The sequence below is a fragment of the Anopheles merus genome, chromosome 2R (genome assembly GCF_017562075.2).
Source record: "Anopheles merus strain MAF chromosome 2R, AmerM5.1, whole genome shotgun sequence".
NCBI classification, from domain to species: Eukaryota; Metazoa; Arthropoda; class Insecta; order Diptera; family Culicidae; genus Anopheles; species Anopheles merus.
The window spans coordinates 251889-394423 of NC_054082.1; the positions used below are offsets into that span (position 1 = coordinate 251889).

At 41.3% G+C, this 142535-nt stretch overlaps 10 protein-coding genes across 29 annotated transcripts; 6 read left to right on the forward strand and 4 right to left on the reverse strand.

The window, feature by feature from the left end:
* The first annotated feature begins 376 nt into the window (after positions 1-376).
* LOC121589223 lies at positions 377-17624 on the forward strand. The gene is made up of 3 exons (XM_041907962.1): positions 377-561; positions 955-1216; positions 11483-17624. The coding sequence occupies exon 3, from the start codon at positions 11691-11693 to the stop codon at positions 15627-15629; it is 3939 nt and encodes a 1312-aa protein (XP_041763896.1). The 5' UTR covers positions 377-561; positions 955-1216; positions 11483-11690; the 3' UTR covers positions 15630-17624.
* A 32005-nt stretch (positions 17625-49629) lies between these two features.
* On the forward strand, positions 49630-60027 carry LOC121589224. 10 transcript variants are annotated; one of them, XM_041907971.1, is made up of 5 exons: positions 49630-50053; positions 50118-50180; positions 50250-50354; positions 50454-50602; positions 51773-51897. In XM_041907971.1, exons 1-5 carry the CDS (start codon positions 50035-50037, stop codon positions 51815-51817), a joined length of 381 nt encoding a protein of 126 aa, XP_041763905.1. In that variant the 5' UTR covers positions 49630-50034; the 3' UTR covers positions 51818-51897. The 10 variants fall into 10 exon arrangements, with proteins under 10 accessions (XP_041763905.1, XP_041763906.1, XP_041763901.1 ...); XM_041907972.1 differs by lacking the exon at positions 51773-51897 and adding an exon at positions 50703-50802 and having other exon boundaries at positions 50454-50619; XM_041907967.1 differs by lacking the exons at positions 50454-50602; positions 51773-51897 and adding exons at positions 57185-57452; positions 57679-60027 and having other exon boundaries at positions 49777-50053; positions 50250-50403.
* A 9-nt stretch (positions 60028-60036) lies between these two features.
* On the reverse strand, positions 60037-61495 carry LOC121589227 (mitochondrial import inner membrane translocase subunit TIM50-C-like). Its single transcript, XM_041907977.1, has 2 exons — positions 61198-61495; positions 60037-61123 (listed from the first exon to the last, which is right to left on the reverse strand). The coding sequence occupies exons 1-2, from the start codon at positions 61424-61426 to the stop codon at positions 60102-60104; spliced, it is 1251 nt and encodes a 416-aa protein (XP_041763911.1). The 5' UTR covers positions 61427-61495; the 3' UTR covers positions 60037-60101.
* A 400-nt stretch (positions 61496-61895) lies between these two features.
* LOC121589226 (tyrosine-protein phosphatase non-receptor type 9) lies at positions 61896-79918 on the forward strand. 3 transcript variants are annotated; one of them, XM_041907975.1, is made up of 7 exons: positions 61896-62892; positions 69279-69512; positions 69727-69957; positions 75228-75436; positions 76770-77369; positions 77449-77839; positions 77906-79918. In XM_041907975.1, the coding sequence occupies exons 1-7, from the start codon at positions 62878-62880 to the stop codon at positions 78338-78340; spliced, it is 2115 nt and encodes a 704-aa protein (XP_041763909.1). In that variant the 5' UTR covers positions 61896-62877; the 3' UTR covers positions 78341-79918. The 3 variants fall into 3 exon arrangements, with proteins under 3 accessions (XP_041763909.1, XP_041763908.1, XP_041763910.1); XM_041907974.1 differs by lacking the exon at positions 61896-62892 and adding an exon at positions 65427-66274; XM_041907976.1 differs by lacking the exon at positions 61896-62892 and adding an exon at positions 65431-66274 and having other exon boundaries at positions 69817-69957.
* A 710-nt stretch (positions 79919-80628) lies between these two features.
* LOC121588962 (sorting nexin-27) lies at positions 80629-87471 on the forward strand. 2 transcript variants are annotated; one of them, XM_041907444.1, is made up of 5 exons: positions 80629-81368; positions 83973-84075; positions 84156-84884; positions 85014-85382; positions 85455-87471. In XM_041907444.1, the coding sequence occupies exons 1-5, from the start codon at positions 81058-81060 to the stop codon at positions 85521-85523; spliced, it is 1581 nt and encodes a 526-aa protein (XP_041763378.1). In that variant the 5' UTR covers positions 80629-81057; the 3' UTR covers positions 85524-87471. The 2 variants fall into 2 exon arrangements, with proteins under 2 accessions (XP_041763378.1, XP_041763380.1); XM_041907446.1 differs by lacking the exon at positions 80629-81368 and adding an exon at positions 83235-83658.
* A 1122-nt stretch (positions 87472-88593) lies between these two features.
* Positions 88594-99940, forward strand: LOC121589799 (myogenesis-regulating glycosidase). Of its 7 annotated transcripts, none has more exons than XM_041908960.1 (8): positions 88594-88612; positions 89756-90256; positions 90315-90477; positions 91094-91233; positions 93534-93702; positions 97585-97680; positions 97760-99620; positions 99709-99940. In XM_041908960.1, the coding sequence occupies exons 2-8, from the start codon at positions 89925-89927 to the stop codon at positions 99843-99845; spliced, it is 2898 nt and encodes a 965-aa protein (XP_041764894.1). In that variant the 5' UTR covers positions 88594-88612; positions 89756-89924; the 3' UTR covers positions 99846-99940. The 7 variants fall into 7 exon arrangements, with proteins under 7 accessions (XP_041764894.1, XP_041764892.1, XP_041764893.1 ...); XM_041908958.1 differs by lacking the exon at positions 88594-88612 and adding an exon at positions 88642-89059; XM_041908959.1 differs by lacking the exon at positions 88594-88612 and adding an exon at positions 88642-89059 and having other exon boundaries at positions 89760-90256.
* LOC121589801 (cilia- and flagella-associated protein 45-like) lies at positions 94401-96496 on the reverse strand. The gene is made up of 4 exons (XM_041908966.1): positions 96259-96496; positions 95032-96190; positions 94712-94953; positions 94401-94634 (listed from the first exon to the last, which is right to left on the reverse strand). Exons 1-4 carry the CDS (start codon positions 96369-96371, stop codon positions 94529-94531), a joined length of 1620 nt encoding a protein of 539 aa, XP_041764900.1. The 5' UTR covers positions 96372-96496; the 3' UTR covers positions 94401-94528.
* Positions 99903-119034, reverse strand: LOC121589798 (A disintegrin and metalloproteinase with thrombospondin motifs 7). 2 transcript variants are annotated; one of them, XM_041908955.1, is made up of 13 exons: positions 118437-119034; positions 110352-111728; positions 109927-110161; positions 109365-109527; positions 107477-107605; positions 107252-107377; positions 106683-107074; positions 106489-106590; positions 106260-106373; positions 101524-102233; positions 101073-101454; positions 100894-101011; positions 99903-100811 (listed from the first exon to the last, which is right to left on the reverse strand). In XM_041908955.1, the coding sequence occupies exons 2-13, from the start codon at positions 110422-110424 to the stop codon at positions 100227-100229; spliced, it is 3129 nt and encodes a 1042-aa protein (XP_041764889.1). In that variant the 5' UTR covers positions 110425-111728; positions 118437-119034; the 3' UTR covers positions 99903-100226. The 2 variants fall into 2 exon arrangements, with proteins under 2 accessions (XP_041764889.1, XP_041764890.1); XM_041908956.1 differs by lacking the exon at positions 118437-119034 and having other exon boundaries at positions 110352-111729.
* A 4142-nt stretch (positions 119035-123176) lies between these two features.
* Positions 123177-126223, forward strand: LOC121589652. Its single transcript, XM_041908731.1, has 5 exons — positions 123177-123962; positions 124044-124226; positions 124304-124372; positions 125359-125445; positions 126127-126223. The coding sequence occupies exons 1-5, from the start codon at positions 123177-123179 to the stop codon at positions 126196-126198; spliced, it is 1197 nt and encodes a 398-aa protein (XP_041764665.1). The 3' UTR covers positions 126199-126223.
* LOC121589802 lies at positions 126219-134632 on the reverse strand. The gene is made up of 8 exons (XM_041908968.1): positions 133921-134632; positions 133554-133834; positions 133342-133480; positions 133042-133224; positions 132865-132936; positions 132469-132555; positions 132264-132393; positions 126219-129223 (listed from the first exon to the last, which is right to left on the reverse strand). Exons 1-7 carry the CDS (start codon positions 134344-134346, stop codon positions 132268-132270), a joined length of 1314 nt encoding a protein of 437 aa, XP_041764902.1. The 5' UTR covers positions 134347-134632; the 3' UTR covers positions 126219-129223; positions 132264-132267.
* Positions 134633-142535: the final 7903 nt, after the last annotated feature.

Genomic DNA, 142535 nt, shown 5'->3' on the forward strand with positions numbered 1-142535 from the left:
AGAGGGGAGGTGATGCTACATAATCCACATAACAAATGTAGCCTCTCTGGTTATTGCTCGTTCTCTGCTTAGCACACGTTTTGTTACGCACTTGAAAACCAAGCTTCACCTGACTCGCCAAACCAATACATGCACAGTCAGCGATCGGCTCTGCTCGGTATTCTTCGGCAAAGCTTGTTACTGGATGCAAGGGGATGGATGCTACATGTAGGGGGTGACTGTGAGTGAAATAGCAATATAATGAAGCTACTGCGTTTTCTTTCTTGTGCGTTAAAAATCATCATGTTGCGCTACACGAAAAACAAGTTTCTAGGTATGTTGCTTATGTTGAGCGCACCTTACACTTTCTAACAATACATTGCCATTTATTCGAAGTCCATCAAGCGAGTGAGACCGTCGGACTCTGCCTCTCTTGGCTGAGGTATTTACTTGAGTTAGTGTGTGTCCCTGTCCCTAATAAAGGGAATTTTGCAGGACGGTTTAATGAAGACTTGTGATAATGTAAAGAAAATAATCGCAATTTGAGGAGAGTGAAGTGTGAATAGTTAAAGTGTGCAGCTGGTAATTTGTTCAGTTTCTTCCGAGTAGACAACTATCTTTGTGCGATCGATTGCCCTCAGTAACATTGAAAATAAGTTTGAAAACTAATATTCAAATTCCGAATTCATTGCTTGTTACATACTTTCGGAGCACCTTTGATAAAGTGAAGTGAACCAAAGTTGAAATGAATGCGGAAGTAAACGGATGGGTTACTTCAAAGGCGTATCAAATGTGTGACAAACCTGCGATGAATATGGTACCGTAAGTGGAATCGTGCATATTTTGTTCATGCAAAGAAAAAAAAATTGCGTGCTAAACGGCTTTGGCGTGATCCATTCTAGAAGTGATTTAAGCGTTTCGATCCATCAACAATTCTCTTCAGTTTGAGAATTAAAGCATTCTTCTTTGTAACAGCAAGGTGTCACTTTGATAAGTAAAGGGAGAACGGGAAATACTAAAAAGTGTATGTGTTGAAGGATGTGATAGTAGCAGTGTGTCATCAATTTACGTACAACTATATACAAGCAGTGATCATTATACCGCAGGGAAAACCAACTAGAACATGGCACAATAAAAAAACTGCGCGGTCTCCCAGATTACCTGCCACAAATAATGGCTAACTACATTACAGTGGAAATAAAACTGTGAGTGTAACCGGACTTGTTTAAAAAATTAGGTAAGTTTGTAAATTGGTGTTTTCTCAAGTGTCCTTAAATATTTGTTCAAGTAGTGTGCCTTGTGAGTGATTGCATTGTGATAGTCTAGTGTACAGGTCATGTAAGTTAGGGGGAATAACATTGAGGAAGACCACATTATACGATTGTGTGTTCACTGCAAGTGTCAAGTTTTTGATTGACGTATCGCAAAGCAAATGCATTTTTTGCGGCTTCTTGGCGCATCCTATGAGTGTAGATCAAGTCGGCGGCTGAGCTACTGATAATGTGTCATCGAGTTCGTCCGGATCAACATCGAGGGCATCGTAGGAGGGAACTCAGATCGGACTACAAAGTGACTGAAGAAAACAGAACACGTCGTCCGGTGTCACAAGGTCCCAAACGATCGAATTCTAGAAGATACTGGAAACTAGATGCTCATTGCGATGGCGCCAGCTTCAGCTGGCACACCCATTGTATGTTAACAGTTGGAGGATGTGTTGTAGCGTGTTACTTTCTTTTGTTTGGCCTCGACAAATATTATTTCAAAAAAAGTCGAATAGATCATCCAATAGTTGTGATTGAAATGGCAACATAAGAAGATTATTCTTGCAATCTGTGCAATTAACATGCACAGCAACTGGAGTCAATTCCATTTGACGATAAGCGCCGGACGCAGTCACTAAAACGCCGACTAAAGCCTTATCGAAGAGGCTAGGCCGCGTGCTATTTGTATAAAAAAACAACAACATTGACTGCGACACTGACATGCTGTCAAACGGCAATACCGCCATCGCCGCCGGGGTAAGAGGCAGTGACCGCGTCTTCATCATCATCATCATCATCGCCGTCTTCTTTGTCGTGATCATTTATAAACCTGCAAACGAGTCTTATCGCTTGAAGAGTGTCAAAAGTGATCAACCGTACAAGCGCTGGTAGTCAACGCCAATACCACTTTCTGGTGTCACTGCACAACAAGTTGTCACAATGAGATTCGCCGTGCTGCACAAGAGATGGGAATAAAAAAAATCTACCAGTTTTCACACTATCGTTTTTGAGCCATTAACGCACAGTGCTATTGATTTACGTCACACATCGTTGCCTGGAATAGAAAGAATGACCTTGTCACATAGACATTATAAAATACTTCAAAAAGGCATGTTATCGCAAAATTTGAAATGAAATATGCTACTGTTCTGTTTTATTACTGTCAATCTTTAGCAATAACTTTGCATACCATACATAGTCACCTACATAAACTTATCTGGTACATTAGTTGTAAATATGTTTGAAAGCCATCTTGTGTTGTTTGTTCACATTTTAGTACACTCAAATCGTTATGTAGCTTTCAATATATGTACATTAAAAGAAAATAAATCAAATATAGACAGACTTGTGACAGAAATAACTCTTCTCACCGGGAGACAAAGGAAATAGAATTTCCGTAAAGATACCAGCTAACGCAAACCAATGTTTTCCAGATGACGCAAGGTTATTTTCTTTTGTCACCAAAATGTGGTTTCTGGTGAATCTGCGTTGTTTACTCGTTTGCGTTTTCATCCATCTTCTTTTTTCCACTTTCCTATACGGTAGATTTTGTAGGAACATAGCGACAAAAAGAGCTTCTAGATCAGGTCACCGTCAGCAGCTAGGTATGCTGTCAACCCACAGCGGGATGCTTGCCCGGCAACGCGGACCAAACTGATCCATCTGAATCTTGGTTTGATTTGTTATTGTTATTACACATTGATTTGTTATGGTTAGCGTCAAACGGAACGAATCGGCTATGGTTCAATCAGATTTAGAATTGACGAAGCACGTTGAAACAGACGAACAGACCAAAGCAGAGCAGATGAAGGAAATAGAAACTGACGGAACATAGACTCTTGGGGAACGAGTGGTGTGGTGGAATAAGTGAAAATGTCACTCGTTTAAATCGTGAACTGTCATCCCGCATTTAAACGATCGTCACCTCACACTATATTCATCTATACTGTATATTGATACACAACTCATGTACGTAAGATATGAGTACGAGAATTCGACGAACACACCAAGAGCTTAAAGGGTGATAATCGGATTACTTATTAAAGTATTAGTTTCAAATCGTGTTTTAACAGATACACTCGTGAGTTCATACAAACTCTCAATATATTTAAAAAAAAACTAGAACATTTTGGGCAACTTACTGCACAAAAAGACTCACAAGACAGTCAGGTAACAGTGTCTTAAACGCCATAACTTAATCAGTAAAAAAAAATAATACATCAAAATTGCTACGAGCACCTTAAAGCAAATGTGAAAGAAATGCGATCATCAGATAATGCCTATTGACAATTGCTCTCAACGACCTTGAAGAAAGCTTGGCCTTTTAACAACGCTAACGTCGAACGGAGAGTGGATTCGAACGCAGAATAAGCTAGCCGTCCACGGGGACACGTTAAAGATGGATACAGAAGTAATTAAGCTGCTCAGACGACGCACTAAGGTATTACCGCATTCGTGTACATTTTGTAACATTTTGTTTATTTGTAGTAAGAAGAGCCTCAGTACTAACGCGCGGTCCGGTTTTACTGACGGCTATTACGAAAAAATAGTAGGTTAGTGGATACACTTATAATGTAAAAAAAAAAATATTCTGGGCCGATCTCTGTTCGACTATTGAAAAAGTTCAGTGTGAAAATGTCACCGTTTTATGTCAGATTTTATTACAGCATGCCTCAATGTGCTGCAATGCCAATGGCGAGAACGATGACGATCCAAAGGGTTATTAATATTTTATTGAACAGCGGCCGTCCGATGTTCGTTAGGATGATGGGGCACGTTTGTACGATGACGCGACGCGATTTTTCTTCTTCGTGTTTCGATCCAAATTTTTTCATTCCGGAATCCTCGTATCCAACGTGCGAAGACAATCTTGACGGGTTCTAATTGTAAAGGCTTTCAGCGGACCGATACGATGCGAGATGCGACGAGCTCTCTTCGCTTTTTTATGGATCAACGCCCAAAATCACATCCGTCGCAAGCGACAGGACACCGATCGCCGTGAGTCTGTCGATCATCCTCTTTTCCTCCATCTCAAATCACTACCACCCTTACACCCAACACACTCTTTCAATTGCACATTCCCTGCATCTTGTTGGTGCTGCCTTATTTTAAGCCATTTACGACACTTTCGGGCTTTTTGGTGGCCGCTGACCGCAAAATGAACGATTCATCATCATCATTGCCATCCGTCTGTTCGTAGAGAGTTATCTTTCAGTCTTTGGAGTTGTCTTGAACATGATTGTGTTCTTGTGCTATGTCAACCGTAGCGTTGATGCGGTTGACTCCTAACAGCGGGAAGGTTGAAATAAAACTTATTATTGGTCACCAATCGTAAACCTGGTGCCTGGTCTCCTTCTTTTCCGCCGACTGTTCACCTTTGCCTCGTTTTGTGAGAGGGATCATTCTTCTGCTGGTCAGACGCGCCTGATACAAGTGGCAGGAATTTTTAATTTACAGTTGACCAGCCGTCCGTCGGGAGCCGAGAGTTTTATGTTTTTATTGCTCGGTCACCATGCTTCATTTGCTTCTCTTCGGGACTTGAAGCGCAACGGCCACTGTTTTAGCCCCTTTTAGCCCCAAACCAGGACATTGTAGCAACCTGCCTAGTCTTACTTTTCTCGCAATCTTCTGAACATTCATAAGAGTTTGATTTAAAATTCGACCCCTATTTAGAACTCTTCGGGGGTTTGCCGCGGCACAGAACCGCACAATGATTATCGCTTTATGGGCCACAACCACATAGGCTTTGGTCGTCTGCTGTCCTCGGAATATAATCTTCATGCAGTACCATACACGCTGGGGTATGTCTTGCGGAAAAGAACTGTAAAAATCTGTCGCCTTCCGTCTTAAAAGAGAGACGCAAGAGATCCAGTAATTTACAACTTCACAAGACCAATGCATCGTCGCGGCAATGATCAACCGATCCTTCCTATATTGGCGTTGCAAATTTTTTCCCGGAACACATCACGAAAGATTGAAGTTTTTCGAATCGCCCTATCCGAAGGGTATTTACAATCTCTCAAATGAGAAAGATTGGGGAGATGAAAAATCGTAAATTTTAATTTGTCATTCCAAAGAATGAAGTTCTACTCTGAGGTGGAAAAGAATGTGATGAAGAAGAAAAGTGAAATAACAATATAATGCGGCATACCGCCTACCAAGACGCCTTCACGGTCGGATGGAGAGATTAATCACGGATTCGTATGGTTCTGCTCCTAACGTAGTCATTTTCTTGTGAAGACAAAACAAGCGCTTGATTAGTTGTCCAAGCATGACGATTAGATAATTTATCAAATAATTAAGACAAAAGAGTGTGCGATCTTCCGATCATTCCGGCCAAGCAATGGAATGATGCCAGCAGTTACTCATTCAACTCGGGTTTATGAATTTGAGAAAAACGAATGAAAATAATAACACTTGGATTTAGAACTGCACAAACCAAATACAAATACAAAGGCTTCCAAACATCAAACCCTCTAAAGCTACACCACATTAAGCTGACCCCACTTTGGTTTTGATTAAAAGATCCATCGTCTATTTTGACAGTTTGATATTCTCTTTGCTAGGCGCGTATCTGCACGAAGTTTCGACGCCGACGGTTGGACGGTTGGTTGTCTTAAATTAAATTCAAGGTTACAAGGAGTTTGTCGGACATTGAAGAGCACACCGTTCAGATTCATCTTTTATCCAGCGGACACATGCCAGATGATGGCGTATGTCGAAGTACGAATGTCAAAAACTTAGTGATCAGAACATTAATCATCAGCGTTCGTCATGGCGATCGTAGTTCGCTTTCGTGACAAAGAACGCCAATAAGCACTGGGTGTGACAAGATAGTGGGGGTACAAGTGCCAGTGTCGACCATGTATAGAAAGGAAAGTAAACACTCAATGTACGCAGGTTATCAATGAGCAAGTCTTTCATAAACCCCATTTCGTCACACGTTTTGTGAAAGAAAAAAATTGAAATCAGTTCCAAAACTATATATTTCATTAAATAAAATCGTACATAAGTTGAAAAAATCGTACGAAGTAATCATTGCTTTTTTTTACGAAAATAAGAAGCTGCCACAAAATACATAATTTGAAACAGTATTTTAATTAATTAAGTTTGGTAAAAAGGGACTACCCATGAAAATCTTCATCGAGTTGTCGTGTGAGTTAATCACCATCAACATTACCGCGGTCCAGTTGTACACGCAATCTGTTTTATTTTAAATGCCGATTTAGAATTGAGTTGAAGAGTAAATCACCATACCTGGACGGAAAGCACTTTTGAACTACGCTTTTTTATTATTTGGCAGTTAGTTTTTCATTACCACATAGCGGACTTACAGAGTAACTGTCGTCTTCGTTGATGGTAGATTGGTGCAACTTTATAACATTTGGGACCTCATGCATGTACCGCTTCAGAATAAATTCGCTCTCAAAAACACTATGGCATGGCCCCAGCGCGGTGATTCGACAGCCAATCCTTTTTGGATATGAAACGTATGGAATCCCTGAACATCTAACCATCCGTCGACTTTACACCGATCGTACTATGATGCTGTCGCGACATTACCGCATCGCGATCTACCTTTTTGTGTGGTGCTAAAAAAACAGCCGTCAGTACTTTGCCCCAACTTCCTTTACCCCCTGAGCAGATTTCACTAATGACAAATGATTGATTTGTCCCTCATTTTCGTCAAAAGGCCGGTTGCTTTTTTGAGACACGGGTAAATTAATTGATGCGTGCATACCATACGCGCCGAATGTGCGCTGTCATCAAATCCGTCTGATCCCATCGTTTTGCTTTACACATTTTATTTAGAAGACACATTAAACTACAATCTTCTACCTAGGCATCTTTGAGATGATCGGATTGCTGAACGGTTTGTTCTTAGGAAAATGACATTCTGTCACATTTAAGAGTTTTTTCATATTGCGCAAGTGTCTTGAATGTTCGGTTTTATATGCTTGTATTACTATTTACAATGTTAACCGTTGCCAAGGCGAACGGGGTACAATGCGTAAAACAAAACGAAATAATGAACAAAAAAGACAAGCTCTTACGCTTCCATTACAACCGGAAGGAAACATCATTTTCCCCTCTTTCGATAAATCGATGTAATTGTGCTTAATTTTGTAGGGGTCGTTATTCGAGCTGAAGGTTGTTTTCGAGAGTTGCTCGGAGATAAATCGATAACCCGATCTTGGAGAAGGTCTGTTAAGCTTGATATTTTGTAGAGGTTGGTCTGAAGCATTAAAATGTGGATGAAATTATCAAAAACTAATCTTCCTCCACTGCGCTGGAAGACATTTGTTTCCTAGCAGGAGTCCGTGTTGTGCCGCTGCCCTGATTTATGACAAGGAATGACACTTAATTAGGGGGTACAGATAACGTCATCCTTAGTCTTAGACTCAAGCAAAAAGGTTCCGTCACCAGAATCGCTCGATTCATGGTTTTTATTTGAAAATGAGTGTTTCTTTTTTGACAAAAAACATCTGCAATGAATATGCTATGCGATCGCTATGTCGATGGAATGGACACGAAACACCACAACAAATAGACTCTATATCTCCAAATGCTAGTATAGACTAAATAAAAGTAGAAAAACACAAACAAAACATTTAAAGTGCTTTTCCATTTATCCACCGTTCTGTCGAAAATACAGCTAAGCAAAAACAACAATTGAAAGTGACGTTCAAAGTACTGATATCTTGCTTTTATTCCGAAGGGTAGAAACAAGACGACCCAATTTACCATTGTTTTGTCAAATAAAACGAAAAAATTGCGCCTTCAAATATAAAAAAAAACATAAAGCATTGCTTTGCTTATGTCTCCGAAAGGTCTGGCTAATTTCCAATTATTAAAATAGGGGTTGAATTTCAACCAAACTTTTCGGTACATTAATTTCACACAAATAGCACAACCATGTTGTTTGGCGAAGCATATTGTGTAAAAAACATGAAGCTGTCGCACAATGCCATTGGTGTTTAACACTTGCTAAAGTTTGTCGTACAGAAAATGGCTGTCATTTGGTTATGAAAAGAAGTTTTATCAACATTTGTTCGTGTTTGATTCAAGATGTTAAGTGTAAGCCTAAAAAGTGTCATGCATGTTGCGTTGTTATTCTCTCCACTCCTGACGAAACACGACCATAAGAATCGATATAAGTTTCAGCAACATTCCAATGAAATTGATAGTTCAGAAATCCACCAACTGATTTGATTTGTATAGGTCACTGCCATGAATACATTTAATGTATTTCCTTATACTCGTACTTCTATCGCTCTCATGTGAATTACCTATAGATTTCAACTCAATCCTGGATAAAAACCATAGGTGTGAGAATACGAGAACGGCAAAAGATTTTCCGCATTTTATTAATTTACAAGCGTGCGAAAATGAACGTCACTGTTCTACGTTGTTGATCGATCATATCGCGACGTAATGATCTTGTACTCTTGGTCAATGTTAAACATATAGCGGTATTTGTGAGACCACTGGTGACCTGTAATATCTACACAACTACATCCAACAAACAGGTTTGAATCGGCTTGTGCTTATGGAGTATTAGTTATTCATATCAATTTATGAAACGGACAGCCACAATGAAATCGAACGATCACATCAACAAAAAGCAATGAGACAAGGGATCTTAGGACGATCCCATGCATTTCCAGTATGACTCAATGTGTGATGTATCCTTACGGCAATCGGGCTATTAGCGCTTACGCACGCTAGGGTCCTTAGCTAGCAGGCTAATAATTTTTTGGTTAACGTGCTCAATCCTCGCTACAATAACTACCTTACACAATGTTGTTAGGAAGACTGGGACTGCGATCAACAGTAGACGAAGTGGTCAAGCCACATCATTTTTATTTATAGCTGCCCCGACGTAGTGAACGTTCACAGTACAGCCTGTTTAATCCAATGTTTTATTCAATTTTGCCAGCAGTGGTGTGGTGGGCTGTGAAGAGCATTTATTGAGGCTGTCACACACCCGGTTGGATCATGCTGGATGACGCATCCACTCTTCCGGCCAATGATCTTTGAAAGAAACAGCAGATCGATTGACGAAAGAAAATGATTTACTCGTTAAATGACATTCCTCGCCGTTTCTTTGCCTGGGTCTGTCAAATATCGAGGCATATATCCAGCACAGCGCTCGAGCAGTCTTGCTATAGCGGCTGTAGAAGTGAAGGTTAATCTTAAAATAATTGAAAGGCACACATACAGCGACTAAGATGATGCCGTCCACTGTTGCGGACGACCACCCGTCGATGCATGCAGACAAACGCGCATGCGTTGATGTATAGTTACAAAAACTGCATAGCATTACGTTGCAACTGCCTCCGCTTCGTGCCCTTGTCTGTACTATCTACGTTGTGAGTTTCCATTAAACAGGAACTGTCACTGTCGTTGTCTTTTCCAGTGCTGGCAGCATCAATACGTCAATACTAATGATGGTGGTACTCAGTTTGTGCATGTCGTAGCTGTAATCGACAAGCGACATTTCTCCTGTTGCCATTAATCTACTCAACTCTACAACCACTACGAACCAACACTTGATCTTTACTGAACGTACTTGCTTCGATTAACTCCATAGATTCCGTCGTGCCGGGTATATCATCATTACCCATTATCTGAAATAAAATTTCTCGTTTCAACCAAACCTGATCGACCAAACCTCACACTTGTAGTTCGTTACCGGTGACCGATGATCATTTGGAAATTAACAAATTTTTATTTAACAATTATGAAATTAAGAAATTTCTACTCTTTTCTTTAAAAATGAACTTAAGCTTTACCTGTCTAGTTATTTCATGAGCTAGAGTATATCTCCTTCACTTGATAGTTAGCAACAAGCAGATTTTGAAATTGTACTCCTATTCATCACACACTTAACGATATATGTATAAGATTGTTAAACAATTAGACACATTTTTTGAAATGTTTGCCACATTTGTTAACAATAGACTTTCGTATTTTTTATTTTGCTTAGTATTAGAATAATTTAGTAAAATAAGCCTTTAAAATGGCGACATGACTGTGCAGATTTTTACATTAAATATATATTTAAAAAACCATTTTAGGCTATATAAAGCGGGCCAACGGTTTTGTCAATTTTTACTAAAGTCTACAATAATAGAACAAGCAAATAACTGTGCCTAACTTATATACAACAGATAAATGAAAGGAGAGTTAGTTTATGTTGGTTCTCTACATGCCCATGCTATAATCAGCTAGAGTATACTTTATGCAAAAGTGATTTTTTGCGCATAACTTTGCGTTGATGCTCAGTTAAGCACATTTTGATCTCGTTTCACCGTTTTATCTTTCATCTGAATGAAACTTTGGCGACACTGAAACGGATAAAAGCAATAAAAGCAATCGAAACCTTATAATATCTCCAGTGACAGCTAAATCACATTAGCAGCTACCCTTCAAATAGGAAGCTCTCTAACTCCATTCACGCTGCATCTGGTTTAGTGGAAGAAAACATAAGATTTCTTATCTGAATTGTGAATGCAATACGAGCACTTACGTTATAAAATCTATAAAACCCTATGCTATACTTTCCGACTGGCCGCTTCTTGTCTCTTGACATGTGCGCTTTTGGATGTTACAGCGTCGTCATCCTTACCATAACATGCTTGAGGTCTTGAACGTAAAAGGTAGAAAAAACGGCTGACAAGTAAAAGGGGTATAGTGTTTTTCGTTTATGGTCCATCTTCCTACCGCCCTATCGTTTTAAAGGTATGTCCCCTTTTATTCCCCTGACCCAACAACACTATTGATGGGCGCCTGTTTCTTTTTGAAAGGCAAAATTTCTGAACGGATGAAACAATAAACAAACCATCAACCTCCTGCAACTGACATTTGACAAGCCTCGGGTCCAATGTTTAGAAGCGTTGTAAATCCCTCCGCCGCGCCCAAGAGAACTGGGAAGGGGAATCGGAATAGGTGAAGGGGATTGAGAAAATCAAACATTTGATTAGTGAAAACAATTAATCTGACCCCATACCAAAGAATGAGAAGGGTGCGTCCCGCACACACAAACAGTCGTTAGACGAGAAAGCTGCAACTCATCCTACCCAGGATCGATTATTTAGGTTCTAGAAGCGATTACCGAGAGATGGATATGGTTTTAAGCGTAAACTATGTAGGAGAGGAGCTAGATATGGGTTTTAGAAGAAACTGGTTTGTGGCATGATGTACCTAACAATCTTTGTTCTTCTCATTTTCCATTGCAGATTGTTATTACTCAGCATAAAATAATCGTGATATACTCTCCACACGATGAAAACGGCACCATCACACACTGCAACACATTTAGTGAGTACGCGCTACGGCGTGCAATCGTAACGTACCGTCGAGTTTGGCCATTCGCTGTGAAACGCAGGCAGATTTACGCACAGGAATACGTACGGGCTGCGGACCACTACACATCAAGTTACCCAAATGGTTATGTCGCCCAGCAGACGACTGTCTTCACCAGGTATTGCTGCCCATCCGATAAATATGCATTTGAGCTCTCTGCAACTGAACTCACAGCTGCAACTCAATGCTCAAATGCACCAGAAGTTTACGGTCGGACTTACTCCAAACCACATGAGCGGATTTTTCAAGAGCCCATCGACTTCTCCGAGCAGTATTAATGCGAATATGAGCAACAGTGGCGCCAGCGCCTTGACAAGCTCCAGTCACACATCGTCCAAGCCGGCAACCAACGGTAACAGTGATCGTAATTCTCGTGACAACTCTACTCCCACTAGTGCCAGCACTAGCAACAGCGGGAACAGCAACAACAGCATGCCTTCCGTTACGGAACTATCTGCACATCCACTCAATCGGCTTCAATCGATGCAGCCCTTTGATTTCCGCAAACTTTCGGCTGCTGCTGCCAGTCTAAGTGGATTCACGGCGGCAGGTCTGCCACCACCGAGGCTAAGCCCCGAAGCAGCTGTTGCTCAGCATCATTTTAATCAGCAACAAGCAGCAGCCGCAGCCGCATACGCTGCCAACACGGTCAAACGACGTAACTCACAGACCTCCTTGGATGCGCAGGCGGCAGTATCTCGTGAGCATGCTGCAGCTGCGGCCAACTTCATGAATCTGTCGATGAGTGGCCATGGTTTACCCTTTCCCTTACCACCTCCACCACCACCATCGTCAGTGGCCATGTCGTTGGCAAACTCGCTCAACCACTCAGCCGCCGCAATGGCCGCAGCTGTCTCGGGCAACCCTTTGGCAGCTAGCTTCGTCGCTCAGTCATTTCCAAACCTGCTGGCTGCTTCAGCCGCCCGCGAGTCAACTCGTAGTAAATCACCTCACTCACACCACAAACTGCCGCATAAAGCAAGCTCGCATGAGCAACACAAAAACTCTTTGGACAACAGCACTTCGAATGAATCGGGAATCGTACGAGATCATCGGGCCGGAGACGGGGAAAGAGAGTCGTCAGCAGCACACCATCATCAGGAACAGCGTGATCGTGAACGAGAAAATGTTCTAAATCTGAGCCGTGACTTGGCAGCTGCAGCAGCGGCTGCAAATCGTCGCCTCCAGCAACCACCTTTGCAACCTGGTGCAGCAATGTCTCGCATGCACCATCTACCACCATCGTCTGGAGGTCAGCTTAAGAAGCCTCCTTCGTCTCCAAGCAGCAAGCGGCAATGGGGTGCAATCCCGCCCAACCTTGGTACACAGTACGTCAACCCAGCGACAGGAAAGAAACGCGTTCAATGCAATGTCTGCTTCAAGACCTTCTGTGATAAGGGTGCCCTAAAGATCCATTTCTCGGCTGTACACCTGCGAGAGATGCACAAATGCACTGTTGAAGGTTGCAGTATGATGTTCAGTTCGCGTCGTTCCCGGAACCGGCATAGTGCCAATCCTAACCCAAAGCTACATTCTCCGCACCTTCGTCGCAAAATATCACCACATGACGGTCGCAGTGCCCAACCTCATCCTATTCTCCTTTCCACAGCGGGTATGCCACTTCCGAATGGTCTTAGCCCGTTACACCCGTTCGGTCCCGCGTTCCCTCTTATTCCACCCGGGGAACACCTACGAGGGCATCCATCGCTCTCGGCATTAGAGTTCAAGGCAAATATGGAGGCCAGCATGCATAGACGGCTCGCTGCCGAACATCATCATGCGCAAGTGGCAGCCGAAAAGCATAATCGTGAAAGTGCACGCGTTTCCCTGAGCCCCGAGAACTATCGGTACCGCAGCAGCCCCCATAGTGATACACCTGATCGATACATGGGCTCTTCTTCGGGGGCGTCGTCGGGAGCACCACATCTAAACAGTTCAGGAAGTCGACTGGACGACGAAGACGGCGATGAAGACGAAGACGATGATGATGATCGCAATGGAATCGTCATTGATGGTAACGATGTAGATGACGATGTCGAAGGGCACCAATTCGACATGTCACTAAGCTCAGAGTCAGAAGACGTGAAGTCATTTGGCCGACATGAAGACGATGAGGATGGATTTTCGGAACGAGGTGAGGAGGAGCCACAAGACTTCAGCCTGTCGAAACGCCACAACAGACCCTCTACGGATGCTGATGACATTGCTAGCAATAACGGCGATAGCAACGGTGAAGTAACTCGTGATGATGTTAATGCATTCCTTTCAAGCAATAAACGCAAACGCAAGAGTCTTAATCCCACCAAATGTGCCGTGGTTCCTTTGTCTCGGTTGTCAAACAACGAAGACAATGAGGAGAAAGAGCCAGCAGCGCGAACCGAAGAAGAAGCATGTGAAACATCGATTCCACTGGTGAAAAAAATTAAGATAGAATCAATCGACGATGATCAACCTGTAGCTTTATTGAGGTCGGAACAAACAGTATCGCCAAGTTCAGAATCGCCAACCGAGCAGGATTCAACAGTGGTTTCACCTTCTCTGCAAAATGGAGATTGCGATAAAGAAGGTAAGGAGAGCAATGCTAACGAAATTGAAAAAGATGATTCATTAGTCTCCGATCGAAGGCCCTCAGGGGATGGAGAAAAAAAGGTAGTGCCCAATGAAACGGTTCGTGTTAAAGCGGAACCTACGGAGGAAGGACTTCAAGAACAATCCGCATCGGAAGCCACCGATTTGTCGTTAGATCTTTCCAAAAAACAATCTCGTTCCAGTCCTGATGTTAACGCGAATGAAAAATTCCAGAGTAAGTACTCGATTGATGTTCGACCATCGTCTGAGTTGCTAGAAAATCCGCTTTCATTAATACGCCCAAAGCAAGAAGTTTCCGAAAACGATCGCCAACGCCCGGGCTCGGCAGACAGTAAGAAAAGTGCAGGTGACAACTTTGATTCGGCTAACACACTACGGAGGCTTGAAAATCTTTCGCATGGTCCTTTGAATGATATTATGATTCAACGAGCTGCAGGGCTTCTGGGCGGACCGCAGTTCCCCCCGCTAAGCTACTTGATGAATGCAGCGCCTCCGAGCCCGGCTAGGTCACGCAGTCCTTCTCCACCGACTTGCCAGGATCACGAGCTAGAAGATTCGGACGACAACGTGGATTACTGCGAGGAAGGAAACTGTTTCAGTGATCCCGACGTTCCATTAGACAAGGACAACCCAAAGAAATGCTCAGCTTGCGGCAAACTTTTCCAAAACCATTTCGCTGTGAAGACTCACTACCAAAATGTACACCTAAAATTGCTTCATAAGTGCAATATTGATGGATGTAACGCGGCTTTTCCTTCAAAGCGTAGCCGTGACCGCCACGCTTCAAATTTAAACCTTCATCGAAAACTTCTTTCAACCACAGCTGATAGTAATGAAACAGTTTTACCGATGGAAAAGCATCAACAGCAACAGTATACTGGGGCAGCAACTTTCCCCGGATCAGCTCTACCAGCTGAATTTTTGGCCCGTCTGTATGCCGATTCCCAAAAATTCCCTATGAACTTGGAAGCAGCATTCAAGAATCATGCACTCGCTTCGGGTGGTTCCGCTTACTCTGATCATTTTCTAAATGGATCAAGTACCCAGCGCAGTTTCCAATCGGGTGCAACCAATCCCTTCCTGTTCCCTCCTCTTGGGGGCCTCGCCGGTTTCCCTGCGTTGTCTCAATTTTCTCACCTTCTACCGCACCCGTTAAATGGCATCGCTACACAATTATCGGGTGATGGGACTGCTGCAGCTGCAAGTGGATGTGGTAGTGGCGGTGGTGGTCGAGTATCAGCGTCTAGATCCGAATCTCCTATATCCGCTTGTTCGCCACCAGTTACCACCAACATTCCATCACCTCTATCACAGCACGACAGGACGACACCGAATTCTGGCAACGGAGGATCATTTCACAGCTCAGCTTCAGAAACACGATCAACTATCCCAGCCAATAACAATCGATGCACGCCGGACTCGTTTTCGTGATCAATAGATGGAGTGAAACACCGTTGCCTTCTAAACACCGAACCATAGGTCTGTTGTCACAATGATCTCGTTTTATTTTAACTACTTCTATATATTCGGACTATTCACTACGTTAATAGAATGAATGGCGAGTATACTTATAGCTTTTAATAGATTGAATAGAGCTTTGCTACTTTCTTTGAAGGGTTAGGAGATAAACTTATCTACTCTTGAATTCACTCCATAGCATACAGAGTAACAGAAGCTACCATGCTTAAAGTAATGGCATGATTAAACGGCCGTTAATTAAGTGCGGTGCCTACAAAACGACTGTGTAATCTTAATCTCAAATAAATGAATTTATCAAACAATTAATCTCCGAGCTTCCTTATGGGCAAGGAGCAGAATATCCGGGGGAATGTACCAAAACATTGCGTATCTCGTATCGTAATTTATTATTAAAACCTTTCATTGATAATCCCGATATATGAGATAAACTCAATTAAAAAACGATAACGTAATCACAAACCTTCATTTACATTGTAAGAAATGACGTAAAGGTTGCTTTAGCTTGGGTTAATGTGGATATGGGTAGCTACAATTAGAAAAAAGGGGAAAATAATTTCTTTTCTTCTTAATCGTTGCGTTAGGGAGATCATCACTATACTTAAGTGCCCAGTGATATGAATATATATGTACATTGAATACTAGAATGCAATGAAAATGTAAGGCACTCGTGAATCATAACATATTTGTAGTAAAATCGATTTCGAAAACAGTTTGATTGAATAGACAAACTATTTCCATAAATTGATATTTGATTCGATTTCGAATTTTAGCTGAAGGTAAAAATCCAAGCTCATGTTGATCTACAAAGTGCAGGAATAAGGAGGAATATAAATAAGCTTTGATTTAAATTGGATCAGAAAAATTAAAAAAATCATTTGATTTTAATGTTTGCTAGGTTATTTTGATTACAATTTTTTTTTACGTTAACTTTGCGTGGTTCCTAATTGTAGAAAACATTCAAGTAAGCATGCAAAAAATTGTACATTTTAGTGAACTGTGAGTCTCATTACAACGATCTAGCAATATAAGCATACAAAAATGAAGAAATTGGAATTATGTACCTCTGACTCTGTCTCCAAACTACTCTAGTTTTTAACATTGAATTGACAAACAACAAAGATAAAACGTTGTCCTTGTCGACAAGTAAGCACATGTCTGTCAGCAACACCAAAATCTTCCATGATTTAAGTTTAGTCTTAGAAGAATGTGAGAATACTACTCTTGTAGGAACAGTAAGGCAACGTCGCAGAAATATCAAAACTAATCTTGAGAGCTTTTTACTTTACTTAGGTATTCACAACGCACTCCATCTTCGTGGAGGTTACAGATTAAGCGTTCTGCAGGTAGTGATTTCAATCACAGGCGTTAGAAGTCGTTGCGTTAGCAGCAAACATCCTATTCATGAATGTGCAATATTTTAAGCCTCTATCTAAGACTGCGCTCAAACTTATTCGTTGCGGAAGTAAGCTAGATGTGTGAACGGTAACTCAAATGAAACTGTTTAATTAGTTTCATTTTTTTCACTAATAACACAGAGAGTCATACGAACACTGTGTTTCATGGGTTAAAAAGCATGTGCTGTCCTGTATAACAAATATAAAATGTATCGTTACATAACGATCGCTGATTGGATTGTTAGGATTGAAAACAAACAAGCGGAGAGCATTTCCAAACACACAGTAAAAAATATTAGAAATTTTTATTTCCTAGATATTATCAACGATGCTCTATTGGAACTGATAAAGTCTAGTTGTATAAATATACACATAAGAAAAGAAAAATAAATTCTGATGTAACTTAGATAAATATTAGTTCCTCTAAAGAGGAAAGATCAGTTTATTGTACTACCTACAAAAAGCAAAAATCAAGCAAAAAATTGAATCTTCCCACCTTCCCATTCAGCGAGGGGAGTAAACAAACATGGAAAAATAAAATATCTTACATGAATCTTGATACAATTCGTTAATTTCTTTTTGATATATTTCTAGGGGTAAACTCAAAGTGAGAAACCACAACTCGTAAAATTGTATGGGTTTGTATTTGAAGTAGTTAAGTCAAATGATTTTTTTTTAAACTATGTTACACAACAAAATCATTTTTGCAACATTTTCACAACATGCTGTGTGCTATAATCGTTTCAATGTTATTTTCCATGTGATCACCTTTCATCTCAATTATGTATCCAGTAAGTGGGAAATGCAACCGGTGCATTATTTGTGAAGCGTATCTGTATCCTATTTTAGATAGTCAAAGTGTTTCATTTAGAGACAAGGATGATGTGGTGGTCCCGTTCTATTCGCGGCACCATAGGCTACAGAATAAATAAATAGATCCTCCAGCACCTGCTGCATTTAGATTATCCATCACCTCCCGATTAAAATAAATGGGGGAATGAGCCGTAGCTGACTCCCCAACGCTTGCCCAATAAGAGCCAGCAACATACTCTCTAATGAAATCACTACCAATACGTACTAGCTGTAGTCAAAGGCGAAGCTATGGTCGTTGCAACGCGGAGAACATATTCATGGCATGTCATCGAAATCGCTTCCGGTTAAAGGGAACGAACTGGTTACGAACAAGGGAGTCGATAGGTAAACACTGAACTTGCTGTTACTGCTCCGCTATTATGCGCCCCATAGTTTGTGTCAATAGCAGGTCTGTCTGGCATGGTTAGCTTTTCGCCCAAGGCAAGGGAACATACTTTTCGGTAGTGTTTGCACATTGCTATATGCAGGACTCCTCCGGAAGTGCAACCCATATCAATTTGTTAACAGTACAGTTATTTCAACCGCTTGCAAGATCGGGCCAGTTTTTCATATTTACAATTAGCCATTTTAGTGTTGCAATATGTCTGGGGGACAGCCACTCTAAAAGCACATTCTAGCGGGATTCAAATTGTTAATTGTGTAAATTAGTTAAAAACATATTTATTTCCATTAAACGATTGTTCTGTTTTGTTCAACGGGCTAACTTCAATGTAACATGGCAGTTGATTTATGAAAATGATGAAAAGAAGATTTCATTTCAGGTGGGAGATACAATTAATTAAATAATAAAGTTAAAACATTTTAAATTAAATATTATTTAAATACAAGATATTATTCTTCAACAATTACTCTTCGTTCATGTCATAACAAGCTTTTAGTGGAAAATATTGTTTGTCTGTATCCTCAGTTGTTTTCAGAAGTGCCTGTATCCTCAATTGTTTCACGAATATACATGAGCGTCAAATTACTGTTTATAACAAATTGCTTACAAAACTCAAATTCTGGTTATTTTTATTTATTTATGATAAACGGGCAATCCATGTTTCTTAAAAGAATACATGATTTGACTCTCTCTATTCTGCTAAGAAAACATACTTAACAGATTTTTCTTAAATAATCATGCAACTCCAACGTATATTCGGAAGCAAAAATTTTGATGATATGATTCACATTAAAATCTGAATTAAAAATCATTTCAATCTATTGCTTCTTAACGTTCTTACTGTCTATTTTGTTTATTTTTTGTTATAGTTTTTACAAAACTTTTACAAACAAGAATATTTAGTAAAATAATCGTCGCACTGTATATCAAGTTGTCAGAAATTCTAAATTTACAATGTCCAGTAACACATTGAACCTGATAAAAAAACAAAATATTCGTAATTGTACCGCATTAAGCTTTCAATGGGTGGAGTTTCAGATACAGCACGCATTATAGAACGGAGTGCAAAAACTAAAAGAGACAAATGCTCATGTGGTTGAGAGTGACGGAGAAATCTATGGTTGGGATAAGGATATTCGTTGCTGTAGAAAAGGAATTCAATCGTATAACCCTGCGTGGTACGCAAGAATGGGAACATTGTGGTTTCAGCCTTGTCGCACATACGCACGAATACAACGATGGTTGTCATTCTGCGGACTCCGCCTCGCAGAAAATGTTGATGCTGTGGTCAAGATCGACGTTTACTTTTTACTCTGCTCGTTGAATACGCGCCATATTCCGCGGTTTATCATCATCAAGACCACGACATCGGCGATTTGTCGCAAACGTTTGATGATCAGGAAAAAAGGGCGGCAGGGTGCATTTAATGACAACGTCACGATGTCTTGGACTGGCGTTCGATTCTCTTATGGCCTTAGAGCATGACCGGCAATATATAAACGAAGGAAATGTAAAAAACAAAATCAATCTGAACACGATTTTAGTTGTTCGGATGGATTCAAGGTCCGAGTCAATATCTGAGGCGTGGTATTGGCAAACGCTAAATTTGCATGCAAATTTTGTGTGTGTAGCATTTCAAATATAAGTTTTAGTTTTAACAAAACGCCATTTAACAAAATGATATCTCTATTGAAAAACAAAATGTATAAAATTTATTTTAAAGATAGATGTACTGAAAATTACAGTTTTGTTTTTACCTTTTCGCGACCAAGGAAAGCATTTTTCTTTGTAAAAAAAATCGTTGTCACTTGATATTATTATGCAATCGATATTTCTATTGACAGAGTGTCAACATGAAACGTGTTCACAAAGTGGCAAATGTATCTCTGAACGATAAAAAAATAAAAAAAAGATTTTGGATGATATAATCTTACTCTACATTCACAGCCGTATTGTTATGACATATTTAGTCGTGGAGAACTTGGAGTCTTGGATCGTGTAAACATTTACACTAACAAATAAGGGCCATACATACAATTTGATGTCTCTAATGTAATTTTGAACCCCTACTTCAGTCAAAAGAAAATAATAAAATTCATCGATATTATTTGATATGTTCCTTACATGGTTTCAATATTGTACCTCGTTTTTGATTGCCAATTCTAAAAATCCATGATGCTTCTCGGATTGACGGTTTGGCGTATTGCTTCTTAACAACATCGCAAAAATTGTCGAAACCGAATGGCGATACCAAGCTCGTTGTCTGTCAGGAAATCTTTATCATACCCTCATGCCTTGTTACATGTTTGTTGATGATTTTTCATCCCATACTGCTGGGAGAACAAAACTAGGACTGGTTATTATAACTGCGAAGGACGTGATTTTGTCATTTCTATTCGACATTCTAGAAAACCACTTTCGCAAATCCACGTTTGTTGTTCTGCGTTTAACAGTTGGATGAAAACAAAATTGTCGGATATTCCATCGGTATCGGACACTACTTCTGCTAGAATTTAGAATTTTTGCTAAATCATGCCCATTCCGTCAACAGTGATACAGATTGTCATCGTTCGTCATTTGTTATTCTTTCAGCACCATAGAATGCGGGGTACAGTTGATGCCAACCATGAGGAAGAAGACGACGTTCTCGTAATGAAGATGACGTCTACAAAAGGGAACGGAAAGCAATTAGTCATTTGTGCGCCGTTTTGGTGATTGATTTCTTTTCAGTTTGAGGTATTGACTGCATTACGATTCGTTTCTTTACTGGACGCTGTTTTGTAGTATTATTGAGCTTGCTCAGAAAACACAAGACTTACTATGCTGTGAGGTGCTTTAATTTACATGATTAATAGTGTCTTTGGTTTGTATTTATAAAATGAACCTGACAGTTTAGCTTTAAAGAATTGAGAAAAACTTCACATCAAACCGTTCGAACTTTAAGCACCTTAAAGCAATGTTTTTTTGGATTTTGTCCCCTTACTTATATTTCATTTTGAGGGTGCACTTTTAAAACGTTAAAATCCTTGTATCATTTGTTGGTAAAGCAGTTGGCACATTTTGTCATGTCATGCTTTAATTTGAACCGATCAAAACGGAAATAGGAGTACTTGCCAATATTGGCCAATATTAACAAGGCGTTATACATTGTTGCACTGTTAGCAGTCATGCAGTACCACTAGTATAAAGTATTTGTTCTTAGCCTTTAAAAAAACACATCACACTGGCCTTAATGCACGCTAGAAATTGAACACAAAAAAGCAGAAGAAAACATTAAAACCTGGTTGTACCATAAATGTTCATTTTTTCTTTACATTAACGTAATTTCGACTTTGTTGCTAATTTATCAAACAGAATTTATTAATGAAATCGAAACAAACATGTTTTTGTTGCACTGATAACCTTTCATTACTTTAATATTAAAGAATATAACTTAAAATAAATTCAACAGAAATATTTTAATTAATTTAATGCGTGATATTGAATTAATAACATAGCAATCTTCTGCTTCTTATATATTGTGTTATATTGCTGAAAAGAATAAATTATTTGCTGTAATAAGCATACTCAAATATAAAAACAAAGATGAATGTCAAAACAAGCAGCTGCATCGGACAACATACCATGGTTGCTGCACATTCAGTATGAAGAAATGAATACCATAAAAGAACTGAAAACCCTACGCGTTATTCTTCTTCTCTATACTGGTGTAATCCTATGAGAGCAGGTGATCAATGCGATCCTTCCTTCGATCCCGTGGCCATAGGGCTTTTTAACGTGTGTCTAAGTATATGTTCGTTCTTTGATCTAATGTTTTTCGGTCTTTAAAATAAAAATTGGTTGAAAGCAAAGGCTGTTATTTATGATCACCATCGCATATCCGTTCCGCAAATTTTGTTACGCTTCTGTTCATATCGCGTTCATCGTCCCAAATTTTGGTTATCATAGAACACTGGTTTAGCAGAACGGATTCAAATGTTTATTAAACAACTGTTAGACAACACAAAAATAAACAACAGTATACATAAGCCCATTGCTTCATATTAAAGAGGTTTATACTATTTAGGAATTATTTTGAAAAAAATACATTATTTTTCTCCCAATATTTGGTTTAAATAAACCCGATTTCTGATCGGCAACAATGGGAATCGAACCATTTCCAACCTGTGCAAAAGTCAGCCCAGATCATGCTCCGTCTTCGATTATAGCTGTTCTAACCGATGGCAGATACAATGAAACCAAATTAACTAAACATTAAGTGTTCAATTTTTCCACAGTAATTGAACTTTCACATTGGCCCACTTAATTACATTAGCTGTGATGACCAAATACTGAATAATTTGCTCTAATTAGTCTGCAGAGTTTCACAATACATTGTTTGATCGGACAGCTAAAACAACGATTAAAAGGAACGTTTTCTAACCGACTTTGAAACAAGTTTTACCATGTTGGTAATTCAAACCCGTTGCAAGTAGCATGTTTGATCGAAGAGACACGGATTGACTTCAATAGCCATGTTTGCATTACGCACCTTCAACCATGCAGCAACACAGCGAAAACGGAAATGCGTTCTTTATGTGCGACTCTATAGAAGGTGGCTTACACACATTTCGGTATCATTATCGGCTCCAATCTTCACAGTAGTTTTCGGAAAAGTTTTAGAAGTGCTGGGTTGCACCACCAAGACTGCACCTGCATCGTGGACTTTTATAATTGGCAAACTTTAAATACATTGAACTACGCGCACAGGCTAAATACACCCGCAACAATGCTTTTGAGACGCATCCCTTGAACACCCTTAAAACCATTCTGAAGTTTAGTTACAGGGCCAGTTGCAAAATGTGCTACCTACCGTTTTGTTTTGTACCGTGTACAATTTTGATTACAATGGTTTCCATTCTATCTAGACACCGTCGCATTATCCTACTAAACATACAAACACAGTAGTTCACATACGTGTATTTTTAACATGTTACTTACTTCGATGTAATAATGTAGTTAAAGCCAGTTAAAGTGTGAACTCCACCACAGACAAACAAAATAAAGGCAATTCTGCAACTATTGAGTTTTCTGAATATTTAGGTACTTTAGAGCACGTTTTAACTTCTTATACTCACATATGATTCATTTAACTGACAGATCCTGGAAACAAGGATTGTAAAAGCATAACAGCTCGTACGGATGAGTCACGAGTACGCGTATAGGTTTGAATGATCTTCTCGGTCCTACAGCTTACTGAAGATTGCAGCTGCACAATCATGGTATTGAACGTGGCTCAAGGTTGCCAATTAATAGTCGTTGCGTTTTTTTATGTAGCCGTAGAGGATTTAGTTTAACTCAATCATTAACCATCCATATAATTAGCAGTGGACACCGGTCGCAGGGGAACCTTACCAGGCTGAACCAAACGTCTCAAACCATTCGAAATTGGCTGAACGGTAAGGTCCCTGCTTTTGCATCGATACTCGGGTAACAGTCACAGACATTGGGAAACGCTTTCCCACGCATTGAAGCTGAAGATTACTCGAAAGGAGAGCACGAGGATACGCCCAGCAAAAAACTCGTTTTGCTAATTCTTGTTCATCGTTAGACACTGTTCGATTCATCCAAAGTCCTGTTCGTCAGCTTTACAGCTTTTGCAGCTTTACAGGTTCATTGATGGTGAGAAAGCTGGAAATTATGTTGATGGGGCTAGCTCAGAGAGCATTGTATATGATCTTCGTGCTTATATTTGGAGAAAAAATGCTACAGTGATTTCGTTGTTTTACGATCACATTGCTCAGTAAATATTTCGAAAGATGTATTACGAGAAGTTCACCAGTGTTTGTTTCTTGTCATCTGATAAATTGTAAAAGTAACCATTTTTTTTGTTCGATAGTTATAAATCTTTTGTTTTTAAATATATATTTTATGCTTTAAGAACCGGGTTTTCTCTCGCTCCAATGGTAAGACACAGCAGGTAAGGACATCATACATCTAACGGACAATATTCAGTTTTTTTCGAGTAGCTGTTGGAACGCTACAAATGGTTGACCGTATGCGTAGAAATAAGAAAATGCCGTACTAGAATTATAGTTCAAGCATAAAAGAAGTACATGAACATTTTATCCTGATTATAAAATGCAAAGCGTACTTTGCAATAATCGTCGTCATCACTTACCGAAATGTACCTGTGTACTTACAATAAATGAGACAAACAAATGAAATAATGCCCTAATGCGTCGCTTCAAATCGAAAAACAATAGGTATAATCAACCTTTTCCAGAGCTCAAACGGCTATTCGGAAATGAAACTCTTCGTCGTCGGTTCTCCTCAACCTTTCTTACTGGTCATTGGATTTATGATGTCCTTTCCTGTTATGCCCTACCGTGCGAGCGAGAAAAACACACGTTTCTGAGCTAGCAAATGCTCGTTTATATGCATTTATTCATGCGTGTTTAAAAGTACCAACAAAGCTAACATTGCAGCTCATTGATTGAAATTGAAAAGCAGCCGCGTCTGCCAGGTCAGTTGACTCATTGATGGCTATGCCGAGGTTTCGATTTATTGAAGCTGAAGGGACAGAGCTTGAAATTGTTTTTACAAGCAATCAGCGTCCACTTCTATGTTCACTTGCTGCTACACAAGGGATAGAAACTCATCATTGATGCAAAAAGGGTCCTCGTTCATCTGCTTGCCACACTCACTGGTTGAATTGTTCTCCATATCATCATCGATATCAATCGCTTGAGTCGATTCATTTTGTACTTGCTTGTAACCTACGCATGAAACAGTGTAAGCAGTGTATGTGTGTACATAGCTGTGGGTATTTGTATGCATCCGTTTTATTTGCATAACACGCGACCGGACAGCGTTTTGCTCTCGTCATCGCCTTCCGCAGCAATTGCAAAAGAAAGAGGACGTAGGCATTACCATCAAACCGAAACCATTCCATTATCAGTGATTAAATGTTGTAATCTGGGGATGATGCCATTGTTTGCTCTTGTGGGTTGATCAATCTTGTACGATAGGAAGCTGGGAAAGGGTGGGAAAACGACTAAAGAATCAAAGCATGAAAGAGTAGCAGAGTAGTATTTTGATCTGATGTTCCATTCCACTTCATTGAATCTTCATCTGATGTTGCTAATGTGAGGTAGCCTCATTCAGTTTTCAACCCCATGTAGGATGAACGCAAGTTGGACATTACAAATTAAATTAAATCCCTTCCATCAACTACCTGTTCCTGTATCGGAATTCCATTAACACCGATTGTGCCAGGCGTTTGAAGCGTTAGTGAAAACAGTGACAAATGGAATTAGTGGCTACCTACATTTTCCACATTAAATATTGAACCACTCATATCGACTATAGGATTAATCTGCTAAGCTTCATATAATCCCCAAACAATGCAACGCATACTTGATCCTCTGTTGCGGTACACAGCGGTGGTACATGGAAGCGATACAAGCTGATGGATTAAAAACCAGCTGTTTAAAATGTGTCGGTGGCGGGGGGCTTAGTTGTGTAACATCCGGAAATGTCCCATAATTTCAACACCCCTCCAATGCACCTACATCAGCATGATAGAACCGCACCGAAGAAAAACCGATAAATAGCACCGATAGCACTTCCACCTTTGCTGTGTTTTCAACTCTACCTGCGAGCTCTTATGTAGTTGATATGTCTCGTAATGTTTTCCATGGAGCGGAAGGTGGATAGCGTGAAAATAAGCAATTCATTGCCATTTTCCAGCAACTCCTACCATTGTTACCATCATTGTTTGCTGCACATCCTGATGGGTGCAATTTAATACAATTTATTTATTCACAACGCTCGTCGAGGGCGACGCATTTTTCAGTCTTGTGTTGTACCTGTGTCCTGAAACTGTTGTTTTCAAAGCGGCTTCAAAGGACTTCTGCCTGTCTTGCGCGGTCGCTCAACAACGCCCAAAAAGGACATGCCATGCACATGGCAGAATAGTTCATACTCAAAGGACTTTGGAGGGCGTCCTTTTCGATTCGTTCAATTGCAGGCTTGTGTCATGGCAGACGGAAAAGAAGGCTTCCTTGCTGGACTAAGGTCCGGGCCATTGGTGTGCCTGTTTTACTTTAAGCATGGCGTAATGCAAATCTCCTCCTCACCTGACAATGTTTCTGTCTCCTCGTATGGTTGCAAAGTAACAGTAGAAATTTGGGTTGGGGACGGCACGTTATTTATGCAACATTAATAGTAGGAACAGTTTTGTAAATTTATCAAAGACACGCCTCTGCGCCTCGGCCATGTTGCAAGAACAACAAAAGGGCTTCCCATGACACAATGAACAATTGCACACTTGCTAGTGTCTGTTAAAAGAATTTTATACTCTGTACCAATCAATCAACAATGCAAATGAAAGAAGATCCTCAAACGACTACAAAGAGCAAAAACTGCGCTTAAACCATTATACAATTTTCACTGGAAAAGGGACTTTAAATCAGTCGCGAAATATCGCCAACATATTTATTTATTTACGTGTTTCCAGGGATCAGTAGCAATTCAACATAGCGTTCGTCCATGTATTGATGACCAAATCAGAGAAACAATAAAAATTGTCAGAGATGTTATTTATTTGGAGGCATTTTAATGAGATTTTAATGTTTCAAACGTTTAATTATGGCTGTCTTTCAGGAGCTGTATGTATTTTTATGTTGCTATTTGAAACGTTCTCTTAGAAATCGTTTGCCGGCTATTCGTTATGTTTCCCAGTCATTTGCAGACGATTCATTGCTCTTCCTTCTCTGAGAACGGACTCCTACAATTCTCTTCCTAATAATCATGCCGTTCATGTTCCGTTTTTGACCCAAGCCACTGTCGGTATGGTTTGCCATCCTTCTAAAGTTTGGAAGGCAGTTACCACGTTTAATCTTTGTGTTTTGTTCGTTACCACCTTTCTGTTCTCTCGACTCGCCATATCTTTTGCAGCTTCCACTGAACACGAATGTTGACGGAAGCGATGACTGCGATACAAATTTGTACTCGATGTGGATGCCGCATGGCGCTTGAGTCAACGGACCGATTCGTGACGAAAATGAAAGAAAACGTGAGTGAGATGAGCCACCATCGACCTACCGCCATAATGCGCCAGATAATGATGCGTTCCTTTATGATTCAATGTATTTCGGGGTTTTGGCAGACACCTGAACAAAAAACGCTGTAATAAATAAAGGACCCATGGCGTCTGGGTGGATAGGACGGTCCATTTGGAACGGTGGGCTTGCTCGTACAAACCAAAACAGATACCCGAATGCTACGGTTTCGTTCCTTTGTATCAACACCGACAAAAAGAAGCATTTCGAAGGAAGCGCCCCGCAAACGAACAACCAGACGCAACAGTCTCTTTGTGCCGTAATGAGGAGTTATACTTTTTGAATCAGTTTGCTTCTTGTACCCTGTCGTAGCTCATACTTTTTGGGGATGCGCGAATTCAAGATCCCGATTGGCCCGTTGTATCCATAGAACAAGATGCATGTACAATAAGATTTATCCGATGTCGGCCATGAGAAAACGCTTACTACTTCGAGATCTTCATTTCGTTCATGCCAGCCTCTCCACATTGAGCTTTCTCTCTGTCAAGAAGGTTGCTTCTCATATTCGGATGAGAAAAAACGAACTGTCTGACCTAGGCAGTCTCGTACATATGCGACTAATGATGACCTCCAATGGACAGAGGATTTCTTTAGGCAATGAGGAGTAGGAAACCCCCGTTGGTTAATAGATATCACGCCTAATTCCCTTCTGTGATTCACTTTTGATCATGGTTCACTTCTGAAATGCTTTTCTACCTTTTGGAATGAGTGTACAGGCGCCAAATATGACCACCGTTTCGGAGGTGTATTTTTATTTTATTAGCTAATGATTACAATTTAGACTACCGAATTAAGGCTGGTTGGAAGATCGAAGTATAGCGCGACTAATGCTTATAACTGGGAAAATAAGATGAGGAGGGTCACGGCTCGAGAGATACAGTGAACTATTAAATGACCGGAGTCACTAATGTTAATGATTTGCTTCTGATTCCGCATCTTCGTGTGAAAGAGCCACCTCAATTTTAGGCTTACCTTCATTTTACCAAGGATCGATTAAGGTATTTCTAGCTCTAAGGTACCAAATAATTGTTGATCATCTTGATACAGCTCATCTTATATCTTTATCTAAAACGTGAAAAATATTTACATGATTTCTCGTGCGTCATCCGCTACAGATATAGTAAGTGATTCATTTATTTACTTTAAGTAGAAATTATTTTGTGTATTGTGATTTAATGATTATTATTATTTTTATTATTATTCTTTTTTTTTTTGATAAAGCGACAGTTCGTCAAATCAATTTTTAGCACGTGCCTGAAATATAAATTTAACAATTGAAATATCTTTCGTTAATTTTATTTCGTGTTGTTCGTAGCACAAATAACGTACAATCTATGATTCAGCAGAAAGATTTCAATGTTTGTTTCTCGTTTGCTACCCTGCCGCGACCGGGAAAGGCGCCAATGTTTTGCGCTACATGTGGTTGATGTAGGCCATCCGTTTTTCTACCATTCAGTGATCATTTTGGGCTGGCTGGACTCTTGTTCCTGTCAGAGCTTCTCTTTCCCGAAACAGTTGCTTTAAGTTGCAGTCCAATCCACCTTTTAAACCGAAGCACCTTGTTGAGCACCGCCATGTGCCGTGTGCTGATTTAAATCGTTATGTTCACGATATTTACAAGAAATTATTATCCCCTACATATACCCTCTTTGCCGAACCCGGTAAGCTTTGTGGCTAACAGCTGCCTGAAGTAGTCTCCAAAACAAGTCACCAGCCCAAAACAAGATCTGCTAATGTAGTAGGATCGACAGAAACGAGAGGCAAGCGGAACTGACCATAAGATAACCGAGACGGCAACAGTGAGCATCTTTTGGTATCCACAATAACAAAATGTTAACAGAACAAAGCGATAATGTTTTGATATTATTTCTCCACCGTTCATCAGCTTTTTTTCCTTCAGCGCTATCTCATTTTTATGATGTTTTCTACATCTTTTGGTCGTTTTCATTAATATTTTTCTTAGTGCCCACAAAGAAACCGCGCATCTTATTGAAGTTAGGACGTAACTTTTCTGCGCTCATGTTTGACAGCGCAGATCGTCGCGCGGCAAGGAGCCCATTTTTTTGGCATAATGGCGATGTCCAGTGTCTTTCTATGTTTGTTTACTTTTCTTTTCTGTTTTTCCACTGTCTACGCAGATTGTGCATTTCCGTCAGATTTTAATTACTTTTCCTGTGGTGCTTAAGTTGCGATGAAATAGTTTACGATAAGCCATCGATTACCTTTACACGACAATGTCTCGATATTGCAACGATTCGTAATATGAAGGTAAAAACAGAAAAATAACGATCTTTGTATTGTGATGATTACACTATAACATTTATTGTACGGGGCGAGGGGAACTCCACTGTTAGGGAGGAATATTTGGATTATTTTCAAACGATCAATAGATCGCAATCGATTGAGCGACGATATTGAACTTCTGCTTCTTAAACGTTCAGCTCTGTTCACCTCTAGGGAGATAAGGTAGAGTGAGTCTTCATATTATTTGCCTTTAGCTTATGTATAATGCAAATTATTTCAACTCTTTTCTGTTATAGGAGCCGTAAGATCGTGTCTCCTCGTGAACGTGAAATTCCGACGTTTAGGACGTTTACGTGATTTCGGAATATGGTATCGTTTGCATGTTTGCAGCGTTGTCACTTTCAGAACAATAATTTTATTAAAAGAAAATCATGCGATTTTGATTATTTTTATGACGTCTTTAATCTTTGAAAAACAAAGATGAGGACGAGAAAATTGGTTGTCAAAGACGTCACAAAAATCGGCATAGTAGATTTACGAACGCAACGGGTATTAGTTCCGATCATTCAAAAACACATCCGCAGTGAACCGTATTACCACATCCAAGTTGCCACAAGTATTTTTCTTCTGATTCAATTCTGATTTCTGTATTTCAATTCTGAGACCCATGTGTCTCGGTTTAATCTTTCTACTATTTTTTCATCCATTACGTAGGTTTAACCAACGCTAAATCAACCAATACCCTTGCTTAACTTTAACCAAACAAAGTACGTTTGTTCCTTCGTCGAGCCACATACTAACTAAAAGGAACATTTAATTGAAAAAGCTCAACGTGTGATTTATGCTTACCGTGTGCCCAACCACATAAATTCAATTATTCAATTAACCGTTAATTTATTAACGGCAAGCGATATGCTGCCGCGGGTCTTGTGATGGTGTGCTTTCGTACAGCATTTGCCTTCCAACTAGTTTCTTTCGCATTCTCACACATCCGTTTCTTTTGTTCGATTGGATGGATATGTACATCAGGATCGTTTAAGGAAACCCTCACAGAAACACACAACACCGAAAGGGAAATGAGTTATCACTTTGATGCGCAATCCAGTTCACTTTGAAATAAAAAGCAATGCAAGAAGTAAGCTATTCGACTCGCTTCGCCTTAAATACATCAATTTTGCGCCTCAATAAATCTAATCATTATCACACTTAAGCTTTGATGTAGCCCTTGCGAACCAAAACAAAGTTGTATTCGTTTTTGTCGATTTCATAGCCTCAGCCACTTGTTTGCAGTTCCACTCTTGGTCGAACGTTGCGTTGCAACCGTTTTGCTTTTTCTTTCCCTTGCCTTCCTGTACTCTTTTATAGCAAGGCTGTACTGAAGCTAAAGGTTTCGCTACATGCCACTAAATCGAAGTGCAAGACGATAGACGATCCAACGTCTCCGTTTAGCGCGCGAAGTTGAATTGCAGAAAACGAGCGTAAAATGAAACTACCGCCGCTGGGCATCTCAGTACGCGAGAAACCAGAGCATAAATGATCAGAGAAAAGCCACACTAAATCCCCCTAACATTTTGCTGTATTGTTAAGTTAATTTTTATTCACTTGTTTTAGTACGCTTTGTTTCTTTTATATACTTCACAAATCGATCATAATAAATGCATGCGTTCATTCATTCAATTATGTATCAGTAAATGTAACAACACTTTTATCACGTTTCTTAACTGTGCTAAAATCTTTCATCGAAATCTTATTTATGCTATTCACATCCTCCAGCGGAAATACCGCGCCAATCGTATGTGCAATGCAAAAGCGTCACACGAACCAAATGGTGTGATTCGATGGTGCAAAAGGTTGCGCCCAGGTGATGCTGCATTGGCACTGGTATTCGACACGTTGTGCACCACAGACTGTTCCGGTCGTGCTTGGTAACCAATTCCCTGCGGAAATCATCTCCCAGCATCGTACCGTCCGTTCTTTACAACCAGCTGTATGAAATCACGGTGCAGAAAACGCGACTGACGACGAAGGGTGTCGCTCATGCAACAGCCCTTCCGTCGTCAATGTTGTCCGGTTTTGAACGTCATTTGTCTTCGGAACGCAAACGCCGCAAACTTCACAGAGTAAGAAGTAGAGCTTTGGCGTGAGGTTATATGTGTAGATGTATCGTTAGCTTCTTGTGCACGTTGCGCGGATTGCGCGATCATCATGATCATCTCTCTCGTGTTGGTAAGGAAGAAAATATGCTACCCAATGTTGAGCATTGGTTGGTCATCGTAAAGCGACAGAGACCGACGCACCTAACGTCGGCAACGCACCGTTGCAGTACTGTTGAAGATAGCGGCAAACTTGTTAACGCTCTTTATAAATGTTCAATATTTTATTTTTATTGCACATTTTATCATTGTTCAAACATTTTATTAATTTAAAATAAATATGATATAACCATGAACGTGCTCGTTGCTCCTACTAGCGCCAGGGTGATGCTTGACATGCGTTCATATCTATTATTTTTTGTAGCCAAAATGCCTCTTTACTCTGTTTGAATATAATCTATTTCGGAACGAATTGTAAACGTAAGCCATATCAGACAGAATAAGAATCTGCTTTATCCTGTGTATGTTATTATTATACAAATATGTTATTATTATAAATTTGAAATGCAAATCATGAACAACACGTATATTGAAGATTGGATTGATCAAAAGTGGACAAATAATTTCGTTTTCTATATTTATGTCACTAAAAATTCTAAAAAGGGTTGTCAAGCAATACCATTCAATCTTATAAAAAAATGCCACTCAAAAACACATTTACTCCTGCTTTAACATTCAGTATCAACCCTTCCACAAAACCGGTTCAATGCGTTAAATCACTCAATGCCGGATAGGTAACATGACGTATACAAGAAGACCTTGACAACCGAGGCGCCTTCTGCGATGAGTTGACAGATTTCTATGCACCCTACTCAGCCGGAAGCCAAAACTGGAGAACTTTGAACTGAAACTATCGAAATAATCACTCAGAATAAAGCGTCCAAATTACTCAATTTGGAAGCAAAATCAAAGCCGTGCAAAAAAATTACTAACATCACAAACATTACCAAATTCAATTGCTGTGGTTTTTTGTTTATTATTTATTCATTATGTGTGGGCCAAGCAAGACATAGCCAACAGTAGAAATTTAATTTACATAATAGTATTATAATTTGAGGACCTGGTAAATGTTATGGTAAAAATCATTACAGATCTGATTTATAGACGACTGCTGTTATTTCACACAAAGTTTTACAAATTTTACCTATCTTAATTATGGTAATTATTTGTCTTCTTCTCAGAACAAATAGTTTACCGATCTTCAGATCTTTTGTATGACCACAAGGATACCTAACCATGTACGGCAATCCAACTGCAGTAGTTTCATGAACGTACTACATTATCATCAACCTACACAACGGATCGGCAAAACAACTCTCTTTGGCAAATCATTATTAGCTATCGCGAACAGAAGCTGCCGTCACAGACAAAAAGACTCTGGAAAGGAACTCTTTTCAGAGATGATCATAACATCCTCCAAATAGCAGAGCAGAGCATACCATCAGAACACGATCTTGATCAAAAGCGACGCGTGTTCGTATAACATTACCAATCAAAAGTTGAGTCATTTCATATCTTCTATTGTGTGCCGTAGTTTTCGCATCCTTGCTTCTTTTTGTAAAGCTTTTACTTAATTTTCTTACGGTTTTTTACGGAGTATTATTCCTTATGTTTGCAGATTCTATACAAGATACCGTATTTTTTGCACATTCTTTACACATTGTTGCACTTTATGTGAACTTCTATCATTTTTTCATACCTGTGATGCTGTTTTTATGGCATAAGTGCTTCTGTTCAATATTTCCTTGTGGGTGGTCTTCAAAAATAAAGAGAATAAAAACGAATAATTTAAAGAGATGAAAATTACTTAAACTCAATGGACAAACATAGCACACATCCTTCGAATGTGAGGTATTTTTACACCTTTCAAGTACGAGAGAAAACAGTAAAAGGTACGACCGCAAACATGTTAGTAAGACTGAAGCTTCACACACCCTTCATAAGCATATACTTCAGCCTTCAGTCATTACTCAGCGCTCATTATGATGTTTTTGGTTTATGATTTTCTCGACTTTGGCGTCTCGACAATTGGCCTCGACAAACACTACTTTGCGGCGAGCAGGGAAGAATGATAATCCCGAGCCAAACTAAGTTGAGAAGAAACCTTTACCGCAACGTCTTTATAACTATGATATACAATCGTTCCTAAGCGGGTTATGTTGGTGATGAAAACAGAAATAGTGTTGAATGTATTTCATAAATTTTCACCTCAGCACTTCTTGCTGTCCACGCTTAGACTGACAGCTTAAGAAAACGCCTCGCAACACCATTGGTGAAGTTATTTTAAATATGTAAAGTTATACCACGTCGAAACTTAAACGACAGGTGCAGATATACTGTAGCTTTGTTACATTTAAAATTGACAAAAAAAATCCAAACTCGATTATGATCTTAAACGCCGATTCACAATAGTGTTTCACTATATTTTTTCTTTCAAAGCGAGATAAGGAAACGAATAAAAGGACAATAATAAAGGATGGAGTTATTCGAGCGATTTGATATTATAAAACTGCTGGGAATGTTAATTTAGCTAAACCTAACCGTAAACTATCGGTTAAGTTTCCGGACCCGTATCGCCAAAGGCGAACCTGCTGTGTTAAAATCTGCAAAATCGTACAATCTTCCAATATTTCGTCGCCACACAGCGATTCTGCGGGTCCACGGGAAATGTAACTTCATTTGTCAAATTGACAACGGGTTCATTTTTCACAGCGGGAATGAAAATCATTGACAGTTCGTAGTATCGTTCAAAACTGACTCAATCCACCCGCGGCCTACTTGTATTCACATGCTCAATCCGCCACCTTCTCCATCTCCATTCGTCACCCATGGTGATCATCACCTCCCGTCATCGTTTCGGGATTCTGTAAAGACACATAAACGCAAGCCAATCCGCGCGATTCCATCACTTGGCAGTGTTCATCCGTTCGTTCTCACCATACCATAAGCACAAGCACCCCCAGTTCCTAACCGTTCGCGTTTGATAGGCAATGATACAGCCCAGGTGGGGGTGCGGGATCACAATACAATAAATTGTAATGTTGATATTGCGCGAAGGAGAACAGGCGGAAACGATTGAAGGACCAACCGATGGTGGATCCTTCTTGCGATACTTCACCTTTACCTTGGTTTATATTACCTTACTCAATTCGCAAGCCTCAATCGGTTGACAGCGGTCACTGAGCAAGACCCTCCCCCATGCCTGAATTTCTGCATGCCATCCTTTCCCGAGCCTCCCGCCCAGCACCATAAACCACCAAGAGAGCCTCAAATCGGAAGGCAGCGTGAAATCGTCTTGGCAGAAAGATAAAACAGACAACGGCAACCCTGGAAAGATTGTCCCTTCCATTTCGCTATGCATCCCTTCGATTCACACTTGCCGCTTTGGTATTCACATACTCACACACACACATTCACGCAGCGGTATCCATACATAATCGCTCCATAAACCAATATTTCATCGGAAGATATCGAAAGCAGTATAAAATAATCATATTTTATCCAGCGGCGTGTCTCCACATGGAGTGTGTTTTTTATCTACGTTTTAACTTAGGTCTCGCTTTCCCAGTCGCGTTATGTTGCGGTTTTATTTTTTGTTATTTGGAGCCGAAAATTGGACCACTCTGATTCTCACTCTTTGCTCACCCCTCCGGCAACGATTTAACCCAAACCTTGAAATTGATAACTTTTTTGCCTCTTCGCTCTACTGCAACACATCCAAGTTCCTCCCCCGTTCGGACACGGCTCGCATGCTAACGAACTGTCCCTTACCCTGAGGTGATTCGATTATGTGTATGGAGCGTGGTACTGCGGATATAAACATCATTTCTCATACTTATGATCGCGTCACGTTCGGAGCCCTTTTGTCCGAGCTGATCTGACATCAAAATATTCATTTAGTTTACAATTCCACTCTCCACTGCACGGTATTTCATTTCATCTGTCTTGCCGTTTCACCACTCTGAAATATCTTCTCCCGCGTCATGATTCCATAAGTGACCGCCACCATTCGTGCACGCAAAACGTTTCCCTTTTCGGGATAGATTCCTGGGTCCCGATTTACGTTGTCGTGGTCCGATGAATTCCATTGTGTCGCATCAAAATCATACTCCAACCACCAAACCGTTGCTCAAAGTCTAGGCTTCTGATTGTTTGACATTTCTATTTTTCTTACGGGGTGTTTTTTGTTACTTCACTGTCACTGTTGTTGTTGCTGTCGTGGCTGATGTTTTTCTTTGGCATTTTCTTCATGTCGCCGAATGCTTGAAAAAGCAATGCGTGTTTAAGGTGCGCTCATGGAGGTACGGCAAACAAGTGGTCCATCATAGCCCATGTCGTCAATGACAAGACAGCTTGCACCTAGTCACGAAGCCGCTTACATTTCAAGCTTCCCTTAACAGCCCCGACACATGAGAGACACATGGAAAGGACGCTAAAAAGGATTTGGAAGACTCTTGGAAAAGGTGAACGAAATACATTTGCCGTATCACTTAATGTCTCATGATGAAGCGATTTTATAATTTGTCGCAGAGGATGGAAAGAATACACTTGTTCTAAAGCTATGCTTTTCTAGAGAGGTCGTTCAAGTTTCGACTTAGTAACGATAATAAACACTTGGTCAAATTTACAAACAGTTTGACCTGAAGTTGATAAAACCAATCCTGTTTTGGGATGGTCCACCAGTAAATTGGATTGACGCGCCAACTCCTTAAAATTCGGATCTGTTCGATACTCATCGGGAAAATCCCCCCCCCCCCTCTGCCATGCCTGTCTCTTTATGTGGAACCTAATAAGATATTATATATAGGCTAGCCTGACCGACATGTACAGTTGAAACTAACAAGAAAAAAACGATGATTTTTAACAAACCGCTCAACTCTATTATAACTGTTACGAGAAATAAGTTTAAACATTAGTCGTCTTATTTGCTTTGTTTCGTGTTGATTTATATGATGGTATAACAGCTGTGTTACTTAAATATCTATATATATATATATATATATATATATATATATATATATATATATATATATATATATATATATATATATATCTTTACATTTATAAACATATATCTTTTTGGTCAGTACGAATCAGACCTGAGAGAAAGATCAGTCATTGTTATTAGGACGATCACACCCCATTTATCTTCCAGCATGTCTCATCTAGACATTCAAAGTATTTCATTATTTACTGCGCCTGACCAGATTTTAGCTCAATCGCATCCCTTTGTATGGAATGGCATAGTTCATCGTGTCTCCCTAGTATGCGATGGATTTGCTGTAACAATGTTTTCCTAATACTAGAAAATCCTTGAACAAGTGAGCAATGAAATGTTTGGAAGAGCAACGCAAATAAGTATGTGTATTTAAGTAAGTGCAGGGATGATTCGAAAGCAAATTAATTTCGGCTTATAAACAGACTCACCACCTTTGAAACAATGGGAAGAAACAACAAAATACACTGTATCACTATGCAAAACTTCTTTCTTGTGTAAGAATGTGTACCAATGTGCACGGTACCAATCACTCTGGTCAATGCTAGACGTCGCGACAAACGATCGTTGAGCTAAAAGGCAAGCTGTGGTCCGTGTGTCGTTATTAATGTGATCTATAAATACATATATTTTGTCGGCTTCATGACAAAAGAAACAGAAAATTAATCATATTTTTTCCTCGTCTGTGTTCCACACACGCAGCGTGTGCCTGAAACATTCTACCTGCGCTAAAGCACGATCGTCACACGGTCCTTGGATCGTTGCCGACTGATCCAGACTGTCCGAAGAGTCTGTCCAATCGAGGTACCCACGAAATTGAATTTTCGTTCGTTTGGCTGTCCATCCCAGGGGTTCGTCGCTTGCCTCTTTTTGTGATCCTTCACTACGTTTTGTTCGTTTTAGTCACAGTTGTCGCAAGTCAAAAAGCCTTATGGCGAGCGCCTGCCTGTGCTTTGCGTTCGTCTGATTTCCCATTCGATTACATCAGCTTTGCGTCCCGAAAATTGCGGTAAGGGACGATCTTGCCCCGAGACAAACGAAACGATCCTGGACTGCTTCACCCGATCTGTAAACCATCGATTGTTGTCATCTTTCTCACTCAGCAACAGATGAAGCGTAATTTTGTTCTGGATTAAGTCACCGGATGAAAATCAGGACATAAAATTGCTTCTATAATTCGGTAAATTGGATCATCCAACCACCAAAGACACATCTGCCAGAGTATCAGTAATGACTTTTGTTATTATTGTGCTCTTAAAACAATCATCGAATCAGCCGATCGAAATCACGATCACCTTATTGTGCCTAATTTAGGTTCTGTTCTGTTTTATGGTATTTTTGATACTACCTTTTTCGAGACGCTTGTTTCCAGAAATGAATATTGTAGGGATGATCGATTTCAAACATGGTTTACCTGCCATGATCAAGCCTCCCGCAGATACTTCTCATGCATGATCAGAACGATTTTCATTAGAGATCCACCACACTGAATGCGACAATGGGGTCCCTCCCAAGGAATCTATGTCTGTAGATGAAAAAAGTCAAAAGTCGTTTAAAACATTTTGTTTTTGGAACCGAGCTAACAATTGTTGTTGAATGATACATTTTCAACACGTTTTGGTTCTTTTAACTTTGTTTGCCTTGTGCCTTCTTCAGATAATTCATCGTGTCATCAATAATTTTAATAATAGCTATATTTTGCGTTAGTTGCTCGTGAGTTCTATAAACAGATATAAAAGCATATAGCTTTAAGTTCAAGCGAGTCTATCATCTTTTTTGTGAAAGGTGATTGATACATAGGTCACCATCATCATCAATTGTATTGAAATTGACCTTACAGGCGATTATCTATTCTACCTGATAGTAAATTCCGCTTTTTATCATGTCTATCATCGTCATAAGTTCAAGTCCCAAATGGACCGTGCCCCCATCCTGCTGTGGGTAAATCAAAAGTCACAAAAAGTTAAAGTAAAGCCCACTTGTGGTACTTGTGGTTGTTGTGCCATAGAAAAAGAAGAACAACAACAAAGATCGTTTTTGATCGTCTTGCTTTTCTATTTCTGGAGGTAATATACGGGGAATTGGGTACATAGATGCCAATGATTTAATAAACAAATATTTAGCTTTTTTTTAATTAAGCTTAAACCGCGTCCCATTCCACACATAAGGCTATCGAATGGGCTGATGTTTAAGTAGAAATCGTACGCTTTTTGAAATATGCAATATCAACTATTGCTGCATGCCAAGATAAGAAGACTCCATTTTGCAAATTTAATCATTTAATATAAAAACTATTCAACCGTGTGTGAAGTATAAAGAGCACTTGCAAAACAGTGATTAGGATATGACATACAAGCCTCAAGAAATTCAAGTTCGCGAGAGGTGGAGCGCTAGAGTTTAAACTACCTATTTCAACTGCCATTCATTGATGATAACGGCTTACTCGTAATTCTCTTTAGATATTTGTCTTGTTACCTCCTCACTTCGAGTTTCTTGGTCCGTCGTTTTTCAGCGCGCTTTACCACTGAGTGGAAGGTTATAGATTGCATTTTGATAAAACAGTAACGAGTAAAATGCATCGGAGTAGGTCCATGGACATCAGTGCTGCTTTATGTAGCTGCCGTCTGAATTATTGCCAGTTGAGTTCTCCAAAAGAGGAGGAGTTCTTTTACTTCCCAGACGCTAAGGAGTTAGCACCAAAACACACTACGGAGGGACTGCAAAAAAATACAGTGCAAATGACCCAGTTGTGTAGGCAAGCTCTGCATACCATGTATCTTTAACACACTGGTTCTACACTGGTGTATATGATGATGTTAGTTGTGTAAAACATTCTATGCACCAATCCTCGTTTACAATATGACCACTGGAGTCGTTGGGTCGACTAGGACCTGGCCAAAATGATGCAAAATTGCAGCAGTCTCACGTATCGGCCGTACTTTATTAGTGTATGCCTGGTTCGCCAAAGCGCAGCCGTGGCCTTTCAAAGTGTTCCATTCAAGGGACACCTTTTATTCAGATAATATGTTTAAATTTTCGTTTACATCAAATGATTGTTTGTCTGTACAATAAGAGCCGGTTTTATTGACGTAACGTAACAGTATATTTACTCATCAAACATTCAGCTTAAGGCATTTTAGCTGATTGCATTGAAGATAATGGCCAAGGTACCCGTTAGAGAGTGAAACTTATTTTACAAACTGCTACACGCTATAACAATACATTAGGATGAAGAATATGTTCTGGGTAAATATTAAAAATCTAAATCCATCGGTAAAACACATAAGCAGAACAGCTAAGTTATTCTTCTTTTCGTAGAATGAAACAAACCGATAACCTTGAACCCAGGCGACCTGTGCGACAATCTGGGAAACCAAAACAAAATCATCCGTCTCCTGAACAATCATCTCCTTCGACATCCACGAGAAGCCACGATTTGAACATTGTGTACGACATAACGACAACCATGGCTAAGGTATTGCTATTTCACTTGAACCATTGAAGCAGAGATCAAGAAAACTCATTAATCATTCATTCTTCCAGTAAACACGTAAAGGAAAGACATTCGACACAGGTTATCTCCCTAGGTCCCTAGCAGAGACGGTGATGAGAGGGTCGCCAACACGGAAGGGAAGCTTCGTCATCTCGGTGCTACCCAATTGTATACCTCTCTACTTATTAAATTATTACATTTTAATGACACGTATCAAACCGCTCGCGCATGATCATCGGCGCGTCGCAGCAAGGGCAAAGAGCATGGCTGAACACGAATGCTGAGCCTTATTTACCATCGAGAACTTAGTAAAACTGTTAAATAGATGCACCTCACGGCCAACCACACGAACAAGTTCATTATAATGATATTACACTCTGTTTCACTTCAATGGAATGTCATCAAAAAATAAATCGTGACATCGTTCGTGAGCTCTATTTCCGACCATAGAAAAGGTATATTTATCACCGATGGTGCGTGTAGTTGTTGTTAAACCCTAACTAAAAATACGACTTATTTATGATAGTCGTACAGTAGATATCATGGCTCCTATATCACCGATCTTGGTTTTGTTCTAATCCAGATTAACCTCATACTGCTAGGACTTGAACATTGTAGAACGCAGTAAAAATAAGTCTTGTAAGCCTGTATACGACCAGTCTGACTACGTAAGTCGATATGCTAACAAGCGATCATGCAAAACTCTTTATAATGCTGTTTTCAACTCAGGACGAGTATGTTACTATACAAAACAAAATTGATAAACATGACTATCCAATTGTTTCCCATCGCTAAGTGTCGTTAATTGACAATGTTTAAACATTCCAGAACTCAACACGGAAGTGAGGCTGAGTAAACTGAGCAAAAATAAAATAATCCATTATCTTATAAGCATTGGCATCAAATTATCTGTAAATAAACATAAATGCGCTCTTCGTTCTCATTCGACTGAACTCAATCCCCGCCTATGTGCCCTAGGGCTAATTAACGCTGGGTAGGATTTACACATTAGCAAATTTCCTGCAATTTAAAAACGCACACACCAATTCTATCTAGCCCTTTGTAACTAACGCCAAAGTTTTGACGTAAAAGGCTTTTTTGTTGGTGAATCAACTCTCACATTCTTAAAAAAATACTCATTCCAGTTTCTCTTTCATTATTGTTCCTTTCACTTGCTTTATATCCTTTCCGTACATTTGGCTGATTTCTTGCCTGTTCTTGCACCTTTGTAGCCTGTTTCGCTTGTTGGTTATTGAATTGATTTTCTTCATATTCGACGATATAATTTATGCAAAATATGTTAATGCTTTAGTTGGCGGCGCTCGCTGCTGCTTTATCACACTTTTACTGAGTAGAGCAGGGTGATCTCGTTTGAAGATTTCTGCTGTGGTTCTTGGCATTAAATTAGTTAATGTTCTTGTTAGGCACGTAAGTGATGCGTAAGGGACGCTACTAACCACTGAAACACTCTGTGTGTGTGTGTGTGTGTGTGTGTGTGTGTGTGTGTGTGTGTGTGTGTGTGTGTGTGTGTGTGTGTGTGTGTGTGGTGTGTGTGTGTGTGTGTGTGTGTGTGTGTGTGTGTGTGTGTGTGTGTGTGTGTGGGTTTGCGCGCGCGTGTGTGTAAATGAAGCATCGTTGCGATGCAGTTTTGTTCATTCTCGAGTGAAAAGAGCATGATCAGAAGCAGCACTTCTTTCTCCATCTCTACTCGCTCTCTGCCGCGCATCGTCGATGCATTTAGTTGTTGTCTGTCTTGCAAATAATACGTTCTTTAAAGGCTGTTTAGCTCCAGGGCGTGCCATAAATTGACATGTGATGATTTTATAACTAATTGAAAGTTAATACAACATTACATAACCACTTGGATTGCATGCAGTTGGCCGCTCTTCGGTCGATCGCTAGCAGGAATTGACTTAACATTTTTTCATTACAGTTATTTAGGTGCAGCTAAAAATTCAAACAAAAAAATTAATCAGGGTGGTGCAGCTATTCACACCCTGGGAAATCAATTTGATGAATTGCCGCGGCGCATAAATTGGATGTTAATGAATTTAAATTATGTGTTGCACTTTCGCTCGTGCACATATCACTTAATGCCAGTTCGAAGATAAAATCACAAGTACTTTGTGATAAAGTAATTCATGGACGTTTCTTGCTCAGATCGATTGATTAGTTTCAGTAGGCGTTAGATAACTGTCATATTGAAAATAAATCTTTTAGCTCGCACGGACGTTAGGGATCAGAATCGGGAAAACCTGTTGGTGCCGCTTGTAATGTACTTCGTGACAGTTCTGGCAGAGTGTTGCCATACGAAAATAACCTCGGGCAGAAACGAGAATTGGCGCAAACCTGACGACGGAACGGTGATGCACTTTGGCAATGACGATGATGAGAGATGGCGATAAAATGTGCGATGAGTAAGGAATAAATAAAGCATTCATCTCGCTAATTGCTGACATTGTAGAAGATATTCTCACACTTTGCATCCAAAGCTACATCTGAGACCTTCGCGGGTGTCACGCTTCGTGATGGTTTCTCTCTATAACCGATTACAGCCGATTAAGATAGTCGTTCTAGAGGATACTGGATCAATCGCGCAACCAGGAGAGTACCTGATGTATCAGCAATTAAAGTGCTGTTGAACAGAATGGAAACATGATCGAAGGCAAAGACGAATAAATCAATAATGTTGCTAGCGGAAGAATTAATTTATGCAGTGAGATGTACGAACACTACAGCAACTGCATTCATGATACTGTCCGATTGGGAGGTACCCTGATCTGGTCATGGTTTAAAATGGACTTCAATTAAATTTGAAGTGTAGCTTTTGCAACTCAATAAAAGCTAATGCTCGTCTGTCATTACAACTTTACGATGTTTGGCGGAACGGCATTTCATGTAAAACTTTGTGAGACTTTTATTGTCATTAGAAATTGTTTATATTTAACAATCCGAGAGGCTTTGGTAACACGTTAAAAGTGTCGGAAATGGTCATAACATCAATTTTCTAATTACCATACTGCAAGTGAAAAAAACGATGTGTTTCTGGTAGCGTATTTCTGTCAGCTAAATAATTGTAGCGAAAAAGCAAGAGCTTGAATGAGCTAATACAACACCGCTGGTATGGTTTTATGTTTAATAGCTAAATATATAGATACGGTAGAACTTTCCTTAGGTTATGCTAGGTAGAGAATTGCTGAAGCCGTGGACCATAAAGGGATGGTAAAATTTGAACTAAGAGCCCGAAGAGCTATGGTTGGAAATTCACTTCCCTATCGTTTACTTCAAATGAGCCACAAATCTTCGGTGTCATCTCAACAGTTGATTAGCCGCCTCAGAAGTGAATTTAGATTGCACGGTGTGCAGTCTAAAGGAAACACGTCACAAGACAGTTGAAATAGTACCTGTTTTAGAGTGCGAGGCAAAGGATGTAACGTAAAGGGTAATAAATGGAAAATTTATTTGCATTTCACTACTGACGGTACTGATGATTGGTGCTGCCAGTTTCTGTACCACTGTCGGGGCTGGGAATGCAATGCTAGGGGAGACCTAATCCACCTTTCCTGTACCTTGAGTGCAGTATGACATTTTGACTTCCACACCGCTTCCGCCGTCCGCGTCGTCCGGCATCCAGCTCCATCTGGGATCATTTGCTACGGTAGTCGTGATCGTAAACGTACGTTGCTATATGAGCAGAACCGCTTCACATTCAGCGTTCCAAGGTAAGATGCTAGTAGGCCCCAGTGGCAGACCGACTCTTGATCCACGATGTGATGCTTTCTTTGCGTAGTGTTCTCACGATTCGACACGCGGGAGAGGATCGGTTTGTTCCATTCGTTTTTACCGGTACGTGTTGCAAGCTGCTTCCTGAGCATGGTTTTGACTCCTGAATAATGATTTCCATATCTCCTCTCCGCCTTTGCTGTTGAGGCTAAACACGCAACACGTATGCTCTCCGGCAGGATCATCCTTCCATTGCTTTGAGGTTGTACATTCGGTGAAGCTAAACGCAAGGTTGGAGAATGATTCTGTGCCAAAAGCGTGGTTAGGTCAGCTCAACCGATGAATGCAGACATCAACAATATCGCCTTCGTCGTCATCCGCATCTTCTGGTCATCTGAGTTCTGGAGATGGTGAGGTTCTATATAATTTAGACACACGGTTTTAAGTTCAGTAGAGAATTACACATTATAGTTTCAAGAAGAAACACCCATCATTCGTCAATATAGTTTTTTTTGTTATATTAGTCGCTTTCCAGTCTTGTACCCTGTGTCATCAATAATTCGTTTATCTTTTTCATAAAGTACATTTCAAACGCAGTTTATTTTATTCAAACAAAATGTGTATCCGAATTTGTAAAAGTAAGAAATCAAAACATGTTCATAGTTTTTTTTTTGCTGTTTTTTTTAAATAATATATTTCCATTTTCATACGTTATCATTCAAAAACTGCTCTGCTTCATCAAAATGTTCATACACAAAAATGATTAGACGGTATATTTTCATGCAAAAGTATAAACGAACACGTATACGATGGTCTTGTGCGGTACCGATTATCGTGCTATGTTAGTGCTTGATCGCCATGGTTTCTACGGAATGCCGCTTTTAGAGCAGTTTGTGTCCTGTAATGCCAAAAACTCCACTTCGAAAGCCAGCCCCGTGGTCACGATTCTGACATCCTATGCTGATAATTATAATGACAGTTTACGATTTGTGGCGTCTCGATTTTCTGTACGTTCGTTTTCCTCGCAATTCACATTGCCCATCTCTCGACCATCTGCTGTAGCGTTCGCTACCATAATGTTGTGTTATCCTCAAAAATATCCACCCAGACAACTCGCGCGTTTGTGGTGCACGTCAGTAAGGTAAATCCTACCCGATATAATTAGTTGGCTGCGATATCGGTGCAAAGAAAAACATTATCGAGGTGCGTTTCCTCACCAGTTTAGTACGATCGATGAGTGATCGCGCTCATGATGACGTTTGACGCGGCGTGAGAACAAGTTTATGGTGCTGGCAATTTTTGACAAATACCCGGATATCCTGAACGAAGCGAATGACAGACTAGACGGAAAAGAAGAGCAAAAACTGAACGCTACGCTTGCATGTCGTGACGAAGAGATGGCCTGCGCTTAATTAAAGACTACATAGAGCAGCACGAACGCATGTAATACATTAGAAGTAACGAAAATTAATCTGAACAGTACTGGAGTATTGTTAAAGTGTTTGTTTTGGAAGAAGCTCAAGAAGCAGTTACCCAAAAAACTTTAACATTATTGGTATAAATTAAATAAAACACATTGACTCATAGTTAATGACAACAAATTGAACTTTTAATTTTGAATGTAAAAAGTACGTACCTAGCTATTCATGAATATTCGATGTAATTTTTGTACTCACAATGAGCTGGAGCTAACCCAAAGTAAAGGAACGCGAACGGTTATAGATCTGAAAGTTTCTGATCCATTGTCTTGTCTCATTTCAATTACTTATCTGTTGGTTCAAACTGGTCAAATTGAATAAAAAAATGAAATAAAGCAATATGAATGCAAATATCAAACGAAAGGGACATTTTTAAACCCATACAACATGTCATGTTGTGTGAGCAGTTATAATGTACACATCGGCACATAAATTCCCATAATCCTTGTTGGATTCAAAATGCTCCGGGCGTTGGAGTACAGCAAGATTTTTCGGTGTTTTTTTTCTAACTTTTCCGCTCCACCGCATGCAGTTTGAAGTGTTTGGGCAAAGAATCCTGCTGACCTTTTCTCCTTCAACACCCAAAAAGAGATTCTGATAAACCACGACTTTGCTCTGTCAAGTGCAGCCGAATTCAGCACTAGAAACGGATAAGCAATTACACAAACGCACATATATACAAACAGTTTGGATACCGAATGTGGCATTTAGAATGTGGCCTGAATGGTCGCTGTGTCCTTTTACGAGTGAAGCAAAAGGGGTTTCGTTGCTGTCGGATAAATCCCCCTGGAGGGTTGTCCATTTTCCGAATCGAAGATTGATTGGGCCCGAGAATAAGTTTTCCTCCATCACGCTCCGCAATCTCCTTCAACCGTGCGCGGCATTACCTGTACGGTTTCGTTCGTTGCAAACGGAAATCATCGAAGTGAAAAGACCCGTGAAAAGTCTTGCTTGCGGATTTTTTCAAAGCATTTCACCCGTCGAAGGCCAGCAGCTTAATCGGTCGATACTTGGATACGTGGCTGGGATACGAGAAGTTGAGATGGGATTATTTATCATGCTGGACATATGTTTCGGGGAAAAAAGGGTTTTTCCAGTCCATCCTGTGGAAGATGGGTTTACACCTCCGTTGAAAGGGATGGTAGCCGCTGTGGTTAAATTTAGTGCTGCTGTTTGCTTTTCACGTGTTTCCCCTTTTTCCTTATCGGGTGGATTGCAACGCATTAGAACTGATGAAGGCGCGATTGTCGGTGGATTGTTACTGAAGTCACTTTCCACATACCACTTACCCATTTTTGTATTCCAACTGCCGTCTCAAATTTCTCCCTTTCTTCCATTGTATCCTTAGTTCCCGGTCGATGAAAGTAAGTAACTGTTAATCGATTCGCATACATACCGTATTCGATGCAAAATAATGCAAAGCAAATTCCTATCCAGTATCGTCCAGCTTCTGATGGGATGTGATGAGTTGATGTGATGAAAGCAGACCGTTGTAAGTTTAACAGTTTACATCGGACAGTGTAGAAAACTACTCAAGAACACAATCATCAAAATGGAAAAGATAAAAAAAGTTAATCTAATCTAAAAGATCCAAAGTTGGTGGTTGAGATGTACCTGTGCTATCGTAGCACGGAAACTGGACGTGACCAGAAACAGTGACACCAGGCTTCAGAGATCGGTCAATCATTACGGTAGCGAACGAACACGACGACCGTCATCCCAGAAAAGCGTCCAACAATCTGCACCAATAACCACGAACCGGCGACGGATTGATTATGTTCATGCTCCCGCCACGGAATCCAATTATACTGGCTCTACGACGCTCGACCACGCTGATTTGTGGTTGCAAAGGTGTCGCTTTTCTTGATATCAACTTGCGCGCGCACCATGATAAACTTTAATCAACATACCTGCAGTAACCTTTTGACATCACTGCGTCTTGATGGTAAACAAGTTTAGCACACTGCTCGTCTCCTGCTTTCGGATGTAAGACACCCACTTTGGTATTATACAATGTTAATTCAGGAGTGATCGATCCATCCAGTGATGATGAATTTCCGAGTAAACCCAAATGTCTGGACGTCTCACAACATCGCAGCACAGCACTGTTTTTATGTGTTGTCCTCGTCTTTTTCGGGTAACTAAATCGATAAGCATGGACTAAAAAACTAAAAATCGTTTTGTTAATTTTATTAATTGGTTCCCGGGAAAATTGCATACCCCTGAAAAGGGAATCAGAACATCGGTTTCGGCTGCTATTGTGCGTGTGCTCGGACGAAATTACGGCAGCCTCACCTCGCTGGTCAACGCTGACTGTTTAAGCATGTTCTTTTTTGTATCGAAAAGATTTGTCTCTGGTGTCGTGCCATCCCGAAGAAACGAATCAGCTCCGAACGCAACGGGAAAGTCTAATGATGATCGCTGCGGCTGCCGTCGTCTGCACGTCATATCATTATCATCTTTATAAAGATTACTTCTATAAATTATCTCTTAACTCTTCAGCTCGGATGATAGTCTATGATTATCCACAAACTCTTGAGCATAACTCATTTTGTCCTTGTTTTACTGGGGATGGATAGGTAAAAAAAAGTATGTTCATGAAAGGACGATGAACAATAGCTATGGCAGTGAAATAAGGGTATTATTATTTGAAATAAAAAAAAAAACACTTGTTAGATTCAAACGGAAAAACACTCTCATATACACACTCTTTTAATCAGCTTTTGCAATTCGAAAATTCTCTACAGATCTTCAAGGAGTTTTGGTTAGTGGATGGACAAAAAATTGCATTTCTTCTTTTGGACAAGAGACAATAAATAACTCTCACACAAGCACTGACCCCAATTACTCAAATAGAAAATTTAAGGGTTGATTTCGCTTGACGTGCCTTTCGTTTCCATCCGCATCGTCAACACCGACAGCAACGCTGACCACTAGCAAACTCACCTATGGGATCAAAAATCACCCCTTGTGAGAACGGGTAAGAATGCAGAACACTTTCCCTTGCCAATCGTACTTCAGTGTTTCTTGTTCGTGATTATTCTTACGAGGGTGAAAGATTCCTTACGAAAATTAGCTAAAGATTGAATATCAAGTAGCAATAAATCGTTCAAGCGTCTTTTTGTACAAAGGTCAAGACAAGAAGTGAGGTGCTAGGATCAATCCCTTCGTTTTCGGCCAGTCAATTAGGCGTTTGACATGCTGGATAAAATCTGTTCCAGTCACACCAAACCTTTCAAATGCAAACCCAACCTTTTGCTAATGTACTAATGCTTTATAAACTAAAATCTAAATTAATATTGACCTCAGTTTTTACACATTTTAAAACACAATTTGTCATCGACCAATATCGAAATCATGAGGGAAATGTGAATATATTTTGATTGTTATCTACAGCTAAAAGCCTATTTAAAAAAATGCGCTATATATGTCACCTTCTTTCGCCATCCTTATAACTCTGATTGGTGACTTCATAACAATGAATTAAAGAATGATTGAAACAATAAAATGATTATAATGGTTTAACTGAGAGGAGCAGAAGCATTGGAGAAGATAATAGATTCAACTGATTTTTGTACATTATTTTACGGCACGAGAACGATAGCAGCGTATATTTTTGTAGTTTTCAATCGTTCAGAGATACTAAATGCGATCCCTTATATTACGAATGCCGTTCAATAATATGTATAAACTTTTCAAGTATCAAACGACATCTGAAAAACTCCAAACACGACTGACATTCTCAGTTTGAACAGAATCCTGAACGACCCCAGTAGATGAACAAATTGGACCATACTACTTACTTGCCGGAACGTCCTACGCAGATATACGATAGGTCGGTCCTTTCGAGATTTGAACCCAGGCATGTTGTAAAGTCATGCAAGTTGACGACCACGGAACCGCTCCCATTGTGGGAGCAGAGCATTCTAAAAATAGCAAAAAAAAAAGCGGGTGGCGCCATCTATTAGTCAGATGAGGTGTGAAATGAAGCTTTTATTGTCTCGGAAGCTTTCTCCTTAGTGCTGAATTCGCATCGATGTTATGCATCGCTAGAACTAGAACGTTTATCAATTTGATTTTGATATTTATCTTTATTAAAAGTTGGTCTGTATCAGATCGAAAAGCGTGTTGCTTATTACTATGGCTTCAAAAAAGGGAAATTAACGAGGATTTGTGCCCCCTTCTCCCACTTCGCTCCAAGCTCTTCGTCCACCTTTGTCGATACGCCTTTCGTTGTGTTGGTCGTCACAATCTACGCGCATCATATACCCAAGTGTTGTTTATGTGTCGCTTGATTTGTCGTGCCGTTCCTTTCGCTCATGTGGAAGCGTGAAAAAGCGTAAACAAACTCGGCGGTGATATGCAAATTTAGAAATGCATAATTTTGTTGATAATTTCCATCAATCAACTACAGTTTAGTGTAAATGTTGTTAAAATTAATGAGTACGGGGACCACCATAGGAATGCTGCGCAACGCGAGCTTGCACGCCCGCAGCAATGCAAGAATGTGACCAGGGATGTTACATCCGGCGCCATGTAAGTTTTGTTACGAAATGCTTAAGTATCAGATTAACAACGGGTGCTATTCTTCACCTTGCAGATAAACAACATATGATGCTTTGCGACAAGAGTGACGCTGTAGGAGATGATTTGGAAGAGGCAGGTATGTTGTACTAGTTCGATATTGTTACATGGTACGCTTATCCGGATGAATTTATCTGTTATTGTGCAGCCAACCTTTCACCGGCATCGTCAACTGTGTGGCGGAAAAAAAACCCGGGAAAAAAACTGCGGCACCACCTAAGAGAGATTTGGGTGTGCCAGGAGAATTGCAATGGTAAGGACTGCACGTTCTGTTCCGAGAAGTGAAGCGTCATTACATACAGGTATGCGCATACTTTTGGTTACATGTTTGCCTCATTTTCTTTTTAAATGGACTGCTTACGGTTGAGCTCATCTGTTCGCGATATTCAAGTTTTGCTGCTCCACCAAATTCAGCCCTCGAGCTTGCTGTGCGATTCTACGCACAGTGCCGTACACCATGTGGCATTCAAGCACCCTGACAACGCATGCGTTCGCTGCAAGGTGTGTTTATTTAGAAGGTGAATTATTAGCGCGTTTACCGGGCGCCATCATTGAGTATTCTTATGTCAAATCGCATACAATTTTCTATAATCCCCTCCAGCCTTTCCCGATTGTAACCGTATCAATAAACGATGCGCAATCTCAGATTGCGCATACAGCAATTATCCGCAGTACAGGCGGTCCCCGAGATACACGGTTAATGGGGACCGAAAACGGCCGTAAAAAACCGCGTATCCGCGTATTTCCGCGTAAGTCGAATCTCGTGATTTCTAGCCAAAATATCACTAATTTTCGTGTAAATTTGTAACTACGGGTTGGTTTTAGCCACTTAATTAATTATTTGATATGATTCTGAATGAATATAACAGTTTCAAACATTTTGAAATAGTTTTTAACATCAGATCAAAACAGAAATTATTTGGCATTTTACAATAGATGTGTCAAATCAGTACAATTTTATCAAAGAACTGTCAAATTTAGGAAACCGCGTATCTCCGAATCCGCGTATAAGAGGTACCGTGTATCTCGGGGACCGCCTGTACGCGATACTCGATATACGTTAATTCGCAGTACGCGATTCCTCTAAATTTGACAGCTCCATGTGTTTTTTGCAAATATTTTAATTCTTTGAAATATTTTATGCTATTGTTGAATTTCTTAGATGTTCTTAAAGCATTTTGCATTAAATTTGTGCAAAAGATACCTGTTTTACAACAAAAAATATTAATGCAAAACTCTGTGGCGATATTTTTCAACCCTCGAACCGGTAGTGTAAACTATTTTTATATAGGAATCCGCTATACGCGAAAACTCGAGATACGCTATTGTGCTCGGTCCCGTATGATAGCGTATATCGGATAATGACTGTATATTTATCTGTCAAACGGATCGGTTTGATATATTTATCTGTCAAAAAAAATTATATATCTCGGACATATAATCTTGAAAATGTAGGCGCAATCTTGGCCCAAACTGAAATTGTATGGAAATGACGTTTATAGCTCAGGGTTGGCTACGCGAAATGACATATGTTTTGATAAAACGAATATATGCGCAATCTGAGATTGCGCATCGTGTATTAATACGGTAATACCGAAGCACCCAGTATTGTTATGTCAAGTCGTGAAATGTCAATTTGCTCTGAAGCACTTCACCTTCTAATATCCATAGACCTTGGTTCGCTGTTCAACCACCGACAAACCTGTGGTATCCTAGAGTACAGCTAAGAGAGTGTGAGGGAGTCAGTCAGTGTCGGACAACGAATAAAGCTGGACGTGCGTCCCTGTACAGGAGAAGAATGCTTGTGGTTGGATTAGAAGATATCACATTGGCGATCCTGCCATGATATAATCAGAAGTGTATTGAGAGTGGTGTGATGGTGCAATTTTTTCGGTTCATTTTATTTGTTTGTTTGTGAGTCGGGTTTAGCCTATGGCCACATTGAAATACGTTATCAAATTTGTCGGCTGAGTCGAGTTAAGCTCATGACCTGCGCGAGAACTACGGTAAAAAGTCTGTGCCGGGTTCGGCCCATGGCCAGCTAAGAAGCTCGTATTTTATTGAAATTAGTATATGTGTGAGTCGGGTTCGGCCCATGACCAATACAATGTAGTACTGACTGAGTATGCGTAAATACGAGAGTATGTGTGAGTCGGGTTCGGCCCATGACAAACGTGAAAGATCTTGTTTTATAAAATGTGTGAGTCGGATTCGGCCCATGGCAAACGTGAAAGATCTTGTTTTATAATATGTGTGAGTCGGGTTCGGCCCATGACCAATGCAGGGTGGTACAAGATCAGCGAGTTGCGGGCAGGAAGGCATATGAGTCGGGTTTTGCCCATGACCAAAGATATTGTACAGTCTAAGTCGGGTCCGGCCCATGATTTAATTTTAAAATAAAATTATAATACAGGTTTGATATATAATACATCGGACTCTACGAAATCATAGAAGCAAGATAAAGCTCTTAAGCGAGACAGGAAAATTGATCATATTTTTTCCTAGTTAACGGGTCACCCTGTGTTTGTTCGGCCTACAAACAATCACATATGTAAAAGCGAGAAGGCATGTTGGCTCGCATGAGTTGGGTTGTATGGCGCGACTAAGTAAAAGAAAACGCGGGCGCGTGGTGGTACGCTTGTGTGAGTGGAGCGTGCCAGAAGAAGCGTAAGTAAGAAACATCGGGCGAGCGTTGTATTAGTATTGTAATTGGTGTGGGTAACTAAATGACATCGGGACAGGGATCTTGATCCCATAGTGTGCGTGCATTCTCATATTGAGCCGTTATTCTTCGTTTGATCGCTGGCAAGAGTGGAGGTAGAAAGTAATTGTTCATTAGTGTCATTACTGAAAAAAAGGATATAAAAGAATTCAGAAACGATGAGCAAAGGCTGGAAAATAAGTGATGTTGTGGAAAGTGGCAAATCGGTGGATGAAGTACCGAAAGGATCTAATGAGTGGCTGTCAGGCTCATGGCCATTGCGCCAGTTCGACGAGACAATTTCCACTAATAAGCGTAAGGCCGAGTGGATTCGTTTTCGCGACCAATTCGAGAGAATAGTGGCATGTAAAACACCAGTGGATGCGGAAACTAGAGTTGCGAGCTTTAAAATTTTTGCGGGAAGCTACCTGCTTAGTATAATTGAAATGCAGCAACGAAGTTTAGCTCCTAAAACGCAGGATGTTTACAAGGACACAATTATGGCTCTAAATGAATATTTCAATGATTTATGCGACTCATCAAAGGAACGTCTGAAGTTTCGGGAAATGAAAATGAAATCCAAGGAACCATTTGCGGACTGGGTGCTCCGTTTGGAAAGACAGGCAGCTTTGTGTGAGTTTGTTGGAGTACAGCACGAGGAAGAAATGATGCAGGCAGTGACAAGGCGTTCGATTCCGGATATAGCGGATAAATTATACGAAATAGCCAGTGTGTTTGGGAATAATTTGGAGCGAATTATTAGCCATGGCAAGCATTTGGATTTTATCCGAACAGAGGCTGAGGAGGGGCATGCAGGGCATAAATAAGATTGCAGCAATAGCTAAATTGGGAAAGTTAAATTGGAAAGAAGCGCTAGCCGACTATGTTGCAGCGTATAATTCATGGCCGCACCATATAACTAAGATACCCCCCGCTGAACTAATGTTTGGCAGGGCAGTTAGAGGCGTGTTGCCCAATTTGAAAGTCGATTCAAGTCAAAAGATGGATGAAGAATTGCGGGATCGAGACAAGATAGCTAAGTTTGAGTGTAACGCAAAAGAGGATATTAAGCGCAATGCTAAGCACACGAGTATCAGAGAAGGAGACAAAGTGTTGGTCATGCAGCAAAAGAAAGATAAAGCGGACACTGTATACAAAAACAAGTTTTTTAGAGTAACGAGTCTTGCTGCTCCGGGGAGGGCGACAGTGAAAGATTTGGAAAATGGCAAGGAATATGAACGAAGCGTCAAACATTTAAAAAAATATATAGAAAGGAAAGAGAGTCAGAAAGGTAGTGTAGATGTGGAAGAGGAGGCAACGGGAGTTAAATGTCAGGATGACCTAGTGGATGATGTTTCATCAAATGAGCTTGAAACTAACCAACAGCGGCCAGTTGAAGGATTGTGTGGTACGGCGGTACCGGAATTAGGATTCAGAAGAACGAGAGAGATTCGGCAACCGAATAGATTTAAGGATTATACCATGTAAGAAGAAAAAGCCCAATGTGGTCATTTGCATTCAATATATATTAATATCTAATCGTAGTTATGGATAAAATACATTCTTGTAAGGGGAGGATGTGGTATCCTAGAGTACAGCTAAGAGAGTGTGAGGGAGTCAGTCAGTGTCGGACAACGAATAAAGCTGGACGTGCGTCCCTGTACAGGAGAAGAATGCTTGTGGTTGGATTAGAAGATATCACAAAACCGACGTGACACTTCGAACAAAATGAGCTTCAAAAGTTGTCTCCTTATTTCAAATGAAAATACGTTAAACACTAGCGCCATCTCTATAATGATTCGCTTACTACACTGACACAGAGAAGAAACTGCTAAACCCCCTTTTTGTTTTTCTTCGCAAATTCCAATGCGTATTGTTTTATGTACTTCTCACATCTTTTGCATTGATTTGGAAACTTATAAAATGATTTTCCTGGGTGTTTTGTCCAATAATTCTCACAAAATCTTGCCTCACACTTCCTTTGCCATTTGTATTTAGAAAAGTTGTTTACATCGAAGCAGCAGTGAACAGAGTTTACTTTGACAGAAGTGTTCGCCTCACTGGTGAATGACAGTACTTTCGTGTGGGACACTTTTGTAACGCCAGTGTCACGTCGGTTTGTCGGTGGTTCAACTGCTACAAATATCCGTCAAAATATCCAATTCCATCCTTCAATGGTTTATCCTGTTTTCGATACAACATCATCGAGCAAACCGTGAAGTCCAATTCGTTTGAAGAATCCGTGCGTAGAGAAAACATGTAATGAAAACTCCGGACACATGCTTTGTCAAAAGGTGCTTAAGTGCGACGTGATGTACGGCCGACTGGTATCATTCTTGTTGTGATGTCCGGTTCGCCGTAAATTTTAGCAAGCGTTTGGTTCATTCCGTTCCTCCACAAGTGCGACGTGATGTACGGCCGACTGGCATCATTCTCGTTGTGATGTCCGGTTCGCCGTAAATTTTAGCAAGCGTTTGGTTCATTCCGTTCCTCCACCTGTCATGTTCGTTTATACCGTCTAAGGCCGAAAATTCACGGACCGGTCAAATCCATATACAAACTGTCAACGGCAACTTTCTCGAACTGTCATATCCATACATTTTTCATCAAGCGAAATTCCTGTCCGTGTATTTTCGGCCTAAGATGGACCGGAGGACGTGTTGTTTGAACCAGAGATGTGCGAGTCGACCCGCACCTCCCGGACTGGAGTCATCCATAAGCGACGCGGAGTCGTTCGGGTCGACCCGAAAGGTACAAGTAGGTTCAGCAGGTGCAAAAAAACATAAGCAATGCAGACCCCCTGGTGCAGTGAGTTTGAATCAGATGAGATCAAAGAAGTATCAAGAGCCGACCCGACTCGCTGCACTAATGCGGCAAAGTCGCTTATCGACACGAACTCGTTGATTCCGACTCCGACCTAGCGCACCTCCTGCACCGACTGGTTGGTATCGATTCCAATTGGCACGCACCCGACTCCGGAAAATAAATCGTTTGTCCCATCACTTGTTAAAACTGTTATGTTAAAACTAGTGGTGGGACACGAAGTGAACTCGGCGGTTGGACTAAGTGGGTGGCACACCCAGGGGTGGAAGGAGGCAGCCAACAAACGGTTGACACACTTCTGGAGAACGGTTGACACACTTCTTGGCCATGTCAACACGGCGTGGTCAACGGTGAATAGGCCACCAAAGCAGAGGAAAAAAGAGGAAGATTTCTCAATGATCTTTACTCTTGTTCCTCTTCTGTATCTTGTTTCAAGAGGAAATTCGTATTTGCAATTTAAATTGAAATATATAATAAACAGTCATATTTAACAAACATTTCATTTAACTTGTATCTTGTGGAAAATGAAAGATTTGACAAACTTGAAATCAACATGACACATGAAATGTAGGACTCCTGTGGGATCAATGAGGGGGAGTTATTGGATTCTATTAATATTGTTGGCCATTTAATTTTGCCCACCAGCGCGAGCTTTTTATCGGCCATCTTGAACCCTCAAAACCCCTCCCTCGAAACGTCAAAAACCATCACAACTACTTACAAAAAGCATTGCCAGCGAGGGAAAATCGCACCGATTTGGAGCGTTGGCGAGCTCGCGAAAACCGGGTTTTGGCCTGCGGGACTTCCAGTTAAGTTGGATATGCACGATCCAACCTGCGCTTGAACAGCGTGGCGGAAACGTCAAATATTTTATTCCAAATTTAGCAATAATAACAAAAAACAATAACAAAGCGACACGTAAATGTTTCGGTATCAAAATTGAAACGCAATAGACATCGTTTTTATGAACACAGGTAATGCTGCAATTTCAAACGGTCAGAACAAATCACAGGTCCTGTGTGTTAAGGATTCAAACTACCCACTCTGATCCACTATTGTCCTGTTATTTTCGGCAAATTGAACTGCCCAGGTATCTTAATACAATCCTTCTAGGTAAATGTTTGATTAAAGCGTTTGTTTTAACCAAAAGGCACAGTTTCTTCATAGAGAATACGCCTACAAACTTAGAAGGTAAGAATCAGCGTACAGTTCCAACGAAACATAAATTCCTAAAAGTAAATCTGTAAGATATCGATTTGTAGGCGGTTTTGTAAGCCATTTTTGTAGAAGGTTTGGCTGTAGTATTTACTTTGTTATTTTCTGCCAATCAGGTAATTAAATAGAAAGAGGTAAGAATTAATTCTAAACAGTGCAAGCTCTGGGCAAATGGAAACATCTTATTCTTTCCGCTGTTCTGCTAGCATCACATTACGGTTGGGTTACAAACAAAAGAGGCACACAGTTATAAATATCCCTCGCAGCACGAACGTGTCAGCTCCTGCGCATAAAATAATCACTGTTTGGTTTGTTCATACTGTTTTCTTGTGATTTGTGAATAGTGTGACAAAGACCAGCGAAGATGGAAGAACCGGATCGTGATGCAGCACATGTTGGTGCAGGTGGAAAAGTTGACACAAAAAACGATGCGCTAACGGTTTCATTTAGTTCCGAGGATTCCGACAGCTGGACTCTGCTGGGAAAGGAAAGCGATCGGCAGAGCAAAGAACCGAGTGGAGTGCAAGAAGTTGTTAAGGAAGAAGTTACTGTGCAGGAAGGAAAAGACCAACCGTCTCGAAAGCAGCGTCACGACAGTCATCGCAGCACTGAGTGAGTTATTAACCATTTCATATGCGGACTTTAGCCTTTAGGAGGATAAAAATAGCTTTACTAGAGACAGACTACGCTCCACATTGATGCGATCTTTTATGCACTACCAATGTGTTCTGGTTTGCAGTTTTCATGTTGTCATCTGACAACAATTTAACAAAGGTGTAGCTGTTATCGATTGTGTCACATGTGTTGAACTGTGTTTAATTTAAACTGTCCTTTTCAGCTCGCAACTAGATGAATCTTCCGATGGAATCAGCATCATCAGTGAGAGTGATGCCAGCAGCTTGCCCATAGAAGAGGATTTGCATGATGATAGAGGTACAGTTCATTTCTCCCGAACTATCGATTTAAAGGCTGATGACTATGAACCTTTAACGCCTCCATTTACGCCGGATGATGTAAAAACAGTAAAAGAAGAAGGAAGCATTCAAAGAAAACAAGAACTGCAGGTGAAGCATGCAGATGAAAATTCAGTTGGGCCGTTACAATCGATGGTTGAACATTCCCCTGTCAGCAATGCCAACTGGATCATATTTAGTCTGATAGCCACAGGTATGGTAGCCATTATACTTGGCAACTCAATGCGACTTCAGAATCGCGTGAATGAAATCAATTTTGAGCACGAGAAACGCATTTCGGAGCTTGAACTGGAAAACAATATTCTGAAGAACGAGATGAACAAACTGCGTCATCTTTATACGCGCTCCGAATTAGACGAACAAGTTCAGCGGGCTGAATTTGAGTGGATGGATGCGCTAAAAGAAGCAAACGTGGTAGAACCAACTGAAGATTCTGAAGAGCCAACTCGGGAAGCTAAAGCCGCTGAAGCAGGTTTAAAGGTTGAACAACTTGTCCGGAAAGTACCTCCTCAAGATAGTGGAGTAAGAAGGAAAGTTGTTTGGTCAGGAGACGAAGAGGAACCGATGTTGATTGTTGACAAAGACTATGTTTTACCGGCGTTCTGCTACAACAAAGACCAAGCAGTGCATGACGATCTGTTTTCCGAGTATAGTGCCAAATATTGTGATGTAAAGAAGCGGAAGATCGAATCAAAACAGAAAAAGGCAGAGTTCCAACAGAAACAGCAAACTAAACAGGAAAATTATAACAAATTTATTAATCCAGCAACATTAGAACCATCTCAAGAAAAGCGCTCTGACCCTAGTAAATCAGCCTCACCATTTAATATCGATTATCAGAAAGCATTCGATGCCATTAAAGCAGAGGGTAGTGTTATCGTGGATGCATTGGGAAGCATTTTAGATCTATCTCCCGTACCAGAGGACAGTTTAGGAGCAAAAGTTCGAAAAGTTACTCCTGGTGTTACAACGCCAGAAGAACTTGATGTGAAAGCAGAATTGCTTGAGCCAGATCATCACCAGGAATCCAGGGACCTGAAGCACGACGATAGGAAAGAAAGAAAGTACAGGCCGGAAGAAAAGAAAACATATAAACAAGAGGACAACTCTCGGTCGTCGGGAGAAAGCCAATATTCGAAACGGAAAGACGGCAGTAATCATTCGGCGCACGAAAGTCATCATAAGAAGCAAAAGAATGGTCATGCAGACAACGGTAAATATGAAAATAAGGAAAGACAACGTGAATACGGAAGCTATGAGCAGAAAAAGTTCGTCGAAGATAGCATTCATAAGAAAAGTCCTAAAAAAAAGCATGACGACGATTGCAAACAAAAATATGTTCCGGATCGAAACAATGGTCGTTATTCAGATTCTTCTATTTCAGCTGACGGTAGCGATGATGATGATGATGATGAGGATGATCATTACAAAAAGAAATTCGACCAGCGTGAAACATTTAGCGATCACAATCATGACGGCAAGTCTTTTGAAACAAATCGGGCCAAGCAAACGGAGGCACTCGACGAACGGTTACAACACATTCGCGAACCAGCTGGCGAAGGTTCGTATCTGGAGCAATACAAACGGGCAGAATCGAAAAAAGGCAAACGTCACCAGGAAGATGATTATTACCACGGCCAGAAGCATAATAAGCATGCAAATAAGCAGCATCAACAGCGGAAAGATGGAGACTGGAACGAGAAAAGGTATAAGGGCAGAGATGAATACCGTCAGAATGGCGGTAAACATGGTGAAAGAGGATCAGGTGATCAACATTGGCAGGAACGCATGAAGCATGGTCGACAGGAAGCTAGGAAAGAGCATAGAAAACAGGTGGAAAATAATTGGTATCTAGAGCGAGGAAATCAGCGAGAGGAAGACCGAATTTTCCATTAGTCAAATCGTAGAGCGTAAAAAGTAAAATTCATAAAACTCTCTCCTATTAAATTTTTCCTTTCACCCACACTATACATTTTAATTTTTTGCAGTGTAATGAAAGGATGTCGTTCATGCCTTTCTGCATACATTTTTTCAAATGAGCTTCTACCACAAGTCAGTTTCAATGCATACCGCAGTAGTCACGATGGGTATGCTGCATTTGGTGTGGTTATGAACAACCATGCCGCATATGTTACAATATCCACCGCAAAACAATACATGTGATATATAAGGAACTAATAAAAATGTGTTTCAACTCTAAAGAAACAAAAGAACAGCTTTTGTAAGTTTGGACTTGATAACGGCAAATACGACATGCTATGGCCTTTATTTGTATTTCCCAGCGTATCTAGCGTCCGCCACCCAGAAAACTCGGTCTCCATCGCTGTACCGCTGGCAGGTTACGTTGCTTTTCCTCGTGCTCCCGTTCGGCCATTTGTTCAGCTAGGAGACGCTGATTTTCGCGGAATTTTACCAATGGATTTTCAAACGATTTGTAATAAGTCATCACATCACGTACATCTTCAACCTCACTCGTAGCAATCGTCACCAGCATAGCCATAAGATCGAACAGCCCAGCATCGTCATCGTTACCGGTCCAGCGGGGTATGTTTAGTGTATTCTCCGGGTGCAGTTTGGTAGAGTTTGGATCCCAATCGACAACGATCACTTTACTTAGGTCCCGGTTAAGATTGTCCAGATTTTTCACATGATGACCATCGACGAAGTGTGTAGCATCCCTCACCAAACGGTACATTATGTAGCCCCGAGGATCAAGAGCGTCCAGTATCGGGAACACTGTCATCCCTTGATCGGCGGTGAACACTACAATTTCATAGTTTGCGGCCAGCGTTTCAAGGAATTTGTCGACGCCGGGACGCTTCTTGAAACGCCAGCCAGTTTGGTAGGTCCAGTCTGGGTGTACCAGCACATCTTTCATTTCAAGCACAAGCGTATAGGGTGGTTGAACGTACGGATATTTCAGTGGGTCGGGCAATAGTTTTTCGCGTGACGGTTCTTGGATCATTTTTTGGTAATAGGTCATCGATTTCCACATCCTACGGAAATATTGTTGGAAGGTTGGCAGTTCCATGAACTCATCGATGATAATGTTACCCTCTGCGTCTCGATCAGGCGCACCAAACACCCATACCGTGTACACACAGAAAGCGGACACGGAAAATCCAAAGAAGACGAATCCGAACTTCATCCTCTTCCAAGATGATTCCTTCTCTGCCTCCTCCTCCTTGCGATGCTTCTCTTGCTGCTGTTCATTTTCTGTACCTTCAACGGCGGTTTGAGGAAATAGCTTTGAAAGCAACTGCGGTGTGGGAGCATTCTGCTGTTGTTCGTTGCTAGAACCTTTTCCAGCTACAAAATAATGGGGAAATTACACATATTACACAACTGTCGTTCGGTCGCGAACACGCGGGATCGATACATACAAACAGCCGAAAAGAGCCGAACTTGCCGGCAGTGCAGAAATTTGGCCGAGGTACAGTACGACCGGATCCATTTAGATGGAAGCGGACTGGCGTCCCAAGCCTTCACGTATCCTTGCTTAGACTGACAGTACTGCGCGCGATTTGTACCATACAGCGAAGAGACTGAAATTGTTTGAAATTGATAAAATTGTCTGAAACGAAGAAAGTCGAACAGGTTTCTCGAAACCATTTTTAATGTTTAGATTCGTGACATCGGAACGGGCTCTGACACATGCTACTTGACAGCTTCGCCTGTCCTATGTGACAGGTAACATCATTTGAGATGTGGATAACATTTTCTGCATATAATTTGTTATTCAATTGATTGAATTACCAAAACCAATCCACTAAGGATGAACTAAAATCATCCATTCTCTTTTGGGATTCTAGCTTAAAAACACGATAGTGCGAGTTACACTGATGTTTTTCGGAACGCATTCATCGCATAACTCGCATAACAGATTGTGTTTAAGAGTTGGTAATCACACCGCATTTATGAAACCTCTTATTTTTATCACTTTAGATATTGTGTTATCGTAATGTATTTACACTGTCTAAATGAATGAATCGGACAAAAATTAGAATTGAATAGAAATTGTGAGCGCCTAATGTCATATGTTGATCTGTCAACACGCACGGAAACTGGCCAACCGTTCCATCTGTAGTTGTCATTGGTTTCGGTCGTGGTTAGGTGGCATACAATTAAAAGAATAGAATAACACAATTATACTACAAGACTACAAAAGCTTTTGCTGATATCCAGTAATTACAACTAACATTTACAGTTGTGAAATAGCATAGTTACGCGAGTGGCTCGAAGCCAACATATACTGTGTTTTAGTAGTGATTTATGCAAAACAAAGCTGCAAACGCCAAGGAATCGCGTTTGTGTGGCGGAATTTCCTGTCTTGTGCACTTCTTGTGCATCATTCCTAGCACAAATGCATTTGTAAAGGGGGTTCTTTCGAGATATTCCTGGTTCGTTGTTTAACTCCCAGAAAATTGCACATTTTCGGGCCATACAGACGGCAGAATCCTCTAAACTATATCTATTGATTTCCAAGTGAGCCGAAGTGTTGTGCGACCTCCAGTCAAGCCAAAGCGATTGTGAAACAGTATCACGAAAGGTCATCATCGGTGCCACATCTTGTTTATTACAAAAAGTTAGTGCGGCAGAGTTTTTACTGCATACAATAGAACAGTAAAACTGGAAGGGGTAAACGTGACAGCGAAATTCATTTAAATGTGATTTAAGATCAGCTCCCTGAGCAAATTCACAACTTCCTGCGACGATCGGAAATTTGGTCTGGAGATAAGCTATCATTATAGTGGATGTTATCAATGCGTTGAGAACGAGAAAAGGTGTGTTACGAGTTCTGTGTGTATTTTCTGTTACAAGTGCCTATAATTTTGTTTGTCCAAGGTGTTCATGCCGTTAAAAATACGATTTAACATACTGTATAATAAAAGGTTCGTGTTGTATGTTGTGGAACGATTTTTGAGCAAGTCCGATCGCTGCCAAAACATTTCCACTCCAGGGAAGTATACACTAGACGTGGTTAAGAATAGCTGGAACACGAACAACATTTGCTGAAAGCCATTCCAGTTCTGGCGTACCAAGCATCAGTTTAGCTGGCAAAAATGGCACAAGAAGCGGTAAGTAGGCAATGCACCAGGCTGGTAGTTAGTTTCAGACCAAATTAAATCATGTACTACCACAATCACTCGTCATCATAGCAATTGGTAAGCGTTTGTGCCCGCGTTGTAAGCGCCCCTCAGTTTGAAATTGCGTCGGAGATTACCCGGAGATGTGTTTAAATACTATAGTTGTTTTTGTTCAAACGCAAAGAATCGTTCGTCAGCTGAAGGACCCTGTTCATCAAAATGAAATTCTGGTGCCTATTTAGCCACTTAATGTGACGTGCAAAGAATGCCATGGAAACCGAACCATACTTTAGAACACTATTGAAATGGTGCATCTTATTATGTTGTTCTATTGCTAATAGATGAAAATGCATTACTTTAGAACATGTTCGCCTGGTTTGGCTGGGTTGGCCGAGCTATTTGAGTAAAAGAAAATTTTAAAGTAGTTCAACTTCCTTTGATGTTGTTTTTATTGTGTTGTAGCTATTGTATATAACTAACAATGTTGTCATCATTTAACATTTAATCATTTAACTACTTGTTGTCACGTTATGCTGGCGTATAACTACTTTTTTTTTATTGATTTTAATATCGATGACGAGCCAAAAATTGCCAATTTTTCTAATTTGTTGGTGGGCAAGTTACCCCAGGAACACACGTGTTCGGTACGCACTCGATCATTGGATCGCAGCAGGCACGATGTGGATAATCGCACACCCATTCACGAACATTGAAGTGCAATCCAGGCGGACACTTCATTTCGCACGCTCGGCCAGTCTCACACACATAATAACGGGTGCAGTCGCTGTGCGGCAACATCACTGGCTGGGGTGGATTGAATGCAGGACAGTCAGCATTCGCCACACAGTTCAGTGGACAGGAGTTGCAGTTATCGTTAACCTGTTCCAATGATACTGACGGATTCGGTCCCGAATTCAGGTCTAGGCCTGCAGCCAATGCAATCACAGCGAAAAGGATGAATTGTTTCATCTTAATCTTTGACCGAGACGTGTGATTTCCAGAGTATTGACTGATCGAAAGTACTTAAAACAATATGAGCTTCCTGTGTAAAAGGCAGCTGATTTTATACTGCTTTTAAGCTTAAAGATTTACAGACATCAAACAACAGACATCAATTAGAATCGATTTATCGATATTGTGAATGATTATCTGATAATTTTGTCACATCAAGCCGATTATTAATAGTGATTCCATCAATCATCGTTTCTTTCCATTAGCAGCGACAACAGAAATTGGAATAATTGTTGGACGGGTTAGACTTTTTGTTATTTTACAGAAAGAGTTTTATATGAAAGAGTTAGGCGTGATGGAAGGTGTATGACAAGTGTTGGTTCGTAAACGCATTTCTTTGTAGTTTTTGGATTTAATGCAGGATATCTGAAGGGAATGAAAAAGGATTTGTTGCTATTACCAGGTATAAGAACAATGGAGTGGCATTTCCTGCTATTGTGGACTGGACTAATTCATCTCGAAGCAGCACTAATCGGGGTTTAATATAGTTAGAGAAATAAATAATATTTGAATTAGAATAATAAAAAAATAATATAAGAATTAGAAGTGAAAGCCTTTGCAACATCACATATTATGAATGCAGGTAACGTTGTTTAAAATATCAATCAAGCTTCGAGATGCATGATTTTGTTGCCTAATGCACACTGTGCGATCACCTATTACCAGGTGTAAGTTAAAACATTCTCGAATAAAAAAAAAACACGAAAAACAAAAATGTTGTCCATGTCTCTCAACAAAATACAACCACCCTTTTTTGTATCTATGATTGTAACTATGATTGATTCATATAACTGTATGTTGAATATCGGTATCTGAATCTTATCTACACCCAAGGGATTAATTTTTTTATCTAACAACTACGACTTAACAACATGCCCGTCATGGGTTTAATACCCGAATGGACCGTGCCCCCATACGTAGGACTGACTATTCTGCTAAATCCAATTAAATAAGTCACTGAAAGCCAAGCCCTCTAGCGGCCTTGACCTGACCGACGGCCGGAGAAGAAAACAACTTCAGAAACAAACAACCTAAACATAGAAAAGCTCATAGTAACGTAAAATAGCTATCAAATGTGTATTTTAAAGGAACTAAATCGTACTACACAATTCGGCAAATCCGAAATGGAAAGGCCGGATTTGATGCTTTTTAAATCAATTTTCGTTTAATGAATTGTGCCATAAACATGTCTTAAACTATTGTTGGACAAACTAATTTCCAGCAAAAGGCTAGCTAACTAACAGCTTCAATATAATCAAAGAAAGCCATGCGCATCATCATCTGAAATCATGTTGCTGTAGAAAAGAGCGCACTATAAAAGTTCACAATTGCTCTCACTATTCCATGCTCTCCGAGCATTATTTGCAGTTCTCTCATTTGAAGACGCTGCATAAAATGTTTGCTTCTTCTCTACCATCAAAATGATCGCTCTCTCGTGCGATCGTGTGTCTTGATCGAGAGGCTGGAATTTTCCAGCGATCGTGTTGGTGCTGCACACTACATTAGCTGCTTGTTCAGGGCGATGTTGATTGATGTAGTGGTACTGCAGATGCAGTGCATGGAGAGCCAGGGCAAGTCTTAGCTTGGAGCAGTCCGGATGAAAGAAAGAAAGTCAATTTCTTCGCAGTATGTGTTCAGTGGTGCTCGCGTCGCGTTGCCCATGCGTCTCTAGACAACGTTGATAGAGATCTTCACAACTAGGATACTGCACTGTTTCCGGAACTATGCTCCCTGCAGAATAACAGTAGTGTGGAAGTGACGTGACAGTGTTTAACTGTAGATTAAATTTACCCTGCAGACTGTTTTAAGCGAATAACGTACGGTTCTACAAAAGAGGATGGCAACTATGCTGTGCGCTACAACGATCCATTATGCGTTGCGCATAGGAACTGCTTTTTGAGAAGCACATGATTTTGTAAAGAAAGAAGCAAAGCCCTGATGCTGCTGCGTGTGCGTGAGTGTTAGTGTTGCAGTTCATGCTTCGCAATTTTTTCACGGTGGTAGTGTTCCGTTATAGTGTCGTTATTAAACCGGCAGGGCTGCTAGAAGCCGCTGACCTCGCCAGTGCAATTTACACGAATGTCGGAAAGTAAAAGATGCCCTGCAGAGAAATGGAGCAAAATGTGAAAGTGAATCATCTGCTTTATGTGCTGCTATAATGTGATACTTTTCGATGCTATGGTGTGTTTCTTTTGTTTTGTTCGATTCTCCAAAGCAATGTCTTGTCGCTTTCTTGATTGGAGTTATTAGTATGTAAAATAGTATCGTAAGTTGTAATACAATTAATAATCCCCACATTGTGATAATGAAGAAGAAAAACAAAATTACAATCATGGACCTTATCCTGCTCTGGGCTCTAAAGGTAAGGATGTTGCGTAAATAGAACTTTGACTTAGTCTGATTGTCGGATTAATGATGATCTTTCTCGAAAAATGTGTTCATTTTTATTGAATACGATGCAAACGATACTAAAATAATGTAACTTTCCTTTGGCACGTTTGATTCGAAACACAAAATATAATGGGAACTAATGAACCGTTATAAAAATTGCAACAACAAAATCATAGTTGATTTTTTAAGTGATGGATGATAGTTTGATCGCAAAGCAATTTAAAATGCCAGTTACAGTTAACAGCGATAACAGCGTGGCAAAGAAATACCTGATACATTTATGATCAATTTCCTTACTCCAAATCATTTAGAGTGGTTCATATTTACACTCGGTCGATACTCCATTTTTGCTTTAGTTTTCATTTAAAGTTTAGTTCTCTCTCTTTCTTTACCTAAACTGAATCTCGCCTAGGATGTTCGAGAATAGAAACAGGAAATCAGCAAAGCTAAGCGAACGTTGCAGATGCACGTAGGGTTGAAAATCATATTCACCATTTCGAGTTATTTGACCCATTTCCTGCGCGTCGTATATTCAAATGAAGTATGAACGTGCTCGTGGCAGCACAGGAACAGTGGACGCAATAGGATAGAATTGGCTCGCATCCGCACACAAGCGCGAACCGATCGCCTCTCAGCATCCGAAGACGGCGTAGTTAAGATAGTAGTTGAAAACGGGGCAAAATTGGCCAGTTAAGCAGCGGCATGTTTTATTGTTTCTTTATTTTTCTACAAAACGCTATTATTCTTACACTGTTTATGCTATGTATGGTTTTAAATTATACACGGTCTCAAGATAATTAATTAATATATCTTTTTTATTCAGGAGAATTCCTTATCAATTATATTAAAAAACTGTTAAAACAGATTGAAGTTTCAAGTCATGCTAATTTGCCCCTTTTGCGATTGGGGTAAAAACTGGGTACATATTTTCTCTTCCTCCCTTTTTGATTTTTTTTATTGGCTTTGCGTCATATGTCATCAGAAGCTACCCATGCGAAGCGTTTTTTATAATTTCTGTTATTGTTGTTTAACAATGGGTTATAAAATGTACATGGTGTTGATAAAACACTTCATTGAATACGATGTGAGTCTTGGAATCTATATTTTCTGTGAAATAATTCTTAAATAAAGAGTGCCCATTTTGCCCGGATTCCCCCTATTTGATAGTGTACGGTTTCTGATCGACCTCGTCTGCGGGCTTGAAACGGATACACCTAACTGCCTGTTTTCCTTATGGTGATTACAATGATGTTGGCTGTGGGGCTGTTGCTGGTGATAGTTGCATTGAAAACGTTAGCGAAGCATCGCGGAACTTGCTTTTCTCGTTTGCTCTCCAGCAATAGCTTGTAGGCAAGACTTAAGAAAACCTGCTCGCACCCTTTCTATTACTCAGTTCTGATCTCTTGCGATGCATCCTTTGTCGCTCTATGAAATACTGGTATCTGCCGTACCGGCCGGCATTTATAGTACTTCTCTTTGCTTCTTATTTTTCTTTCGGATCAAATTTGCGGTATCGTAACTTTTTTTTGCGGTTTTCCGCTTGATCCGGTAGGCGTAGTAGGTTACATGGCTTGAGGGGTCTTGGAAATCGGTCAACGAACGGGTTTCGTCGAAAGTTGCCCGGTTGTGTCGATACAGCAATTGGAATATCTAGCTACAACGCGTACGGAAGAAAGTACCAAAAGTTGCTGCTTAGCCTCAGCTGCTCAATGTTAGCTACATGTAATTTTCAAGGGATGTATTAAGATTTGTGCATCCTAAAGAATGAACAACACATAACATTTCAGATGTTGTGTCGAGAGCTCCTAACGCGTGAGTTAATCTAATTTGATATGCCCTACTACTTTGATATGCTACTGTCAAGTATTATGAATCACGTTCACTGGTACTATTTTTATGGATCAACAACTCTTTTAAATTAATAAAAACGTTTTGTGAATAAGCGTCAAAACGGTAGTAAATCTATTTTAAGTAAACAGTTTGTTTGAGCTGAGCAAAAGAAGAATCTATTCGTGTGTGAGCTTCCATGTAAGGTCGAATTAAACGCAAACTTTCTTTCCGAATGATTACAATCATCATTTGCAGCCAAATCCGACAAAAGCTCTCGAATCAGGCGCAAACCTTCCACTTGAATTGACCCAACAGCTGTACACGTTACTCACCGCTGTCCGAAGACTTTCGCTATGTGCTGTGTTCCGAATTGAAACCGTTACGCAGTAGCTTCGAGATCGGGATGTTGGAGTTGGTATTTTCGTCGTAAATCAACGTTTTCGCTATGTTCTTCATTTCATATATCTTCCTATTGCTTTTTTGTTCGTTTCTCAAGTGATGTGTTCACTTCCATACCTTTACCCATATCACGCTCTGGGAAAAGGTGTAATAAATAGTAAGACAGCTGAGTATCTACCGGATATGTCTGTACTTCTTCATCAGTAAAAGAAAACTTGGTCCATAAACTTTGTCTTTCCCTTTTTGGGAAATTATTATATTTTGTAAATTAGCACCGAAATACGCGAAAAACGTGTATTGGATTTAAAAATGGTAAAGCTTGTGTTATTTATATCTGCTGTTGTTATTAATTGTCTAACACAGCGATTTTCAAACGGTGAGGAATTTCCCAAGGAAGGATTTTGAATTTTTTGGGTGGGAATTTTTGATCAAAATTTCGCTAAATATCATGGGTTGTCACGCTCTCCCCTGCTCTTGAACTTGTGAGGGTGGAATGAAATCCTATATGCACCCTACAAAAGCTGTAAAAAAGGTTGAAAACCACTGGTCTAACACTAACATCAAATTCGTGTCATAGAAAATATTCGATAGTAAGTAATCAAGCAAAATGTAGCTTTACAATTGATTCATTCTAAAATCACGAACCTGTATAACAAAAAATCGTGCATTCGTTCGGCTCGTTCATACATTCAAAATGTTATTAAGATGGCTAATATTACATTGAAATTTTTATGTTTCACACGCAGGCCGTAAAACAGTTCATCGATCGAATCAACAGCTCTAGCAACGACCCAAACCGAAAGGCGGTGACACCGGCAATTGCAACCCGATTCCTCTTGGCACGAAAATATGACATCACTCGCGCAATGGCACTTTACGAGCAGCATGAACTAATACGGCAACGGGAAGGGTTGTATGGATTTGATCCACAAACAGAACCGCTTCGAACAGAGCTGGAGACGGGCAAATTCACGATTTTGGTAAGATATGTCATCTAACATTCTCAAATATGACAAGACAGTTACGATTAGCGCGCTTGCCACAGTTACAATGCGTACACTTGGTTAAGTGTACAAATTGTCTAGATGTTTTCATAGTTTTACAGTTGCTTTCGCAGCTGTCACGGAATTTTCTATTCATTCAAATCATAATCTAAACAAAAAAAAGTAAATATGTTTTTCTTGTTTCTTACAGCCGGGCCGAGATGCCAGTGGGGCGGCAATCGCCCTGTTCACTGCCAATCTTCACTATCCAATGACCGTGACCCATAAAACAACTCTTCAGGGTGTTGTATATCAGCTAGACGTAGCTTTACAGAGCAGCGAGACACAGAAAGCTGGTTTAGTATTCATATATGATATGAGTACTTCGAAGTATTCCAATTTTGATTACGATTTATCGCAGAAAATCCTCACACTGCTAAAGGTACGTAAAAATTATTACCATGTTTAAAAAAAAAGTGTGTGTGTGTGTGTGTGTGTGTGTGTGTGTGTGTGTGTGTGAAGGAGAGTGAGAAAGAAAGAAGAGAGAGAGAGAGAGAGAGAGAGAGAGAGAGAGAGAGAGAGAGAGAGAGAGAGAGAGACAGAGAGAGAGATAGAGTGAAATAAAGAATAGAGAGAGAGAGAGAGTGAAATAAAGAATAGAGAAAGAGAGAGAGAGAGAGAGAGAGAGAGAGAGAGAGAGAGAGAGAGAGAGAGAGCGAAAGAGAGAATCTTCGGTGTTGTAGGAATTTTCGGTTCTATCCAATATAATAGTGAACCGTTCATATATAGAACAACTATTTTAGTTGATATTGCACTTGAAACCAGTTTTGATGAACCAGTTTTTATATACTTCAAGCTGCAACAAAGTAAACTGTCCTATGGAGACAAAACTATCTGAAACGCCGGCGTATTTGACAAGCTTTTAGTAACCTAAACTCGTTGGTTGTCGCGTTGATCGAATTAATATACTCTGCCGTTATGTTGGAACGCAGCCGTACAGATGCTAACCATTACGTACGCATGTCCCGCCCACGTGTGCTAGCAGATACTAGCCGTACCCGAGGATCAACCAAGTTATGGTCAATTGGCGTCGTTAGCTGATCGTCACAGCCCAGGTGCCGGAATAGTTCGTGGCGCTGCATATCGAACGAACACTACATTCAGTACGTCATAATTCAGATGGCGTATGTGTATCCGCGACATTGAGCGCTTGTTGCCTAGTCGTATCACTGTCACAAATGCGGTGTGTATATATCGTGCTCTCGAAAGTTTCATACAAGAGATAGTAATATTTAAATAATATGTTTCAATTGAGAGTTACCCCGCGCGTCGCCGTATGGCGCGCATATTGTGTTGCTACTGTTTGTGTTTTTAGCGACGTTCTAGTACAGACGTAACAGCATGTACACATGCAGCGGATGTTCACATATACACTGTCGCTTGTCGAAAAGAAGCAATTTGTAAGCGGCGCAAAGCGACAAACGAATAAACAGTAGTAAGTGAGGGCGGTGCGCTAGGCACACGGCGCACGTTACGGATTTCCTGGAAACCGAAATATACGCCTGGATGCCTATTGCATCGCAGGGGCAAGCCCATCTTAGGACAAATATCACCTGTTGTTCCGCTGTTGCCCTCATCGAATTCCTTTCAAAGTCGCGGGGTGATTCAGTCAACCGGGAGTAATCAAACGAAGCGGGACGGCGTGAATTTTGCTCGCGCAAGTCGTGTTGATTTATTTGCTCACTCGCACCACTAGCTGCCGACATCGAACATATTTTTTTCTTTATTGTGCTTGTTGTCTTTCATTGAGTCATCGTGAAACCTAGAGGTTCCGTTCGTAATATCAATCGTGGTGACAACACATGCGCATGCTCGAAGACGTTGGCCAGGCGCGCGTATTTCGGTGCACGTATTCATAGTGCTCAAAAGTGTAAATATATGGTAGATCGTCGTGAACAACAAATCCACTTATTCTGCTGAGGAACATCGTGTGCGGGAAAAACAGCGGATAGTAAAAAGTGCAAAATTGATTCGAAGATTCGTACGTTCATCCTTTGTACAACTACAATGAAAGCGTAGCAATAGCGCTTCAGAACGTATCGCCTATTGCGTGACTGTGAATAATACATAATTTATAATTATTTAATTGTGCTGGCAATCGATAAGATATCGATGATTTGTGCTGGTGCGATGCGAGTTGGTTATTAGATTGACGATCCTTAAGTGTTACGAAGTGCCTAGCTCTCGGATGACGTAGTATCTTGAAATTGTATTCGAATCTCGTGTGTGATGTTTATTGTAAGTTTAAAAAAATTAATAATTAAAGGCAAGGTGTTGGTTGTGTACATTGCTTTTCATTGTTAGTTAACTATGTCGCTAACACACTAGCATGCTCACGTGACCTTCGTTAGCAGAACAAAGTTTCGAGTCGATCTAATATGTGTCTGTAGATTTGCGCACACGCAGAATCTGACCGTACAGATTAGTTTCATCGCAGAAGATGCTTGTCAAATACGATACGAAATTGCCATTGCCTCTCATTGGAACATTGGAATCATATTATATTGCACAGGTTCGAAATGACTCTTTTTCTGTGCGTCGCAATGCATTGCGATCGAATTGGATGTCAGCGAAGGGAGTAATCGGTGTAGCAGTTGAATTGTTATCAACGGATTTCATGTTTTAATTAGTATTGTTTTCTTTAAATGTCTTAATTTAAAGCTCAATCTAAACTAGGAAAGGTGTAAAAACATGACGTAATTCTGATACTGGTTAGCGTTTGTAATTGATTATACAGAAGTAACAATTTATTTTTGGTGGTATGCTCTTGCCACCGGAAATGGTTCCATATTCTGCTTCTTAGATTTCAACTTCATTGAATGTTTCTCTTCTTTATGCGATTGCTTTTACCTGTATTTTCCCATCACATGCGCGTCCCTATTCCGAGTTCCCTTTCTGCAAGGACGATATAACGTTATCCTGACAACCGATACCAACGCTACCATCTGTATGCGTGTCTATGACGATGCGTGTATGTGAGTGTATGCGTGTTCACGGGAACAAGTTCATGCATGTATGGGTTTCGTTAAACTGCGTGTGCGTGCGGTCGTTGAAGGCGCACGCGTTTCACGAGCCAAACACGACGGGAAGAGTTGGGTTGTTATTTCGTGAACAGCAAGGTTGTGTTTGCGTGGACACGCACGCGCATTTGAACGGTTCACCCTCGTTTTGGATTGCACAAAACGGCCAACTACAACACACATCGACAAAATCAGCGCCATATTATGAAGTGACCGCTAATCAGTATGCATCAACTTTATACGCGAGGCAAACGAACAGTGTTGAATTCGCGGTGCCAAAATCAAAAACTCTGAAACATTGGTGTCAGTGACCAACTTATTTCCAATACGTCTCTATGGTATGTGCATTCATGAAACAGTACAAAATTGAGTGAAGGTAGTTTTTCTTGTGCAAACATTAAGCATCACGATATTTCGACTCTCGTCGACCCTTCGAAAATGACGTCGTTAGTGTCATGGTGTTGATGTTAGATAGTGTTTGTTTTTAATTGCGAAAATCTCCCAGCATGCTTGCCAGTGTTCTGTACAGAATATGATTCAGATAGTTAGTTGGCCGTGGATAACGTTTCGATGTAAATCTATAAGGCTGGCTTCCGAATCTGCAGTTACGGCGGTTTTGTGAAACACGATAGTTATCAGTGAAAGAAAGTGTATGGTGAAACATCTCACATCCACAATCCGAACGGATAGCTCTTGCAAATGTGGCCTCTGCGGCAAGTAGTGTTATCGATTTTGTGGAAAATCTAGCATCCGTCCAACTCGTGGTAGCGTTTTTTGTTCGGGAAAAGGTTATAAATATTTCCTTTGTTCTTCTGATCTATCCATGCACTGCATATAACAACAGTGCATGTAACAATTAATCGAATGTACAATCGACCTACTATCCAGCAAAATTTTCCTTAAGAGAGGAAATATTGGTCGTCATTATAAGAAATATCTGTGATTAATTTTAAAGAGAAAGCGTGCATTGAAGGTTAGTACTGAAAATGTCGGCTCGTTTAACTGATGACTGTTTTTATGTGTGTTTTTGAACATTTCGGGACTGTTTCATTCCGTGTCGAGTCGGATAAATGGTCCTCCTACGCATTTTTGTCGACTGCAAAAAGAATCGATTTTATATAATTGAAATGTCATTCAATTCCCTGAAAACAGGCGTGACAAGGCGACAAAAGAATCAATGAAACCATATTTAAACGTCGTCTCTTCCATCGGTCAATGAAGTACGACAAAATCGAACATTTTTTAGCAACGCGATACTGAAGAAAGCAATCGAAAGCGAAGGATATACAGAGAGAATACATTAGATGCATTGAGTTTCAGAGAGAATGCAAAATGCAATGCAAGCAAGTGATCATGGCAGAATGGAGCGCGTTTGTGCTTAAAATTAACAAAAAATCAAGCACCTCGTTAATTAGTTCAATAGAAATAACATCACATTGTTGTCCTTGTTCAAGGGCGTGATTTGGCGTTGGATCAAGCATTCTTGAATTCTTTGCGTAGGGCTAAAAATATAATACTAAATTGTCGGCTGTTTGCTCGACATTTTTCAAATGAATACTGACTGTAGCAACTGTAAACTGCTAGTTAAGCCATATTTTACTGTTATCGGTCGCTGATGATTCTTCAACAATTTCCCTCGTATGGCCTTGCTTATTTCGGATAGGAATTTTAATGAATTAATGAATTTATCAAAAACGATAATGTGCAATATCTATAACCATTCTACTAAAAACACAAACAAAAGCAAGCCATTGTATATGAACATTTTAAGCGCTACAATTCCTAACCAAAAAATAACTCATAGCCTTTAAGGGATAATCTTATCAATTCCAATGGGTTTTAAGATTTTTAGTATAATTTACACAATCTATTAACGCCTAAGCAAATTCCATGTTGACCCTGATGCGCTAGTAAATATAAACTAATCTTAAAGATAAAAACATCGTAAATTTCAGTGAATAGTTTTGTGAATAGTGACTTTTACTAAGGAAAGAATCGGCCTTAGTTAGAACATATGTCTTCAAGACGAACGAAAAAGTAAAGTAATCTCCCCTTTCGCTATTCTATCTTTATTCTTTGCGTCTGGTGGCCTAAGAAAGCATTTTCCCTACCATGAAATTGTATGTTTGTATTGTTTGTATTGTAATGGGCGCTCTATCCAGTTGCTATTCCGGTTTGTTTTCCTCTTTTTACAGTGTGTTGAATGGAGTTCTATGCCACTTAATGTGATACATCCTTGAAACATCTTAATTCTTAACCCGTATTGGTATGACTTGAAACATAGGAGAGTTTTTTTTTTTTTTTTGAAATACATGGGGTTTCTGCGTTGAGGTGCATATTTTAATTGGAAGCACTGCAGGAAGGATAATGTTTTATCTACAATAGTACTACATAGATTGGATTATTTTCCTAGAATGTTCAATCAGTGGCTTAAATCAACATTGCCTTTAATAGTACATTTCATTACTGCATTATTTTTGGGATTAAAGACCATTTAGTGTTCGAGTTAAAATGAATGTAAAATATTGTCTCTTAAACATGATCACTAAACTGACGTTGATCGATGGATCGTTGTTCGGCATCTACTATTACTATTAACTATTACTGATTGCGGTCATCTTTTCTATTTCAGGGCGGTTATCCTGCAAGATTGAAAAAGGTCCTTATCGTAACAGCTCCGCTTTGGTTTAAAGCACCTTTCAAAATTCTAAGGTTGTTCGTGCGAGAGAAATTGCGGGAACGTGTCTTCACCGTATCAATACCGCAGCTTAGTTTACATGTTCCTAGGGAATCTCTTCCAGTTCGGTTAGGTGGCACTCTAGAAGTCGATCATTCCTCATGGTGAGTAGAATTTATACATAATTTGATTAGCAGCACACTTTACAAAGCGGTGTCCAGTACTGTTACTGAATTTCGTTTCGATAATCCCGATTCTCAAATCCCTATTCCCTGGTGCGTATGATGTGGCTAATATTGCTTAATTGCACCTGTCGTTGATTTAATGTTGGTTGTGTTGTGGCAATGCGATCGCTATTTGTTCATTCTCGTCATCGCTATTTAGTATAACTGAAACGAGTTTTCTCCTCTAGCCGGTTTTTCGGCTGCATATGTAGTTTGATGAAATAGCACTAGCATAAAGCTATATAAGGAAGGAAAGAGTTTAGTTATCTGGGATTAAAAACAATTGATTCTTTTGTTCCCTATAAAAATCGGTATCTCCTTCCGCAGGACGCACAAATCATACAATTTCTGGGTGTTGGACTGCGTCATTTATTGTGCATGCCAAGTTTAAGGTAACATGAAATTAACTTTCTTCTCAACAGTAATGCATCCTTTAATCGAGCATCAGAATTTCACTGACTCATATTCGCCCACCATAGATACATGCCATCCTCACCACAACAAACCATTCTATGACCTTTTCGAAATTGAGTTGTTTTTTTTTCATTTGTATTATTCTTCATCGCTTTCAGGATTTAACTTATGATGCAAATAAAAAGAGCAATGAAAACTGTCAGTATGTTTGTTTTTTTAACGAACATGTGCAAACAATACACGGAAAAACAATAACGTTAATGAGATACAAAAAAATGCGAATAGATATCCTTAGCTATAGTTCTGATGGTTAACTGTATGAAACCGACTTCTAATTGTTAATCTGACTCCTTTTTATAATTCGTATGTTGTATTTTTATACCTTGGAAGCTTCACTTAAGACGATTGAAGGCTCGTGTAAGAATGAAATATTTATTTGAGGTGCATGATTAAAGAATTAAGAGATCAAAGATGTACTCCTTGTAAAATTGCAGTGAAAGTCTATTTTCTGTACCGATTTAATTTGGTAGTAAATGAGATGCATAGTATGTCGTGTTTCATGTAATTTTTGTAAAGAACGCCACATTTTAATCATACATTTTTCCACCTTTGTGGGGGATAACGGGATTATAAGTTGTTGGGAGAAAGTCATTTGGATAAATGTGATGCTAGTTTACTTTTGTCATTATTTTTCACGGTCTCGCTTGTTTTTTTACGCAATGGGTTTTCTTACCGTCTGTCATGTTTAACTATTCTTAAATATAAATTGAAAATGGTATTATTATACCCTGCATCGAATTCATGTGGGTCGTGTTTAATCGTTTGAACAATATTAATTAATGCTAAATAATGTTTTCAGGTTATTGCATTGTTACAAATCGATGACGAATCGTGAAGACGAAATTATTGCAACAGCGGGCCAGCAACAGCAGCAGCCACAAACATCTCAGTCCAACTCCACGGATCTTAATGGAGTGATTGGTGCGAGTCCCGTAATGGGTAGCGCGGGCATTGCGGCAATAGCTGCTGGAACAGGTACACTGGACACTCACCATTCTCTAACTGGTGTTGTTGGCTCAGAACTAGTGGACGTAGAATTTGTGAATTCTCATAACCATCGAGTGTCTCCTGAAAATGGCGCCGAGGTGGAGGATCACTTAAATGTGGAGGATATAAGCAACATAGCAGTTGTGGGTGCAAATCAACATCTTCCAGCAAATCATGCAGGCCATGTTGGGCATCAAAATCACCATACAACCAGTGAGCTTTGGACAGAAAACCCTCCGAGTAGCGCTTCGTCTGGCTTTAGCGACGATGACAGTTTGGCCGGTGCAGAAGGAGACCCTAAAACGATCGAGCAAATTGTGCAGATGGTTCGTGAAAGGGGAAAAATGGGTTTAATCCGCGAATACACCGAAATAAAAGCCCGCGCTCCAGATGGTACCTTTACGCATGCAAAGTAAGTATAAGCTGTGCACGGTATCGGTCATTTCTTTCATTCTGTAATGGTAATGGATGTAAAATGTCTGTTTTTACAGGTTAAGAAATAACCTAGCAAAGAATCGATACACGGATGTGCTGTGTTACGACCACAGTCGCGTAGTACTGTCTCAGGAAGAGGACGATCCCGCGACGGATTATATCAACGCAAATTTCGTCGACGGTTATAAGCAAAAGAATGCATATATCTCCACACAGGGTCCGCTGCCAAAAACGTCGTACGATTTTTGGCGCATGGTCTGGGAACAGCACTGTTTGCTGATCGTCATGACGACCAGGGTAATGGAGCGGGGTCGCGCCAAGTGTGGACAGTATTGGGAACCGACCGAAGGCGGTTTGGCGGAGTATGGTTCATTTCGATTGCGAACAATGTCGATAGAAACTAACGAAGATTATACAGTGGTGGAGTTGGAAATAAGAAATATTAAGGTAAGACAGACATATTGCATACTAACTGAAGCGTGTGTATTATAGTAATGTATATTTGTATTGCAGACTGATGAGGTAAGATGCGTATCGCATTGGCAGTTTACCAGTTGGCCCGATTACGGAGTGCCGTCGTCGGCGAAAGCTATGCTAAACTTTCTACAGCGTGCCCGTGAAAAGCAAGCAGAGATGGTCCGTGCGCTAGGCGATCTTTGGGCCGGTCATCCCAGAGGTCCACCTATAGTGGTTCATTGCAGTGCCGGAATCGGTCGAACGGGAACATTCATCACGTTGGACATATGCATATCGCGCCTCGAAGATGTCGGTACGGCCGATATCAAAGGCACGGTGGAAAAAATTCGATCCCAACGGGCCTACTCAATACAAATGCCGGACCAATACGTATTTTGTCATTTAGCACTGATTGAGTATGCTCTTTCGCGTTCAATGCTACAGTCGGTGGACCTTTCGGAGTTCGACGATCGAGACGAAGAATCCGATTAGAACATAGCAACTTAAGTGACAAAACCAGCATTAGCGAAATGTGCGCGCATGTGATCTAAGACGATTGATACTGGTCCGGCTCATCGGCTTCGGATTGAGAACTCCTGAGTAGGCGTGGAAGCTATCGTATTTTGTACAGTAGGCAAACTGTTGTTAATATTCTGAACGCTGTTTTGCACTGTTCCACCTCCAAACCGATTAACACTTTCTCCGCAATCACAGTGAATAGCGATCCTTTTTCTAACAGCATTAGAGGTTCTGCTGATGTATCATACATGCAATCACGCTTCACGTTAAGTAAGTGGGTTCTATTACTGTTTTAAAATAACTTCACTAATTTTTGACACAGCAGACAGAAACCACGATCATACATCCTACATAAGAAACGATAAATCCTGACTATCAATCTGCGAAATACCAGGAGATATTAGCCTACAGCATGGGAAGAGTTGTGGTAACACACGGTAGGAGACTGTGGTGTGCCCTAGTATTCGCATTTAATTTGGCTTTTTATTATTTATTAGCATCAAAACTCTTTTCCCAAACCAGATGTTTTTCAAAGACAGTAGCAAACGAAACGGCCAAACTCATTTCAACAGCAGGTGTAGCAAGGTGTAGCTGGTGATTATAGTTCGAGTAAACTCATGGGAAGACGTTTATCGCTACGTGGAACACACAGATTTCAAGCTTTATCTCCTATTACAGTTCAATGCGAAAGTCTTTTGCAATCATCAGGAGTAGATCAAAAACAAAAATTGTATGATAATTTATAATAATTTTCCGAACCCGCTACATTTCAGTGCGGTAACATTAGAGACCAGAAACAGCGTAGATGGCGTAGAAATTATCAAGTCCAGTGAAATGTGAAAAAAAAATCAATTACAAAAGGGAAATGTAGTAATATTAAAACCCGCGGTAAAAACTGTTGTAACAAGAATGCGAGAAATAGAAAAAAGATATCAAACTTTATTTTTTCTATTTATTTTATCTTTAGTAAAGGCGATATTCGTGAGTGCAGATAGAGATATTTAAAAACTAGAACGGTAAAACAATAATTGGAAAGAGGTACTGGTACGTTGGGCGTAACAAACAAACAAAACAATAACTAAAAAACAGCTCCGAAAATAAATATAGAACATGATACACATATTGTGACTACACTGAAGGACGTTCAAGAAAACTTGTATTATTCATCCCTTTTAAAGTAAAATGAACCGAAGCGGATTATTGTCGCCTCTGGTTTGAAATCAAGTGAAGGCAGATAATCAAATTGTTTTGTCATAAATTAAGCCAAGTTAGTTCTGCAACCCGTCATCGTTCTTTTTATCTCAGTAAAAGCATCAGATGATATTGTGCGGCCAAGTGCAGATGCAACATAACTGCAAAACCACGTCGGCTCGCGACTCCGAGCTGGCGGTGGTGGTCGTTCATTTTCCTTTTTGTAACAAAACCCATGATCGTAAGGTAGCAATCGAAAAGAAAAGATATTTCTGCTGGACAACGCACTGAATCGTGAAGCCAATGTGAGGTGAATGTGAGAAAGAAGCGAAATCTAAAATATAACCTATTAATGGTTTACAACTCTGTTCTTCTATTGTGTTTATTTCTCAGAGAAATCCGTAAATTATATGAAGTCTTGAAAAACTGTATGCCGGCATGACCGTGTAGGTTGCTCGTCAAAATGAACGAGATGATCGTGGAACAAGGAACAAGGAACAAAGTGCATTATTAAGACATACGCTTAGTCCTCCTTGGTGCGGGGAGTTCTTCGTGCGAGGTTAGCAAATGTTGACGATTATCGACTGTTGTGTAGGTGTTTTCTTCTATTTGGCGTTAAAATACATGTCCTACGTAGACATGCCGTCTCTGGTAGAGAGGAGACCTTTCGAGACATTATTCAGTACCACACAAGAGTCCTTGTTAGGGGGAAGGGGGGATTGCATTCTAGGCTTGAACCCACGACAGGTCCGTTGCTAAGTTATGCGAGTTGACGACTAGACTACAGAACACCCCAGGAAGAACATTTTCAAATATCATCAACACGATTTCGTAATACATTGTAATTTAAGTCGCGCTTATACGCAGTGCGTAAGATGCGAAGATCGTATTGGGATTTATATGAACGGTGTTAGATTGTATGGTATTGTATTCAATAATCCATACAAAATTCAATACCCTATCTCGAAAAGCGCTACGTTTAAACGCAACTTAATATTCAGCTTTATTGTCGAATGTCATTAAGGATGACTGCATCAGAGCCTATAGTGCTATCGTCATGAATGACAGCGACTGTCAAAAGGGAAGAAACGAGAGAGATAGAGAGTAAGCCTGTGAATAAAATATAATTTTCTCCCTCGCATATCTAGGCAACTTGTGCGGATTTCTGCCTTTCTTGCGAAAAAAGAACCAAGTTCTGGCGAAACGGGCGGTCGATATCTTTCGGTCAAGTAATGTTCTTTATCGGAATGAGCCAGGCTTAAGTGTAAATGGTGACCATTTGTTCGACATTTGTTTCCATTTGACTGTCTGCGTTAAGGGTGTTTCCAAGCTGGAAGGGAATGTGTGGAAGCAGATAAATACAACGCAAGGGAAAATGTGAAAAGTTACTAGTTTGCTGAAACCCGTTTGTGAAGTGCTCGTGCCATTCCGCTGTGCTGTGCCGTAGTGCGTCGATTACAGAAATCTCGACCGACAGAATAAAAGAACAACTCGTAGGAATGGAAGCGAAAAATGGCAAATCTGGTCCTACAACCACAATCCCTGTCGCATCGTCGGGTGGTGGGGGGTGCAGTGTTACCGCGACGGCCAAGAATGGGGTGAAGGAAAACCCGAACGGTCCCCGGGTGGTGACCATCTACAAGACGGAAACCGGTTTCGGGTTTAACGTCCGCGGACAAGTCAGCGAGGGTGGGCAGCTGCGATCAATCAACGGCGAGCTGTATGCACCACTGCAACACGTCAGTGCTGTTTTGGATAACGGGGCCGCGGAACAGGCTGGCATTAAAAAGGGCGATCGAATCCTGGAAGTGTAAGTTCAGAAAAATACCTAAAGTATTGTAAAGAAACCAACAGTGCGGATTGTATACGTTAATAACTAATCATTTAACTCCATGTGAGTCCATGCTGGCCAATACGCTTGAACTTTGGTTGTGGGAAATAGCCGATTAAACCAGATTGTATTGACTACATTTCCATCTTTCGCATCAATACATGCGCAAGTAGTTATGTGCCTTGCATATCATTCCCTCGTAGAAAAACAGACACGTAATTACCGTACCGTTTTCCGATGTACATTGAGTGGATTATGCTTACTGACTGCCACTCGGTTTAGAATAATATCGCTCGGTCGACAGGGTATGGCTCATTAATTGGATTGAAAAAGGTTTGTCATATAAAAGGTTAGAAAGATGGTAGAGTTCCCATATGATAGTTGCCAGAAACATAAAACAAGCTATCAGTAAACTAGCTATTCATTTTGGGGTTTCTAGCTATATGGTATGGGTGTACCTTACGATGGCGTTAACGTAAACAGTGTGAAGCAATCAATAGTAACATATGCTAGCAAAACTTTTACTCCCCTTTTTTCTCATCACTATGAAAGTCTCCGTTCTTAGTATCTGGAGTAGAATCGCTTAGCGGCCAATGTATAATATGGATTGAACTGTTCACTTTCCAGGCAAATTGCTAAAATCGGATAACTGATTTGTACGTCAGTCTTAAATTGCTAAATAACGTTGATGTGAGAGATGTAATTAATTGTTTGAGTTTTTTATTCAGAATTTTATACAAATTAGGCCTAGCTAGGTTTGCAAGATTACAGATTGAGCGAGTAATGTTTGACTTTCCTTGCTTATGTAGTGTGGAGATAAATTACATGCATTTTTTTTACACCGATCCTTAACCGAGTTCACAAACGGTTTGATAAGCAGAGAAACAAAATAGTCAAATTTAAACAGTACATGCACGCTGAGCAGCATACTGCTGGCCTCAAAATGTGTTGGATTGTTTGAGCTGGAGATAATTTACGAACATATTTGAGTGTAAAAATGTCGCACTGAAAAAGTGCTATGGCTGTTTGTATTTTTCACCGTCTTCAGAAGACACGATATGGTATGGTGCCCTGTTTCAATGTTTATTTAAAGGAAAGGCGGTTTCGGAGAATTGCTGTACGTTGATTATATCGTGTGCAAGTGTATTGTACTAACATACGAATAAATGCTCCGTATATGAGTGCGCATGCCATGTAAAATGAAGTTCGTTTGCGATAGACACATGCTCTGGCGCACTCAAAGGTTATCGGGTTGGGATCCAATAGTTAAAAGAAAGTCATCTGGATTTCAGATGTTACGTTAAGGCAAGTTAAACTGAAACTATCACGCAGAAAAGATTTTCGCCAAGACCGATTCTCTCCTAATTTTTACCTTTATTACAATGGGTCCGATCGCGAACGAAAGATTTTCCCTATTTTTACTAATGTATCTTTAATAATACTTCATCAGGCAATATAATAATATTGCCAATGAAATGACGATAGTCATACAAAAGACAGGTTATGGAAGAAATCATAATAGAAAAAGAATTGAGTTCGGCTGTAACAGTTGTAGCATACTTCTTGTTAAAACTACTCCTTTTCCTGTATGTAACGTTATTTGATTCACTTAGCACTTACACATATACTGCGTGTTCTACGAGTATGCAAATCGTTCGTAATTTTGCACGGATTACGTTGCAGTAATAGCTGTCTAAAAAGGCTACAGCTCTGTTCCTATCTATTGCTAAAGCCAATCTCATTTTGTGGATGTAAGCTGCCGTATTAAGTTCACTAAATCACAGCCGGCTTTGTCTGTTTTACCATCCACCAACTTGTGGCTGTGACAGTCTCATGTGAATTATCCGCTACATCGAAACAAATGAATCATCCAGCAGTAGGCACATGATTACAATGATTATACGGTAAACTGACTCCAGCATGCAGGGTCTAGTGGCGCTGTGAAGCTTAGCTAGGTGGCTTTATCAATGCGCAAAGATCAGTCTCATAGTGCTGTCGCAGGTTGGTGGACATTCGTTAGTGCTTTCCGCAATAAAAAGCTGTATTAGGTGATCAGGTTTGAAGCAATTACACATTTCAACATGCAGCGAAGTATGTTTTCTTCGTACTGCGCGGAAAATACTGATGACATTTTCGTTCAGACACATTTGACTGACTTGTGCTGCGAAAGCAGCGATGAAGAGGAAAGCAGATTTGCAGCTGGTGTTGGAAAACGTCGGGGAAGACTTGTTCCTATTCCTACTATCAGCAGTCTAGTTGCAGAGCGAAGGTTTGTCCGCTAATTTCTTTTTGCAAACGCTGCACTGCTACTGTACTGCGTTGAAGAATTATTTGAGCGTCAGTAGTATGAAAAATGGCTTCTCACATATGATGTAATGGTGGCATACATATGCACCACCTTCTAAGCTATTGTGTACTAAATGACTTCGCATAGATGTGTTGCCTTTTAATGATACACATGATGGAAATGGCTTTCAATTCTTTTGAAAAAATAAATAAATACATAGATTGAAAACTCTACACAACAGCACAATGGTGGAATTATCATTTGGTTGCTGCTCTTGTCTTTTTTTTCATATTTAGCAATCATGTGAACGTGGAAGGTGCTACTCATAAGCAGGTGGTGGATCTCATCAAATCCGGTGGCGATACTCTAACGTTGACCGTCATATCAGTCACACAGCAGGTAAGTGTGAACTCTGGCGACAATACGCGGTCGCTTGTGTGTATTGGTGGCACTTACTAACAGTTTGTTTCTTGCCTCAGGAGGCGGAACGTCTTGAACCGACGGAAGACCCCGGCGGATATTCATACATCGACTATTCGGAAAAACGTAGCCTGCCTATTAGTATTCCGGATTACAACATCATTCATCGTGGGAACGAGCGATACGTTGTTTTCAATATCCATATGGCTGGTCGGCAGTTGTGCTCACGACGGTATCGCGAATTCTCAAACTTACATCAACAGCTAAAGAAGGAATTTTCCGGCTTCAGCTTTCCCAAAATGCCCGGCAAGTGGCCGTTCCAGCTAAACGAGCAACAACTGGACGCCCGCCGACGTGGGCTGGAGCAGTATTTGGAAAAAGTCTGCGCCGTACGAGTGATTGCGGAAAGTGACGCAGTCCAAGAATTTCTCACCGACACTGTAGATGATCTGGCAGCGTCACCAGTCGATATTAAAATAATGCTACCCGATCATGCCGTTGTAACGGTGTCGGTGCGAAAGTCGGCGAATGCACAGCTCGTGTGGGAGCAGCTGGTGCAGCGAGCCAATCTGACCTCTTACACTCAGCAATATTTTTACCTTTTCGAAATTGTCGAGTACAATTTTGAGCGTAAGTTACAACCCCACGAAATTCCTCATCAGTTGTACGTGCAAAACTACAGTACGGCTTCCAGCACGTGTCTTTGCGTAAGGCGATGGCTGTTTTCTATAGAGCGAGAAATGTCGCTTCCTGCCGGCGAGCAGGCAGCGAAGTTCATTTTCTATCAGGTACTTACCGTGGGGCTTCAGTCGGTCCTATAGGTTTCGTAAAATTTTGCATAGATTGTGGAGACACGAGCATCTGAGTGTTCGAGGTTTAATGTTGATTGTATCTTTTTGTCATTGTGATGTTTGCAGGCCGTCGATGAGGTGAATCGCAGCAATATTCGTGCAGATGGACGTTTGTATGAGCTGAAAGCGCTACAAGACTCGAAAAAGGCGGACGAATATCTTGCACTAGCACGCACTTTGCCCGGCTACGGTGATATCGTCTTTCCACATTGTGCATGTGACAGTCGTAAGGAGGGCCATGTGGTACCGGCAGTAGGCATGAAAAGCTTCCGGTTGCATGCATGTAGGGAAGATGGTGCACTCGAGGCACAAACCGTAGAGTTGCAGTGGGCTACAATCTCACGTTGGGAAAGTGACGAGGAATCGATGGCGTTTTGTTTCCAGTACAGCCGCTCGGACAAACCTCCGCGATGGGTTAAAGTTTTTACACCATACGTAAGTTAAAATCTTATGTGCTAGTGTAAACATTATGCACCGATATTGATTTTATGGTTCTCTTTTTTGTAGCACGCATTCTTGGCCGACTGCTTCGATAGGATAATGGAGGAACGAGCATGGGACGATACAGGAGAGTAAACAAACGCACGCTCGATAGTCGGATATGATAATGCATTTCAGTTAGCCAGAATGAGGATAGTCTTATTAGCTGTGAAAGATTTGTCTTGGATGAATGTACGCCAAGGCACGAAGATGATGTTACAACGGATGTTTACATGCATCGACAACACAAATTGTTGCTAATTATTTAGTCATGAAAACGATGGCGAACCTATATTTCTGGACGATACTGCGCCTATCGCGATCGTTATGCTGGATCAAGATGGTACGAAATTATTACGATCGCTATTGTTGTAGTATTACGAAACAGAAGAAAGGAGCAAATATTACTACTATACCTTCTGGAGCATTCCGCCATGTTTAGCTATGATCTGATGGATCCACTTATGACTAATCTCTAGTAGTTTTGCACAGCTAGTAATATATTGCGACGCATGTTGGATGAAACATTTTTCACTGAATAGTGCAGCGAATCGTCTCTCTCTCACACTCTTTCCTATTTTCAAACCCTCTCTCTTTCTTTTTGTATTTCTTTAAGATGTCTATTATTTACGTAGTACAGCTGACGCCATCGTATGATAAGATGTTTTGTTATGGCAATTCTTTTGGAGTGATAATCTCGAAGTACTACAAAAACACACCACACACATATTTATCCCACGTCATAAATAAGCATAATACATGTAGAGTAGAGATCTGAAATTTTTTCCATTTAATTTTCCGCGTTGCATACCATTCGCTGTTGAAAAATGTCTCGCTTAGGTAGCTGGTACTTCCATTTTATTTCTCTCGAACCATGTATTAGTTCCTTACCAACCGATTTTTTAATCATGCAGCATTCTGTAACGCCTTGCAAGTGATCCATGTTTGCGTTTGAGTTAGCTAAGAAAGGGATGCGTCGTGTACTAGCAGCAGTACGAAACATAATCGGTAACGCCCAAAAACCAAAACATTTTTAACAATTTGGACAGTATGTAGCTTGCTAAAAATATTCACATATGTTTTCGTAAATACAGTCATTTGATTAGTGGTATGGTCTGTCAGAAAACATTCCAATTTATGTTTGTTGATTGTTGAAACTGTTGCTTCATTCCACTACGCCATGATGCCTTTACAGCATTACTATGACGCTAGTCTGCATGTTCAAAAAGGGTATTAGTTACAAAAGTGTTATGATTGTTTAGGAAAAAAATCAATAGTTAGAAGAAAAGAGATTTGGAGATGCAACAAAAGAAAAGATGATGCAAAAAAAATCAACAAATCGGAAAAATGTCCAATGATCTCTCTACAAAATTATCACTTGTATCTATGTCGTGTAAAGCTCACAATTGTTAGCACGTGAAAGTATAGCAAGTAAAAACCTTGTAGTATTTCGATTTTAGTATTACCAACAATCAAGGAGCGATAAAGTTAAAGCCACCACAATGGAAATTAATGTTTGAAGTAGACATACCATGTACATAGAAATTAAAGAAACTCGGAAGGAAATCTTACTTTTGTGGAAGAAAGATACGAGTAGAAAACGTCCTAGATTATATGCTGACCATCATGTTTAAGGCAAATTTTTGCACAGTAAATGATGTATGCTTGCGCACCGATACACACGTAACGAATGAAAGGACATAGATTTCAATTAGAACCGATCAAATGATATGCTGAACAACATCATTAAGATAGTATTCTGTGTGTTAGTCTATTTCTTGTGAGACAACGATAAACAGAATTCATGAGATTTGGCAATGTGGAGCACAGGAACGAAAAAACAATGCAACATAATCACATTGACTACTACATGACGCAGCGCTAGTTGACACCGAAATTACTGCTCAGACCAAGTACCGTATCGATGACTACTATGGTACCGAAACCGCGCAGCTGGAATCGGCTTCATGCTTGACAATGGTCGTGCGGTACTGCGCTTTCGCATCGATCGGTGCTCTAGTCTCAAAATGCTTTGCGTTTAAAAGTCAAATTGGGTACCGGGTGCGCTCGCTCAAACCGCAATGATGGAAATGTTGTATCTCTTGTCTGCAGGATCTGTTCATCATTAATTTCACGAATTTTCACAATATCCAGAACCATGGTATGTTTTACTTACGTAAATAATTATCTTAGATCAGCGAGTTCGTTTCCAACAAGCGAGTAAATGCACCTACCACATAATTCTAACAAGCTATTGCAATGCAGTCGAAATGTCTATACGTTTTCCCGAACCGGTTGACGTGCAAATGTGTGTATAGTTTATGCAACACGTAATAGTCGGAACGAAATTGGATAATTTGGAGGGATCTAATTGCAAGCCATTATGCAACAATATATCAACTGTTTCTGTGTACTCTGGCCTTCTGTACATACCAGAAATAGAGAAGCAACGGCTATAGTTAAAACAATTATCAATGAAGAGTCTTCTTCTCTTAACAACCTTAATCGAGTTAGGCCTGGCTTAGCCAAACCGAAACGGGACTTTGGTTATCTGCTCGGTTCAGTTGAGATTTAAATTCATCCAGGGCATGTTGTAAGGTAAGGTGCATCTGAGGACTGTACCACGGGACCGGCACATCAAGAACAATTAAGCAATGGCAATTAATAAGAAAATATTGTTAAGAAATAGTAAATCCTGATAACCTGATACGATAATTGGACAGTTTAAAGCTCGGTATAGATCAGCAACGCATTATATTATATAAAATACAAAATGAAGCAGACCATAATTTATTATATATAAAAGTGATACTATATAAAGTTTTAAAAATAATACTAACAAAGTGTAAAAAAACTACTGAAACATTTTGCCCTATTCCTGTACAAATAGTTTGTTCCGAAATAGTTTGTATATTTGAAAATAACGCCATTGGCTCTATCGCTAGAGTGGAGCCAGTTCGACAGTTTCGCTTGTTTGTCAGTGTACGTCTTTTTCCACGGCCTGAATGTCTTTTGTGTTATCGGCGAAGGTAATAGGTTCCAATTGTTTGGTTATGATAAACAATCAATTCACATTATCATCAACGAGATTGCACATTCGCGTGCCTACTGCCGCCAGTGACATGGTTTGTTGCTTGCGTCAGATAGATTGAAGAACTAATGGATCTGTAACCCAATCACACCAGGTAAGCGAAAGAGAACGGTGTACAGCGGTGCTACTAACTCATCAAATCTGACTAGAGTTGTCCCCAGAAGCTACGATTTGCTTGACTAAGCCACCCAGTGTCTTACCGTGTGTTTGTACGGTTACTTGTGTTGCGGTTAAATCGTCTGCGTGTTTTAGTGACTGTCGGTACTAATAAGTCGATAAGGCGACGAGGTTGCACTGTAGAAAACAAAAAATGCGATGAAATGGATTTTCATATTCTGCCTTACCGATGAAGTTTCGCGTAGAGCTGTGTGATATTGCCGCTCAGAGCATGGCTTTGAGCAACACGATTAACGGAAAAGTGTGAAATAGAATTTGCATCGGCGGAACTTGGCAGTCGCTGTATGGCATGGCAGTACCATAGCTCCATTGCCATAGATATTGCGGTGTTGTAAAGTAGTGGAAACATTCGTGTGCAAGATTGGTATGATGTGTTTGGTAAATGTATCTGAGAATCCTAAAACAACTTCATTACACATAAGACAATAATCCTTTTAATTCAAATTGTTGCATGATATGTGAACGAACGTGAAGATAATATTTTCCTTTTCGTTGGATGAAGCGATAAGATTCCGCGTATTTAGCGCATTAACGGGTGTAATGATTGATTGTCAGTTCGCATTGGAAAATGCACTGTGTAAAGCAACGATAAAAAAGTCCAACGAGTGTGATCGGCACAGATTATCTTATCTTTCTGGACATCCTTCTTTTCGAGAGGTTCGTTTGAAGATTGGTCGTGCACGAATATGATAGTACATTCCAGGTGGAGCTAATTTTTTTAGTTGAAATGCTCAAATTCAAATAATATTTAACAGTTTTTAATTTTTAAACAACAGTTGGTTGTGTCGCCGGTGTTTCGTTTGCCAGCTTCGCAACATTGGTTAATTGCTGTGTGCCTTTAGGAAATAATTTGAATGGCATAATGGACGGCCGATGTAGCTCACGGTGCAAGTGTCCCGGTTGCAAATGACGCGAATTAATAAAACGTGACTTTACGATGCGTCGCTGCTCCTATTTTGTGGATTGCTGTTGATATTAACCCTTCATAATTCAATAAGATTGATGGTGCTAAGAAATGTGCTTTACTTTTATTTTCCTAACGTAATATTTCTAAAATAAGAAAGATAGTCAGTGTGCACCCGAACCAAATAGTGTGTGTGAGTGTTTGTGTGTGTGTGTGTGTGTGTGTGAGGAGGATAGAGAAAAATCCAGAAAGAGAGGTGCGTCGAGGGAAAAGTTACATCGTACGTGAGTTTGTATCAAATAGATAGTGCAAACAAATCGCGATCATGCACAAAGGTGCTACAACGGATGAACCACATGGAACGTCACGGCAAGGGCACGGTCGGCAGTCCAAGGCAGGCGTCCCAATCGAGAAAGAGAACATCCCCTTTGTCGATTCGGATCACGAAGACGACTGCTTTGACGACGGCGGCGATCGTTTGGCAGCCGCGATCAGTAGTAGATCGACAGTTGACCAAGAGTACGACATTATGACGGAAAGCCAGGAGAATCTCGCTCGAGCCTATATTACTGGCCGTCACGCAGCGGGTCCCAGCCTTGCCGAAAGAAGGATGCAGGAAAAGCTAACAGTTTCCATCGACACCAGTACTAATGATGGGTGAGCCGCCGTATTAGAGAATAAATTCACAGAAACTAATTACTACTTCCACCCATAGGGATTTGATCGAAGAGGCGAGAGACAAAGCTACGGAGCTGAAACTGATCGACGAACGAGCTAGAGGTTTGCGTCGAAACTCCATTTCCTTACCAAGCCTGAATGTGAATGAACTGGAAGTACTGAGATCAGCCCATGAATGTGAAAATGGTTCAAAAATATCGGTAAGTATGATGTAACGATGCATGGAATGGTGAAAACTGTTAAAAGAGATGCATTCAATCTCCTCAACGCCTTTCGAATATCGTATCTGTACAGTTGATGAGTTAAAGGGTGTTGTCGAAGGTTATAGTACAGTCTGCCGGTCTGTGGTCTTTGGCGATTCAACTAAAATAGGTAGGTAAATTAGTTGGCGATTAATTTACCCTAAAATGGCGTAAGGGTCGTTTTTTTCCGCCGTTTATACAGCAACGTGAGGCATATTACCATCTGAAAGGATTTCAAATTATAGGCAAACATAGAACGACCATGCTACAAATTGCACCATTACTTCTTAGCTTGGTAATGCTAATCGAGTAACAATGGTTGAGTGGATCGGATGATCTTGAGTGGAGGTAAAATGTGTTCGCTTCTAATTACGAAGTACTCTCACGGTACTGGGGAAGATCCATTGGAAGCACGAAACTACTGTACACATTGCGCACGACGGAATCGAAATCTTCTTTTTACAAAAGTGTTTTAAACAAAACGATTACCAAGTGCTCTAGTGAACCTCTGAACACGAATGAATGCGCAATAGCTAGCACACACATAATACATAACATTGGTTTCCATTTCCAGGTCATGGAATCTGGATCAGATTCTCTGTCGGACGGAACTACGGTCACTCCAGAAACTCCTACTACACCAGCAAACCTCAAACCAATGCTACAGTTTAATGATGATAGCAGTAGCGACGAGGACGATAAACCCCGCAGCAAGTGAGTAGCGTTGAAGCTGGATATCTTTTATCAAAGATAAGATTTCACTTTTCCACAAATAACCTATAAATCATTGCAGAACGCTTATCGCACGAGCGTCTTGCGATATCCTACATAGCCATTGGATCAATGGTCAAATGGACAAATATATAGTGTGGACAGCTAAAAAAACATTGTGAGCTGGATTGCGAACGAACAATTTGCTTCTGTCAAAAACAAAACTAGTTGCTGTAATCACTCGCACGACATGCAAATTATCTTTTCATTTGTTCCCTTTGCAATCACAGCGTAGAATAAATAATATTTTTCAACGTGATTCTATTGACCGCAAATCCAATGTACTTGGCTCATTGTGTGACAGGTATGAAAATAATTGTATTGCAATAAAATAAGATTGCAACCGCGCAACGTTTAGCTGTCGCTGGCACTAAGTATCTTCAAACACATCAACTGAGCGTTTGATACAATCAGCGATGGGGCTTTGGCCATCATCATCATCATGTGTGTGTTTGTGCGTTGTGTTGGAATTTTCAATCGGTCAGCATCTTAATCGTCTCTACGACTAGGCTAGGTTAGTTTCTTAGTAGGCGCAGGAATCGATCAACCGTTTCCATCTTTTTCGCCCATCGCATCTCTGCGAGCTCGGCATATAAGGTAAACAGAGCAGAGGCTAGTTTGAACTGAGCGATCGAATGATAAGGTGTATTCGCTGTGAACATTTGCCATTAGGATTAGAAGTTTTAGTTTGAGTACATGTGACCGTGTTTGCAGCTGCCAGTGTATGCCAAATAATTGCTGATTATGGTCAACCAGTGCTCTGTGCAGCGCGAGTGTGAAATGGAAGAGTTTGTGGTGGAGCCTAAATATGCCACCTTCAGTCACTTCGGCCAAACAGGGTAAGGGTAAGTAGGGTAAGGGAAATATAAGCAATCCAACATCTTCTTCTTCTTCTTCTTTGGCGCAACTACCGCTGTCGGTCAAGGCCTGCCAGTACCCACTAGTAAAGTGAGCTTGGCTTTCAGTGACTTATTGTTACCATAGCAGGATAGTCAGTTCTGCGTATAGGAGCACGGTCTATTAGGGACTTGAACCCATGACGGGCATGTTGTTACGTCGTACAAGCCTACATCTACGGAGTATTAATGCTGTTCCAATCACTGTTCCATCAGACGAAAGAGCATTTTAATTGAAATAATCGAAACTATTAAAGTGTTGCAAAAGTGGTGTGAAATATCACTGTATGTGCAATGTGCATCAGTGATAATTATTGAAACATTTGTTGTTGCTTATCATGGTAACCTTTCCTTGTAAATAACTATTCATTTGCTTGGAGTGCATATTCCGCGTTCCTCCTACGCTGCCGATTAATTCTGTGCTGATATTGTATTAGCGGCTATCCTTGGTCCGAGGGTCGTTGAGGTTCGCGTATGCGTATACGTATACGTATACGTATACGTAAACAAAGCACGCAACATCTTGGCAGAACAGTACAAACAGAATACGTTATCATATAAAGTTGAATTCATTATATTCATATCGTGCAGATGGGTATTTTACTCCCAGCCTATAAGAAGGACTATGAAGAATGACGACACTGAACCTTACTCTCCGAATCACAGAACGAGTTTCTCTCTATTGCAAACGCAAACGGTGCAGAGCTGAGATAGACAGCTCTCGGAACATTCAATGATATTACAGTGGGTGCAATGTGTTTAGCAGTATTTACGTTTTCGATGATTTACATTCATACAGTGCTTGACCGATGATTGGCAGTACAGAATAGTATGACAACAAACGAATCGTTGAAAGTATATATGATACAACAAAACCAGTTTTAATTCAAACCAGTTGCCACACTCACACCTCAAACAAAATAGCACTACAGCGCGCGTGAATTTGAAACCGATTCCGACACGATGACGAAGTTTATGATACAACAACATCTACAACAACAGCCAGACAAACAAACAGCTGTTGTGTGTCGAACGGTGCGGCAGTGCGTCTGGCACTACCATTGCCGCATTCAACGAGATAAGGTCTGCCTTGCCGGTCGGTTCAGGGCTGTTACGCGCGGTGTCAGATCGTTTAAGTGTATAATGTCTATATTGCATTTTACTTCCTAACAACAGCTGTTAGCTGCTATAGTAAGCATATTTTGAGTATTCATCAAGTGACATTTATATCAAAGTAGAAGTTTAAATCGATTGTGGTGGTTGTATGGTTACCGAAACGGTCATTTACACTAAGTCTTGATATTGTTTAATTTCATATCTCCATGCATGTACCACCAAATGAAACAGAAACCTCTTCCGGACTAAACGACGCTCCTCGATTGCACCACTGCCCGCCTTGAGATTGAACGACAAGGAGATGATGTCGAACGACTTCGATACGCACAGCGTGCTAAGCAATCAGGCTTCGATCACCAGCGTAAACTCATTAGCCAGCTTGCTGAAGGAAAAAATGCAGGTAAGCTTTTGCAAATGAAGAAGCAGAAAGGTAAAATTATTCCAGGTTTTTGGGAATCCCTGTGTTAAAACGTGCGTCATCGGGAGCGGGAGGTTCATGTTTTGCGGGAGGTTTTGTTTCAGTTCCAACCGGTTCCAACGGGCTGTATCGGGCTGTGTATGATTTGCTTTGGTGATCTACAGCGCACGGCAGGCGTCGCCAGGTCTTGCTTAAGGCTGACATGTGCTTAAGGCGACAAAAGACGCCGTTGAGAATGGGGTTAAGTGAGCCAAATTAGAAAATTACCGCGGTCGTTGGTAGTGAGTACAGTGTATCCAGTGTAACGAAACGATCACGACTAGGGGGATATTGGTGCTGGCTTTATGTTCTGATCGTTTTACGTGTTCGCAAAATGGATCGCATAGTATGTTTTATATTCAGCGATAAAAAATGATTTGCAACGATTTTGCACATTGATTTGCATCTTTTCAGCACGCAAGTAATGGATACAAACTGTCTGATCAATGAGACGGCTGAATGAATGAGAAAACCGCAAACTGTGTACACTTGAGCATTGTTTTCCATGTAAAACGAGATGATTAATATTACAAGGTCATCACGGCACCAAGCCATGTTTAAATCAGGTTGTAAGTGCTATTTGTGAAAGTTTGATCGACAGTTTGTGATTGTGAAGGCGACATGTTTGAAAGATAAGAACATAAAGAATCACACACGAATTTATTTGGATAGATTCATATGAAGTGGGAAAACACGATATTGAAACCAGACGTACTTGCGAGACGCATGCAGTGAGCCCCCCTGCCCTCCTCGCGCTCTCCACTCACGCTCACTTTCCGAGATTGAGCTGACGCTCCACATCCTTGATGAAACGTTCCGGGACCTGGCTCTCTTTCATCATTTTTATTTTGTTGGCAATAATAGTTTTGATGTTCCTAATGGAAGAGAATGTAGTGTAAAGGGAAGTGTATGTATACACTATTGGCTAAATGCGTTCATATATGTTACATACCTGTCACGTTTCTTTTCCGCTTCCAGTAGGGCTTGCTGTTCGTTCTTAGCAATACGTTCCTTTTCGCGGCGCTCTTGCTCTTTGAGGTTCATTTGTTGAATGATCTCTTCGCGGTATCTTTCACGCAGTTTAAGCTGCTTCCGTTTCTGTTCCATCTCCTTGGCTTCTTCAACTTTTAGCTTTTCAATCGCTTTTTTATGCTCTTGCTCATCGCGAGCTAGCTGCATGGCACGTTCCGTTTTCTAAAATGGGCAAACAAAATGCTTTACTGAATGTGGTGTTGCGTATGCGAGTTTATGCAAGCATGGGCATTGACTTACCACGGCCTCTAATTGGGCGGCCCGCGCCACTGCCAACTGTTGCTCGAGCTCTTTCTTCTTGATGGCGGCCTCTTTCTCACGGCGTCGAAATTCCCGCTCGATGTGTTCCTGGCCCCGCCGAAGGTCCATATCATTCTTCTCCGATTTGGTGTCGAGCAGTTTTTGCTGAATCTTGAGCATTCGGTCGTGCTCCTTTTCCCGCACTTCGGCAGCAATTTTGCGCTCAAATTCTATTTTCTTCTGCCGTTCCATTCTCTGGCGCATATACTCCTGAATTTTAAGCTCGGCTATACGTTGCTCCTCGAACTCCACCTGCTTGTAGTGAGCGGATAGCTCGTATGCCTTCTTTAATCCCTCGCGGACCTGATTGACACGATCATGGCGTTCCTTTTCCTTCCGCTTTTCTTCTTCCGCAATTGCCATTTGTGCTTGTTTCAGAACGCGCGCTTCTTCCTCGATCCGTTCCGCTTCCTTGAGGCGCATCTTTTCGCGTTCCAACAGTTGGTTACGTATTTCCTCCGAGTGTTGCGTGGTGAGCACTTTGTTCACTTCCCTTTTCTTTTCCTCTTCTTTGAGAGCTTTTTCATTTTCCTGCAACATCATTTTCTCGAGGCGCAGCTCCTCCGTGCGTAGTTCCCGCTCGATTTCCTGCTTTTCCGCAATCTGTGCATCCCGTATAATGTGACATTTGGCGGCCAGAATGATGCGGTTGGCCCGTTTGACCTCTTCCTCTTGCTCCTGTTTGGCGAGGAACGCTCGGTCGATGATTTTCCTGGGGCTCGTATCGGAGTCTCGGTCACCTTCTCCATCTTCCAGTATGTTGCCCACTTTTCCACCTTTTTGTTGCCGCTCGCGATCAATTTCTTGCAGTCGTTTCTTGCGCCGTTCAGACTCTTCCAGCATATTCTTCTTCTCTGTCTCATTTGCTTTAAATTGGGCCAATCGATCCTCGAGCGTCTTTAGTTTAGCCTTGTCCTGCATGCGTTCATAGTCCTCCTTAGACCAGAAAGCCGGATATACGGACGATTCTTTGCTGGGGATAAGCAAATTTCGCACATTGTCCTTGTTCATGATTTGAACGACATTTTTCCCTTCGTACGGATCATCTCTCTGAAGATGAATGGGTCTCCATCGAAGCATGAGATCGCATTCCTGCGGGCTGAAAAACGAAGCAAATGCTCAATAACTGTACGAAGAATCCTTAACATAAAGTATTGGCAAGCTTACTGATGGCGATTGTAAACTCCCGGGCGATGTTGTTTCGCTGGCAAATCATTGCTGTAGTTAGATTTGGCTTGAGCTTTTACAAAGTTTTTGGAATGTTTCGATTGCATTGGCATATTGAAAATCGTTCAATAAATTGTTTGCTATTACTTAGATGGAGTTTTAAAAATTGTTCTGGAAACACTTTGCACTACTCTCTTGCAACGTCGATGCAACCCGATACCAATGCGCTAATAAAATGAAATGTTTACTTAGGTTTCCAGGTGTACCCTAAACCGTCGCGTAGTGAAAGTAATAAACAGCGCCAATCCTACAGCCAGTAGCCTAGGAAACGTTTGATGTTCGCCATCGACCAATACGAAATGTTTCCCAGTTTGTATTGCTTTGCGATTGTTTGATGTGTCCGACGTGCCGGTAGCTCATAGTAACGGTTGCCCTAGAAAGGAAAGGAAACAGTGGTGTGGTGTGGTGCAACTTATCATCACATATGTTGGCCAAAAATGTGTGAAAACGTGCTACGGATGACGGGGGCCGGGAATTGAGATGATAAAAAGAAGATAATAATGTATATCAATATTGAATACGTCTCTCAGGAGCCTGCACCCTGATAGATGCTTCTAGCGATCAGACTAGATATGGTCGCCCAGAGTGGTAGTAGTGGGCGGACAGGTTCATTTACAAATCAGCAATGATCGGTCTAAAAGGAAAGGCCGAAGCTTCTATGGAAGAGCTAGATAAAGCTGGTCAACCGTTGAACGACGAACAAACAAGTGCAAACGGTTCATTCGCTTGTTTGGCTGATTTAGATAAGTCAAAATGTAACCTGCCTCTCCGTTCGAGAAAAGTATCTGTTTGTTATATAGATCGGGAAAAACGATCACAAGTTCCATCGCTCTTAAGATGGCAGGCATTGCGCGAGGTAATAATTGTTCTGGTATGAAGTGATTTTATTGCTAGTGTCGTAACACCAGGCCGAATCAAACTTACTTACTAAGTTTCCGAAATGCCCTATAGCAAGGATTGACTACTATTAATTTATGTGATATGTGGTTGCTCGATAGAGCAAGTTCAATATTTGACACAATAGAAAACACTACGTAGTGTAGTTACTTGCACAATCAATATTGAAATAAGAAGAAACTAAATACCTGTATACAGATATCAGCAATGTTAATTATTCCGAGCGTCGCCCGCCTTAGGCTGAACCTACAACTGCTATCAAAATTAATTTGGGGTGCGAGTGGTGTGATAATTCAGCGACCATGCCGTCGCTGATTGGTTTCCCACATACGATGGTCGTGTTTTAATATTTGCTTGTTTCGTTTACAGAACGTACCTGCTATCATTCGCAAGAAAAAGCGCGAAACTAAAGACTACAAGCTTCGCGTGTTTGTCGGGATGTTATTCCTTATCATAGTATTTCTGGTGAGTAAATAACGAACGCAATGCACTGTTCTTGAGAGTGTGGTGTTTGTGGTGCTAATTAGTTTGTAAAACGTTTCAGGTTGGCTATGCGTACGTTATGTACAACCAGAAGCTGTTGGCCAAGTCGTACTTCGAGAGTATTAAGTTTCACAAGAAAACTAGGAACTTTCGACTGCTGGATGGGAAAGGGGGCGAGCTATTAACGGGTGTGTTGGGAACTTCGCTGAATATCGAGCAGCCGTACAACTGCTTGCCGAAGGATCTGAAGGACGATGGCAGTGTTTGTTATGAGTGGAACTCAAAGGCGAGACTTTACATGAATCTAGCCAAATCGCCAGGACCGGACATCAAATGCTACTCGTTTCAGTGGGAGTCTTTGCTAGCGGATCTCTACCCGACGGACTGTTTCGATGTTTCCGAGGAGCGTGGCTTCTGGTATGGCGGAGGATTGACCAAGGGCATTGAATACATTCTCGGGAAAGCAACGATTCCTGCCGGACCGTTCGTGACCGGTGACATCAACATGCATCAGTGGGGCAACGCACTGAAGCGATATTTTCTAAACTCACGCGGAGTTGCCATTCAAGTGGACGAGAAGACGCCTCTATACGTAAGCGTAAACACCGATTCCGGCAAACGGCTGTGTTTGCAGGGCAAAAACGACAAATTTGCCTTTGTAAACCAGCAGACGCGCTTCCCAGAGTTGAAGTACACCGTTTGCTCGGGACCGGACATGAAAACGCTTCACAACGGGCTGATGCAGAAAAGCCTGTGGGATGGATTGACTGAGCGGGATAATGACGTGATAAAGTCTCTGCTACGCGAACCAGTATGGCAGATACCGGCCTCCAAGCAGGAAGATCTCACCGAGGTGGCCATCTACAATTACACGGAAAGCATCATTGCGCTCGGATATTTGCGGCTAGGGCATGTGCTTGTGAACGAGTTTTGGCAGCGCACGATTGGCGATTTCCGGCTGGATACGGAGCGTTTCCCCACGTTGGACGAAACCGTAAACATACTTCACCGGCGAGGCTTCCGCGTTTCGTTTATGATTCAACCGTTCATCAGCACCGAAAGTAGCAACTTCCGGGAAGCGGTCGCCAAAAAGCTGCTTATATTTGAACGCGAATCGGAAAGAAGCATTCCGGCACTCACCCGTTACAAGAGCACTACGAGCGCCGGTGTGTTGGACGTAACCAATAATGCCTCCATACCGTGGCTGGCCGAGCAGCTGAAAAAGATATCGGAAACGGTAGAGATAGACTCCTATTTTGTGGACTTTGGCACTGCGTTCAACATTCCACGCTACTATCAATGCTCCCAGACGCTTGTCAATCCGGACGAGTATAAAAACTACTTCATGGAGCGCTTTGAAGGCACGCTGAGCATCTTTGGTGTGTCGAGTGCCATATCCGTGCCACGTCCGCCAGCGTTTCTTAGTCTACCGCCAGTGAATAGCTCGTGGAGTGGGCTGCAAAGCATAATTCCTACGATGCTTTCCTACGGCATTATAGGCTTTCCGTTCTTAATGCCAGGCCCCGTCGGTGGAGACTTTGTGCTGCCTACGCAGCAATTAAAGAAAATGTATTCATACTACTCCTTCGAGCTGCCACCACTGCCTGATAAGGAGCTGTACATCCGATGGCTTCAGCTTGCCACGTTTCTGCCCGTGTTGCGTTTCACTCACCTACCGTCGGAATATAGGGATGAAACGGTAACGGTAATTGCCAAAGAATTGGCCGACATTCGGCAGAGAGTGCTTCCCCTGCTGGAGCGTTTTTCGAGCATCGCCATGGACGAAGGATTGCCGATCATCCGCCCGCTTTGGATGCTGGATTCGACCGATGTGAACTGTTTTTCGATCGACGATGAATTTTCCATTGGCGATGGAATGATTGTGGCGCCCGTGCTCAAAAAAGGAGAAACGGTTCGTGAAGGTATGTTCGTGGCTGTCTCTAGTTTTGTATCACGCACGCAAAAGTGGTCGAATTTTCTAATTTTTTTTTGTGTATGCATTTGTTGCAGTTTATTTACCGCAGGGCGTTTGGAAGGATGGCATCGATGAGTCATTGCGGAAGGGAAGCCGATGGATACACAACTATCATGTGCCGCAGAATAAAGTAGCTTATTTCATAAAAATGCCAGATAATACGCGCTTCTAGCTGCAGCGCTAGCCTACATTTCTCCTCTGTCCAGAGCACGCAAAAGGCAGATGAATCTGAAGTATACTATTTATTCTATAAAATAAAGATTTATTAAATACAAACACGTGGTCTCAAATGACATCATAAAAAAGTACGTAAAGCGTTATGAAGAGTGCTGCATGTTCCGCAGCCAGCAGTTAGCATCATACACAGTGCGCAAATGCTGATCGGCAAATGCATGCAGTTTTGTACTGAGTATAGTCACGAGTGCGTTTTATTTCACAAACTGTTTGGGCAAGGTGTGTCCAGCATGTCTATGCAAACACCGAGAGCAGTGCCATAAATGTTAATATAACATATTCACTCTCCAAGGTCGCACTGCGGCGCGATTGTTGTGTTTCAGATGTTGTTGTTCACCTCATAGTCGTCAGCCGGTGTCGACGGGGATGGAAGATCGGAGGGACCGAATTCTTCGAATGGTATCGTATCGGGACGTTCTGTTTCCTGGCCTGATCGCTGATTTTCTTGACATACGGGCAGTTCCTCGCCGCAGGGTTCCTTGTCGTGTGGTCGGGGCTTGTTATTGCAATGCGTATCCGGTCGAGCGTTGGAGTTGGAATCAACGCATAGAATCGATCTACGCCGTATCGGCACAGGCTTGTGTGGCTTGCGGCAAGTCATTAGGCATAGCTGCCAAGGTCCAACCCACCAGTTAAACGGACACGGATCGTCGTTGCAGTCTCGCGCAATCAGTTCATGCCGCTTCCCAAATGCATGCCGCAGGCACAGCTCCTCCTTAGCCACTCCCTTGCCACGATGATAACATATTGACTCACGGAACTGTTTTCCTCCGCCGCAGGTGGCCGAGCAAACTGACCAGTCCGTTAGCTTCCAGTAGTACGCCGATTGGTTTTTGCCGTTGTGTGAAGGAAGTGTATACTCGTAGCGTATTCCTGCCTGATTGTTCTTCTTCTTGATTACGATCTGACGAAAGATAAGGGCAAATTAGGACAACCGATTGCTGTGGTCGCAATAAGGACAGAATAATCAACGAATGAACACTTACAAACACATTCACATCCTCCATGATAGGGCCGGGAATTTTGAGTCGTTCTTGTTCGTTTTCCCTCTCGTATAGACACAGACTGCTCGCTACCTCGTACTCGCCGGGCAGTTGAATGAAGCTAAGATGGGAAACCGAATCGAGTTAATGATGTGCGATGGCGCAGCGCTAAATGAACTTACTGGTTGCAATTAAGATAGCATTCGTTTCCAGTGGAGCGACCGACGCCGATGAAATTTTTCGACGGCAATATCTCCTCTATAAGCACATTGCGTGCTCCAGCAGGAATCATTAGTACATCGTGTACACCGTCGGTTGTGTTGATCTTCTTGTTAATTTCGCCCTTCTTCACGAAGCAAGTGTCACCGGTACCGCCACAAACGCCACACCTATCCTCAGTAGTGTTTGAGTCGACAACCCAATCACAACCTACCTTGCGACAGATACCGCCGATGCACATGTCGTTCGTACCCAGGTTGCAGAAGGTGCCATCGGCCGCCGTGTCTCCGAACGGTACGATCATTGTGTCCTCCGTGTTACTGCAGTACAGCTCGCACGGCTCATCTGGAAAGGCAGGGGAAAGAGCGGGTATTAACCGAATGAATCGATAATAGTTCCCGTTATTGCACTTACTTTTATCGAAGTAAGGAAGCCAGGAGTATTTTTCCCCCTTGATAGTGTCATTGTCATGGGCTGAGCACTGTTCCGCTCTAAAGCTGGGCGTCCCCAGCGGGCAGGCCTGGACGTGGCAGGTTTTGTAGCGCGCCCGTTCGCCGATGCAAAACATGCCACCGTGGGCCGGCGATGGATGGTCACATTCCCGGGTTTGCTTAGCAATGCCGACGCCACACGAGCGGGAACATTCGCTCCAGGGACTCCAGTCTCCCCAGCCACCGTCGACCGGGGCGGGCAGTTCTTCGACATCGACGCACTTTTGATTTTGGCACCACATGCGCCGGCCACAATTGGTGCCCGGGGCCGCAGGTCGTAACATTGTGGTGCACACTTCACCCACAAGACACCAGAGCTGTGTGCAGATTTCGTCCAGCTTGGAGCACACGGTCATATCCTCGTCGGTCGAGTTGAACTGCAATCGGCACTGCAGATCCGCATTGTACATGGCCCCTGGGGGGAGCTCCGGGTACTCGTACTCCTCCTGGCTGGGGGCATCTTCGAGACACTTGCCAAGACCCTGGTCAAGGAAGTGCGTAATGTCACGCCGGCTACAGTTTGACCATGACACCTGCATAGTATCGGCTTCGAAGCTTGGCGTCATAATGTGAAGAATCGGTCCGATACGGTGATCGCAACCGGTTTTCGCCGTATCGTGGTACATTCCAAAACTGCAAACATAGAAAGGAACAGCTGATTAGGGCAATTTTCTGTGCGAAATAGTTTCCGAATCCTGTGAACTTAATACTGAACCAGGAAGCATGCAACCTATATACGGTAAGGGCTAGCGTTGTTAATGGTGGGGCTGAGCTCGTATAATTTGTCTTATCACACAATCATATGTTTAGTGGTTTCTAATAACTTGTCTCCGCTGCTTTCTGTCTGCCCGCCTGCCTGTACGAGGGGTGTGGGTCCGTGAGATAGTATGTACTATGAAATTATACTAACAAAATCGCCAAGCGTGAATAAACACAGCGTTTCGCAGAGTGTGAATAGAAATCGAAGGAAAGATTTATGGTGACACACCACGATAAATCAACCAACACCAAGGGATTGATCTTGCAAGGCATATATGTTTGCACGCTTTACTACACCCTGAACAAGACAGGCCTGCAGGACATGTTCGACGTGGCGAACATTATTACGGCACTGGGTAGTAGTCAGAGAATTGAGTTGTTACTTGTGTTGCTGGTTGTCGAATCGCGAATGAATTTGTGCGCGCCTGCTTCGGACTGACATACTACACGGAATGTTTATTGCATGAAAACGTAGTCAACAACTCGTCATTGTCCGGAGTTTTCTGGTGATTTCCTGTGATATTATGTGCTAAAAAACATTCATCAATAATTTAAGCAAAAACGCTCCGTCCTCCTTCGCAAATCCGTTACTGGTGAGGTTCAACTTCAGTATTATCAAGTAGTAACTCTATTAAGATTTTAACAATTTCCAAATGAAATTGACTCGTGGTAATGGCGCAAGGCAGTTGAATCTTATGCAGCGATTCATTTCTTCTACATATATCACACCCCGCGAATGCTACCATTCGGCGGGAGTATGATTGGCGCGCTTAAGTGAAGTTAATTAATTGCACCCAAGCTGATCGTCGGGCGGGCGGAATTCAACAGAAATTGATACCATAGCCACGAGATAAACCATAGGCCAGAATAAACCGTGCAGATAGCAGATAGCAATAAAGTATCTGCCGTTGCCGCTACGCAGAAAATTTCGCAACTGATCGACATCATTGGGCATTTTTATGAAGCACATATCTGTTTTTTTTTCTCTCTAATTGTTGATCATACTGCGGCTGTAGCTATCCTCTTTCTGGTGCGCAGAAAGTAGCGCGTGCAGCACTGAGCTCAGAAATGTTCATCCATTGGTTTAACCGTGTGATGGAAGTATTAGCGATCGTGCGGTTTCTGCTCGCGCGTCAGTTGCAGCAGTCTCATGATAATGCAGATTTATGGGACTACTTTCGATAGTGCATGACATCATCTTATCATTATCTGCATGCAGTGACCAGGACCTGACTGACTAGGACTAGTAATCGATACAGCGCAGCAAACACTGATGGATCGTTCCGAGGTGCGTTTGTGACTTTTATGATTGTGGCTCGAACACAGACACAAACGGCATACGTTAGCGTTTGCAGGTTTTGCGTTGGGCCTAATAAAGTTGTTCTAATTATTCTGCATCGCTCGGCTTCGCCTTAAACGCAGTGGTAACCATTAGCGTCACAGCGTGATGCCTGAGGGGCCATCCGGTAGAACAAACTGTTTGTTTGTTATAAAATTTATAATGAAAAGACAGCTTGATACACCTTACGGTACGGGGTGGTTGCGCTATTAGATGCAGCCAGCGTGTCGCTGTTGACATAAATTTCAATATAAACCCACCGGTACCGGTTGACGGAGTCCCGATTGATCACCCGCATTGAGAATATATTTGTGACGGGTTGAAACTGTGGAGTAAAAAAAAAAACCCCATCGAGCTCGGACGAGACGTTAAGGAGACTTTGCGACGGCGCTATAGGTTATGTGGCCAATGGAGTTGCGATGCCTGGCGAAGGGTATCTCGCGATCTCACAAGCGCTATTGGCGTAAAGACGAACGATCGCCAGCAGTACGACGCTCGTCTATCGCACCCGTTAGAAAGATACGATCCGGCACGGGCGGGGTGTGCTGGTCTAAATGAAAAATTAGCTCTAATCTAAATAATTGCAGAATAATTAATCCCGCACCTGCTAGCATCCACCTGCAGTGCAGTGCAGCTTGCAGTGCGGTTAGGGGACGTACGTACGTATTCGGAAGCATTCCGTCGGAAGGTGCCGGTGCCACTGCCGCTGAATTTAGTGGCATTAGTGTGAATGCGTTCGAATGGCTTTTGTCACGCTTGTTCGCACACTTTGCATCTGGTTAGCATATTATGTTAATTATTGTCTTTGCCAAGCAGCAATCCGTAGCATTTCGCATGAGACGGTTGTATGTCCCTGAAACAGCCTCACCGCGTCTTTGAGTTGGTTAAAAACTGGCAGTGGCTAATGCCTACTAAAATGCCTCACGCTGCTAAAAGGACAAATTCAGTAGTGAGAGTAGTGGGGCAACAACAGCAAAACAAAGCTTCAAAGTCTCAATCGATGTTACTTTATCAAATCGAAGGATTTTTGGTATCACAACTGCATTATCTGTTGTTGTTTTTGCTGGGTTGGAATTGAAATTAGCTTCCATTTTGGCTTGTCGGCTGACATGTTACAGCAACAGATAAAACCTCACAAGTCATCGTTCGTGCCACGTTTGTTTAAACGAATGTGAGAAAAAAAAAAACCATCGCGCAAGCTGTGAGCCGACTTTGCATCGCAAGGAACGCAAGAAAGAAGATGAAAAAATGCCAACAATCGTATCCCAAGAAAGATACATAAATTATCGTTGGTGAGATTTTCCTGACAGTTCAATTAAAGCCGCCCTTTCTTCGGCCGGATCAACAAATCGGCTACAAAGGAGCCGCGTGTAGTGCAGCCATTGCCATCATCGTCGATCCAACAAACGAGCGAGAGTCAATGCTTGCATACAGCATTTGCTACAGAGATCGCTTTCCATCGATCAACTCGATTGATCGCGTACTGTCGTCGAATGCAAAGCTGTGTAGCTCGGAAGTGGAGAGTAGATCAGTGTAAATCATCAACTCGCTGCAAGGATGTCTAATTGAATGTAAGAAACACGTGTGTACGTGTGTGCACACAATAGTGTACGTTTGTGTGAAAGGATGGCGAGGGGGGGGGGGAGGGGAGGCAGTTCGCCAGCAAAGCAACGGCTACAATTTATCGAAATCAGACCGTGATTACAACAAACTAATCCCCTGACTAACGTCCGCCTGACACGCGTGCAAAGGTGTACACAATAAATAACCAAGCACTGAAAGGGTTGACCAATCGATGTGCTGTACCCCAGAACGTTCGAGGGAGGGACTTAATGCCTTGCCAATCCCAGGGCCCATTTGGTTCAACCCCACCCAGCGATAGGGGTGCTGCCCTGGCGGCCAGCATTCTCCCTTCCATCGGCCAGAATAGCAAAACAATAAATTATTCAGCGTGTCAATACAATTAGGGATCATAAATCTTTACCGACGAGGTTTGGCCAGCGCATCGGCTTTGTTGTTGTGAGTCGAGTTTTGATTGGAAAGGCTTTGCAGCCAATGTTTCTTGGTGCGATAGTGCCAATGGGATGCTGTACGGCTGCAGTGTCGTCTTTTCGGTGACATCTGATCCATGCACATCATTTCCCTTTTTTCCCGCAAGTCATGGCGGAGGAAGTCATCAATCAAAAACCTGTCATCTAGCCCCCACCTTCCAGTGCGGTGTTTCTGATACCATCCGCAGTAAGCGACTGTGAACGGATTATAACAACAAATGCAAATATTGAACAACAATTAAAGCAAGCCCGTCGGCTCGCGCACCTCCACCGGTGCAGCCATGCATCGCGCCCGGCATGCATCGCGAATGGGGACGCGAATGGTTTGCGGAGCGCTACTGTCAAGGCAGATTAGCGCAGAGCCGCGTGAAACGTGAAAAGTTGTCGAGTGATGGTGGGCGAAGCGGACCACCATCAGCGAACGAGCATGCTTGAAAGTCGGTATTCGCCGGCAGGAAATAGGCAGTTGGGTTGCAACCGAGCACTCTTGTCGGAACGGTCAACACTTACTTGTGGCCCAGCTCGTGGGATATCGTATGCGCCAGGGTAATGCCGTTGTCCTCGTTGACGCTGCACGATTTGTCCGGCCGACACATGCCGCCTACGTTGGCCACGCCGAGGGTTCTGTTGGGAACGAGCAAATTGGTCGATCGGATACATACACACACACACACACACACACATACACGCATAAAATCACAAGCAGGTATAGGGAGCAGAATGGCACGGCGGTACTTACGCGCATCCATAGTTGGAACAGATGTTCTTTCTTGTCACTAGGATGGCCACGTCATGATGGTGAGGATCTTCGTCGGGCTTGGGGTTAAGGTTTCGCTGCCAGCTGTCACGGAACGAAAAGATTAAGCATACGATAGACATCGTCAGTGATGGCGGCGAACCCGGGCGCGGGGATATGTAACAAGCGAAAGTTACCGACAAAAGTTCTCCAGCGTGTTGCTGGCCATGTGCGTGACGTTGAAATCGGCATGCGAATCCTCCTCCTCGAGAATGATGATTTTGACCACTGTAACCTGGATGGAGTTGCCAATGGTGGGATCTTTGTACAGCGACGAGACCATATTCATTATCATCAGAAGGTACTGCTGAAGATCGACGTCCTGGTGAAACTGCACCATCGAATGGTCCGCAACGACGAGGGCCTCTACGTGGCGGGGTTTGCTAATGCTTCGACGAGTTCGTGCCTTGCCTTTGCCCATGGGTTTTGCCATCTTTCTCTCACCCTCCTCCCGGTGGCCCGTGTGTGTGAAAGACGCGGTCAGATCGGGATGCTGATTGCGCGTTTTGCGGCCGCCTTGCACGAGGACCTGTAATGGAGGCCTTTGGAAATTTCTTACACATTCGCAAACAAACGAACTGTACGTAGAACAGGAAAATGAACCTCATTCAGATTGCATTGTTGAATGAAAATCGTTCAATCATGATCGACGAATGAAATGAGGCGTGGACACAGGAATGCGTCGTAAATAAGCGTTGGATATTACCTTGCCCTGGTGTTGCCATTCTAGCCGCGTTTCGGTCAGCCGGCGGGGCTCTCTGGTGCCGCAGTTGCTAAGATGACGCTTCTTGCGCTTTCTTTTCTTCTTTTTGATGGCAGATCGCGAGTTTTTCTGGTAATTGAAAGAATGGAAAAGAGACCATCGGGAGTGGGATGTTTTTTTTGTCTTGCTTTACTCATTAAAACACTGATCGCATTATTCGAATTGTACCTTTGCTGGCGTCTCTTTAACATCGGCTCGTTTGAAGACCACGTGCGGATGCTCTCCATTGGGACCTTGGGGATGATGTTTCGCTGGTTCAATCCAATACTCCGTACGATTGGTTCTCAAAACACCGGCCTGAGGTAAAGCCCGAATGGTGTTAGTTTCAATTACTATAATACTTTCTAATGAATTATATTGAGTTTGATTCCACCAAAAGAGCCATATTGATCTCGAGCATGAATACTTTCTTATTAGATTTAATAAAAAAAAATACGAATTTAAAGTAAACCCCTGCCTTAAGGCAAAGTGTGCGCTTTGTGGATTCCAACGTATCAGATGCTAGGATCCAGTTTTGGCAGCAATCGGTCGCATCGTATCGGACGGTGGCGACAAGTTTAGTTGTGTGGTGAGTCCCATTAGCTGAGCATAATGTTTCCGTGTTTGCTAAGCGGCTAGTGACCGGTTTCTCCACACGTCCTACTCTCCAAATGGCATCGTGCGTGTTAACATTTCCACCGCAAAGCCATACTCGCGATGGAAGGAGATGCTTTACTTTTGAAGTAATATTAAATTAATTAAAATATTATGCAGGCAATTACGGTCAATTAGTGCTCGTACTTGGGCGCATCATCCATAAATATAATTTCCTTTCCGAATAAAAAATGATGCTCGGTTGTGGAAGGGCTATAACGTAAAAAGGTGTTGAAGTGCGTGCGATCGTCTTATCGACTTATAGTATTTTTTTTTTGTAATTTAAATAATTTGTTGTTGAAAATATGGTTGTGTTTGCACTTAAATATTATCAAATCAAATAACAAAATGGGCAATATGATTGATTTTTTGACGAAAACCGAACATCGAAACTTTCTGAGCAAGGCAAAAGAAGAGCTTCGTTACTATACATAATTGTTTTATTCAACGTCGCTCCCTCAGGATGACGCAAAGATGAAAAAGCAATGTTGAGCAAATAAATCTTATCCGGTAATTAAATTGATCTCGAGGGTCAATTGCATTTCCCGTCTACCGCCGGTTGAAATCTTTCGTTGCCATAGGCTTCGTAAAGGGTTGTGACATGGTCTTCCGATGAGATTAAAAAGAGACGTAGACATGTTACTGATTGCGCTGGCTGTGGAATTTCTCAAGTTGATGAATTTGTCATAGCCAAGCGTGCCATGGTGAGGTGGGGTCACCAGAAAATGCAATGTAAAACTAATTAATCGACAAATGGAATGACAAACGACCGCTCATTCACCAAACCTAAGATCTTTGGCAGGATTGGTTGATTAAAATGAAGCGCGTAAATCCAACGGAGTTTGATTACAACAGCTCGATACATGCACGATGTTTGTCCCAGTACATAAATTAGGTATGGCAGGGATCGGTCCTTAAAAGGGCGCAACTGCCCTTACTCTGTAGATTGAGCTGACGAGCGGAGATTGTGGCAGTCAAACTATGGTAAGGGGGTAGTGGTTTTCTCGATGCTCCGGCGCGCTTGGTGCACAACCTCACGACTTAAAAATTAATTATTTCGTCTGATGCTGTACAGGTACGTACGAATGAGTGAGAAACTTTAAAGCACGACTGAATCGATAATGATCGGTGCAGTAAGGCGCTGGCGCCAGGAAGGAAGTCGCCGCTGCGCCGCGTCGTGAGCATTGAGGCTGGCAGAATGCAGTGTTCGATCGATTGGGCGGCCTGTCTAGCACAGTGCACGGTTGCATGAGGTGTAGAAGTTGTTGAAAAGATTCAGCTTGACAAATGCATACGAACACTCGCCAGCGAAAAGTAGGAAAAGTTAGGTTGCTACAGCTTCTCTTGTGGCTTCACTGCTTGGAGAATTGAAGTAGACCATCAACCGTGCGAGAACGATGGCGCCACCGGCAAAACAACTTACCAGCCCATTGCAGGCGGATAGCGCCACTCGAGATTGGTCGTGACCTCGGACCTGGCCTTGGTAGTGACAGTTGATGTTCCTCATAGGTCGAACTCGCGTGCGAACGTCGCGCCGATGTCGCTCGATCACCATTAAAGGCGCAACAAACGAAGCCGTCGACGGTCTGGACTCGGATGTAGTTGAGCATGGAATGGAAGAGAGTTTATCTGTGAGTTTGGTGCACTCTTCAGTGCAGATCTCTTGCAACGAGTTTCATATCAATCAACAGGCGCACTATGGATTCATAAGGCTTCAACTGTTTTAGAGGCGTCGCCAAGCCTTATAGAATAAGCGACGTAGAATCATAAATGCGCAGCGTAGACGCCACAGGTTACGCAGCGATTGAAAAACTCGTTTTGTCTCCTCTAAATACGCTACTAGCATTGATAGTGGCGCCTAGCCGTTCGTGATGCTCGAGGCATAATCGTCACGGTGGCGACGAGTATTGATTGATAGGTGAAATCATTACGGAATATTCCCAACCTTGCCCAGCCATAATAGTTTTCATGCTCAAAATACTCACTCAAGCTCCACATGAAGCGTTTCATCGTCTATGTCGATGTGGTAGTGGAGTTGTTGTGAGGGATTACTTTCCACTACGCTACGCCGACCACGCCGCCGACCGCGATCAGAATGAGATTCGTCTTCCCCGTGGGTGTGATGATGAGTTAATGTATGTGAAACAATTTCACCGAGATGATTTACTTTTCGTGGTACGATCACTCTAACGCCCTCGTTCAGATGGTGAGTGTACAGTCCTGTTAGGGTACAAATAAAATCTTATACTTTTGGTTCGCTTCTTATACGTTACTTCGAAGCGTGCTAGTGTTTTGGGCTAGAATAGTAGCTCATGTAGGGAAAAATGTGTAGTGATAGAAAAGCTTAGTTTAACGGTGAGTTGTAGCGTAATATTCTGAAGACATTAGTGTATTTGATCGTAAGTCCTACCTTGATATGATGAGAGTACAGGATGAATAAATAAAATCAACGGTAAAATGTACAATGCCGTGGACGAACTCATTTTATACACTTGCTCTTTTGTGGTGATGGTGATGTTCCAATACGGTAGATAATCGAAACAAAATATTAAAGTTTCACTGTTCACTTTTCATTTTTAATATTTGTTGCTTCGATCAATTGATGCACTCGTAAAATATCCAACACGGTACGCTACTTATGGGCACTAATTTCACCGGGATTTTTCTCGCACTATGCAATACTAGACACTTGGTTTGAGATTTAGTTAATAGATACACACATCAGAAGGTTTTTGCACTGCTTAAACTATACACTTCCAGCAATTGATGTGCATAGTTCTCGAACCCGATACATAATACTGATAATTTAAACAAGATGCACTTAAAATCGCCACTTAAGCATTTTGATGCTTAAACGTGTAGAGATAATATTGTGTTTATGCAACACAAACAATGTACACTAATCAAATGATGCGTCCCATCGCAGATTCACAGGTAATGACGATAAACTATTGCCCTTCGCTCGCAACTCACCACGCTGGCCAAGCAGTTGGCGTGGATTCGAGTTTTTATCCATTATCGATCAATCTACTCATGGTGAGATCGCACTGGAAGTTGGAATCAACCTACGCGGGATATTGAGGATGAATTAATACCGATCGCTTCCACAACTGTGAACTGGGCGGATGGCAAGAAGCCGCAAAGAATCAGTTAGGGCTTGGTGTCGCGGCACACGTTACGCTCAACTGCTCGGCTCGGCCGTGCGTACGCAAGTGATCGCAATCGTGGTAAGCGGCGGGACTGTGGTCTCGCGGTGCGCAACAAACTCGAGCAGCGGTGGTCGTGATGCTGTCGCAATACTACGACAAAACGACAACGCTGCCACGCTCTTTGGAGTATGGCGACAGCTGCTGGGTGGAGTGTAGTGCGCAGCGTAGTGCACGGGGAAGCGAAGTAGGCAGTGATTTTCAATCGCTGCCGTAGCGATGAATTCTGCGGTTAATTTGTGGTCGCCCGGTTTGAGCGCCGCGCGAATCTGGAACCAAACCGACGGTACGAGTTGTAGGCGATCGCGTGAACCGTCCGGTTTGGACGATTTTCACAGCTCCCTGTGATGCCTTCCGATTGCCAGAATCGTTCGGAGGATGTACAAGAAAAGGTAGCTGCAGGTGGAAGTCTGGAGAAGTTCGACACGCTTTTATCTTTCGTCGGGCATCGGGTAACAGCATCCAACCAGCGCGCCAACTCTGCTCGTACAGCGTGGAGCAGCCCACCTCACAGGTTGACTGTGAATAATACCTCGCTCCAACCTCAACGGGTATTCACTGGCTTCAAACACTCAACGGATCTGAAAGGAGATGAAAACAAAAAATAAAAACGGCTCATCACCACGGCGATAGCGGTCTGGCAAAACAGCAAATGATCAGGTAAAATCGAAATCAGATAAGGTCTAATCGAGTTTTAATACTGTGCCGCCAATGTCGTACATCTTCGGGAATGGCTTTTCGATGTCGTCGCATAATTCGAAGGGACGTATTGGAACCGTCTGGAAGGGGACGACTATGCGCCGCGAAAAGATCGGCGGCTCCTCGGGCACAGGCGCCACATGTAGACTCGAATGGGTGCCTGAATTGCTTTCATCAGCGGCAACGTGGGTGGATATTGGAATACCTTTCAAGAGGCTCGCGTTGGCCCGTCAATGTTCGATAGCTTTGGCGTTGAACATCTATTTGAATGAATAATTGATTTTTAAACAGTTCACACGGTTGGCAGACAAAAGGCTTTGTTTCGGCGACTTTTACTATATGCGAGAGGTAATAAAATAAACCTTATACACTGACTTCGGAGTAGGACGTTAGCCGCTTCTGCTACTCCCTTGCAATACTGTATCGCAAATACATTCGTTGACGAACGTTTTTAAACCAAATCTTTATCGATAATCGGTCGTAAAACGCTGGCTCGGGCAGTGTTCCTCAAATTGCTGTCATATACATAAAAAAACGAATGTTGCAAATAACGGAGTGGGATATACACTCTTTTATTGATGTTTCTATATGTTTACTCGTTTGTTTGGGTTTCTACTACCAAAGCCAACCAGTTAACAACTGCGAATTTGATCAACTCATCTTATTGTTGTCATTTCATAGATTTGTGTTGAAAATCAAAATTCATACCACTGCCATTCGACGCAAACTGTTATGCAGACATCTCCAAACGACTGCTTTCCTGGTGGCGCCAGAAATTAAAATGCTAATCGCTACTAGCGTCGATAACAGTGTCTCATCATTGGGCCAGAGAAACTTGTGCTACAATTTATGGATGGTGTTTAATTAAGAGTTTTATGTGAAGAGAGACGCTGTGGCAAATTTTGGGTCGTTTCGCCGTGAGTAGGATTCGGCATATTATTCGGAATCAAATTCTGGGAATTGTCACAGTATTGTGTGAGCCTGAAATATCGTATGATAAATGAAACCGCGGTGGTAAATGGTACCGCAATTTGAAAGCCCGATAATACCAGCCACTCTAGTAGTAGTGATAGTGTAAAAAATGTCATTCGCACAAGGAGAACGTCCTCCATCTAATGAATCCTACGCCTACGACGGGAAAGGATGATATATTGGTTTAACCTTGTGGTAGGATTATATACTGATGGCTTTGTTACGCCATGTTACGCATTGGAAAACGATACAGGCAAAACGAAAAGTTTATCTTTCTTTCGGGAAACGTGAATCCTATAACGTTCACGGCCTAGGTCCAGTTTTGTTTAGCCGTAAAAATCTTCCCGCCATCTAAACACCGGCAAGCGCTTGCAAGCGGTGGTCAACTGAAAAGGATTTAAACCCTCGGTGTGCGATACGAATGGAACATCGCACTAAGCTCTGGGTCGCCGATGTGGGTCGAGATAGAATACAACAACTCTTCGTAAGAGCGAGGAAAAATGAGAGCTTAAAACAGATGAAATAAATATAGCACACACACATAAGACGTCGATGCAGGCGTATTCGATTCGCTTGAATATCGATGCGACCATAATAGCATGCTCAATTCAGCTTAAGATCAAGTCAGATCGGTCAATATGGCATTACTTTGGGCGATTTGTGCCGCAATTACTGTGTTCATCACTTCATTCATCATACCCAAAATGGTCGTCGTTGCTTTACGGTAAAGTGGGTAGACAGAGTGTAAACTATGGACTGCTCGCCCCAACCATAATCGAAACCACGATCAGTCGAGGCGACAGCTTTGCGTTATAATCCTTTCATTCATTTATGTTTGCTTCCGTTGCGGCGGCGACGACGACGACGACGACGACGACGGCTACCAGAGCAATGCAAATGGATTAACTGGACTGGCGAGTTATGAATGTAGGATCACTACTAGGCGCCAACTACTCACTCGCTCGCAGATCGGTCTAGAGCGTGACGTCTTGGGCAAACATAAAAATCCCATAAAATAACAATGAATAAATCAATATGGCCAAAAAGGCCATTGCTGTTTTCGTTCTCCAGCGGACTTCGAAAGGAGTGCTATGGTTTATAAGGAGTGTTTCGGAAATGTTCACTGAAAACTGTCGAACTTCGATTGACATTAACATGCGGCTTATCACCTGTTAATTAAAGTGTCATCCTCAATGTCTCCGTTTGTTTTGTTCGTAAATCCTGCTCACTATTATTGAGTGGAGCTTTTGAAAAGAAATCGACGAGGGTGACAATAAAAAAGTACAAACCAGGCTTGACGTTGCGAATTCAGAATGCGTTTCGCAAACGAACCCCTAGCAGCGAGTTGTTTTTTACTGATAGTTTTTTTTAGATTTCTCTCTGCGTTTTTTGGAAAATTAAAAGCAGTTTGTTTGATTCGATGGTTAGCGGCTTCAAACTGCTCGTCAGTAACACTTTCTTTAGCACCATCACCATCACCAGCATTTTTATGTAATTGAATAACATAGCATAGTTTATGTTATAAAACTAAACTACCATTAGTTGTTGTTAATGTCTTATAAATTGTTTACTTGATACATCTTCTTCTTCTTTTTCTTCTTCGTTGGCACAGCAAGTATTGTCGGCCTGCCTGTGGGCTTGACTTTCAGTGACTTATTGATTACCATAGCAAGATAGTCACGTTCTACGTATGGAGGAACATGATCCATTCGGGGCTTGAACCCATGACGGGCATGTTGTTAAGTCGTACGATTTGACGACTATACCACGAAACCGGCCGCTTGATGCATCTACATCTAACATTGATTTTGGTGCATAAACTGGCCGGTATAGCAATATTTACCATTTGATTGGAATCGAGGGCAGTTTCTTCATACACTGATTACTCATAACTTACGAGCAGAATCGAGAGCGTGCGGTAATTAAATACTTCCTATGGTTCAACGTTCATTCACAGATGAAATAACGTCAGCGCTTGCTATAGGTTATTTTTGGAATAATGGATCGTATGTTATGGTAGAATGGAAGGTTAAGTAGGCAATAATCTTAACTTCGCTTTCTACCAACTCTAGCATTGATGACGATGATCAAATTGCTAATTGAATTAAAATATGATATAGATTAAAATATGATACAGTAAGCAACTTTATGATATTTTTAAGATGACTATGGCACGTAGATGCAATGTCAACTCAAAAGCTGTCTGCCAGCGAATTACCTTGCTCTTGGAATTTGGAGAACATGGTTTATATTAGCAAAGCTCTGTGCAAATTATCACTCCATCGTACGACCTGTCTGGCAGTGGTGTGCAGAAAAGTGATAATTAGCCATGATTTATGTCACAGATTGTTCACTGCGTGTTTCCCTACCCAAGCGGGCAAAGGACTCCAAATCAGCTCTGCAGTCCGGTCGTATACGATGTTAGTTGTGTTAGAGTTGGGCAAGCACTGGTTGTCATTTGCATAGCCCAACACTGTCATTGATTATTTCTACTGATATCTTGCCTTTGCTATCGGTACATGCCAAGTTTTTTTCAAGTCATTGTGCAAAAATTTCACATTCCGCTGTGGTGACGTTTAAAATGTATAATCAAAACTGTGTTTTTGCAGAATTATATTACTGGCTGTATAATTGCGTTGCACATGCATCTGTGAGTGACCACAATTCAACTACAATCACTAGTGACCACACAGAGAAAATGTATAAAACACAGAGATGACCACACACAAGCTTGTTCCTACCACTAAGTAGTTACCTCCTACGCACCACTTAGCACCTTCATGATGTTTGACATACACTTGAGTTTTGAACCAAGGCCCGTATGCCGTTGAGGGTACGAACACACCCCAAAAAGCCGTCGTTCGTGCTTAAGTGTCGCTCAGCGCGAATTGGATCCCCCAGCATTTGTACGCCCATAAGGTGTCGTGTGTAACGTGCAATCGTTTCGTTTGTGACAGATAACAGCCGGTTTAGTTTCCGGACTACGGTATACGGTTCGACTCCCACGTGCAGCCCCCAAAACAAAGCTATTAGTTGATTGGAATACGCACCCTAACATACACATACACACATAATTAAAGTCCTCCGCAGGCTGTCTGTATGCAAAAGGACCACTTCCCTTTTGGGGACTTTATTGACATGCTGTATATGGCGACGGTAGCGGTGACAGTTAAGTGATTCGACAAATTCGCGCGACGATGTACGCCGCAAAGAGAGGAAAGAAGATATATAAATAAAAATTTGAAAAGAGAATACATTTAGATAGATCAAGAGAGAGAGTGAGAGAGAGTGAGAGAGAGAGAGAGAGAGAGAGAGAGAGATTATTATGGTGGAAATAAACCGTTGTATGGAGGGAGTTTCAGGAGCCGACACACGTCGTTCCTTCTTCTAAAAACTGAAGCTACTTTCGTGATCATATTATAAGTTTCTCTAAGGAGGGTGCATGAACAAATGTACACTGCATATATTTTTTACTACTGTGCTCATTTTTGCATTATAAGATTTAATTGCGAGAATTGTTCCTTTTTCAACAGCTAAACACAAACTCGAACAGTTTATGGCATGAAATCAAGAACTCCAATAACATTTAAAAAGTTATAATTAAGGGCCGATGGACCTTTCGTTAGGTTTCGCGGCCCCGCTAGTCCGTTTTGCAATACGATAAAGTTGTAGAAGACCAAAAGGATATTATATTACGTTTTTTAAATAGAATTCAGCCATTAAAAAATAGCGTCAAAACAACAATACTATAGATAGGACAATGACTGTGGATAGGAGAGATGATAACATTTGTTTCCGTTTTGCTGGATTTCCATAGTAGCTGTAAGGTTATTGTGTATGGTTTTTTGTTTGTGTGTGTTGTGTAAGTTGCCTTGTTGGTGCCATCTTTCTAATACGCTATTGGCCCATTTATGATATCTTATACTTCTTCGGATGGTTTGGAATACGATACGATACAGATGAAAAAAGGCTATATTCACAGTTTGAATTTGTAATGCGGCTTGATTGCTAATAAATGAAACTAGCGCCTCGAGTTGTACACGCATGTATTTATGGTTTGATAATCCCGTGAGATTATCATTTACGCAAAATTATGAAATCATTTCTTTCCGTTTCAAAGTTAGGAAATTGATTGTGTTTTAGGAACAACTGGATAAGATACCGAGACGAAATGTTTGCATATATTATTTTTTCTTAATTTTAACAGCGGGGTATATGGAATCTGATGGCAAATATGACAATGTAGCAATAAACAAAAATCGCCAGAGAGGCTACGAAACTGATAACCTTGATTGCATAAATCCATTTGGATTCGTACAATTGTACACATTTTTTTAAAGAGCAACTCCGTTTGTTCTTTCTGGTCGGTTTCGTTTTGCTACCAAAAATCCAACCACCCATAAGGCCGGAACGTGTCCCGTCTTGCAACGTGCAGACCGCAGAGCAGGCAAGACGTGAAGCAGAAAGATTGTGTGAAACCGTGAATAAAAGAGCAATATTGATTGCATGCGGCCGGTCGAAATCAGATACAAAACACAACGGGGCCAGCCCTCGCTTTGTCTGATCGGCCAAAAACCATAAAAGGTTTGTTTGGTGTGTTCGGTGCATTCAACGATTTCTCCGATCGTTGGTATGCCATTGGTATAGCAAAGGACAGGCAAAGGGAGAACAGAGCCCTGGGATGCGTCCTTTATACCTGCCTGCCTGTTACTCGGGAGTCCTACCCTACGCCAGTATCGTTTCACCTACAATCGTGGTGCTTCAACAATAATGATCTCGAAGTCGGTTTTCGGTTTCTTCCCGAACGAGTTTCTTAGAGATTCCTGGAGGGCTTATGCAGCAAGGTAAAGTATTGTGTAAACACCTTGCTGGCGCCTAAATGATACCTTTTCTTTCTCTCTTTCGTTGTTGTTGTCGTTGACTTTCTAGCAGTGTGTTCTTTGACCATTGCTTAAGCGTCACTGAGATTCTGATATTCTTCTACACTATAGCTTCATGGCAGCAACTTTTGACCACCGAAAAGCAGTTGCGCAGCACGAGCGAGGAGCGTGTTTAAAGCAATAGAAAACAAGCTTCGTAAAGAAAAGAAGATCAGATGCAGAGAGACTGTAAATGGAAAAATGGGAAGATCAGTTTCCGCAGGCGTACCGTGTCTGTCGGACTGGGAGGCCGCCAAGATTACGTTCGGCAGGGTGTCGGTTCTAGAGTTCATGGAACTTGTCGGTTGGCACCTTGAAACCATCCGCATGTCATGTCTTGTTTTGTGTATTACCCTCGTTGAATCTGTGCTACATTGGGTTTGGAAGAAATGGCTCAGCGAAAACTTGATGGTTCCACCGTTACAACAAAATCTTTCTATCTCCTCCAACGACAAGCGCGCGATGTGCGTAGCTATATATTTTCAGTAAACATATGGCTTGGTTAAACTTTCTTCGGCTGGTAATGAGCATCATTTGATTAGTATAACTTGTTTAAAAAAACAAAAAACAAAGCCATAAATCCATTTGCCTGGATATGGATGTATAGCAGATGAGCGCCCCAACAACCTCTTATTAAAATAAGTACGTAACAATAATTCATTCCAAAGATTAAAACCATACTAAGCATCTATAGTTTACCTTTTTCTAGTGATGGATTTGTATAATATTTGGCGTGTATCGAAGAAATTGAGGATGAAATAGATTTCCACAGAAGCCACTATGCATTGATTAGTTGTGTACGTTCGGCGCCGTGCTACGGCGTATTAAGGCGTAGTTATGCTAAGCATCGATCCATTTCATGCATATTACGATCCTACACTTGCTTGCAGACTGCTTATACACAACACATAATGAATTATGATCACTGGATATGGCAGATGTTGGTGGTAGAGCACTTAAGTCGCCGAATAGCTCGGCAAAGTGAAAACACTTGAAGCACTTGAGATGTTTATTTACGACTGGTTACAAATTGATCACCGATACGCAAGCCGTTCTGTACTGGTCACTTTGAAGGGCAATACGTTTCATTATTAAGCAAGCACTGCACGCCTGACGACTTTAGCACTGATCTAATTCGCCTTGATGGAATAAACTATTTGCCGTCATTCAACTAGTGAACTTTCTAAGAGCAGTCGCTACGAAAAGACTCCGAATCCTCACGGCAACTCGATAGAAAAACAGATGAACGCGCACCACCGACAACCGTCCTGTGCGAGAAGCAGGAGAGCAATAAAATGTCTTACTCTGAAACTCGAACCACTCAGCTGAAACCAGTGCAGTGCTGCGCAACCACTTTTACATTTCTTCAAACCCTCTTTTCATCTAGGCTAAAAGTACGATAAATAATTTAAACATGGTATATCATTCTGACCACACTTATGATTCATCTAATGTATTGCGTATGTAATCAGTATAGAATATACAATTCCATGAAAATTTTGTGTGACAGTATTTAAAGTTTAGTACCACTGATGCTATGTTTTGTTGGTTTAGTGGGCTGCCACCATGACACAGAAAAAATGACTTTGTTCGTTTTAACATGAGGCTCTGCTTAAAAGTTGTCATAGTTTAAGTTGTTAGAAATAAAATGAATACAAACAAAGCAACACTATTTTATATCTAAATTGAAACGTGTATATAAGTACATTATTTAGATTAATTAAGGCAAGGGCGTAATATTCTGTAAAATACTTGCTTCCGTATTTTTGAACTTGGGTTGAAAAAAAAAGTTTCATCATGTCAAACAATCAGGTATGATCGATTGTCCCCGAAGATGAAAATGTTGGTTTAAAATAAAACGTATATACTTGTATGTTCGACATTTGTCAAATCTATGTTTAATTCAACATGCCAACTAAAATAAACATAAACGCGACAGTACATGGTACCACAAATTATTACAATCAGCGATATCAGCAACCAATCATGTTTCGACGCTTTGAAAGGCAAGAACCGTGCAAGAATATCGGGTGGGTTACTCAGTTTTCATGTCACATTCGCTTTCATTATACTTTTCGTATCGGCATCTTTATTTGTTTGATTTACATCAAAGTATTTCCGTTCAAGGGGTAGATATTAGTGATGGGGAGGGGGGGGAGAGAGGTTTGGTTACGTTTGAATGATTTCTAGCGCCCATAAAACGGTTCCGGGCGTAATATATGAGTAGGTTGTATTTGTTTCCTTTCTGCGATGGTAGAGTAAACAAACAGTGTCGCAAGCCGCCTACACGATGGACGGCATGCGTCCGTAAAAACGCTCTGGGTACGACGGTGAGGTTTGGCAAGTTAAAACCTGTCACCGAATCATAAGGTGCTGCAAGCGACGACTCCAGCACCAATCGTTCCTGAAACGGGTTAGTGTTGACATTATTCTCATAATATTGAAAGGTGAGTAGGCTTTTACAGTTTGAATGCAAACCAAAATCATGTTTGATAAGCGTTTGTAATGTACGGCGAAGTTTGGTACCTCCGCAGTGTAGGCTAACAAACCGTTTTAAAGATGATTTTTAAGCACTGAGAATGAATGAAATGCTGGCATCATACTGAACTACACGACACGCGAGTAAATGTGTTTGTATCAATGGGTTAACGTTTACTGTGAATCGAACGTGCTTGAAGAAGAAATCGAAGCGCTTAAAAACCACACGGCATGTCGTCGGCTTGACCGGTCTCGACTCGATTTTCATTCATGCAAAATAGTGATCTACCTTCTCCTGACCACACGCCTGCACCTCACCGAACGGATGGTAAGCATTAATGAGACGTAAATCAACGAAACTACGGTATGCCTTACGTTTGTTGAACGAAGCGTTGGGTGCGCGTTCGCGAAAGTTAATCTGCGCGTCTTAGTTGCCCACGTTCGATTCCGAGGCAAAATTGTCAGAGCAAGTCGTTTGATCGTACAACTTGCTTGTTGACCAGTTTTACATTTTGTTTTCAGAGGCTCTTTGCTACTATGACTCAATCGATGTTTCTTGACTTCCCCTTGCCGTCTTTTGATTCTGAACATAAACATGGGAGTATTCCATTAAATGGTTAGCCCACACACTTGTCCTCATGTTTGAGGTAAATTCAGTGGACAAATGTTCTGTGGCATTGGTAATGTGCAATTTTTGACACAATAGAGAGATTTCCTTATGACTATTAACATTCAAACTTAGCAATATGAGCTGATAGTTACTATTGGATAATTCTTTTACATTTGTTCCAATGTTGTGGAGCTTATGTATTCTCTCATCTAAAGCATGAATTCAACTGAAGCTTCACTTTATTACAAAAGATTTAAGAAAACCACGATCGAGTGAAGAAATCTGCGTATTTTACCTAGCATTGATCCAAATGATTTGATGCGTCAAACACTTATTTTAACAAACGAGTCACTTGTTCGGGTGCTTGTGAAATTTTCAATTTATACAGTGTCATGTTTGTATGAATTAGAAATAGACTTATTAGGCTATTATTAGGTACGAAATGGAAAAATTGGCTACTATGAATAAATTACATGTGGGTTATATCATTTTGATAATTACTACATTTACTTCGAGGTGAAAGCTTATGGAGGTTGAAAACCACTGACTTTAATAACCGCGCTTAAAACCATGCGAAGTTTCAATATTCGATGTGTAGTATAAATTTAATTTATTTAAATTTAATTACTCTTTAAAAATATTTATAGCGCTGCTAAACAAAATCTTTAAGTTCTAAATCGTTAATGTACAAATACCATTTTTTTTAATAGAAACAGAAGAGACATGACCGACCATTGTGCGTATTAATGTTTTCATGAAATATTTCAAAGCTTTTCCTGAGCTTTGGAAGAAATTTGAAATTTATATCGCCGCTAGACATTCACAACTGATTGCACGAACCTCTACAAAAAAACATTTTTAGAAGTGGTCATAAGGCATCGAACTAACTTATAAGAAAAAAGGAATAAATTCGCAAGTAAACTCGCTTTGATGGTGAGATCCGTGGTTTTTTCCTGTACGGTTTTTGAACAGCTGTGCCTGACACACAAGTTTCTAACACAAGAGTTTCGAAGGGTGTTCGTACTGATCATAATTTCAGAACAAAATCTCAAAGTAAAACTGTCGAGAACCCACAATTCTTGCATCAAACACATGCTAATATAAGAGATTATTATATTGATAGTTTTCGTAATGCAATAGCAACGTAATGCAAGCGTCCTGCATTAACCCTAGGCGTAGAGCAGTGTGTCACCATCAGATTAAGTCAGAGAGCGAACGCCAGCGCTGGTTGGTATGCTGGTGTAGTGTGATGCTTCGTTGATGGGATCGCAACCTGGATTACAGTACTAGGTGTACCACTCGGGTAACCGCAACTTGATCTCCGCATGCAATACATCAGACGTGCTTTTATCACAGGACTTTTCAACCGAAATATTGACTGTCCGGCGCTGCTGTCTTCTGTTAATTTACATGTGCCTCGAATAACCCTACGTGCTCGGGCATTGTTGCCTCACAAGGAGACTCGGAACCCCTTTAGCGCACAGGATTCGTGATTACGCATGTGCCAATTCCTGAACACTAGTCTCATGGTACAGTCGTCAACTCGTACGACATAATAACATGCCCGTCGTAAAATGGATTAAATCCCCGAATGGACCATGTCTCTATACGTCTTTCCAGGACGGAGTATCCTGCTATGGGTAATCAATAAGTCACTTAAAGGACAGTCTCGCTAGTGGTACAGCTAGGCCTTGACTGACAACGGTTGTAGTGCCCAAGAATAAAAATCCCTGAACACGGTATCAGACTGTTTTTGAACCTGGAATCTGAGCGACAAAAATTTTATCTCAAGGTCCTGACATTATCAGGACATGTGTTCCATTGATCGCTTTTTAAAGCTGCGTGTTTTGAAAATGTATTACAATAGAGTGTTTTTGATGGTATTGATTTCAAATTGTGAGATGTGACTATGAAAATGAAACGTCTGTCATTAAGACCAGGATAATGAAGTAACAAACGAAAGAATGGGACTGTGAGCGGTTTCGAACGCACCTGTTGCAGGGCAAGACCGCGAAGCGTTGGTAACGCCGGATCTATCTATAATCTATCTATTTCGTGATATATCATAACTACAGCAGCTGGTCGTGCATATTCCAATGACATTTAATTACGCAGGAAGAAAGAACCATCAATTGATTACTACATCGCATGAATAAAGTTGTCCAAATTCTTAAACGCTCTTAGCGTGATGAAGTGTAACCAATTTATCGTCATTTTCTGTCGCAATGTTAACACGAATAAAGCCTTCGGTAAATATTCGTTGTGTCTTAGTTCTACGTGAGCTGTGCATACATCTGAGTAGAACATCTGGAAAGTCGCTTAGTGTGTTACTTTTTTGGGAGCGCAACGAAATGAAGGCGAAGAGTGGTAATCGGGAGCTTTTTGAATCGCTGTTGCGTTTTCCGAAGAGAGATGTGTTTGATTGTGTGCCATTGCATTATCTCGTTCTCAAGATGAGTGGCATGGGATGTATCACCCCCCGTGCTGGTGTCCGTAACGGCTCCACTATGACGACGTTGATAGATATTGGGTTGTTTGTGACGAATCTGATATTAGCTGTGACCATGATGGTTTACGGCATGTTCATCACCCAGCGGCACATGCAGTCACCGATCATGTTCATCGGATTGAAGATGGTAAACTTCACCTGTTACGCCTCAACTATTTACGGATTGATCAGCTGCTTTATCAATCGGCATGATATCTGGAAATTCTACAACGAGGCATACGCCGTTGATAACATGCTGGAAGAGCTAGGCGAACGTACTAATTTTACACGCAGCTTTGCACTGTTCGTTGCCTACTATGGTACTGCCATAGGGATGTGCGTTCTAGTGATCGCGGTAATGTACAATGAAAACCTACCATGGATGCTGCTGCTAAACCTAGGCTACTCTTACTTTAGCCTCACAACATTTCACATCCTCAGTTTAACATGTCTCGATGTCGTACGGGCGCGTAACGTGCGTTTGAATAAAGTTTTTCGGAAGCAGTTTTCGCTGGAGGGAGACGTTGCAGATCCACCAGCGCTAACAGTCTACGACCCAAAGCAAACGCTGATTTTGCGCCAGATAATGCAAATATTTGATAAAATTAGTGACCTAGCTGACAAGGGGAGCTACTATTACGGTATACAGGTAGAGCGATGCTACATGAAACCACGTAATGAAGGATGCCATGCCATAATGATACGCGTTTCTTGATCTATCATTTTCCAGATTATGGTCAGCATTGCGGGCTCTTTTGTTTATTTAATGTTTTACACCTTTGCCTTCACACTCGTCATCCGTTCCGTGTTGCCTGCCGAGATTGTGTTCAATGCTGGGCCAATAATTTCATACTCAATGTTCGCGTACAATGTATTTATTGTGGCTTTTTACGGAAATGCACTGAAGCAGCAGGTAACGTGGAGGAAGTCACGATTTAATCAAATTAATATTGCAAAAAGTACCATGAGTTTTTCTATTTTACTTTTCAGGGTAAAATTACCGGGATGCTGATAGACAGAGCCATCGATTCCACAAATAATGCAGAATTAATTGAAATGGTATCTAGACCACTGTCCCGCTCGTAACTCGATGTCGTGTAATGTGACCAGAATATTTTCCTACTCAGCACATTCACCTCATCTCTGTTGTGGCTTAGTTGTTTAGTAGTTATTGTTTTAGTTTAACGCGCTCTCATGATAATGCTTTTCCCAATGAACTTTGTTTCTGTCGTTAGTGTGCATAGCTATGTTTCGTTACCACGTTTGATTTTGTGCTTGTGTTTGGGCTTATGAGCACGCTGTGTGAAAGCGTTAAGCTAACGTTATTTTGATTTGCTATCTTTTGGTACATTTGAATGGCTTAGCAACGCGTAGAGATTTTTGGTTGTTTCTGTTCATTCAATTCTCAAACGAATTGTATGCTATATAGTCGTACAATATTTTGCAGTTTGAGTAGAGTTCATGTTGCCTTCATGTTGGGTGTTTGGGCGTTCGATATCTGTTCCAGATTCTTTGCACCGACACTTGACCATACTGTCAATGTTTTAGTCCCTATTGAATCGGTCGATTTGGTTTTTGGCACATTGGGAAATTGGAAAGCGGGTTGAAAGTCTTTCACACAACACACACAAAAACACACTTTGAATGGGAGTAACCGGATTACGTCGCAGTAAAATTGACCCTTGATTGCTTATCCAATGCCATCTAGCACTATTCAAGTGATGCTCTGTGCGATGCTATGAACTTTACAGTGATTTTGATTTGCTGTTGCACCATTGCTTTTTGTCTTGTAAGAAGTTATGTCCTTTTTTGCTGATACCATGTATGTGGAATTGGGTTCTTTTCATGCTTCATTGGTGATGATTGTTTGCTGTTGTTGTGATTTGACGCATGTCTATGGCATTACGTTGATGTACATTTTCGGATGAGCGCTCCTGGAAACTGCTAAAACAAATACACCCTCTCTCGTTTGACCTTATCGTGTGCGACATGGCGGATGCTTCTGGCGATTGCAATCATGCGGGTGCGCTGCTGATATGTGGCAGTTGCGTATGTTTTTGATGCAACTGGGCCATCGATCACCGATGATAACATGCGGACTTTTTCCGTTCGACTGGACACTGATTTTTTCGGTATGTTTCATGCACGATGCCTTGTTATTGCTCCTCAAACACGTTTTAACTCAATTTCATCCTGCTCTAATAAAAAATGGTTCTTCCGTCAAAGCTACCGTCATGCTGGTAGATTTTCATGGGTTTAATAGGACAAAAACCATAAAGTGTAGCATTTGACATCAAAACATAAACACTCGATCGATCGTTTCAATCAGCTGAGGCTCAAAACAGAGCAAGAAAATGAATATAGAAATCTTGACAAAACGCTATTGTATGTGTTGTACCAACAACATCAGACGATTATTTTTTATTCTAAAAACTAAACTAAACAAAACAAAACGGCCATTAAGCCCATGATTTTGTATGGAAACATGTGCTGTTAGTCACAAAATATCAAAATAATAAAAGGCTTTTAGGATAGGAGGGATATATTATTTTCATGCAGTGAAATTTTAGATTGCAATAAAACACAAAAATAACCACTCTAGACTTAAAGCTCTATTATCAGCTCAACTCTAAGAGCATATTTTGTATGGTATGATAAACTGAAATACGGATTTTTTTCACACAATAAAGATTTTTTATTTACTAGGATAAAAATGCAAACATTAAGAGACGTATTTACCCAAAAGTATATTTGTATAACATTTTATATAAGTTTGATAAGCAATAGAATATTTACACTATTTATTGTTTCAGATCCTTTCCACCGCTGCAACATACATCATCATTTTACTTCAATTTGAAAGCGCTGGAAGCTCATCAGGCTAAAACATAAAAGCGCATCGGATTGGATTTAATTAGAAAAGACACATCCTCGCATGTTATACGGGGATTCAAACATGAGTATACAGTTGTTGTTTTATGTTTCGTATGGTTTGAAAACAATAAATCGAACATATTTTTGTAATTTCTCAAAACCCTAACGATAAACAAAATTCGAACGGTAGAACGAGCAAGTGCAAATCGTGATGAATCTTGCGTACCGTCTGTATAGCATGTACAGCCGGAAGGAATATTTCACGCAGCTTGCGAAACGCAACACATGTCCCGTCTTTCTGTCTTGGAGTCATGTTCAGAATTCGTTTCAAGTTGACGTCGACGTACGATACTTCGCACCGACGTCGTGTCGTTGTTGTCGTTAGTTGCAATAAGGGTGGCGCCATTAGCACCGCAGGGAAGATGAAAATTCTATTGTGAAAGTCTCGTGTGGTTCTTTTGTGTACGCTCTTTCGAAGAGTCACGCTTTTCAGAGTGCGGTAGTGCGGTGACAGTACGTACAGGGATAAGCTGGTAGGGGTCTAACAGTTGCAGGGTGTGATGATTCCAAAGATGCATCTACGGCTCAGTGAATTCTCGTCTACCACACACCACAAGTAGAAAGGAAACTGCTACATTGCAAGAGAAGAAAAACATCAAACTATGTGCGGCATTAGTATTGTTGCAGAGTAATTATAATTCTGATGGTGTGAAGACAGTTCAATATTTTGGTATTGGATCTTTTGCAATCTTCTAAAAACTAGCGCTCTGAAAGCATGTGGGATTTTGCCTTTGATCGATGCATTGTTTGCCTGCTGCATGTGCTGTTAAATAGAAAACCCAGAACCGGTTTGGTATTTTCTACGTTACGTGACATTTCGCATCAGTTAGTTTTTGCTCAGTTGTGTTCAGTGACGTTACGTCAACGGTTGTTTATTTATTGTTTTATTTTATTCAAAGCCAAATAAAAGTTCATTCTAGCACAATTCGCATACGCTAGCAGCATCAGTTTCTATTTCATAGGTGGGTATGAGGAACGTTTCGTCAAATTTGTTCTTTCTGGCTTAGGTATATTATTAAAATGGTATGTACTTAAAACACAGGAAATGATGTTCTCCAAAATGTGATTTGAAGATTCTGAAATACTTAATAGAATGCAGTCGATATCAGCTAGGCTGATTGGCGAAAGTTTGCTGTGTGTCGGTAGGATACAGAATCGCACACAAATCAAACGAGTAAACGAATTTGCACTCATGGAGGAAAAATCAAATCAGCGAGGCGTAAGCGCCCTCACTTCCGATTGTATTGACAAACGGTGCCAGATCGGCGGATGCTGCGTTGAGTTTGATTTGAATTCAAGTGAATTCCGTTGCTGGTATACGTATTTTGCGAGCACCCACAAATATCCCGCACCAAGAAGGACATGCAAGGTGGTTTGTTTGCCTGTTGAAATACATCCTCTTCAGTGTGTGTATGGTACGGATGCGGATATGATAAAGGCAGTAGATGCAGTTGGAGCGCTTGCGAATTTGAAATCGCGGTGGGTAAAATGGATGTTTTATTATCTTCGCTGAAGGCAAGGCAAACAGATTTTATGTGCCTCTAAAACTTTGCCAGCTTACGAGCGACAGGCCCTGAAGATGTTCAATTGAATGTTTGAAAGTTGATTGCCTGCAAGAGAACACATGTTGCATGATCATGCTGTCGATCGGCTTGCTTTGCCAATTTTCAGTTCACCACCGGTTCGTAGTGCTACAGATCCCAGCGGGTAAATGAATTTAATTGAAAACTTCCAACGTGCTAAATTGAATTAATTTGATGTTTTTCTGTTTAATATTCAAACTTCCACAGCATCATATGTTTGCTGTGCCCTGCCTGTTGTTTTTCAGCTTCACCGTTGGCAGATACATATGCTGGCCTCAACGTAGCCGCCGGTGGTAGGACGTGCACGAATAGCAAAACGAATAACAAAAAACCTAACGAAGAACGATGAAACTTGAAATTCTCTGTCCCTCGTGCGCTGTTTAAGCGGGTTCAAAGTTTGACTTCTACCAAAAGCTTGTTTCTCCTGACGTAAACGAAGTGTGATCCGAGACGGCTGAGGTGCCTGAGTGGTTGTTGTTAATGCACTAGTGGCTTACAAACTTTTTTGCCAACACTTGTGAGTGTTTGATTCAGTGTGCATGACCGATGGCTTTGATAAATTAAAGGCGGCTCCAGTGGATGATAGACCTGTCCTGTTTTATTAATTTTGGAATCCGGTAAGCAAAAGTGTTAAACGAATTGTTTTGCTTGACCTAAAGTACGGCGAGGCTAGCGCTCGATGGCTGACGTTATTTTGATGTAAAAAACTTTAGTAATTTCTGGAGAGTGTGGTAAGTTATTCGGAAAGGTTTAGTGACACGTCTTTTGCAGATCATGTCTATGTTGAACGCCAATAACGTGTTTGTTCTTCTAATATCACCATTGGAAACATGGACAGCCCAGTAGCATTAGCATACTAAACGAGCTGAGTAAGTGCGAAAAATCTTTTTAAGCCCCCCGCCTGGACAACTGGGAACATCAAATGGCTGCACTGGAAATAACAAAACTGATAAACTACTTAGTAGATTATGTTCTATAACGATGTTAGCTCTCCAACAAGTCGATGAAGGTTTATTTAACTGATCCGGCTCGATTCGTTGACCAGAGAGATGCTGGCAGTATTCTAATTTTTTATTGCTATCTCTAGTTTGTTAGCACTTGTTCAAAGCAGACTGATGGGTCATGTTCTGATACAAGCTGGACGGTTGAAAAGTTTCAATGTCTGTTGCCGACGGGGAAGTAATCAGCTAGGATCGAATGTAGAATCCTGGGACCATCAGACATTGTGAGCGATTGGGAAGGGTAGTTGATTTGATTCAATTAAATGATTTCCTTCCCGTCGTTCTTTGCCATCGACACACCAGTGCTTCGTCCTCAATAATGTGTCATACGCAGTGTCGTTCGTTATGAAGCAGGTGTCTTTCAGTTTACCGTATAATCGATGACCTTGAGGCTGAAAAGGTAGGTTTGTTTTGTGTGAGTCCAATGTTCGTTCTAGCCAGTACCGGCCAAGTGTGTGCTATTTGTGTTAATAATTGTGATTGCTATTCGTGCATTTCCATAGACAAACACCATCAAATAGATGCGATTAGGCGTATGCAAGAATATACAACTGTTTGTTTTGCCATAATGAACGGCTCATCCACCTCAGTTGATCAACTTAGCTATCGATTGACGAAACATAGTTGAAATGACATTGCAGTATGTTTGTACTAAGAATTGGAAAAAAGTTTGCTATGCAACTTTAAGAATAATGTGTTGATACACTTCATTACATAATTTAATTATAAAACAGCGTATGAAATCCCGGAACATTATGAAAAAAAAAAAACTGTTAACGTACCACGCGTTTTCGAGGTTTTGAAATTGAAATCTCGATAAGAATAACAAGCGGTTTACTCGACGCTTTGAACAAAAATATCTTGAACCGAGTAATCTCTTTGCTAGATAATGGAATAAACAAATTAATGAAATCGATGTTTTTTGGAACGATGACCATATACCTTGTGGATCAGTATTTCCGCTTCGTCTAGAAAAAAAAAACACGAATTCACCGAATGATGTCAACAGTAATGAAAAATAGAAAGGTTTATACGTCTCGTTGACTGGTTTGCAAACGGAAGAGTCCGCCGTAGCCCAAAGTATTAAGGAAAATTTTCTGTTCTATTTCTGCTTTTTATGCAGAAGCCAACTGAAGGTTTTTGCTCTTCGAAGACAGTACTTTCAAGTTCGAGCTTTACGCCTAGGAAGGGTTCTGGTCAAATGAAGGTTAATGATGTTGTTTTTCAGACGGGCTGAAGTTGTTGGTAAACGTTCGACTAATTGCCGTTCCATGCATTATCTTAACAAAGCAGATATAGCATAGCAGAGAATAAGTTTGACTCCCGAGAGTACAACGATGTTACATTGGTTTGGATCAGACCGTATCGACATTGAACGCAGCCCATGGATAATTCCGATACAAAGCAAAACGATGATCGACAGCGTACGCATGGATACGCTAAGCAACAATGACTGTTGTCTTATAATCGTTAATCTCTATCTAAAGACGTGTTAAGTCTTTAGCACGTGAATAATTTATGAATAATTTAGTAAAAGTACCTAATCAATAATTCCCCTACCTATATCCCGTTTTTAGACCGTCTTCTGTTATGAGCAACACTTTCCTTCTAAATGTAATCAGCTGTGCCTGCGAAGGATAATGCTAAATGCTTCTTTGTTTGACATCGCCTTGTGATGATGAGTGACAGCTATTGTTAGTACGTTTCAGTGTAACTCCATTGTATGACAATAATCATCTACCTGCGTTAACTTAGGGACACCATGAAAACAGGAAACAAAGCCTTGGATCAAAAATGTCGAAGAATAATTAATTTAATTATCACTCTTTTAGGGTTGGACTCTAAGAGAAATTTTCATTGATAGATTAGGACGAAACCGATGATAGATTTCGTTAAACAGTCTCAGTAAAAGTGTTTATCTGTCCTAGTCTCTTATTTTTTTCGACATTTAGATGTCAAACTTTGTTTCAACGCCAATGTAATAACGTTTGCTGATGCAGGTTATTAGATTCGCTGGGTAGAAGAGTGTGTGACGACTGTAGTTAGGTGCAGTGCTGCTTTCAAACTGGCCTAGATAGTGTTGATGGAGTATTTCGGATTATCTAGTACCAGTGGTTCTAGAAGTTGCACCACAAAGTGTAATTTGCTTCCGCCATATCCGATTAAACAGCCTCGTCGGTGAAGCGCCGAAAAGTGTTTCACCCCATTACGGAGTTTTCGACTGCAACAGCTCTCGTTTTGTTCCTATCGATGTGTGTTGTGCTAGTGCTATACCCACACACAGGCATACAAATACACACATATAGTCACACATACACCCGAGAAAGATATAGAGGGAGGAAACTTGCGAAATTTAATATGCACCGATGCATCCGGTTCCCTTACTGCCTTTAGTCTCTCGAGACAGGGGTGTGTGAGTGTATTCGTTTACGGGGAAATTTATGTTGTGTGCACCGGTACCCTATTTTCGCTTCCATCGCATTAAAGGATGAAAAGTTGTTTTGTGGAATGCGCTTATCGCCGTCTGCCAAGGTGCATCGGAACAGTGCGTGACGTCGTCTATTTTGAGCGCGGTATGGTGCACCGTGGGAGCAAGGAGCGCAGGTTCGCATCCCTTGGAAAGCAGCGTTTTGTGCTGTGTAGCACGTGAGTTGTGTCCGCAAGTTGTCCTGCTATACATTTGTGCCGTTTCATGAAGTGATGAAGATCGTGCTGATCTTGTGTTCGAACGAGGAATTTGGCCAATTTCTAAATAGAAAGCTGGAGAGCATTCGGAAGCAAAAGTTTTACAACGTGTTTCCGGGAGCAGGTACCTTGCAGAGGCCTTGCGGGTGTCGTCGCCGGGGTTGTCGAACATGGCACGCACACATTACGGCACACTTGGCACTTTATGAGTTATAATGAGTGGAAGGGAAAAACATTCCTACGATCCTTCATCCTTCTTATCCTTCATCAAGATGCTGATGCAACCGGAGAAGAGGTTCGTGTTTTCCAAGCACGATAACAGGAAAGGGTGACCGCGAAAAGGCAGGTCAGTGTCAGAACGATTTCGCTTGCAGTTTGCTCGTGCACGCGAGATGAATGTGAAACCAGCAAGCCTCGACAAGCACGAAACCAATGAAAGTTTCAAGCATTAGGGGTGGGGAACGGATGCTCAACACTTTTAGTTCGGGATAGTGCAAGCGTCCCTAGTAAGGCAGCAGGTCTTAACTAATGATATATAGTGTCGATGACGATGTAATTAGGTGTGATGTAGTTGTGGTGCCCTTTTGCGCAGAGGCTACGTGGTTAGGTCATGCTGAGTGGCTGTCACGTTCCTGTTCGGCAAGATTCATCACGATCGAAGCGGGTGCTGCTAACAGCACAAAAGTTATCAAATATATGCACGTTTGTTTTAGTTGTATTTGTATAAAAAGCGGCTTACAATATTACCCAGTTAAGGTTGTGGATTTGTGGTAGTCATGTCGCCATTTTGTTGCAAAATCGCACTGATGAAGAATTTGGGCACACCCAGCTCGAACTGAATCAATATGACACTGTAGGTGGCAAGGGCAGAGATGATCTGAAAAAATAAATCAAAAAAAGTGTATAGTTAGTACGTAATTTAGGTTAAACCGTCGCCAATAGCTCGACCTACTGAAAGAGCTAAAGTCCAGTCGAAGCAGAACAATCCGCACGATACAACAGGCCTCTGATGTTGTAGATGATGAGAAAAAAGTACAAGCTAGTACACCAAAGGATTGTAAGCAAAAAAAATCAGTATCGTTAGATAGTGCGACAACAGGGCAACATTGCGATGATGAAAGTGTGTCGAGCAGGAAGAAAGATTTTCTTTGCTCCCCATCGTGCAATCTGGACAGTCGTGCACGTTTGGTATAACGTTACAGAGATGTGGTCGATAAAAGAAATAAGCGGATTATCAGGCAGATTATGGTACGCCACGCGATGGAACGACATTGTAAGCCTCACAGATGTGAGCGAAAAGTAGCTACTTGTAGCGCACGACCGCTCGATCATCACATTCCTTACGTACCCGTTCCACTAGAGCCGGCGTCTTGGATGATTGATTTATTGCCTTATGGACCAGGATGGCCGTTTGCTTGCCCTGCGGTCGAATTGGATAAGGAGGAAACGTACGCTTCGTCAATGGGTTGCGATGTTGCGCTGATTGGTGATTCGCGATATTACTAGAATAATGCGTAGGAATTACCTCTCTTTTCAGATCGCTCCCAAGTTTGACAAGCATCAGGAAGAGCAAAGTGTATAAGATAGTTAATGCTGAATAAATCAAAGCAAGGGCTAGTACGATCGGTGTCGGGTTGGTTAGCATGTGCCCAATGGTAAGAATGGAAAACACTACGGTGACAATCAGTGACGCACAGAACATCATTGGCTTGAAATTCGAGATAAAACGATAAAATAATGTAAAATGCTGATTGTTTTATTTTCTTTCACTATCCGCTGCTGAAATAAATGATATCCAAATGTAAAGAAGAGAAGAGACAATCACCTGCCACGCGAAAATGGTGCAAAATATTCCAATGGCATCGCACAGATTGCTGTAAATTGCTGTAAATCCTTGTACATGATTCATCAATACCCTGTACGAAGCCGCTTGTTCTCCTGAGTGTTTCTCCACAAAACAGATCCTATAATAGTGAAATAAAAAAGGGTAAATTCTAACAAACGTTCAACTAAAAATGATTTACAATGTAAGCGTACCGTAGCTGCTTGTTGAATGCAAAAAACCGGTCTCGAAAACCATACAACCCACTGATAAAGGCAACCACGCAGGATATATGTATGGATCTGATAATATAATAGTAAGAGGTAATGGCCTGCATTGGCATGCTCTGTAAAGAGAGAGTTGTGTTGACGAGCATTTTTCCAGCAGTGTAATCATTAAGGATCAGTAGTCCCTGACAAGCGAATGATCCCAGGAGCAACGCCACACAAACTAGATGGTGTTTGGAGTGCTGAATTTCATAGAAATATTTGCTAAACTGGAAAATAGTTCGACCAACAGTTTGGCGTCCGTTTAGGTTTATATGTTTAGGTTTAAAGTTTAATAATTGCCAGCTTTATTTACCAGAGAATCTGCCTCTTCCACTAACTGCACCATATGTAGGAACTTTTTCCGAAACAGCAGCACCAACGTGGCTGACACGGAACAATTAAAGCCAGCAAGCAGATATAGAATGAGAGTGACCATGGTTATGATGCGGGATACGGGCATATTGAGAAACATCTTGGGCCACGATACGTAAAGCATTTGGAGGAAAAACGTTTGCCATAGAGTAAAAATGGCGATATCTATAAATTTAACTTCTGATTTCAACGTCTTGGAGTGGTTACAACGATTGTTAGAGTGGTGAGAATTAGATGGAATGGAACGCCCTTTCGCTTGGGAAATTGTATATGGGAACAAACCGAACAGCTTCAGTACACGTATATTGGGTTTCATCGTTTCGAAGAAACTCCCGATATTAAACCAATATTTTAGCCGAGTTGACATTCCGGGAAATTTGTTCCGAACTTTGAAACCGAACTTGTGTCTCTCTGATGCTTTATCACACTGATCGAGACAGCGTAGCACCGTTCGGAAAATAAAATCACTTCCCACTGATGGAGGCGCACGGTGGATGGTGTAGAAACGGTTCCAATCTGCACTTTTTTACTCAATTTTGTAATGTTTCTCGAATAAAATGGAAACCCTTTTCCGCTGTTTTGCCAATTCACATCAACTTCTCAGCGACAACTGATGCATGGCTTGAAACAATACTTCGCGCCGAGGAAATGTAAGCCAGTCCGTTCCATTTCCCCCAGAACGATCGTTTGAGCGGTGGGGCGTGGATAGATAAACATACCACAACGTGTTTACAGAAAGTCATAATATTTGTATGGTGGTAAAAAACGCTCTCGCACTGAGTGCATGAAATAGGAGTGGTAAAAAAGCATTGCAGGTGTGGGAATCATTCGGAGAATGATGAATGTTTTCTATCCACACCCGGTACGAACGTTTCCCTATAGACGTTAAAACCAACAAACATCGCAGATATAGGGGTTTAGGACTTTAAATTTAATTTTCAAAAGTTAATGCGGAAAAAAATAATTTCCTTCAAAAGGTTGGAGCAAGTGACAAAATAGTTGGAAATAAACAGCATCGAAAGTATTGTTATTTTGAAACAGAACCTCAACCACTTGGTAGAAATGATTGCATAGAAACCAGACCAAGGCACGATGCATTTGGCACAAAAAGGTTTTAAACATTCATATCCATAAGCGAATTATTGTACTTTCTTTACCACCTGTCGGTACACAATTCTTATGATGATATTACAACGACAAGGAAAACAAACAAATTGTGCGATTGAGATTCACTTACAGACTTGGACCAAAGACATAAAACTCGCGCGCAAGGTGAAAGCGAGTGGAAAGAGAAATAACAGCTTGCTGACTTATGAATATTTACTGAATTTAAAGGAATGCTGGAGTGCAGCAGCATTGACTGCAAAAGGACATGATCTTGGGCTTGTAGAGGTAATTGAATAAAGAATGGTATTTATTCAGCAAATAAACTATCGCAAAATGCGCTGTCACCAAGGGCGCTATCAAACGATTGCAAGCGAAATAAACGCTGTGACTTTGAGACAGTCGCTGCCGTCCGTATCATTCGTTTGTCGGGTGATGCCTGATGCAAAAAGGGAGCAAAGCAGTTAAATAAAACAGAAACTTCACTAATTTGCTGTTGCTACAGCTTTACTCAAGTAGTGAATGGGAAGGGGAGCTGGACTGAGAAGATCAGTGACAGTGACGGAAGCTTTCAGCGTTGCGTCTGTACGCAAGCATGGGCAACTTTAGTCTGTCACACTGCACAGTGCACAGACTTGTTCAGCTTCTCACCAGAGCCACAATACTGGAAGAGCGATAATTTATTTAAATTGCAACAAAAAGAAAATGTTATCCACAGCCGGCCAGCATAATGACGTTAAATCATTTAAAAACGGCAACTTAAACGGATGTCCAGGAAGTTGTGTTTGGGCGGTTGGGAAATTAGTCTTCTGTACGCTGGTACCGTACGTTTCCATGGAACTTCTGTCCGCTAGACGCGCTGGATGATGGCCGTGTAAAGGCCGACTAGATAGGAAAGGAGAGAGAACAATCGGTGCAACATTGCTGTCAACTTTCAGTCCCTGCGAGCCCTTTATGTCCGGTGCAGTGCTATTCGAGATGGCTTCAATTTCCATTTAGCATTTTTCCTTGCCAGCCAGAGCCGGAGCAGAGTGGTCTAATGACGGACGTAAAGTTTTCCGATAAAGAGATAAGCGGAATAAAATAAATGTTTTACGTGACAAGCGTTTATTTTGAGCAAAATATGACCCATCGAGGGTCGCCCAGTCCGGCAATAATGGCGAAGGGTAAAGGCTTGGAGGTAGATTCGTTGTATTCGTTGCATGCCTGACGGTAACATGCGGTTCAATCCCAGCTGGGGGTTTGAAACCCTCGTGAACTAAGAGATAAGGGAAAGGATTCACCTGAGGTGACAGAAAAGATGTGCCTGCAGAATCGCATGCTGAATGTAAGTGCCTTTGTTTAGGTTGCTGTTCATGCGAATGGTTTTAATTTTCTCGACTCGTAAATAAAACTACAACGATATTTGCTGTTCACAGCGGGCAGCATTATGTAGGTTGGCGCTTCCAAAACTCGCGCTAATAAGTTTCGAAAAGGGTGTTGTTGGTTGTTATCCATATTTAATGCTTGGAGCTATTTTCAATTTCATACAATTTACACATGCATGCCGAGCAGCTTGGCCAACGCGTTAGGAGTAGAACCAAGGTAAATTCTGAGCCCTTTGCGTAGACACGAAATTTTGGAAAACCCCATCTTGCAAAGAAACAAACGAATGACTGGAGGCTATGTCTAGCTAATCTAGATGAAAGATTGTATTTTCCCTCAAAGCCGAGCGAACATCCACTGGCGTGAATGTGGGCGAGCTGTAAGCTGTAATCAGTCGTAATTCATCTGTTTTCCAGTCAAAGAAAAAGCTAATCAATGTGTCAGGTTCGGACAGTGGTTCATTTTTCACTCAGCTGACGGTACGCGTGGAAGTGCGAGAATGAAGACAAAAAATAGATTCTTAGGATACGAATATCTATGGGAATGTCACCGATATGGTCAAGCAAAATAGATGTTTTTGTAACAATGATTTGACGAGATTGTATTTGTTGGTGTATGAAAATGGTATAATAAAATAAATTTGAAATTTCTGTTGCATCTATTCATTTCATTTAAATCTTGTATACTCCATAAACTCCATGCAGTAGGAAATGTTGTAAAAAAAACCACACTGTGGATATTTTTGACCACAGTCGATCAACCCTAACGATCGCTTTATGTCATTGCCAGCTATATGGAGTGAAAGAACAAAGGCTTATACAAAATCTAATCTCCGGTGGAACGTTACTGCCGTGCCGACCCGGCTCGTTTGAGTTGTGTCGAAAAGATCAGTTTCATTTATTTCAAAAAGGAGCTAATGTCTCAACAAACACATTTTCGGCTAACATGTGAGACGAAAAAGACCCGTCTGGGTTGGTGGCATGTGCCGAGAATGTGTTTCACATATTTTTATTACATTTCCCTTAGCAACTATTACCACATTGTTTTATTCATATTTTATATCGAAAGCCGTACAGCAAACCGCGGCAGTTAGGAGTTGGGTGGTTAGTCGCTTGGCACTAGATATGATGGGTCGTTTTATTTTTAGGTAGCATCGTTAGATGATATTTTTGATGGAATTGCTTTGAGGATAACAAAGCAGGCGGCAAAAGAACACGAATCGAATCGGTCACTTTTTTATAACTCTGTCGCAGTAGCTGAGAGAAAGAGCAGAGCAATGAATGTTGTTCAGGCAATCGTTGGAAGGAACATGGAAGGAGTGAGTCCAGTCTTCCTGGCTGTGGTGGCCCGTATTATTTTGAGGATTTCGTTTGGGCGTTGAGTGGCTGGTATCTTTGGCAAGAGAAACTGGATTAAAAACGGAACAGAACTAAAACTAGCATGAGATACGGGATGATGTGTCGTGGTCGTGTGGGACTCGTTGGTGTTTAATTTTAACTCAACATGTTACCCGTTTGTGTGCTATGTGCTTTGGAAGTGGGTCGGAACGTGAACCGAGGTTACCATAAAGCTATTCAACACGGTTTGATATTTGTTTTATCTTTAGAACTTTGTAAATCCTGACAGTACTGTTCAATATTGTGTAGTATAAGCAAACCCCATCCGTATAAGATTACATACAAAGTGCAGATAACACATAAAAAATAAGTATAAACATTTTTAAAACTTAAACATTATTCGTATAAATTATTTACAAATACATGTTGAGTGACATTTTTAATACACGTTGTGCGGCGTACTCGCGTACATTACCATGTATACTATTTTTATTTCCAGTTCTATTAAAGGTGATTATGGCTGTATCGTAAGAAAATGGATGCAACTTGGTTTTGATTGAAATGTCAATATCTATTATTGATTTACCCAAAACGCACTAAAGGCTCATGCTCGTAACATGCATAATTCCGACCCACAATGGGCTATAATTTTCGAGTAGTTCGAGTAGGTCCTCGGTTCAGTGCAATCGTAGCTCAGGATTTTCTCTCACAATGCCTTAAGGTGGTGTGTTTCGATGATGTTGAGTAATGTACCGACGGTAAACGGTCGAACATGTCACGCTTATTGGTATAGGTCGAAAATTAACCAAGGTCAAAAGCTCGAACCGGAGAACGAATAAGGAGGAAGCATTCGCAGGCGTGATTTAGGAAACTTGGTGGAACGTCTTGGGGGATTGTTACATCCAATCAGGCAGAAATTTTGCGTTTAACTTGTTGGATTGGATGTTGACTTTTTCCGGTCGCTGGTGAAATTGGTTTTAAGAAAAAGGAACACAGAAACCGACTAGTCTTGCACAGCGAACTTCAACCGCAGCAGTTACCGACTCCCTGCGGTACGCCTAAATATAAATGCGCCATCGCACAGCTAAGCGTGGTATTTGTTCGGTAAAGTCAACATCACCGATTGGAACGAGCACAACCTTATAGCAGAAAAACATTTACTTTCTAAAACCACGCCATCGAAGGGGGTATGTGAGCGAACGGAGTGCGAGGAACGATGGCATGAGGAAACTGTGCGTATGCTCGCCATTCCTCGAACGTGCGAGGCCACCATTCGTTAGTTCGATTTGGGAGTCGGTACGCCGGAAAAGCTGTTGATTTGCATTATATATTAATTAAAATTTGCTTCCGGAAGTTCACATTTTTCATAATTGATTACGATAAGTGGAAGCATTTGCTTTTCTGGAGCGGACCGTGGCGGAAGCTGGGCTCAATTAAATCGATTACGAAGAACGCACATTCCTTATTCGCTCGAAACCAACTCTAGAAAGCTTCACGTTTGTGTATGAGTGTTTTAGTGTGAGCGTTACATTCCGTAAGGAATTCGCCTGATTAATGGATGTTGTTTTTTTCTAATATATTTGGCGTCACGTTCTACTTGGTCATGTCGGTCTATATAAATTTTCGAGGCGTATTTAGTAACATGCAGACGGATAGACAATTTTTGTTACGGGGAGGACGAGGGTCCCTACGACGAGATTTGTACCTACGACGGGAAAGTTGTAAAGTCGTGCGAGTTGACATGCGAGTTAAATAACTTCTTTAGTGCAACTTAGCCTAAAAGAACGATGTGTTTTATTTTGTTCTGGTGTGATGAATTGAGTACTGTTGTTCGTATCGCTTTGATGGGTGACGTCTATCAGAAAGTATACTCTCGTGTGAAGGCAAATGTTTACTTTTGCATCTGGAAAAGAGATGACGGTCACGAACCGCACAAAACAGATTAGTGGGAAATAAGAAATGTAAACCGTGGATTCAAAATCGCGGGCAACGAGGGTCAATGGAATAGGATTATTGTGTGCAGTGACGCCACTGTTGAGTAACAATGGTTCACACACTTCAAGCCACGAGGAAAGCATCGGATAACGTTGGTTCCTGCTAGCGGCCGATGGCGATCCGTGGGCGCACGTTTATTTGGAGATTTGGTTCCATTTCTCCGTGAGTCGAGTGATGGTCGAGAACGTGGGTGCCCCGAGGGTCTTCTGCACGAACTCACAGGAGATTCGCATGAGGTTTGTCCCTGAACAATCATACTCCTCAAGTGCAGGTGAACACATCTCCCGCGCCCCTGCTCAGGTACGCCACAAGTCCAGTTGAGGTGAAACCACGCACGTTGTGGGGCCGAGGAGTTGAAGTAAGAGGGAGAGGGGGAGGTGTAGGTAGGTTTACGGCAACACGCGGCCGAGCGTGTTTTGTTTGCATTAGGGACTGAATCTGGCGGATGCGGTGCAAAATATGTTATGCAACATAAAACATTGAAATAACCATATATTCATAAGGTACCGTCGTTTTCCTTGGTTGAAGTTGTACCTTTTGAATGTGTTCGGAGTGTCCTCCGGTGTCGGTACTGATTGTGCTTAGTTGAAAGTACGAACGGGTCCACAGGTCCAATGTTTCATCTTTCCACTTCTTGGAACTGAGGACTTATTTCGTATTCATGTTTGTACGTTAAGCGAATCTTAAATTTTAAGCTTGCCGATGTTCACGGGTTCGTCGACGGAAAATTTTCCTTTCTTCTTTATCTTGCCAGTCTACGCAAGACTGCACAAACCTTACGGTTTTCGTCATTCGATGTGTTCTTGCTGCCCCAGATCCTTGCCGAGTGCTGACGGGATGGTTAGCAAAATCTCAGAATGCAATAATTTGAGGACACTTTGTCGGATTGTTTGGCGAGATTTAAGATTTTTGTTTTGTTCTGTGCTATATCCCCTCATAGAAGGAGGATGTCGCTTCACAAGGAAGAACGCAAGCAACTAAGATACAGCCGTTACGATTGTACACCCAGAACTGTGCTAGCCTTACTCAGTAGCAGTGTGGTAGTAATGGAGGATCAGTTTTTTTTATGCATCGCAAAGCTAGCCATGCTTGTATTTGCAGAACGTTCTTTCGTTTTACGAAAGAAAAAATCTTAAACGTGTGAAACTCTGTGAAAGTCGCCTGAACTGGATGCGTGATGGGAAAGAAAACATTGCAGAACCTGATATGGTGAAGCAGCCGGTTGTTAAAGTTGAATGCAATTCGCATGAAATTTATCCATCGAAAATCCAAAAAACATTTCTTCTTCCTTCTTCAACATAAACATTGTACAGTCGAACGGGTGCGCATAGTGGATTGTGTTGCTTCCCCGCACCGTCACAATCCGGTCGCCGTTTCTAACAACTTGCTGTTCTTTATTTGTGTGTGGCTGGTATTTTTGCACGGTAACGGGCGCAGGAGAAATCCAGCAAGGATGATAGGAGCTATGTAGGTAGCTCCAAAAGGCTCATACATGTGACAGGACGCCACATCACGAAGACTCGGAGGTGGAAACGTATCTTATCTCACCGGCAAATGTTATGTGCTCTCTTCGCTGTAGTTCGTTGTTCCTTTGGGATGGTGTGTGCATAAACATAAACAAGCGAGACGTTTTGTTCTGTTGCTGAAGGGTCCTATACCTTTGTTCAAAGGAGTTTCAGTACAATGACTCTTCATTTCCGCCGCGAAATGGATTTCTCAATAGCAAAGAGTAACGTTGGATTGAAGGGCTTGTGAAAGTGATGGTATGTAGAAATTTGCACAACTGTTGTTCGAACTTTTGTTACAGATATATTTGAAACCATCATTATTGTTGTGCCATGAGTATAAATTGCATTTTATTTATAATTGGATTATGGTTTTAGATTTTTGTTTCATCACACTATTCATTTCGGGAAAAATAATTAAATCAGAATGTATGTAGCAATCATGCAATCTTTCAAACACTTCTCTTTCTAATTGCAAATGAAATATGCAACGTCTCTGGAATGTTATTAAACTATTCGGTCCTTCAGTGATCTCGGTCCTTTTCATGATGATGATGCCATCGAAATGGCAAAAGAAAACGATTTGACACCATCAGTTTGAAAAGTTTACTCATTTTGGGAAATGAGCATCTCGTCCCTGTTTGCCTACTTCTTGCTAATGGTGCAGGCTTTAACTACATTCTCTCATTGACAAACTTTGCAGACTTCAGTGAAAAGCTGTGAGAACGATACATGAGGGGAAAGAAGCGATTTTGGCACTTTCCCACCGGTTTTGTATTCTGGCCGAAGCTCAGGAACGGAAAGGGTACAGGATGAATTTTGATTTATATGTTGGAATAATTGACGAGATTGATCGATGTGCTAGCCGTGCTTGGCGAAGCCATCACGACGAAACATTGAGGTAAAGGAAACCGGTGTGCGAGTAGGACGAACGACGAAATCTTTAGCAAGTTTCCGGCCTATTCTATTGTTTTGATTTGGAGAGAACAAGTGAGATCGAAGCGTTATGATTTATCTTTACCCTACTCGGGAGTTGGTGGCTGAAGGCATGGGGAGTTGTATTTTGTAATTTTAGCGACGAGGGTGCACCCTTCCATGTGACGTACAGGCCCGCGCGTTAAAGATATAAATCACTATCGATTCAGTAGAAGCTCCTGTGTTGTCATAAATCATAATGAAACAGAATCGATTTTTTCGGTCTGATTTAAACCATTGAACTTTGAACTTTAAAAAAATTACTGCACGAATTG

What these genes read in the sequence shown, in the direction of transcription:
- LOC121589223 (XM_041907962.1), top strand. Translation starts at nt 11,691, where the DNA reads ATGGTTATGTCGCCCAGCAGACGACTGTCTTCACCAGGTATTGCTGCC.
- LOC121589224 (XM_041907967.1), top strand. Translation starts at nt 57,205, where the DNA reads ATGGAAGAACCGGATCGTGATGCAGCACATGTTGGTGCAGGTGGAAAA. An exon ending in GACAGTCATCGCAGCACTGA is followed by an intron (nt 57,453 to 57,678) that starts GTGAGTTATTAA and finishes TGTCCTTTTCAG; the next exon opens with CTCGCAACTAGATGAATCTT.
- LOC121589227 (XM_041907977.1), bottom strand. Translation starts at nt 61,426, where the DNA reads ATGGTTTCGAGAAACCTGTTCGACTTTCTTCGTTTCAGACAATTTTAT. An exon ending in TCGGCTCTTTTCGGCTGTTT is followed by an intron (nt 61,124 to 61,197) that starts GTATGTATCGAT and finishes ATTATTTTGTAG; the next exon opens with CTGGAAAAGGTTCTAGCAAC.
- LOC121589226 (XM_041907974.1), top strand. Translation starts at nt 66,218, where the DNA reads ATGAAGAAGAAAAACAAAATTACAATCATGGACCTTATCCTGCTCTGG. An exon ending in AAATCCTCACACTGCTAAAG is followed by an intron (nt 69,958 to 75,227) that starts GTACGTAAAAAT and finishes TTTCTATTTCAG; the next exon opens with GGCGGTTATCCTGCAAGATT. An exon ending in GAAGTCGATCATTCCTCATG is followed by an intron (nt 75,437 to 76,769) that starts GTGAGTAGAATT and finishes TAATGTTTTCAG; the next exon opens with GTTATTGCATTGTTACAAAT.
- LOC121588962 (XM_041907444.1), top strand. Translation starts at nt 81,058, where the DNA reads ATGGAAGCGAAAAATGGCAAATCTGGTCCTACAACCACAATCCCTGTC. An exon ending in GGCGATCGAATCCTGGAAGT is followed by an intron (nt 81,369 to 83,972) that starts GTAAGTTCAGAA and finishes TTTCATATTTAG; the next exon opens with CAATCATGTGAACGTGGAAG. An exon ending in CGAAGTTCATTTTCTATCAG is followed by an intron (nt 84,885 to 85,013) that starts GTACTTACCGTG and finishes TGATGTTTGCAG; the next exon opens with GCCGTCGATGAGGTGAATCG.
- LOC121589799 (XM_041908960.1), top strand. Translation starts at nt 89,925, where the DNA reads ATGCACAAAGGTGCTACAACGGATGAACCACATGGAACGTCACGGCAA. An exon ending in AAAATGGTTCAAAAATATCG is followed by an intron (nt 90,478 to 91,093) that starts GTAAGTATGATG and finishes TTCCATTTCCAG; the next exon opens with GTCATGGAATCTGGATCAGA. An exon ending in TCCTTATCATAGTATTTCTG is followed by an intron (nt 97,681 to 97,759) that starts GTGAGTAAATAA and finishes AAAACGTTTCAG; the next exon opens with GTTGGCTATGCGTACGTTAT.
- LOC121589801 (XM_041908966.1), bottom strand. Translation starts at nt 96,371, where the DNA reads ATGCCAATGCAATCGAAACATTCCAAAAACTTTGTAAAAGCTCAAGCC. An exon ending in GGAGTTTACAATCGCCATCA is followed by an intron (nt 96,191 to 96,258) that starts GTAAGCTTGCCA and finishes TTCGTTTTTCAG; the next exon opens with CCCGCAGGAATGCGATCTCA. An exon ending in GCGGAAAAGAAACGTGACAG is followed by an intron (nt 94,635 to 94,711) that starts GTATGTAACATA and finishes CTCTTCCATTAG; the next exon opens with GAACATCAAAACTATTATTG.
- LOC121589798 (XM_041908955.1), bottom strand. Translation starts at nt 110,424, where the DNA reads ATGAGTTCGTCCACGGCATTGTACATTTTACCGTTGATTTTATTTATT. An exon ending in ACGCTTCATGTGGAGCTTGA is followed by an intron (nt 109,528 to 109,926) that starts GTGAGTATTTTG and finishes ATCCGAGTCCAG; the next exon opens with ACCGTCGACGGCTTCGTTTG. An exon ending in AATGGCAACACCAGGGCAAG is followed by an intron (nt 107,075 to 107,251) that starts GTAATATCCAAC and finishes CCTCCATTACAG; the next exon opens with GTCCTCGTGCAAGGCGGCCG.
- LOC121589652 (XM_041908731.1), top strand. Translation starts at nt 123,177, where the DNA reads ATGAAGGCGAAGAGTGGTAATCGGGAGCTTTTTGAATCGCTGTTGCGT. An exon ending in GAAATGCACTGAAGCAGCAG is followed by an intron (nt 124,227 to 124,303) that starts GTAACGTGGAGG and finishes TTTACTTTTCAG; the next exon opens with GGTAAAATTACCGGGATGCT. An exon ending in ACTGGACACTGATTTTTTCG is followed by an intron (nt 125,446 to 126,126) that starts GTATGTTTCATG and finishes TTATTGTTTCAG; the next exon opens with ATCCTTTCCACCGCTGCAAC.
- LOC121589802 (XM_041908968.1), bottom strand. Translation starts at nt 134,346, where the DNA reads ATGTCAACTCGGCTAAAATATTGGTTTAATATCGGGAGTTTCTTCGAA. An exon ending in TGGAAGAGGCAGATTCTCTG is followed by an intron (nt 133,835 to 133,920) that starts GTAAATAAAGCT and finishes ACTATTTTCCAG; the next exon opens with TTTAGCAAATATTTCTATGA. An exon ending in GGAGCGATCTGAAAAGAGAG is followed by an intron (nt 132,937 to 133,041) that starts GTAATTCCTACG and finishes ATTCGACCGCAG; the next exon opens with GGCAAGCAAACGGCCATCCT.